Below are 144,179 nucleotides of genomic sequence, written 5' to 3'. Positions count from 1 at the left end.
AACATTAGCTGCATAACTTTCAAAATATCAAAACCAGAGTACTATATAGGGGCATGTTGTCTCTAGAAACATGTGTAATATGTTGTTTTTGAATATTTTGAAGGGTATTAAAATATAGTCAAGGCTGAAGATCGTACACAAGAATGCCAACAACGCCACCACCAGCGCAGACAACGACACAAAGTTAACAACAGTACCACTCGGCCGACACCATTACCAATCTGCCAACACCATCACCACTCGGCCAACACCATCACCACTCGGTCAACTCAATCACCACTTCTACAAAACCATCACAACTCGGACAAAATCATTCCTGCTCGGCCATATTTCACTCTTACACCTTGTGCAGCTTTGTCATAATACCTATCCCTTCTGAGGCATGCTCGGCCATATTCAACTCTTACACCTTGTGCAGTTCTGACATAATACCTATCCCCTCTAAGGCAAGTTAAACTAAAAAGGGTTGATACTAGTTTATGTTAGCTCAATAATGAAAACAACTATAATCTGGTATCCAAGGATTACCAGTGAACTTATATTCTTTGGAAAAATCCCCAAGGCCCCATATGATAATCAGAGCAAGAGTTCGGTAATTGGGAACTTGTTTGTAAAACCAATGCTGATTCCTTTTCTCAGATATAATAATATTAAGACTTTCACCACTAGGACTCATGTTTGCTGTTGCCAATGTCAAAGGAAATTAAGTAAATAAGGACTAACTTCCAAAGTGAATTTCAGCATCAGGCCCCAATTTCTCGAAACTTCTTAAGCTTATTTCAATTAGCCAAAATACATACTGGAAATAGATTTTGAAAAATGGTTTATTCTGATAATCATACAGATTATACCTTCATAATTTCTAAAAATTCTGAAAGAAGTTAATATAACACATTTTAAAGAACAACAAAGATAGTGATATTAGCTTAATCCTGTTATAAGGGACTTAAGAAGTTTCGAGAAATTGGGTCCACTTTATTGAAAGGCATTTTTCTCACACGATGCCCGTACAAATTGCCCATTGATTTCTCCTTGCTGAATAAAGATATGTTATGTTATGTTATGCTTATATTCGATCTTATAAATAAAGTAAAGAGCTACATGTACACCAATGGCCAAATGACCATGAATAATCGTTTGAGAGCTAATCACATGGTCATATAACCGTAAACAGTTTTTCATTATAATGGTGCAATATAAAGTTATAATATAAGTAATAAAAATATCAGAATCGATAGGATTAAAGATGACAGTGCATTTATATTAAATATGGTACTATTGGTTATATTTTCCTCTGGAAAATTAAGTATTTAGTTATATGCTGATTTGGTAAATAATTCCGCTAGCAAGCAGGGAAAACTCATCGAATTTATAATTAAAAGTATATTTTTTATTATCATTATGTAGTTAGTTTGCCAGTGTGACCACCATACTTGTATTTAACAATTCCTTTCTCCATTACATTGGCAAACCCGAGCTTGGCAAAATGTGATAATAGTTCTTAAAAGGACACATAATAAAACAATGTCTGTGAAATGCGGTTTAAGTCGAGGGTTCTCAGCTGAATTATTTAACAGGTCATAATATTTTGTTTGATAATTATCCACTAGAAGCCCGCTGCAGTATCATCTTAACTCTTAACAATAAAATGTCAACAACCTGTTGTGTTAGTTTAATCTAAATAACTTGTGTTATCTCAAATGTCTAAATTGAAAGCATTTATACCAAAATCAGCCGATTCTGACTCAAAAGAGACAATCTGTGAGAGTGCAATTAAAACTGGCCGAAGTAAACAAAAATCACACGGAAAACGTCACAAATGGCAAGGTGATTTTGTTTACCACCAGATATGAGTTGCATCCCCTGAGTTGTTTTGGTCGCATGTAGCTTCATAAGTATTGCTCATACACCAATGCAATTTCATTAGACTGTTGATCATCAAGTATTCAAATGGATTCAAGTAGTTTTTGAGTAGGTTGCATTATAAAAAATCAAGGAAACCATGTTTAATCAATTCGTTCAAGCAAACATCTTTCCCGTTCTGGGTAACAAAGTGACATTTGGACATTAGTCCATACCTAAGAATCAACAGTTCATCCCCAAAACTGGTATAATAAACGAAGAAATAAACAAAACGCACATCACAATTTTAACATTTATTTAGTTAAAACAAAAAATATCATGCCATGTAACAAATGTAAGTTTCATCACAGCTCAAACACCGTCAAATGCTGCCATGCTACTACTTCAAATATTGATACAATCGATCACATAAACATCTCTACCTTTAAAGAGTCATTGAAATAGGCTTCATGCCATAAAATCTTGTATTCAAGAATTTACAATTATCGGAGCCGAAGAAACAAAATTATATATAAATATAAAAACAATACTTATTATAATACTTAAATACTAGTTGCTTGCAAAAGTTTGAAGTAACGATTATTCAAAATAGCAACCTCGTAAAATCTGAATCTGGAAAATCCACTCGTGTTGAATACAATGGGTTGAAACGCATTAATAACACTCAGTGGTACTGGTATGTTTGTGGGATCTCTAGGGTACTGGTATGTTGGTGGGATCTCTAGGGTACTGGTATGTTGGTGGGATCTCTAGGGTACTGGTATGTTGGTGGATCTCTAGGGTACTGGTATGTTTGTGGGATCTCTAGGGTACTGGTATGTTTGTGGGATCTCTAGGGTACTGGTATGTTTGTGGGATCTCTAGGGTACTGGTATGTTTTGTGGGATCTCTAGGGTACTGTATGTTTGGGTGGATCTCTAGGGTACTGGTATGTTTGTGGGATCTCTAGGGTACTGGTATGTTTGTGGATCTCTAGGGTACTGGTATGTTTGTGGGATCTCTAGGGTACTGGTAGGATTTGTGGGATCTCTAGGGTACTGGTATGTTTGTGGGATCTCTAGGGTACTGGTATGTTTGTGGGATCTCTAGGGTACTGGTATGTGTGTGTGGGATCTCTAGGGTACTGGTATGTTTGTGGGATCTCTAGGGTACTGGTATGTTGGTGGGATCTCTAGGTACTGGTATGTTTGTGGGGATCTCTAGGGTACTGGTATGTTGGTGGGATCTCTAGGTACTGGTATGTTGTGTGGGATCTCTAGGGTACTGGTATGTTTGTGGGATCTTAGGGTACTGGTATGTTTGTGGGATCTCTAGAGGTACTGGTATGTTTGTGGGATCTCTAAGGTACTGGTATGTTTGTGGGATCTCTAGGGTACTGGTATGTTGTGGGATCTCTAGGGTACTGGTATGTTTGTGGGATCTCTAGGGTACTGGTATGTTTGTGGGATCTCTAGGGTACTGGTATGTTTTGTGGGATCTCTATAGGGTACTGGTATGTGTGTGTGGGATCTCTAGGGTACTGGTATGTGTGTGTGGGATCTCTAGGGTACTGGTATGTGTTTGTGGGATCTCTAGGGTACTGGTATGTTTGTGGGATCTCTAGGGTACTGGTATGTGTTTGTGGGATCTCTAGGGTACTGGTATGTTTGTGGGATCTCTAGGGTACTGGTATGTGTTTGTGGGATCTCTAGGGTACTGGTATGTTGGTGGGATCTCTAGGGTACTGGTATGTTGGTGGGATCTCTAGGGTACTGGTATGTGTGTGTGGGATCTCTAGGGTACTGGTATGTTGGTGGGATCTCTAGGGTACTGGTATGTTGGTGGGATCTCTAGGGTACTGGTATGTTGGTGGGATCTCTAGGGTACTGGTATGTTGGTGGGATCTCAAGGGTACTGGTATGTTTGTGGGATCTCTAGGGTACTGGTATGTTTGTGGGATCTCTAGGGTACTGGTATGTTTGTGGGATCTCTAGGGTACTGGTATGTTGGTGGGATCTCTAGGGTACTGGTATGTTGGTGGGATCTCTAGGGTACTGGTATGTTGGTGGGATCCCACCAACATACCAGTACCCTGGTATGTTGGTGGGATCTCTAGGGTACTGGTATGTTGGTGGGATCTCTAGGGTACTGGTATGTTTGTGGGATCTCTAGGGTACTGGTATGTTGGTGGGATCTCTAGGTACTGGTATGTTGGTGGGATCTCTAGGGTACTGGTATGTTGGTGGGATCTCTAGGGTACTGGTATGTTGGTGGGATCTCTAGGGTACTGGTATGTTGGTGGGATCTCTAGGGTACTGGTATGTTGGTGGGATCTCTAGGGTACTGGTATGTTGGTGGGATCTCTAGGGTACTGGTATGTTTGTGGGATCTCTAGGGTACTGGTATGTTTGTGGGATCTCTAGGGTACTGGTATGTTTGTGGGATCTCTAAGGTACTGGTATGTTTGTGGGATCTCTAGGGTACTGGTATGTTTGTGGGATCTCTAGGGTACTGGTATGTTTGTGGGATCTCTAGGGTACTGGTATGTTTGTGGGATCTCTAGGGTACTGGTATGTTTGTGGGATCTCTAGGGTACTAGTATGTTTGTGGGATCTCTAGGGTACTGGTATGTTTGTGGGATCTCTAGGGTACTGGTATGTTTGTGGGATCTCTAGGGTACTGGTATGTTTGTGGGATCTCCAGGGTACTGGTATGTTTGTGGGATCTCTAGGGTACTGGTATGTTTGTGGGATCTCTAGGGTACTGGTATGTTTGTGGGATCTCTAGGGTACTGGTATGTTTGTGGGATCTCTAGGGTACTACTATATGGAATGTTAAAAAACAACATAAGCTCAATGACCTATTTTAAGATGATATCGGATTTAAATAAAATGATATTGCATTGTTTCCAATACAGGTGAATTTAACCTAAAGATGCAAAAATAGTTTAGTGTGTAGTTAAATATGAGTAGGGGGGGGGGGGTGCATCCCACACTCCTGGACCCGCTGGTTGTACCTTCCTAACCACTTTTTGGGGGGATGTTAGGGGAAACAAAGAACATTTTTTTCGGCGTTACCGCAAGTTAAGTTTAAATTGAAACAACTAATTGTATTCCAGTATGTCTACGTTATAGATGTATTAACATATTCTTGAATAAAGGGTTAAAATGCATCAACGATTGTTAACATTTTTATAGTAATACTGCAGTAGTTTTAAAAATGAGGGGAAATGACAGTTATGCCTGCACCCGGTTAAGAATTCCTGGATTGGCCATCGCTTGGATAAAAACTATTTTATATTTCACAATTGAGATCGTTGCCGTAGAATTGTTTCTACTAGGCTAATGAGCTACCGTAACTACATGACTACTGTGCCTACTTGGTTACAATTGCTACTTTGGTGACTAGGTTACCGTGGCTACTGTGGTATTTGAGGTTTTGTGTCTACTAAGCTACTGTGGCTCATGGGCTACAGTGATTACTTGGTCACTGTGGCTACTTGGTTACCATGGCTAGTGTTGTTTAGATATATGGTTGCTACTGGAATACCATGGCTACTTTGGTTATTATGTTACCGTAGCTAAAGTAGTAATTGAGCTATTTTGCTACTGTGGCCACATGTCAACTGGGCTACTATGGCTAATGAGCTACCGTTACTACTTGGCTAATGTGGCTATTTGGCTACCATGCTTGTGTGTTTATTGAGCTATGGTTGCTTCGGGTCTATTGTGGCTACAGGGCTACCATGGCTAGAGTGGTGATTGAGATTTGCTTGCTTCTGGGCTGGTGTGACTACTGGGCTACCATGGCTAGAGTGGTGATTGAGATTTGCTTGCTTCTGGGCTAGTGTGACTACTGGGCTACCATGGCTAGAGTGGTTATTGAGATATGGTTGCTTCTGGGCTGGTGTGACTACAGGGTTACCATGGCTAGAGTGGTGATTGAGATTTGCTTGCTTCTGGGCTAGTGTGACTACTGGGCTACCATGGCTAGAGTGGTTTTTGAGATATGGTTGCTTCTGGGCTGGTGTGACTACTGGGTTACCATGGCTAGAGTGGTGATTGAGATTTGCTTGCTTCTGGGCTGGTGTGACTACTGGGTTACCATGGCTAGAGTGGTGATTGAGATTTGCTTGCTTCTGGGCTAGTGTGGCTACTGGGTTACCATGGCTAGAGTGGTTATTGAGCTATGGTTGCTTCTGGGCTGGTGTGACTACTGGGTTACCATGGCTAGAGTGGTTATTGAGATATGGTTGCTTCTTGGCTAGTGTGGCTACTGGGCTACCTTGGTTAGAGTGGTTATTGATATATGGTTGCATCTCGGCTAGTGTGGCTAATGGGATAACTTGGCTAGAGTGGTTATTGATATATGGTTGCTTCTGGGCTAGTGTGGCTACTGGGCTACCTTGGCTAGTGTGGTTTTTGAGCTAAGGTTGCTTCAGGGCTAGTGTGGCTACTGGGCTACCTTGGCTATAGTGGTTATTGAGCTATGGTTGCTTCTGGGCTAGTGTGACTACAGGGCTACCATGGCTATAGTGGTTATTGAGCTATGGTTGCTTCTGGGCTAGTGTGGCTACAGGGCTACCATGGCTAGAGTGGTTATTGAGCTATGGTTGCTTCTGGGCTAGTGTGACTACTGGGCTACCTTGGCTAGAGTGGTTATTGAGATTTGGTTGCTTCTGGGCTAGTGTGACTACAGGGTTACCATGGCTATAGTGGTTATTGAGCTATGGTTGCTTCTGGGCTAGTGTGGCTACTGGGTTACCATGGCTAGAGTGGTTATTGAGCTATGGTTGCTTCTGGGCTAGTGTGGCTACAGGGCTACCATGGCTATAGTGGTTATTGAGATTTGGTTGCTTCTGGGCTAGTGTGGCTACAGGGTTACCATGGCTAGAGTGGTTATTGAGCTATGCTTGCTTCTGGGCTGGAGTGACTACTGGGCTACCATGGCTGGAGTGGTTATTGAGCTATGGTTGCTTCTGGGCTGGTGTGACTACTGGGTTACCATGGCTATAGTGGTTATTGAGCTATGGTTGCTTCTGGGCTAGTGTGGCTACTGGGCTACCATGGCTATAGTGGTTATTGAGCTATGGTTGCTTCTGGGCTGGTGTGACTACTGGGTTACCATGGCTAGAGTGGTTATTGAGCTATGGTTGCTTCTGGGCTAGTGTGGCTACAGGGCTACCATGGCTAGAGTGGTTATTGAGCTATGGTTGCTTCTGGTCTAGTGTGGCTACAGGGCTACCATGGCTAGAGTGGTGATTGAGATTTGCTTGCTTCTGGGCTAGTGTGGCTACTGGGTTACCATGGCTAGAGTGGTGATTGAGATTTGCTTGCTTCTGGGCTAGTGTGGCTACTGGGTTACCATGGCTAGAGTGGTGATTGAGATTTGCTTGCTTCTGGGCTAGTGTGACTACTGGGTTACCATGGCTATAGTGGTTATTGAGCTATGGTTGCTTCTGGGCTAGTGTGGCTACAGGGCTACCATGGCTATAGTGGTTATTGAGCTATGGTTGCTTCTGGTCTAGTGTGACTACTGGGTTACCATGGCTAGAGTGGTGATTGAGATTTGCTTGCTTCTGGGCTAGTGTGGCTACTGGGTTACCATGGCTATAGTGGTTATTGAGCTATGGTTGCTTCTGGTCTAGTGTGGCTACAGGGCTACCATGGCTGGAGTGGTGATTGAGATTTGCTTGCTTCTGGGCTAGTGTGGCTACAGGGCTACCATGGCTATAGTGGTTATTGAGCTATGGTTGCTTCTGGGCTAGTGTGACTACTGGGTTACCATGGCTATAGTGGTTATTGAGCTATGGTTGCTTCTGGGCTAGTGTGGCTACAGGGCTACCATGGCTAGAGTGGTGATTGAGATTTGGTTGCTTTTGGGCTAGTGTGGCTACTGGGTTACCATGGCTAGAGTGGTGATTGAGATTTGGTTGCTTCTGGGCTAGTGTGACTACTGGGTTACCATGGCTAGAGTGGTGATTGAGATTTGGTTGCTTCTGGGCTAGTGTGGCTACAGGGCTACCATGGCTAGAGTGGTTATTGAGCTATGGTTGCTTCTGGGCTAGTGTGGCTACTGGGCTACCATGGCTATAGTGGTTATTGAGATTTGCTTGCTTCTGGTCTAGTGTGGCTACAGGGCTACCATGGCTGGAGTGGTTATTGAGCTATGGTTGCTTCTGGGCTAGTGTGACTACTGGGTTACCATGGCTAGAGTGGTTATTGAGCTATGGTTGCTTCAGGGCTAGTGTGGCTACAGGGCTACCATGGCTAGAGTGGTTATTGAGCTATGGTTGCTTCTGGGCTAGTGTGACTACTGGGTTACCATGGCTGGAGTGGTTATTGAGCTATGGTTGCTTCTGGGCTAGTGTGACTACTGGGTTACCATGGCTAGAGTGGTTATTGAGCTATGGTTGCTTCTGGGCTAGTGTGACTACTGGGTTACCATGGCTGGAGTGGTTATTGAGCTATGGTTGCTTCTGGGCTAGTGTGGCTACAGGGCTACCATGGCTATAGTGGTTATTGAGCTTTGGTTGCTTCTGGGCTAGTGTGACTACAGGGCTACCATGGCTGGAGTGGTTATTGAGCTATGGTTGCTTCTGGGCTAGTGTGGCTACAGGGCTACCATGGCTAGAGTGGTTATTGAGCTATGGTTGCTTCTGGGCTAGTGTGACTACAGGGCTACCATGGCTGGAGTGGTTATTGAGCTATGGTTGCTTCTGGGTTAGTGTGGCTACAGGGCTACCATGGCTATAGTGGTTATTGAGCTATGGTTGCTTCTGGTCTAGTGTGGCTACAGGGCTACCATGGCTATAGTGGTTATTGAGCTATGGTTGCTTCTGGGTTAGTGTGGCTACAGGGCTACCATGGCTAGAGTGGTTATTGAGCTATGGTTGCTTCTGGGTTAGTGTGGCTACAGGGCTACCATGGCTAGAGTGGTGATTGAGATTTGCTTGCTTCTGGGCTAGTGTGGCTACAGGGCTACCATGGCTATAGTGGTTATTGAGCTATGGTTGCTTCTGGGCTAGTGTGGCTACAGGGCTACCATGGCTATAGTGGTTATTGAGCTATGGTTGCTTCTGGGTTAGTGTGGCTACAGGGCTACCATGGCTAGAGTGGTTATTGAGCTATGGTTGCTTCTGGGTTAGTGTGGCTACAGGGCTACCATGGCTATAGTGGTTATTGAGCTATGGTTGCTTCTGGGCTAGTGTGGCTACAGGGCTACCATGGCTATAGTGGTTATTGAGCTATGGTTGCTTCTGGGTTAGTGTGGCTACAGGGCTACCATGGCTATAGTGGTTATTGAGCTATGGTTGCTTCTGGGTTAGTGTGGCTACAGGGCTACCATGGCTATAGTGGTTATTGAGCTATGGTTGCTTCTGGGTAAGTGTGGCTACAGGGCTACCATGGCTAGAGTGGTGATTGAGATTTGCTTGCTTCTGGGCTAGTGTGGCTACAGGGCTACCATGGCTATAGTGGTTATTGAGCTATGGTTGCTTCTGGGCTAGTGTGGCTACAGGGCTACCATGGCTAGAGTGGTTATTGAGCTATGGTTGCTTCTGGGCTAGTGTGACTACAGGGCTACCATGGCTGGAGTGGTTATTGAGCTATGGTTGCTTCTGGGTTAGTGTGGCTACAGGGCTACCATGGCTATAGTGGTTATTGAGCTATGGTTGCTTCTGGGTTAGTGTGGCTACAGGGCTACCATGGCTAGAGTGGTTATTGAGCTATGGTTGCTTCTGGGCTAGTGTGACTACTGGGTTACCATGGCTATAGTGGTTATTGAGCTATGGTTGCTTCTGGGTTAGTGTGGCTACAGGGCTACCATGGCTATAGTGGTTATTGAGCTATGGTTGCTTCTGGGTTAGTGTGGCTACAGGGTTACCATGGCTATAGTGGTTATTGAGCTATGGTTGCTTCTGGTCTAGTGTGGCTACAGGGCTACCTTGGCTAGAGTGGTGATTGAGATATGGTTGCTTCTGGGCTAGTGTGACTACTGGGTTACCATGGCTAGAGTGGTTATTGAGCTATGGTTGCTTCTGGGCTAGTGTGACTACTGGGTTACCATGGCTATAGTGGTTATTGAGCTATGGTTGCTTCTGGGCTGGTGTGACTACTGGGTTACCATGGCTGGAGTGGTTATTGAGCTATGGTTGCTTCTGGGCTGGTGTGACTACTGGGTTACCATGGCTATAGTGGCTATTGAGCTATGGTTGCTTCTGGTCTAGTGTGGCTACAGGGCTACCATGGCTATAGTGGTTATTGAGCTATGGTTGCTTCAGGGCTAGTGTGGCTACAGGGTTACCATGGCTATAGTGGTTATTGAGCTATGGTTGCTTCTGGTCTAGTGTGGCTACAGGGCTACCATGGCTAGAGTGGTTATTGAGCTATGGTTGCTTCTGGGCTAGTGTGACTACAGGGCTACCATGGCTAGAGTGGTTATTGAGATTTGGTTGCTTCTGGGCTAGTGTGGCTACAGGGTTACCATGGCTAGAGTGGTTATTGAGATTTGCTTGCTTCTGGGTTAGTGTGGCTACAGGGTTACCATGGCTAGAGTGGTTATTGAGCTATGGTTGCTTCTGGGCTAGTGTGGCTACAGGGCTACCATGGCTAGAGTGGTTATTGAGATATGGTTGCTTCTGGGTTAGTGTGGCTACAGGGCTACCATGGCTGGAGTGGTTATTGAGCTATGGTTGCTTCTGGGCTAGTGTGGCTACAGGGCTACCATGGCTAGAGTGGTTATTGAGCTATGGTTGCTTCTGGGCTAGTGTGACTACTGGGTTACCATGGCTATAGTGGTTATTGAGCTATGCTTGCTTCTGGGCTAGTGTGGCTACAGGGCTACCATGGCTATAGTGGTTATTGAGCTATGGTTGCTTCTGGGCTAGTGTGACTACAGGGTTACCATGGCTAGAGTGGTTATTGAGCTATGGTTGCTTCAGGGCTAGTGTGGCTACAGGGCTACCATGGCTAGAGTGGTGATTGAGATATGGTTGCTTCTGGGCTGGTGTGACTACTGGGTTACCATGGCTAGAGTGGTGATTGAGCTATGGTTGCTTCTGGTCTAGTGTGGCTACAGGGCTACCATGGCTATAGTGGTTATTGAGCTATGGTTGCTTCTGGTCTAGTGTGGCTACAGGGCTACCATGGCTAGAGTGGTGATTGAGATATGGTTGCTTCTGGGCTGGTGTGACTACTGGGTTACCATGGCTAGAGTGGTTATTGAGCTATGGTTGCTTCTGGGCTGGTGTGACTACTGGGTTACCATGGCTGGAGTGGTGATTGAGATTTGCTTGCTTCTGGGCTAGTGTGGCTACTGGGTTACCATGGCTATAGTGGTTATTGAGCTATGGTTGCTTCTGGGCTGGTGTGACTACTGGGTTACCATGGCTAGAGTGGTGATTGAGATTTGCTTGCTTCTGGGCTAGTGTGACTACTGGGCTACCATGGCTAGAGTGGTTATTGAGATATGGTTGCTTCTGGGCTGGTGTGACTACTGGGTTACCATGGCTAGAGTGGTGATTGAGATTTGCTTGCTTCTTGGCTAGTGTGGCTACTGGGCTACCTTGGTTAGAGTGGTTATTGATATATGGTTGCATCTCGGCTAGTGTGGCTAATGGGATAACTTGGCTAGAGTGGTTATAGAGATATGGTTGCTTCTGGGCTTGTGTGATTATTGGGCTACCATGGCTAGTGTTGTTATTGAGATATGGTTGCTTCTGGGCTTGTGTGATTATTGGGCTACCATGGCTAGTGTTGTTATTGAGATATGGTTGCTTCTGGGCTTGTGTGATTATTGGGCTACCATGGCTAGAGTTGTTATTGAGATATTGTTGCTTCTCGGCTAGTGTGGCTACTGGGCTACCATGGCCAGTGTGTTCTTTTAGCTAAGGTTGCTTCAGGGCTAGTGTGGCTACTGGGCTACCTTGGCTAGTGTGGTTTTTGAGCTAATGTTGCTTCAGGGCTAGTGATGCTACTGGGCTACCTTGGCTAGTGTGTTTTTAGCTAAGGTTGCTTCAGGGCTAATGTGGCTACTTGGCTACTTTGGCTAGTGTGTTTTTAGCTAAGGTTGCTTCAGGGCTAGTGTGGCTACTTGGCTACCTTGGCTAGTGTGTTTTTTAGCTAAGGTTGCTTCAGGGCTAATGTGACTACTTGGCTACCTTGGCTAGTGTGTTTTTTTAGCTAAGGTTGCTTCAGGGCTAGTGTGACTACTTGGCCACCTTGGCTAGTGTGGTTTTTAGCTAAGGTTGCTTCTGGGCTAGTGTGACTACTTGGCTACCTTGGCTAGTGTGGTTTTTAGCTAAGGTTGCTTCAGGGCTAGTGTGACTACTTGGCTACCTTGGCTAGTGTGGTTTTTAGCTAAGGTTGCTTCTGGGCTACTTTGGTTACCAGGATAGTGTGGATTTGAGGCTACCTTAGCTAGTGTAGCTACTGGGCTAGATTGGCTACTAATCTTGTGTGGCTACAATGCTACCTTTGCTACTACGATAGAGTTGCTGCTAGGCTACTTTGTTTACTTATGTGACTACTTGGCTACATTGCCTACCATAGCTAGTGTTTTTGTTAGCAAACTATGTTTGCTATTCAGCTACGGTGGTTACTGCGGCTACCGGGCTACCCTGCCTACTGGGCTAATGTGGAAACTAGGCTAGTGTGAATACTTTGTCTACTAGGCTACCATGGCTACTGTGGTAATTAAGTTTTTGTTGCTAGTGTAGGCTACAGGGCTGCTGTGGCTAATGGGCCACAGTGACTCCTTGGCTATTATGGCTACTGGGCTACTTGGTCTCATTTGCTACCGCGAAAATGGGCTACTGGGTCACTGTGACTACTGGGCTATTGTGGAAAGCTGGCTACTATCTCAACTGCGGCTTCGTCGTCTTGCAACCATTTGGACGTAACACAAACAGCGTTCAAGATGATAAAATGAAACTCACTACACACGTTGCAAGAGGCGTTAAACATATTAATGTAAATGGAAGGGCCGTATGTATTGCTTAATAATTGTTCTTGTTGGACTCAAAAACAGCAACTACTCCGCGTAGCTTTTGTAATATTGTCAGACATGGAAATCTTCGGTCATTGCGTACATTTCTCATAGTTGTTATGTAACTCGTCCAATAAAGAGAATAATTAGGCAATTAAGTCTGGCTATTTCCAGTACAAGTTTCATTTGCTTCAGTTTTATTTCTTGAAAAATGACATTAATTCCTGCTAGTCACGGTATGTCTGTTAACATATCTAGCGTGGCGGAACGTGCCGATAGAGGCACGTTTATGTTGTGTAACAAATAAATAATGCAAGAAGTCATGATAACCTGTGTACGGTATTTAAAGCTATGAAATACATGTATGTAAATTAGTCCTGACATTGGCACAAAAATGGAATGCATAATATCTTACGATATTTTATTGAAACGTAGATTCGGCAAAACAACGACGTTACGACGAATTTACAAATCGAATCCTTACGACCTTTATTAAAACGTGGGCGAGTTGTGTATCAATTTAAGATGAATTCATTGTAGTCACACAACTACCGTATTATATCATGTATAGGACGCTAGCATAGATAGGACGCAGTCAAAAAAATAGTTGAAAAAAACCGGGTAAAAACCCTTAATATATAAGATAGGACGCAGCGGAAAAATGTACTTCCATGTCGCTAAATCTTCTCTTCAGGGCTATGTAGCATCTATTAGTAAGGCATCATTTTCATTTAAGGCTTCATAAGTTTTGAGAAAATTTAATAATTATCAAGGGAGGGAACTCTTTCTCAGCGCCGAATGTTTAATTGTCCGCCATTCTTTATTTTGGCGCCTTTCTAAATTGTTCTCTAGTTTTAATCCGGTTCGGACGTGTGTTTTCTCCCTCCCTCCCGCCCGATTCTTTTATTTCTTTTTGTCGAACAAGTTCTCAATTTTATCTTTGCTAACATAGTTACCCCTTTTCTTCCCTCTTTTATTTAAGGATATTGAATATTATATTATGTTTTTTTCACTTTATTATGCTTTCTGATGTAGTGTATCCTTGCATTGAGGATTTTTGGCTGCTTTTGACAAAACTTTATATCTATGTTAATTTCATTTATAATCTAGCAGCCCATTATTTCGGCCAAATTAAATTTATATTTTACATTTGTCTTTGTTTTTCCTGAGCGCAATAATTATTCGTTAGCACCTCCCGGGACCGGTGATGTGCTCAAGCCATAACACATACATGTACAGGCGGGCCTTTAAAGCTGCACTCTCACAGATATACCATTTTTTTCAACTTTTTTATTTTTGGTCTTGGACAGAGCAAATTTTTGCGAAATATCTGCAAACCAATAATATAAGATTGCTGACAAAAATTACAGATCGTAGATTTTCATATTTCCGTTCGAAAATTAATGTTTTTTGGCTTAAACCGTTAATAACGGTTTGAAAAAAATGCATAAAACATCAATTTTTAAACTTGAATATAAAATCTGCAATCTAATTTTTGTCAGCAGTCTTATATAACTGGTTTTCATGGATTTTCGCAAAAGTTGGCTCAAGACAAAAATAAAAAAGGTTGTCAGCTTTAAAACTGTACTAAAAGTAATGATTGTTAGCATGTGTTTACAATTATAAATGGTTTAATGCGACAAAATCGTATTGTCGTTTATTTTGTGTTATTTCGTACTAACAATCTTTAAGTTGTTCAGTGATCTACATTATATGGTGTAAACCACAAATTTACTGAATCAGCCACTGTTTATATCCACCGCTTCACCTGATAACAACCAATAACGGCAAAATGAGATGATGAAAAACTAACTGCTAATTTACAGAAATAGTGTATTGGGAAACATGACAAATACTGCCTTTTAATACTGACAATATATTATGTGGACCACTAAAAACTGTTATGGATATATCACGATAAGTGCCTATTGTGTTATAACTTTTATTAACTACAGTGACAAGACGATCCGTGATCGTGTTTGCAAATATATCGAATTAAATCCGTTTTGAGCTACTGAGCGTGTGGTAGAAATGGGTACTCCGGTTTCACCTACATCACATGACCACACTCTCGCGCAACGTCGTGCCAACGAGAGTGACTTAGTTAAGATAGCTTCCTTCCCAAGCGTTAAATAAACTCAGTTGACGTAAAATGGTTGTCGTATAAATAATTCCTATTTGGAAGAAGTAAATTTCTCCTACCTCAGATAAGTAGATCTTGACGATGCTGGAAATTTTGCCCACGGGATAAAACAAGTACACGTATGGAACTCCGTTCAAATTGCCATCACACAATTACCTCCCTTGCTGTACACCGTCGTCTGTAACATCACGGAAACCTTGTATTGCGGCAATATTTAAAATCCAAATTATTTTTTCTCTCTTTAAATGGAACCAAAAAGGAGTTTTCACCCTTTGTTCAAAAATCATGATGTACCCTCCTCAGAACTATTTAAAGAAAGATAAAGTTCCAGTAGTCCAGCAGCGGAAGTCGAGAACCTTGCATCGGAGTATATAGAAGTTGCTGTTGTTGTTTTTAGCAGCTTAGATCCCCTTGTTAAGGAATCCTTTTGATGACCTCGCGCCACCCTTGGGGAATTCGAGATATTCAAGATGGCAACAAAATTTAACAAATTCAACAAAAGACTTTTACTTTTGTATCATTGCTTTGATTCTTGTGCAAATCTATACTTTTATGGTTTTTGAATATAAAACAATGAATTCTAAAATAGTTTATACCATCATGGCGTCAATATGGCTACCAAAACATAACTGTCTAATTCGTTATATTTTGTTGCAAATACCATCATTTTGGATTGTTTTAATATTTTTACAATACATGTGTGCAATATTTATTTCAAATAATAATACATTGTCAAAACTTTCCAAGATGGCGTCCAAAATGACCGTCATAACAATCTTAAATGAACGCAGAGTAAATAAAACTTGAAAAACTTTTTACGTACGTATAAAAACTATGGCATTTTTCTTCATTTAAATTAACAGTATTTAATATGGTATGAATTGATATATCTGTTACATAGCGCAACTGTTTAAGCGTAATTAGAGCTTATTGTTTTTCAACAGTTTTACTTGACAGTTGCAAAACATTGTACAAGACAATTATACGCGCATGCTAGCAAAGACATCGAATGGTGTTGCATGGACTGTGACTCACAGGAACACTTTGTCATTTAAAGAACATTATCAGAGGCTACTTTTCCCTACATGAACCAGGCATCGACTCCATATAAAGGGGCAATATCAAGCGTTATGCACGCAAAGAAATAGGGAATCATGGACTTTATGGCTACCAAATGCAGACCCCAGTCATTTTCTCTTTTATGTAAAGCATCATAATTAACACCGTCTTAATAACGTAGTTTAACCTTAATTTGCATGTTCAATTTCAGATGACATCACTGCAAGGATCTCGTTGAGGTAATTCATGTTGTCTATATTTGAACTTAAAAATGTTTCACCCAGAAGTTCTTCTGATAGCATACATATGGCTTGTATATTTTGTGAAAACTTTTTTCCGGATAACATCTACAAAACCCAACCGAATGAAGATTCCAACAATTCTACAAGTCCGCTCTCTCCCGTTAGAGTTCCGCGCTTCCTACACAACTAATAAGCGTATGCATTCCCCCAAAACGCAGAACAACATCCGTGTACTGGTCTGGGTTTGACCATATGATATTAAGAGCTACTCTGTACAGTTGTAAATCTCCCGTAAATACTGCGTACTCTTGACCGCACCTGGTGGCAGTAAGCTGGGTTTTTTTTATAAAGCTGCTTTTATTGTGTCTGGATCAGTGTCTTGTTCAATAAGTGGCAAGTATATTGCTTTGTTTGTGTGTTCTTGTATTACCTTGTTCCCGACATAAATGCTTATTATACCAATTGATTTCTTAACATGACTCTGATCAATAACATTATTAAAAAATCAACATCGATGTCGTTTGCTCGTCTTGTTTATCTTGCTATTTTTGCTAATACCTTCTACGGCATTACCGTCTTTGTGCTGATTCAACTAGTTTGTCAGCCTTCTTTGGTCCGTTATAATGTTCGACGTTGATTTGGTTTGCCATTGCACTCCTGTCAGCACGTCGTATCACGTTGCCATCGTCTCCATTATTTTCTTTAGAATTAGGCCGTGTCACAAGCATTGCAAGAGATAGTTGTTGATAATCTCCCATTCTGTGAAAATATGTCCGCATCAAAATTATCCACAACCATCTAAACTAATTCATCTGAACAATCTGATATTCCCTGAAGAGTTTCCGTACAGCAGCTGCCGCTGGTACAGGTAACCCCAAAGCTGTTCATTTGGTTTACTAGTGCCTTTGGAATTCGCAGTATCACACTATTAAACTACTATTTGAAGTGGAGTTGGAAAATTGGTCAAAATACTGGTCACGATGCTTCCAATCAGTTATGCTGGTGCAGCGTCTTAGAGTTTCGTAGACACTTGGGATGAAAGTTTCATTACCGTTGGACTCAAATGATTTTCAATTGTTTGTTTCTCCAAACGTATGTTATACATTTTTTTTCTGTCGCACTCAATATCATTGCTTTTGCGAACGATATGTTTCGCTACTTTTAGTTGCTATATTGATATCTGATTCATCGTTGTCGTTGACAACTTTCAACAATGCCGGGGCGCTTGCTTTAAATACGACTATACTTGCAACACCAGGTGTTGTTAAAACTAGCAGATCGTCACCAAAATGGTTCAGTTAACGAGGCTATAATATGCCGTTGGGTCAGTATCACACCTCCTTCAGCCTTATACTTTCAAAGAGTTTTCCACACAGTCGACATTCGGAACTCCTCGGCCATATTTTTTCAAAAACGACCTCGGATGTATTTGGACGGTTTACATACTGAAAAAGTGCTACGTTTAAGTCCGCTGCAAGTAGATCGCGTAGTAATTTTATTTAGCAGTTAAACTTTGTGACATTACCCTTGGGATTCTTAAATATGTTTGCAATAATACAATTCAATGGCAATCAATTTAAACTTAGATCAATAAATACAACTCTAAAACACTACATTTAATTAATGATATAATTCAAAAATTTACGAACTACTTCAACTGATGTACCTGCATACATCGGAGGTTATTTTCGATAAAATGGCCGAGGAGCTCCGAATGCACAGTCGAAGGATTCTCTAATACCAACCCACAAAGATCTTCAAATGCTAAATCAACATCTCTGTCTTCATTGACAGACCCTGTAGACGAACTTGATCAAGCATGGTGAATATTTAGGGTGACATAAATTTACACTTACAGTCTACATAACATGATCAATAATTTAAATCAGCATATAATATAAGTAATTATGTTAAAGCATAGAACTTTAATAAATGGCTTTCCCGCTTGAAAAAGACTGTAAACAAACGCCAATATACATTTTTTTTTTTATTTTTTTTTTTTCATTTTACGATATATCCGTGGTCATATTGGTCGTCATATTGGTCCTGTTATTGCTGAATATGTAATATATGAAATTATAGTTCAAGTAATCTAATTCGTCGTAAAAATGTCTTTTTATACAAGTTTTTACAAAATTTATTGAATTGATGTATTCGGGCGACCATCAAGATTGTTATTTTGGACGCCATCTTGGTAAATATGTAACTATATTTTATAATTTGCAATAGCTATTGCACACATGTATTGGAAATATAATAAAACAATTCAAAATGATAGTTTTTGCAACAAAATATAACAAATAAGACAGTTTTGTTTTGTTAGGGCTGCCGTATTGGACGCCATGGTGGCCTTAATATGGTGTGGAATATCTTAAAATTCATCTCTAAAATTGTGCAGAAACCACAAGAATCAAAGCATTGACACCAAAACAAAAGTCAATTGTTGATTTTGAATGTCTCGATTTCCCCAAGGATAGCGCAAGGCCATCAAACGGATTCCTTAACTAGGGGGTCTTAACTACCTAAAAACCTAAAGACATTTTCTATATACTCCGATGCAAGGTTCAGCCAAAAAAGCAAGTTGGCTTCTTGAATACAGCGAAAAAATATATTTTAACTTTATTTTGTTTAACTGAGGTAGGAGAAAAATTATCTCAACATCGTTTTACTTAAATTTGATATTGATAAATAAAAAAAATGTTTTATTGTGATTATGAAAGAGATAATTCATATTTAAGTCGAATATCTGATAATAAGTACACACATTGCAGAAAACGAAAATAATAAGCTTAAGAGACTTAAAGTTACATAAAATTGAAAAAGAAAATTCGGAAAATAAACCTCAATTATCAGAACTCAAGTTTTATGGTCTTGAAGTATTGATCTGACACTTGAAAGAAAGGGCAAATATTGAGACTGTAATAACTTTATGTGTGAGGTTATTTTGGCAATAACCTACAGTCGAACCCCGTTTGCTTGAGCTCCAGGGGTCCGGCGAAAATACCTCGAGCCTCGGAATACTCGAGCCAAGCGGAAATGCTTACATTTAGTACAAAGAAATTAGTTCTCACATACAAATCGAGCCAAGCGAGTTCGAGCGAACGGGATTTACCTGTCCTTAAATTATACCAAAAATAATGAGATCTCACCGGGTATCAACATTTAACATTTATAAATTATTACAGAAATAGATACAAGAATCACATCATTAGCTTACTTTCAATCTAATTAAAATCGGATTCGCAGTAATTAGGCTATTCGCTCCAAGACGTCCACAGCGTAGTGAGTAAAGCGATGTCATATGATTTTAATGAGAGACTCTATATAGTTAATTTTACATGATCTTCAAAATAAATCGTTGGGTCTAAAAGTGCACAACATACTGACGTATTTCCAACTAAAGAGAATAATACAAGTAGCTATTTCCAGTGCTCTTTTTCATTTATTGCCAGTTTTATTTCCCGTACTAAGATATTCTTTTCAGCCAATCACGATAGCCATACAATGGTTGTTTGTATAATGTCCCGGCAAAAGTTCAAGTCCGTAAACAATCAAATATGAAAATATCTAATGTCAAACAGATACGTGCTATCAATATTGTTCTTGGTTTAACAGGCGCATCGGAAGAAATTTAATTGAATTCGCGCACTTCATGAGCTTTCAATTTCGAAGAAAATCACCTTTTAAATATATATGTTTTCTTTGTAGAAACCATGAGGTTCAAGGGAAGTCGATTATGTAAACCGGACAGTCTCTACTTATTTTTTTGCTCCGAATAACATCAGAAGGTCCTGAAAGTCGAAAACGATGTCTAACTTAGTATTGAAAAAAATGATTCAAGAAAACACACGTCCGAACCGGATTAAAACTAGAGAAAAGAAAGAAAGGCGCCAAAATACAGAAGGACGGATAATTAAACAATCGGCGCTGAGAAAGAATTCCCTCCGTTGATAGTTATTTAATTTTCTTAAAATTTGTCAAATTAAATATGAAAATATATAATGCCAAATAGATACGTGCTGTTAATATTGTTCTTGGTTTAAGAGGCGCGTCGGAAGGAATTATTTTTCTTTCCAGAAACCATAAGGTTCCAAAATGTGAATTACGTATACCGTTTAATGGGTACATTTTTTGTTGCTCATAATGGCTTCGATCGGTACTCATGAAAGTTGGAAAGCAATCGGAACACCTCGGCCATTTTCCATCGAAAACAACCTCGATTGTATAAGGACGATTTACAATGTCAGAAATCTTTACATTTAACTAAGCTGCAAGTAGATCATGTGGTTATTCCAATTTAGCGCTTAAACAAAAAGTGCTCTTGTGAGCCTTGATTAATTATGCAATAATACACTTCATCGGCAAGCCGCAATATCTCGGAATATATCAAAGGGACTAGACACCAGATGATACAATTGCAATTAAAATGTCAAAAACTTAAAATTAACACCGTTGTGTACGCATGGAATCTTACTTACTGACGTATCACATCCATCTTTCTCTGATTTGCGCATTTTTCAAATTTGTAATGTACTGTGGTTGTCTTCTACGTAAACCTCAGTCAGTCTAAAGAGCATCGGTATATTTATCTGTACTCATAAACAGATATGATCTATACTGGAAAACTATTCTGTGCTATTTTAAACTGGGGAAGATAAGATGAGACAGCAACACGAGTGTTGTGTTTTCTTTTACTAATGTAAAAAATGTATTATCTGCCTCCTACCAGCTTGCATTGACAATTCTATAGGCTTTTGGGGAAAATCTGTGCTTGCCGATATTAGGACAATCTGTTGTCTAGTACCTTTAAGCGTAATAAGCCTTTTGTGTATCAATTGCAGCTTAACTAATAACTTCATATTGTTTTACGAACTAAAATATCGTGTTCATACATATTACACATATTACACATATTACACATATTACACATATTATACATATTATACATATGACACCTATTACACATATTATACATATTACACATATTACACATATTACACATATTACACATATTATACATATTATACATATTACACCTATTACACATATTACACATATTATACATATTACACATATTACACATATTACACATATTATACATATTACACATATTATACATATTACAAATATTACACATATTACACATATTACACATATTACACATATTATACATATTACACATATTACACATATTATACATATTACGCATATTATACATATTACACATATTATACATATTATACATATTATACATATTACGCATATTACACCTATTATACATATTACACATATTACACATATTATACATATTACACATATTACACATATTATACATATTACACATATTACACATATTACACATATTACACATATTATACATATTACACATATTACACATATTACACCTATTACACCTATTACACATATTATACATATTACACATATTACACACATTACACATATTACACATATTATACATATTATACATATTACACATATTATAGATATTACACATATTATACATATTATACATATTATACATATTACACATATTATACATATTATACATATTACACATATTACACGTATTATACATATTACACATAGTATACATATTACGCATATTACACCTATTACACCTATTACACATATTATACATATTACACATATTACACATATTACACATATTGCACATATTACACATATTACACATATTACACCTATTACACATATTATACATATTACACATATTATACATATTACACATATTATACATATTATACATATTACGCATATTACACATATTATACATATTACACATATTATACATATTATACATATTACACATATTACACATATTATACATATTACACATATTACACATATTATACATATTACACATATTACACATATTATACATATTACATATATTACACATATTACACATATTACACATATTATACATATTGCACATATTACACATACAATTCTACTGTCAACAATTAGATATTTCCATGGATTATACATAAACATACATCAGCGGACGGACATTTTGACCTTTATTTAGTACTATGGAAGCATCACGTGATAATGTCAATTAACCAATCACGCTACAGCCGTTTGCTAGATCGCGTTACTGCAACGCTTTTCAAAAAGGTGGACTTCAAAGACAATATGACCATATATCAAGATAACTTGAAGAGATCCAGACGTTTTTATCGTTATTTTAAAACTCGTAATGATTTGCCCTATTTTATTTCGTAATAAAAAAAATAATCTGTAAATAGTGCATTTTAATTACAATGAAATGGTTTATATAAAAGTGTTTAGGTTGACCGGTAAAGGTATGCAGAAATTATGCCATGAATGGCTTTGGGTTATTTTTATTCAAAAACGAGGTTACGCCGGAAAAGTACGAACGTAAGCTTTACGTTTTCTCATTTAAAGAGGCCCAAGGAATGGAGCAATCTGTGTGCACCGGGGATTGTAATGTGATCACATTCCATAAATATCCGACCTAAATGGCGCAATGGGTCATTACATTTTAGAAATACTTGTATTGCCAACAAAGTTCAAACGCTTACATAAGGCCTATATAAATGTATCACAGCGCACTGAAATGTTACCACATTAATTTAATTCTACGAGTACTTGTCACGTTGTCGCTGTCAATTTATTTTTTCCAAATGAGATACAAATGGGCCATTTACATTGCACTTTCCGCAAACATAGCTTTTAATGTTCATCGACAGACATTGAGTATAAGAGGTTTATGTATTCTGGTCACGAGATGTTCGTACTGAATAATTCATACGTGGAGTAAAAGTTCATCGTGTGGGATATGGCCATTTACGAAGTACAGTACTACTTTCTCTTTTATAAAATCTATCCAGTCTCAAAAGGATACTGGCAAATGCAGAAACGATCCCAGCCGCAAACTGTTAAACTATGACCATCTCTAACGCGGGTCAAAAGGTAATAGACGTTTGAGGATTTATTGTCTAGTGGGTTCATTTTACTCATTCGGAACTCCTCGGCCATTTTTTCAAAAACAACCTCGGATGTATGCCGGTACATCTGTTGAAGTAGTCCGTATTTTTTTAATAAAAGCATTAATTAAATGTAGTGTTTAAGAGTTGTATTCATTGCTCTCAGTTTAAATTGATTGCCAGTGAAGTGTATTATTGCAAACATAATTACGATTCCCAAGAGTTAAGTCATAAATTTTAACTACTAAATAAGATTACTACGCGATCTATTTGCAGCGGACTTAAACGTACCACTTTTTAAGTATGTAAACCGTCCATATACATCCGAGGTTGTTTTTGAAAAAATGGCCGAGGAGCTCCGAATGCATTTTGCTGTTACGGCAGCCTTTCAGATGCATCTATATTCCGATGAATGTAGCAAACCCTTCTGCATACCGCTTTTAGTGCAAAAAAGAGGCCGGTGATGGGAAAAGACGATATAATAACTTCTTCGAAATTCCTAGTATAGTACAAAAAAACTGTAATTGGTCAATAGTTGACATGTACGTTACGTCGATAAAATGACGGTGCCTTCAAACAACCGAAATCATACTATGTTGTCTTAGAAGCGTTATTTTAGCGTTAAGATGTATATTCAAGGTCAATGAGATAAAAAATAAAAATAGAATGTTTTAGAACTGCTGCTAATGTATGTATTGCATTATTTGGTCATTGCATGGCTTTTTGTGTTGCTTAGTGAACACACGTTCAATATTTACATACAGTATAACCCCGTTGACTCGAACTAGCTTTGCTCGAATTGTTCGTTGGCTCGAACTGGATATAAAGGAACGGTTTCTATATTCTGAAATGAAGCATTTCCGCTTGGCTCGAATTTTCTAAGGCTCGAGGTATTTTCGACGGTCCCTGTGAGTTCGAGCCAACGGGGTTTGACTGTATATTTACCAATGCACAAATTTTGTTCTTAAAACGATCGTACCTAAATTCGTTTAAATTCTGGGAAACGCACACTTTTCATTCACAAAACCAATGGTTAAGTAAAGAAAGCGCCCATTGAAGGGACATTATAAAGATTGATGAAAAAAAAACACAAAAAAACCCACCGTTTTCTTTACTATAATGATTAACTCATTTTTACACTTAAATGATAAGAATGCTTATGGTTTGTGTATATATAAATATATACCATGCTTTACAAATGGGTTTGTTGAATTAAAAACTATGTGGTTACAAATCCCCCAGTAAGTAAAACGCCAAAATATCCATATATTTATTTAACTATACACAAACATTTTTTTTTAACTTTTAATCATTCAGGTCAAAAGAGTTAAACATAATGAGACATTAAAATGAATTCGGTTAAATTGCATCGACCTTCTCTGTGCCCCTTTGAAATATTAAACCTACAAACGAACCAGTTATTTACGAACGTTGTTTTCTATGTTGTTCCTTACAGCATGCCAAACATAGATAATTTATTATTTACCTAAAGGATAATAATACAAAATAGACACGTAATACTTCCATCGAAGATTTACACACATATAAAGCAGATGAGTCCAAATTAAAGCACCTGGCTCCATTGTTCTTATGCATTTTCCAAATTGAAGAAAACATACTGCTAAAAATAGGCGTAAATGTCTCAGATTCAACATCAATTGTCGTGTTTATAGAAAATGCAAAACTGAAAAGATAAAAATATGCATGAGACAGAGCTCAAAATGATGTATAAAACATAAGTGCCATATATAGAAATCCAGAGCCGAAGGTAATAATAATAGATAAATACAGTCCAACCTCGTTGATGTTAAACATCTCATTAAGGCTTGCAGATGGCACCGATATTATATGCGTCCATATACACCCAGGGGTGAATACTTTATGGTCCTATAAATAGTTCAAACAACAGTAGGCGGACTACTTTAGTTGATTTTATAACTAGCGCCGGTAGCAATACACATGTTATTATGGGCGCAAGTGTCCGCTTTAGTTATAAAGACGTCATGAATATCCAGATGCTGAGTGTATTTAACTTTTGTTTAATTTATTTAGGTTGGACTTTGAAGACAGTTGAAATCTGATATATATCACTCTCGACAGACACCAGAACTGTGTCCTTTTTCAGATGCAAAGAAAACGTTCGCTTTGGGATCAAACGCCTGACCCTAAATGAGGCGTACAGCTATACTCATAGGCCGTGTGATATTTATGACTTAAATATGGAACTATCTAAAATAGATGCAGTCTTTAGTGGAAACTCTGGAAGGACTTACTTTTAACATTTTCAAATGTATTTCTCATAATTAAACCATCCAGATTTCGTAAGCTTCAAAAACATTTTATATTCGGAAATGGCCAATATATCTCTAATACTATATTTAAAAGGGACACTCTTTTAAAAACCAATACAATACACATGTATAACAGACATATATTTTAACTGATAAACCTTTAACTACACAATGTACTTATTAGATAATGCACTAATGGCAAATATTTATTACTGATAACGAGAAAGTAATCGTGTATTTAATAGCAGAAAGCGCAAAAAAATAAATGATTGGTGATGCTAAAAGAGTAACTGTAGTCTACCATAGTATCATAAGGTAGAAATACCGTGTGTTATGCTCATTTCTTTAAAATTAAACACAGTATACTTAATAAGAACCATCTATTCATCCTTTATGGTTTATTAAAGCAATATTATTAATTGTGGTAAATCTTATCTGGGAGTAAAAGTGCATCATTAAAAGTTAAAGAACGATGCATTAGGAAATATAGAATTACCTGAATTAAATGTATTCTTTAAGACTGGTGATCAATATCAGAATGTAGGTCTACATGTCTTATATTCACATTTTAATATGTTCAAAGAAAGTGCATTTTGTGATGATTTCAAAGAGTACATCCACATAATACTGCATCAAACAGCTCACATTATTTTAGATGTATAGAGCAATCGATTTGCATCAATCTTTTCTACTAATTTGTTTAAGCTCGATTATGAATGCAGCTAAACTTTTGATATAAACCAGTATTTTTCTCCTTTTTTTAATGCGATGAAAAAGTTCCCTGGCTGGTGGCAAAATTATGAACTTTTAAAGTTAGAGGCGTACACCTATATCACAAGAGCACTCCGACTCTGGTAGGGTTCAAACACACAAAATCACTGATGAGAATAAAACACCAGTATTTTCACCGTTTAAAGGGGTTGTCTCACGTATGATAAAATAGCAAAAAAAAATGACGAAAACTGGCATAAACTTGGCGTCGATGTGTACAATGCATTGAAACTTACTAACTGAAGTACATGTACCACATAGTTTACAATTTATTTATGTTTAGCAGTTATTTCGTATTTTTCCATGAAAAAGATTACTGGGTATGTCTACTAGGTAAAATTCATTCCTTATGCGTGATTGGCTGGTCGGTGTTATCACGTGATATTACCGAGGTAGGTGTATACCTTAATTATGTTACCCGATTAGTATAAGCCTTTGTAGCTCAGTAAGGAAAACGCTGGACTTCTATTTTGGCGACTCGGATTCGAATCCCGTCTCCGACAAAAAAAAATTCTTTTACATTTTGGTACTTTTTTACAATTATGATATCAAAGCGTAACACATTAGATAATTGTCCTGAGATTCGTTGCAGAAAAAAAACAACTTTTTTTTGGTGCCAATCTGTGACACAGTCCCTTTAAGGCGATAAGAAAGTTCGCTGGCGTTTGAATCATGAACTTCTAGAGTTTGAAGTATACACATATACCACAAGCCCACTCCGACCCTGGTGGGTTCAAATACACAAACTCACGGATGAAGAGCGGACACCTACACAAAATAAACCACTCTCATCCTAGTAGGGTTCGAACCCACACTCTCTAGGGTGATAGGCGGACACCTATAACACTAGACCACTCTCATCCTGGTGGGGGTATTCGTCAATCTGTGTATGCGAATATTGTTATTATTATATTATTTTATTTTTATTATTATTGTTTATTTATTTATTTATTTACTTATTTATTATAATTATTATAATTATTATAATTATTATTATTATTATTATTATTATTATTATTATTATTATTATTATTATTATTATTATTATTAATAATAATAATATTCTTATTCTTATTATTCTTCTTCTTATTATTATTATTAACACTGTCACGGAAGCCACTACATGGACTTCTACAAATGAAATTTGTTGTTATTTTGTTGTTGTCTATCTTCTAAGTTTAATGTAGTTGCACTTTGATCTATCATGATTTTCATAAATACATATTGACATACTTTAAATCGGTGGTTTTACAATTAACGGAAGGTTCATCCATCACACATTCACCATAATGAATCGTTCAATAAACATTCCCGTGCATATTGTATATTGTTGACCTGCACTCATAGTTTGAAGTTTGTTTGAAAACATTTATGCATCACCATTTCAATAATTGATTACATATGGATAACATTATATCAATTCATGAAGATCGATGACTAGAAAATAGGTTGATATCAAAGCGACGTTTTCCTTTACTGATTTTATCTAACGGGAGCAAGTAGCTTGAAATTTTCAGCAAGATTACCAGTTTTATGTCTTATAAGCAACCAGGTGACATCAGTATTCTAGCAATAAGGTCATGCTAACAGTATTATGTCTACGTTATAGACAGACTGACAGCAGTGTTCTAGCAATTAGGCCGTACTAACAGCATTATGTCTACGTTATAGACAGACTGTCAGCAGTGTTCTAGCATTTAGGTCATACTAACAGCATTATGTCTACGTTATTGCCAGACTGACAGCAGTGTTCTAGCATTTAGGTCATACTAACAGCATTATACCTACAGTTCATTCATGACTGACAGCAGTGTTCTAGCACCTCAGCCAGACTGACAGCAATATACTATGTTTTCATCCAGACTGAGCACATTATGCCAGCTTTTAAGTCAGACAGCATAATGCTAGCTACATTTATTTAGCCAGACTGATAGCATTATGCTAGCTAATCAACCAGACTGACGACTGTATGCTAGCTACTAGGCTAAACTAACAGCTGTTCTCTACCTATTCAACCAGACTGACACCAATATGTTATATATAAGGGAAATTAGACGGCATTGTGCTAGCTTTTCAGTTAGATGGATGGCAGCATGCTAGTTGTTCAGCCAGACTATCAGCAGTACGCTTCATAATCAGCCAAACTGACGGACTAGTAATTCTGCCATTCAGTTGTTAACTCCTATTCTTGGAACATTTTATTTCAACATTATTACTGTGCAAAGCCTTGTCATAACTGTTCTAAGTTTTTTAACAGAATGTGTTTAAAAGTACAACAATAAAACTGCACCCTTCCAAAGTCAATAACTTGAAATAAAAGTGGCTAAATTCGGCACTTTTACATAAACGTTGCTTCAAACACGAACCTTTGGATAAATGAAAATAATTTCCTCAAGTCACGCTATGTCTGGAAAACGGAATGTTACAAAAGTTCATGTTTAACAGGGAATTGATGCACATAAATGTGAAATGTGTGTGCTTGTTGACCCCGTATGACTTTGGTATTACAGTCAAAACCCGATGACTCGAACACGCTTGGCTCAAACTTAATTTCAATGACCGATTTTTACTACTGAATGTTACAATTCCCGCTTGGCTCGCATTCCCGAGGCTCGATGTATTTAAGCCGGTCCCTAGGAGTTCGAACCAACGGGGTTCGATTTATTTTGAAGTATAGAAAAGGATCAATAAAAGCTAGGCCGAAATGTGTGTTACAAATATTTATTCAATCGAAACTCCTCGGTCATTTTCAATCGAAAACAACATCGGACGTGTATGGACAGTCAGATTTCTTTACATTTAACTACGCTGCAAGCAGCGTGTAGTAAATCTTAATGTCGATTTAGCAGTTAGACCTATGGACTTTAGTAGTAGAAGTTGAAGTAGTAGTTGTTGTAGAAGTAGTAGTAGTAATAATGTCAGTAGCATTGGCAGTGACAGTGGCAGCGGTGGAGGCAGCGGTCGTAGTAGTAGCAGTAGTAGAAGTAGCAGCAGCAGTAGCGTCAGAGGCAGCGGTAGTAGTAGCAGTAGTAGAAGTAGCAGCAGCAGTAGCGTCAGAGGCAGCGGTAGTAGTAGCAGTAGTAGTAGTAGTAGTAGCAGTAGTAGTAGTGGTAGTAGTAGTAGTAGTAGTAGTAGTAGTAGTAGAAGTAGTAGTAGCAGCAGCAGCAGCAGCAGTAGCAGTAGCAGTAGCAGTAGTAGTAGTAGTAGTAGTAGTAGTAGTTGAAGAAGTAGTAGTCTGAGGTGGGAGAAAAGCATCTACATGTACCGTGGCCGCTTGAGTAAGATAGCTAAATCGGTAAAGCTCGTTTCTGATTATCACGTACGCTCGGGTCTTACAAAAGTATTTATACTTTGAGTATCCATTCTTGTCTTTTACATTTACTGCTGCCCTACAAATGAAAGGTCATTTTTTGAAGGACTGTCATGGCGGGCTGTGGAATATTAAGAGTTTGTTTTTCAAGCGGAGAGATTTTCCTTAGGAATAACTTGACCCACATTTTTATTGGCCTAAAGGGTATATCAAAGCTTTTACTTCAAGAATTTATATGTTATCATAGTCTGCTTACGATCGAAATGCCTTTACATGTTGTTTAAAAGTAATCAGTCCACACTGTATTATAGAGGAAAAGTTAATGGTGGTGTGTAACCTATTATGAATATATATATCGTACGATCACTTTTACGAATTAATATATGTGTTATTTTACTATATGTCTATCTCAAAAATAAAAAAACTGTATAGGAAAAGTGTTGTTTGTTTTTCTGCAAGTTTATGCAAAGTGATTTTTGCAAGGTATTCTTTCGATTTAATTAATGACACTCACTAAAACATAAAATAAAATAAAGATTTCAGTAGATTTTTGTCGTAAACTAAAATTGTATTACCTTCGTGCCACAGTTTCATTATTTAGCAAGCATTAGAATGCATATGAAATTGAAAAAAAAACACAAAAATAATGATGTTTTGCCATTGATGGCGTGTATACAGATCGTTTATACAGATTGAAGATATTGGAAGTTATGACTCATGTTTTAGGACCAAAAAAGTTATGCATCTGAAAACACTTATCCTTTTTATTATTTCACTCTATATGATATCGAAATTACAGAAAAAAAACAAACTTAAAATTACAGTGTAAAACAAATTTTAGGATGAAAACAAAGCCGTTAAAGTTAAAATGGAGATTGAAAACGGGCGACTAGGTCACCAGAAGTAACACAAAAGTTCCGGATATTTTGACGATTTCATAATACATTGATAGCATCACGTGATAATGTCAATCAACCAATCACGCAACAATAACATCGCTGAAACTTGTTGATAAAACAAAATGGACATGGTGTATTTTGAGCGTATGTACTCACTCTTTATCCGATATTGACATTAATAGTAAGAAAATGCATGATTGTAAGGGAGGGGGGACCCATTTCCGCCCCCCCTCCACCCGGATACGCCAGTGAATATTATTCCTGCAAATCACTTTTTTGTCCAGCTCCTCCCCTCATAGTAACATGTATTTTAACTAATGTATTGTGTAATTTTTTGCCAATACTATTGATGAATTACAAAATAACTTAAATGTGTTGCATGTTTATTGTTTGAAATGGGGACTAGAAATTAATATAGAAAAGACAAAGGTAACGGTATTTCGGAAAAGGGGCAATTTACTTGAAAATGAAAAATGGGCATAAGACAATAAATATCTTGAAACAGTTGATGACTTTAATTGGCTTGGAATAGTTTTTAACTACACCGGGTCTTTTGTTTTACACCAAGAATCCATAGCAGGGAAAGGTATTGAGGCTCTTTATGTACTTATAAATAATACAAAGCATTACAACTTTAAGCCTAGCGTTCTTTGTCAATTGTTTGACGCCTTTGTTCGGGCCACGTTGAATCATGGGGTTGAGATATGGGGATTTTTAAAATCGAAAGAGATCGAGCGAATTCATCTTAAATTTTGTAAATATATTTTAGGTGTTAAAACCAGTTCATGCAACATGGCCGTTAACGGTGAAATATGTAGATACACTGTATACGTCAATAGATATGCTAGGATCACAGAGTTTTGGTGTAAAACTATTTCTACCGACAACATTATCACTAAAGAATTATATAGTGACATGTTAGGAAAACTTGATTATCGTAACAACTGGGCCAATAAGGTAAAATCTTTGTTAGATATGTATGGTTTCTCAAATGTGTGGTAAATTCCAAACTCAGTTAATTTGAAAAACTTTCATATTATGTTTAAAAATAGAGTGCTCGATGTGTTTAAGCAATCATGGTATGGAGGGATAAGCAATAGTAGTACTTTATGCACATATAAACTAATTAAAGAATATTTCGAAATTGAACTTTACCTAGAGTATTTACCAAAGAAACTAAGAATGTCTTTGTCTAAGCTAAGATTGTCATCTCATAAACTGCATATAAAAACCGGCCGATATAGCCAAGGTATAGAATAGATAGAACCCAATGTTATTGTACTGTTTGTAACTCTAATGATTTAGAAGATGAATATCAAATCATCATTATATGCCCTGTATATAAAATGTCAGAAAAACATTGATAAAAAGATATTATATTAGAAATCCAAGTATGTACAAGTTTATCGAACTAATGTTTTCAAAAAAGTAAGCATTCTAGGTAGCTTAGGTAAATTTATAAATCAAGCATTTATGTTAAGAAAATCTTTAATGAATAACATCGTTTACTTTAGATATTTCAAGTATTTTGGCATTTGCAAATAGCCTCCCATGATACTTCATATATATTGAATGTATATTTTACAGTTTGATATGTATCTTGTTTCCCTCTTTTGGTACCTTATATTTTTGTTCTTCAATTTTATTCACTTATACTATTCTCTTTCTTTGTATTTAGGCCATGCACCGTTGTGACCATACTGAATATTTATATGCGTGTTTATATTTTCTATATTTTGACAAGAAGCTGTACAATAACATGTTTACGACAATAAACATTTCTGTCTGTCTGTCTGTCTGTCTGTCTGTCTGTGACGCTACAGTGTCTTTCGTCTAGTGCCTGGTAGTATTTTTAACTACAAAGGGTGCCATCAACACGGCTTATCACTGTATATGCAATGGTATTATTGAGACCTTCTACCACTTAAAAATAAAATGGTATGTTTTTGCTGCTCGCCGGGGCACTGACGCACACATTGCAGTAGTGTGACCGTTCTACCACTAAAAAGACTACAGTATGCTATTGTATTGTTGTGATCCGTCACCACTAAACGAGATTTTTTTATAAGGACTGTCCCTGAAGTTGTAATTGTATTATCTTAATTATTGTAATACCTTGTGAGTCGTGGCCCATTATAATGTTGCACATAACAGTATCTTTGTTAACGATGTATTCGTATTCCCAAATAAGATTTATCAAAATTTATACTACAAGTGTTTTAATATACCAAACAGGATTAATAAATGTCGAAAACAATGGGGTTTTTTTTATGAATGATCCCGAGTATAAATTGAAAGAAAGGTGCAGAAAATACGGTATTTCTACCTTACGAGACCATAGTAGATCACAGTAAATCTTTAAGCACTCACAGAATGTTTATTATTTTTGTGTTTACAGCTATTAAATAAACTACTACATTTTTTATCAGTAATTTATAATCTCCATAAAGGCATTATTTAGTAAGTTGTTAAAGGTTTATCAGTCAAACTTATGTTTGTTATATATGTGAATGTATTGATTTTGAGAAAAACTGTCACTTTAATCGTGTTCTCAACTCAATTTAGATCAACACAATATTCTTTTACTATTTTACAGTTTACGATTATCGGCTGTGATCAAGGTTATAGCGTTGGGTAAGTAATAATTGCTAACGTAATATTTTTCCCGGAATCAGATGAAAAAGATACTTTTATTAAGTGTACATGGCCTTTCGTCGCGGAAAATGCCTATGTCATCTGTGCAAAAGTGCTATCTTCGAGAACAAGAGGCCCATAAGGGCCTATGCACTACTGGCATGGTTATTGTGGTCATTTTCAATCCAGAGCATGTATGGGTAATAGCAACAAACATATAGTTCACGTTTTGTGTTTGGGTTAGCTGAAAACATTGTACGTTCAACATCTGTGGACAGAAAAGGTTGTAGGCAGATTAGTTGCATAAACTATCTTAGTATCTGCCAAGTAAAGGTCATCTGAGAAAAAAACAATTTGCTTTCAAAACTGTACTCATAGTCAAAATTTCATTTTTGTAGCTTTATAAATAAAAGGTTGGTCAAAAGGTCACAGCCAAGGTCATCCAAGGACAACATTGATGCTTGTTTGCAAAACAGCACACATGGTCCAAATTGCATTGTTGTAGCTTTAAATATAAAAGGTAGGTCAAAAGGGGCGGGGCCAGCTTTGGTCCCAGGGGCATAATTTCAACTGTTTTGCTAGACGGTCATCATATGATGCTCCACAACAAATATCAAAGGTATGAGCCTTGTGGTTTGAAACAAGAATATTTTGAAAATATTTCTTAAATAAGTCTGTAGGAAACTTGTGACCCCCGGAGCAGTGCAAGTTTTGACCCCATGGGTACAATTTGAACAACCATGGTAGTGGACCACTTAATTATGCCTTAGTCAAAATAGCAAGGGTCTGCATAGCTGGTATAGACAGTAGTAGACAGTACCTTTGGCCAGTAGAGCTAAACAACAGCTGAACTAAATTTGTGTATTTAAGGTAAAATTATGCAGACTTATAACACAAAGTATTTTAAATGTAACGAGAATGTGCATGTTGGGAAAAACTACTTCTTATTTTTAATCATGTTGTTGAAATAGATTCGATTAATATTAAAACTGACAACGCTACTTCAGTAAAGTACATGTGTCGCACTTAGATCCTGGTGACCGACTACTACTATCGAATCCAATTGGAACACTTCTGCCATTTTCCATCTGATAACAACCTCGGATGAACAGTATAAAGAAGGTTTAAAATGCCAGAATTATTTACTATTAACTACATTGGAAATAAATCGCGTAGTAATTTCAATAAACCTTAGGGCCTTTTCTTAGGAATCGTAATTATTTCTGCAATAAAACATTTCACTGGAAATCAGTATCTACTAAGTAATACAAAGTTTTCGATAAAACACTATAATTAAGATGCACACTTACTCCCAGATAAGGTTTACCACAATTAATAATATTATTTTAATATTCCTAAAAGAATGAATAAATATCGAAAACAATGGTTCTTATATAGGATACCGAGTTTATTTTGAATGAAATGAGCATAAAACACGGTATTTCTACCTTATGTAAACTAAAGTAGACCACAGTAAATCTTTTAGCATTTACCAATCATTTAATATTATTGCGCTTTCTGCTAATAAATTCACGGTTACAATTTTGTTATCAGTAGCTAATATTTTCCATAAATGCATTATTTAGTAAGTAGAGTGTCACTTTAAAACTATTAGTTGAAATTTCACGAACTACAACAACTGATTTTACGGCATACATCCGACGTTGTTTTGGATGTAAATATACAAGGTGTTCCGAATGTATAGAATCAAGCCTAAGCTCAGAATAATAATATCTGTCATGTGCTCCCGTTCCGGATCGAAAAATCCGACCCGAGGGCACCTGCGTTGCCAGGTAACGAGGCTTGCCGTGTTACCGGCTACGCAGCCTGCCCGAGGGTCGGATTCTTCTATCCGGAACGGACACACATGATAGATATTTTTTCTAGCATACCTTAAATTACATTTTTTGTGAAGAAAATACATAAGAAAGCGCGTTTTTTATACATTTCACCAAAGAGTGCGTGCGATGATGTTTACTGACGTCATGACGCGCAGTAATTTGTATTCACTGCATACGTCAATAAGTTCCTTCGCTATCACGTCTTTTAAGGATTATTTTGTTCTGTTTTTAAGGAATATTTTTGTAAAGTTAATGTTAAAGGAACTCATCTATTGAAATCTCATAACTATGGTTACATTAAGTGTTTAATAAAATAAATTGAAAGTATTACGTCACAGCGCGTGACTCATCTGGCATGGGGGGATGCCAGATGGAGTTTTCCAGCACGGCTAAAATCACCGGAAATGCCTATCCGGTATGCTAGAAAAGCATTTATATGAAGAAACAAAAATCCTCTTCATATTGTTTTATACAAATGTATGTTAATATCAGTAAAACGCTCGAATCGCAATATTACTGAGCAAAGTTCACCACCAATGCTTTGCTAGGAGAGAAGTTATAATGAAATGAAGATTTGCAATTTTGAGACTTGTGTCTGAACTTAATCACTGCCGTAGTTTAATTCCACAACACCTTCGTATTAACAATCGTCGTACAACGTACAAATTTTAATAATTCTGACTGTTTATTTCGTCAATTCACAGTCTTCTTCGCAAAACAAGTTAAAATGCAGGAACTCCCTCTGGTGCAAACCCGCTCCGTTCCATGCAGTTTTGTCCTTCTTGGCTCCGTTACATTTTATATTACTCACACGTACTTTACTCGAAGCACGACCGGACTTCTGTTTATTCTGTGTACATGCAATCTCCCACAGACTATCTACCGTGACAGGCAAAACGGATCACTGCAACACTGGCACCTGGTTTTCAAACTTTATTTTGAACGGTTGAACTCCGCTAATACAGCGACGAAATATTCCTTTAACCATGTAAAATTATTAATCAGCAGCCTCATACTAGCTCATATTTACTTTCCTAGGCTTGTTTTGTGGAAATAATGTATTTTGAACTATGTTGCAATTTCGAACCATCCAGGTGTCTTTTAAATAAACACCACGTGTACAAAGTACAAACTTGAATCATTCTGACAGTTTATTCCGTCAATTCACAGTCTTGTTCGCAAAAAAAAGTTAGAACGAAGGAACGCCCTCTGGTGCAAACCCGCTCCTTACCAGTTTGGTCCTTCATGACCCCGATACATTCTATATTACTCATAAGTACTTTTCTTGAACAGTGATTTTCCCCCAAAACTTGTACTTTTTTCCCAATTTGATAATTGCAGATTATTTTCATGAATAAAAAAGCAATGAATTTATTGAAAAATAAATAAACTCTTGACAAGACTAGCTCTTTCACAGCATAATTTATCATAAAAAGGTGAAAACATGTATATTTGCCATTATATTTTGTTCTGATTTTGTGTTTTCCCCCAATTTCAATTTTTTTCCAATTTGCAAGGCACAGGCGGTAAAAACTATTCCAAAAATATCACCGTTGAATGACCACCAGACGTTTGTTATAGTCCGTTTCACTGCTTAGGCCTAAAAAAATTGTTTGGTTAGGGTTACATCCTTTTCAAAAATAGGTAGGGTAGGTAGGCCTTTTTTATTATTTATTTTTTTATTAGGCTTTATATAAGAATGTCATTTTCATCATTGGAGAATGGTGTTAAAGTTATCTTCTATATAAGCATTTAAGGTTTTAAACTTCATATTGAAAAGCAAAAAAAAAAAGCAAAAAAAAAATATTTTTTTTCAAACTGACTATAAAAACGGTAGGGTCGGCGCCTATCCGTAGGTAGGGTCGGGTAACCCGAACCAAATGTGTTTTTTAGGCCTTACTGATATTCCGATAGTGTAAGGGGAATGAATTCAAGACTAACTTTTTTATCCTGTGTACATGCAATCTCCTTTATGTAATGTGGTTTAAATTAAGATATGATAATTGCATTTTTGGTATATAATGCATTCCCCCGGAGTGTTAATCATATAGTTCCATTAATATTTTTGATGATTTGGAAAGGATTTTTTTAGACTTTAATGAAAAATTTGATGTTTGTAATTTTTTGTATTTATAGAGAATGGATGTTTACCAGATTTTGTTCACTTTGATAATTATATTGTGTAAATTTCGAACTGTTAATCATAAACTGCCTATTTAAAAAGGAAGATATTTAAATATAGAAAGAAATAGTAGAACACGCAATTCATGCAATGTTAACTACGATGTAATATATCTTCCATTGTTTATTTTTCAATTCAGACAGAAAAACATATATTGACGCACGTTTATTATTACAATAATCCTAACACTTAAAACTTTGATCAGCTTATGGATAGTACAAATAAATTAACTTTGTTAAGATTATCTTTATTTTGAAAAAAAAAAGTTTTTGTTTAGATAATACTTATGCCAGTGTTCCTTGTTCACATGATATAATTTTATAGTGTTCCTTGTTCGCATGGTATAATTCTATAGTGTTCCTTGTTCACATGGTATAATTCTATAGTGTTCCTTGTTCGCATGGTATAATTCTATAAAGTTCCTTGTTCGCATGGTATAATTCTATAGAGTTCCTTGTTCACATGGTATAATTCTATAGAGTTCCTTGTTCACATGGTATAATTCTATAGTGTTCCTTGTTCACATGGTATATTTCTATAGTGTTCCTTGTTCACATGGTATAATTCTATAGTGTTCCTTGTTCACATGGTATAATTCTATAGTGTTCCTTGTTCACATGGTATAATTCTATATGGTTTCTTGTTCACATGGTATAATTCTATAGTGTTCCTTGTTCACATGATATAATTCTATAGTGTTCCTTGTCCACATGGTATAATTCTATAGTGTTCCTTGTTCACATGGTATAATTCTATAGTGTTCCTTGTTCACATGGTATAATTCTATAGTGTTCCTTGTTCACATGATATAATTCTATAGTGTTCCTTGTTCACATGATATAATTCTATAGTGTTCCTTGTTCACATGATATAATTCTATAGTGTTCCTTGTTCACATGGTATAATTCTATAGTGTTCCTTGTTCACATGGTATAATTCTATAGTGTTCCTTGTTCACATGGTATAATTCTATAGTGTTCCTTGTTCACATGATATAATTCTATAGTGTTCCTAGTTCACATGATATAATTCTATAGTGTTCCTTGTTCACATGATATAATTCTATAGTGTTCCTTGTTCACATGGTATTGGTATAATTCTATAGTGTTCCTTGTTCACATGGTATAATTCTATAGTGTTCCTTGTTCACATAATATAATTATATAGTGTTCCTTGTTCACATGGTATAATTCTATAGTGTTCCTTGTTCACATGGTATAATTCTATAGTGTTCCTTGTTCACATGGTATAATTCTACAGTGTTCCTAGTTCACATGGTATAATTCTACAGTGTTCCTTGTTCACATGGTATAATTCTACAGTGTTCCTTGTTCACATGGTATAATTCTACAGTGTTCCTTGTTCACATGGTATAATTCTACAGTGTTCCTTGTTCACATGGTATAATTCTACAGTGTTCCTTGTTCACATGATATAATTCTATAGTGTTCCTTGTTCACATGGTATAATTCTATAGTGTTCCTTGTTCACATGATATAATTCTATAGTGTTCCTTGTTCACATGATATAATTCTATAGTGTTCCTTGTTCACATGATATAATTCTATAGTGTTACTTGTTCACATGATATAATTCTATAGTGTTCCTTGTTCACATGGTATAATTCTATAGTGTTCCTTGTTCACATGATATAATTCTATAGTGTTCCTTGTTCACATGGTATAATTCTATAGTGTTCCTTGTTCACATGATATAATTCTATAGTGTTCCTTGTTCGCATGATATAATTCTATAGTGTTCCTTGTTCGCATGATATAATTCTATAGTGTTCCTTGTTCACATGATATAATTCTATAATCATAATAATATGTAACATTCTCCATCTTTGAACTTAGGAAAATGTTCTACCTAATTATAACCCATTATCGTTATCAATATTATTTTGTATTAAATATGCTTTAACGTTCATATTGTTTATTAAATTGTTTTTGTCAGATGCTCAAAATGAGCCTTGACTAATCAAACATAGATCTATGTTCGTTAAGTCAGCAGCCCAGCAGCGTGAAGTCAACAGCCCAGCATACTGATCTCTGCCACACTGGCATCCGAATTTCAAACTAAGTTTATGTTTATTTATTTTTTTGATAAAAAAATCTTATAAAGCTGCACTCTCACAGATATACCGTTTTTACAACTTTTATTTATTCTTTGCCTTGGAAGTTGTTGCTTTTTTAATGTATTTTATAGCTTTTATCAAATTTCAATTATACAAGTTTTGTTAATGTTAAAAATAATTTTGATTTGCATGGTGGCAACAGAACTTTTACATTTAATGCACTAGGAGTAATGAAAACGAAATGGATCACGGTCGTAATGTTATCGGTTTCAGTAGCAACAGAATACAAAACACAGAGAACATTAACAGGAAATTCACATATAAAACAATATTAATCTTATCAGCATTTCTAAAATAAGGTCTGTTGTCAAAGCAATTCCAACAAAACATGAAATACTGAAAATACATGTCAACACCAATATCCCACAAAACATTAAATACTGAAAATACATAATGTCAACACCAATATCCCACAAAACATGAAATACTGAAAATACATAATGTCAACACCAATATCCCACAAAACATTAAATACTGAAAATACATAATGTCAACACCAATATTTTTGCTATTTCGAGTTTTCAAAAACTGACGCATGGCCTTTAATAGCAGATATCACATTAGTGGTCAACATTATATTTTGTCAAGGAGAAAGCCGTATTTCAAATCAGCAGTCAGCATTCTAATCAGGTGAAGCGGTAGATATAAACAGGGGCTGACCCAAGTAGTGGCTAATTAACACAATATAATGAAGATCACTAAAAAGGTTAAGATTGTTAGCACATGTATGTTCTTACACAAAATAAATGTCTGTATCATCACGTTATTCTTTTGTGTAAGTACATACCATACTAATAATTTTGACTCCTCAAATAATCTTTTATCACATCACTTGAAATCTGATGTTATTTTTTCTTATTTTCATAATTTGATTATGTACTTGTATTGAAATGTTGATTAATTTTGCTCAATAAAATATGTTTAAACCATTTTTTTATGAAAACCTCAGTAGATAAACAGCAAACTAAAATAGATTTCTTCATAACAAATCGAAAAGTAAGCTGTAACCGGAGTCATTTTACATAATTATTACATCCATTGAAACGCAGGCTGTAGCAACTACATGGATGTATAGAAGGACTTACAACAATCTTTCTTTCTCATATTGTACTTGAACATGTTTCTTTAAGCACCACCTGTACCTTATTGGTTTCATCCATTAGGCCTAAAAAAAATAATTGTTTGGTTAGGGTTACATCCTTAAAAAAATAGGTAGGGTTTATTTTTTTTATTAGGTTTTATATAAGAAAATAATTTTCATCATTGGAGAATGGTGTTAAAGCTATCTTCTGTATAAGCATTTAAGGTTTAAACTTAATATTAAAAAGCAATTTAAAAAAAAAACGAGATTTTTTTTATTTATTTTTTTAATTTTTCAAATTTTTTTTTTTCAAACTGACTATAAAAACGGTAGGGTCGGCGCCTATTCCGTAGGTAGGGTCGGGTAACCCGAACCAAATGTATTTTTTGTTTAGGCCTTAGCATCCCACACAGGCCATAAACAAGAAAAAGCCACATTCCTTAAAGATGCACTCTTACTCCCAGATACAATTTACCACAACTAATAAATAATATTTTTTTAATATTTCAACAAGGCAGTCCAAAAACGGCTATATCCCCCGGCGTTATTTTTAGTATATTTTGTTTTTCTCGCAACCTGACTGGTACGTCGAATCTGACCAAATTTGTACACAACCACTGGTCAAGAGTGGGAATATAGGAAATACAAGTTGTTTGATCGGTAACCCAAATATTCTGGAATATTTCAACATATTATAAAAGGATATTTGTTATTCATAGTATGTGTACTGTAGGTAAAAACAATGTCAAGGTTATTTTGGCTAAAAAAGAAGGAAAATGAGTTCTTGATTTATAATAACGATGAAGTAGCAAGCCTAAAGTATTTTCGATAAAGTGCTACGTATATATTGTGGTGACGTCATAACATTGTTTGACTGCTTTTGAAGACACATGTTATAACATATACTATCACATGTGTGTCCATTGTTGTTTTTTTAAACTTTTTGCACATAATCATAATAATTGGTAGATTGCGCTAAGTATCAGTCTGTGCAACTTGTTGTGTCACTTGTATGGACCCGGGTCAAGGTCAGTGCACATCGTCTCAATAAGGACAGCATTTGCACCAAGTAATATGGTAATCCATGAATGCATAAGTAAATTATAATGCGGACACGGGCATGTGTACTCTGACCTTTAAATGTCTCTTGTGACCTTGACCTTTGAGGTATTGCCCGGGTCATGGTCACTGCACATCGTCTCAACGAAGACAACATTTGTACCAAGTTATATGGTAATCCTTCAAAGCACAAGTAAGTTATAGCCCGGACACGAAATGTTACAGCCAGACGGACGGATGGACGGACGGACAGACTGACGAAGTGCATTCCTATAATTCCCTCCCCACTTCGTGGCGGGGGATTAAAAGGATGAATAAATATCGAAAACAATGGTTCTTATAAAGGATACCAAGTTTAATTTGAAAGAAATGAGCATAAAACACGGTATTTCTACCTTTGGAGACTATAGTAGACCACTGTAAATATTTTAGCATTCACCAATCATTTAATATTTTTGCGCTTTCTGCTATTAAATACACGGTTACAATCTTGTTACTAGTAATTATAATTTTCCATAAATGCATTATTTAGTAAGTAGTTAAATGTTTATCAGTCAAAATTGATGTTTGTAATACATGTGCATGTATTGAATTTGAATAAGAGCGTCGCTTTAACTATATTTTAAAGGTGCACCCTCACAGATTGACTGTTTTGGCAACATTTTTTTCTGTCTTGGAATGAGCCATTTTTTTGTGTAAATATCTGGACACCAGTGATTTAAGATTGTTGACAAGAGATCAGATCACAGTTTTTATATTTATGTTCAAACATTAATGTTTTATGTATTCAAGCGTTATTAATTTCATTAAATTAAATGTAAATAGGAACTGCAATCTGATATAAATTTAGCAGTCGTATATCACCGCTTTCCAAACATTTAGGTAAAAAATGGCTAATTCCACTTTAAAGCTGCACTCTCACAGATTGAACGTTTAACAACTTCTTTGTTTGTCTTGGAACGAGCCATTTTTTTGCGAAAATGCATAGAAACCAGTTATATAAGACTGCTGACAAAAAAAATATTTCGTAGATTTTTATATTAAAGTTCAAGACTAATGTTTTATGCATTTTTCTTAAACCGTTAGCAAAGGTTTAAGCCATTAAACATTTATTTCCGAACGGAAATATGCAAATCTGCGATCAAATCTTTTGTCAGCAATCTCTTATCATTGGTTTGCAGATATTTATGCAAAAAAATTCTCTTTTCAAGCCAAAAAAATAAAAAAAAGTTGTAAAAAACAGTATATCTGTGAGAGTGCAGCTTTAAAACAATAAAAAAAGTTGTCAAACATGTTGATCTGTGAGAGTGCAGCTTTAAAACAATAAAAAAAGTTGTCAAACATGTTGATCTGTGAGAGTGCAGCTTCACAGGGACTTGTCAACAACAACAACAATTACCTTTGTCAAGTTTAAAAGGGTCAGACAGCAGAAGAAAACAACTTATTGTGAAGTGCGAACAAAATTCTAGTTAAAATGATAGAACATTAGAAGATCAAATTAGTGGTCAACTTTATATTTTGTCCAAATTGTCCAAAGTGAAGGTAGTTATTCGCAATTTTTCCAATACATTTATCTCAGTGAATCAACAGTCAGTTGTTAATGATCTTAATCAGGTGAAGCGGTGGATATAAACAGTGGCTGACCTAGTTGGTGGGTAGTTTCACAATAAAATGTAGACAACTAAAACAGCTAAAGACTGTAAGTATGTATATACAGAAAAGAAATGGTCATGCGGCTGTATTGCATCAATCAAGTTATTAGTGTAAATATATGACTTACAATCGTTAACTATTACTTAAACCTTTAAAGTTTTAATTGTTTTGAAAATATAACAAAAACGCCCTATCGATTTTGCCGAAAAGCATTAGTCGTGATATCAATTTTTTTTAAATTAATAGACTTTGACTTAAAAGTTTATGTTTCAAATGAGAACCGGTCTATTGCTGTTTAGAATGTGTTCAAAAAAATAGTAAAACTTCTCAGTTTCAAAAAGGTTGAAATATAAATCAGTGTCAAAGAGTCTCTTTAATGCAATAATATCTATCTAAAGTACTTGAAAAGTATTGTTATAAAATAACCAGGCACATCTGTTTCATGAAAAAATACTTCAAGCACCCACGGTTTCTGCAAAAGGTCTATTTCATTAACAAGTCATTGAACAGCTTATCCTTCAGATGAGTGACAATTTATTGCTTCGCAGTTTCACATCTGTTATTAATATGAAACTGAATTTTACCTAAATTAACCAGCAAAGAGCAAATTCGTATTCATAAATAGCATTTAAATATATTCTTAAAGCATATCACATAATATAATGAAAACTTAAGGTGGTCCAGCCATCATTAATACAAAAAAATATGCTATTGGTGAAGTTTCATTTTAAATTTAAAAATGTTCATTTTAAATATTTTTAAAGATGCACTCTTACTCCAAAATAAGATTTACCACAATTATGACTATTGTTTTAATATTTCCAAAAAGATTAATAAAAGTTGAAACCAATAGTTCTTATGAAGAAAACCGTGTTTAATATGAAAAAGAGCATAAAAAATGTTATTTCTGCCATATGAGACTATATAAGACCACAGTAAATATTTAAGGAATCACCAATCATTTAATATTTTTGCGCTTTCTGCTATTAAATACATGGTTAAAATCTTGTTTTCAGTAATTAATATTTTCTATAAATGTATTATTTAGTATGGTAAGTATTTAAAGGTTTATCAGTCAAAATTGGTGTTTGTTATAAATGTGTATGTATTGATTTTGAATAAGAGTGTCACTTTATCATTTTCACCAAGAGCTTTTTCTATATGGTCATTATGTTATTTAAGAAACAAACGAATACAATTACTATATAATCATAGCTTCATTATTATTATTATTATTCAAATCATTTTATCAACCGCTATTCTACAGGGATGTGATTGACCAGGCAGCTGGAGGGCTGAAACATTTTCAGCCATGGGTTTATGGGGCGCTCTTCAGGGGTCAAAAGCACACTGCTGTAGAAGAAAAAATGGCTTTTTTGAAGCTCTTTTGAGGGCTCCCCTAACTTTAAATTTGAAGCAAACTGGAATATCAACTTAAACAACTGAAAGCAACGTTGTTTTTTTCAGGAAAAAAAAAAAAAAAAAAAAAAAAATATATATATATATATATATATATATTTTTTTTTATTTTTATTTTTTTTTTTGGGGGGGGGGTCTCTGGGGCCATTAGATCCGCGTAATTCCGCGAATCCGCGGACTAATCACATCCCTGTATTGTACCTAAAGATATTATTTAACAAGTATATTTTTTTCGTTATTGACATATCCATGACCTCACATCAAATGGAATTTTTAAATTACTAAAGTCATAAAGGGGAGCCGCATCTAATTGCAAAATGCCGAGTAAATAGTCGAATGAGAAAATGGTGTTGCATCATGTGATCAAAATGTCAAGCAAAGATTGGACATCTCACAGAGTTCTTGTATTAAGTTTTAATAAATTCCATCAAGTAGTTTGCAAGTTAATGTCTGGAAAAAAATGACAGCAAAAAACAAATAAAGGGCAATAACTCAGTAATTAGCTAAAGTAGAGTTATGGTTCTTGAACACTGCACTTCCTCTCATTGTGCTTTACCATTGTATGAAGTTCCAATCAATTCCATCCAGTACTTTTCAAGTTATACTCCAGACAAAAAAAAGAAACAAAGGGCAATAACTCAGTAATAGGCAAGAATAGAGTTATGGTTATTGTACACTGCACTTTCTCTCATTATGCTCTACCATTGTATGAAGTTTATTCCAATTCCATCCAGTAGTTTTTAAGTTATGCTCCGGACAAGGTAAATTGCAACAGACCGCCGACAAACCGACGGACCGACAGACCACAGGGTGACTCCAATATACCCCCTTCAAACTTCGTTTGCCGGGGGTATAAATATGTCAAGGCTGCCTGGTCATACCATTTACACTATTTCTTCCACTGCTCTAGGAATTAAGTTACAATTTAACTACTTATTAACGATTTAAGTACTTTATTTTCAGCACTGCGATATGTCATCACATTGTCTGTTTATCCATTCACACTATTTTTTCCACTGCTAAAGGAATTAAGTTACAATTCAACAAGAACTTTATTTTCATCATTAAGGTATGTAAAATTTGCCTTGTCATACATTCAAACTCTTATTTCCACTGCTATAGATGTTCATTTACAATTTAACAAGTAGTTTATTTTTAGCACTTTTCAAGAGCGCTTGGTCAGCCCTTTACACTTTTATTTCCACTGCTCTAGTAGTTATGGTACCTTTTAACCAACATAATATTTTCAGCACTGAGATATGTCATCACATTGTCTGTTTATCCATTCACACTATTATTTCCACTGCTTTTGAAATAAGTTATAATTCAACATGAAATTTATTTCCACCACTCAAATATGTCAAGATTGCCATGTCATATGTTAACACTATTATTTCCACTGCTCTTGGAATTAAGTTACAATTGAACAAGTACATCATATTCATCACTGAGGTATGTCATATATATGTACAGCTCTGTCGTCTGACACTGACACTATTCTGGTGCCTGCCTGGTTGTACCGCGCGCCCCAAACCTGAAAAAAGTAACAAAAACGTCTGTTAGGAGACTATCAATTAATTGCTAGAATTTAATCCTCGCCCGCCCCCTCTTTTTTTCGCAGCCCCTAAACTTTTTTATTGACTCAAATAAAAATGTTGAACTAGGGTTTATATTTTGCGCGAAGACAAAACCACCGCATTCACCCGGCAGTGCGGGGCCACCTGAAAGATAAAAACACGGCCCATTTCCCCGGCTATCCCCTGTATACCCCCGGACCTGGGGGGAGGGGGCCGTGGTTACAATTGACTGGTGCATAAGATGTTGATATATGCTCAAAACTTTTCTTTAAAGTCCCAGATTTTGAATAGCCATAGTAATGCTTTCCAAAAAAAGGCTTAAAGGTTAAGTTATCCTTCCTGTATGTTTGTGTATGAGTCCCTGCGGGCAAGTGGTTTTGTTGTCAGTTTTCTAATTTCGTCATAAAAAAAAGACACTCAGGTAACATTGTGCCAACAAGAGGGAATCATGTAATATTGTAATAACTTGTTTCCAGTGCTACTGTAATAAAGTTACAAATTTAAACTAAATGTGCCTAAAATGAAACTACCTGGTCGGTGTGATCGTAGAATGTGTGTACGCATTGTCTTGTTCCCGCATTCCAGATTTTCACACTCTTGTCCGACGAACTGAAATCAAACGTTGGAATATAAGTAAAGACATTTTAATTAGTTGTCTTGAAAACATGGGGTTTTAGACGATTATGAAAAAGGGTGCTGCAGAATAGGGTGCTTTGGGTAAAAAAGGTCACATTTGTATTGGGCTGAATGCCCTTTGAACATTATGAATTTGAAAGAAAATGATAGGAAGTTTGTTTACATTTGTATGTATTTAAAATCATAATAGAAGTTTTAATAAAAAAGAGAGAGAGAGAGATATTGATTATCTTGAAGCTGCACTCTCACAGATTGAAAGTTTTGACATCTGTTTTATGTTTTGTCTTGGAACGAGCCGATTTTTGCGAAAATGCATTGAAACCAGTTATATAAGACTGCTGACAAAAATTAAAATACAGATTTTTATATTTAAGTTCAATAAATGATGTTTTATGCATTTTTCTTACACCGTTAGTAACGGTTTAAGCCATAAAACATTAATTTTTGATCTGAAATATGAAATTCTGCGATCTGATCTTTTTTTGTCAGCAATCTTTTATCATTGTTTTCCCAATATTAATGCAAAAATTTGCTTTTTCCAAGGCAAAAAATAAAAAAAGTTGTAAACACGGTATATCTGTGAGAGTGAAGCTTTAAGCATTTAAGAAGGCAGAAGGGTGCACATGCTGGTCTCCTCCAATCGATGAACACAACATCTTCGGATATGTTTGGATCGTAATTCATTGCATAACAATATACATGAAAGCTATTGATCTTGTTATTGTTTGTATTGTGTCTGCAGGTCCCGTAAAATATAGATCAACATTTTTAAAAGTGTTAGTTTATTATATTTTAAATATAATGGTACCAGAAGTGTTTCAGTTTTACTTTTTAAAGTGATTTCCAGTGGTTGATCTTTTCCCACGTTATTGTGACATCATTTGAAAACAATGTTTCCGGTTATAGTCGGGTCGTTCTATTTACAGACTGGGTAAGAACGGATTACTTTAAGGTTTTCTTAAATGAAATGAAGAATTTTTTTAACAATTCTTAAATGAAATAATGAACTATTGGTGTAAAAATAAGGAATGAATTGCGGGGTTGATGTCATTAAAGGGGATATGAACGCAATTGGGTTGGTCAAAGTACGCGTGGAGTCCTTAACCACCCCAATTGCATTCATACCCCGATAATGACAACAACCCCGCAATTCAATCCTTAAATTAAAACACAGACAGTAATAACAAGAGGCACATCAGTGCCTGTGCTCCACTGGCCAAAAGGTTCAAGCAAAGACCACCTAACGAACATTTTCGTCAAGTTTCATAGAAATACAATCATCAATTTTTGAGGAGAAGTTATTTAAAAAAAATTTTTACTTTAATAGCTCTGGCTGCCATGTTGTGCAGTGGACCGAAATGATTTGGGCAATTTGAGTAAAGGAGCACCAAACAAACATTTCTGTCAAGTTTTATCGAAAAAAGGTCATCGGTTTCGACAACAAGTCGTATAAAGTTTTTTTTATTTTTTAACTCTGGCAGCCATGGTGTGCAGTGGACTGGAACCATTTAACAAATTTTGGTTAATGACCACCCAAGGAACATTTCTGTCAAGTTTCATCAAAATCTGATCATCGGTTTCTGAGGAGAAGTGGTGTAAAGGTTTTTCCTATTTTTAGCTCTGGCTGCCATGTTGTGCAGCGGAACGGAACCATTTGGGCAATTTTGGTTAAAGGGCATCCCGATGAACATTTATGTAAAGTTTCATCAAAATCTGATAATCGGTTTCTGAGAAGATGTAGTTTAACGTTTTTTTCTATTCTTAGCTCTGGTGCCCATGTTGTGCAGCAGACCAGAACTGTTTGGGCTATTTTGGTTAAGGACTACCCAAGTAACATTTCTGTCAAGTTTCATTGCAATACGATCATCGGTTTCTGAGGAGAAGTCGTGTAAAGGTTTTTCTAGTTTTACCTCTGGGGGCCATCTTGCGCAGTGGACCGAAACCATTGAAGCAAATTTGATAAAGGACCATCCAAGGAACATTTCTGTTAAGTTTCATCAAAATCTGATCATCGGTTTCTGAGAAGATGTTCTTTAAAGGTTTTTCTATTTTTTTGCCCTGGCAGACATGTTGTGCAGCGGACCGGAACCATTTGAGCAATTTTGGTTAAGGACCACCCAAGGAACAATTCTGTCAAGTTTCATCAAAATCTGCCAATCCGTTTCAGAGGAGATGTCGTTTAAAGATTTTGCTATTTTTAGCTGTGGCGGCCATATTGTGCAATGGACCAGAACCATTTGAGCAATTTTAATAAAGGACCACCCAAGGAACATTACTGTCAAGTTTCATCAAAATCTGCCGAACCGTTTCAGAGGAGATGTCGTTTAAAGATTTTGCTATTTTTAGCTCTGGCGGCCATATTGTGCAATGGACCGGAACCATTTGAGCAATTTTGGTAAAGGACCACCAAAGGAACATTCCTGCGAAGTTTTGTCAAAATCCGCTTATCAGTTTCAGAGGAGATGTCGTTTAAAGTAAAAGTTTACGCACGCACGCACGCACGCACGCACGCACGCACTCACGACGGACAATCTGTGACGACATAAGCTCCATGGCCTTCGGCCAGTGGAGCTAAAAATAAAAATTCATAACTATAAAAATGATACGGTTGGCATTTGATATGTAGGGCTGGGTAATCTGAACAAAATATATATTTTTCTTAGGGCCAACCAGGATTTGAATTCTCAGTCAGGACACCTGTGTTTGGTTTGTGGTCATCATCATTATTTTTCTCAGCAATTACTGATTTCTGCCACTTTTTTTTTTATCAATCATCATGGGGTGAAGGATTTTGATACAGGGCCATCTAAGGAACTTTTCTGCAAAATTATAATGGAATTGTGCCAGAGGTTTCTGAGAAAAGGATTTTCAAAGTTTTTACTTTTGGTTGCCATGGGACCACTTTTATTGAAGGAATTTGGAAGAGGACCACCCAAGGACCACTGGTTTCTACCAACGGTGCCTCCCTCTGACTTACAGCGACCAATAAGATAAATATGATTTTGAAGTACCGGGTACCTTGTTTTATAGTTGTAAATTTAATATTAAGACGACAGGCATTCGAAACAAAAACTGTCTGAGTGAATTACCTGGAGACAAAATGTGTATTATCCGGGGAGAAAGCTACACTGAGCACCCAGGAGGCATGGCCGGATAATGTCCCCGCTAGATTAGCATGTAGCCTGAAATGTACATAACAAAATGGGTATTATTCAGTGAGAAAGCAACACTAAGCATTCAAGAAGCATGGCAGGATAAAGTACTGCTAGTTCAAGGCATGTGGTCTTTCAAAAAAATGTCCATAATATCAACAAGTCATAAATTGCATAAAAACTGAACTATTACTCACATAAAAAGATAAAGTACAACACATGTAAAAAATCTGATTATGTCGACAGTCCAGCTGGCATGGCATGTGGTCTTAACAAACGTCCATGATATAAACAAGTCAGTATATACATATTAACAGTTAATCAACCTAAGAATATAAAAAATACACCAACCCACGTAAAAAGTTTAAAGTACAATCCAAGCAAAACTAGAAATGTGTCCATAGGACACGGATGCCCCCACTTCGATTTTTTGTCACAGAAAATAAGCCATAATGATTATTCAGGATAATCTGAGGGCCCTAACTCCTAAATGATTAAAGCGATTTCCATGGCTATCGAACTTGATCAAGATATTATGGTCACAAACATGTGTTAAAAGTTTGGTGAGGATTGGACAAACAGTTTTCAAGAATTAGATCGGAAACAATCTTCGGGACGTATTTTTCAAGTCTTTTTTTGCAAATAAAGGGCCGTAACTCCTAAATGACGAAAGCGATTTCCATGGCTATCGAACTTGATCAAGATATTATGGTCACAATCATGTATGTAAAGTTTGGTGAGGATTGGACACATACTTTTCAAGAATTAGATTGGAAACATATATTTTTGAAGTATTTTTGGCAAAAAAGGGCCGTAACTCCTAAATGACTAAAGCGATTTCCATGACTATCGAACTTGATCAAGATATTATGGTCACAAACATGTGTTTAAAGTTTGGTGAGGATTGGACAAACGGTTTTCAAGAATTAGATCGGAAACAATCTTCGGGACGTACGTAAGTACGGACAGACGTACGTACGGACAAGGGCAACCCTATATGCCGCCACTTTGTGGGGGCATAAAAAGAAGGACCAGCCCACGTGAAAAAATCAAAGTACACGTTATAGAATTGCACACAATTCTTCAGTTTCTTCTACATCACTTGATTTGAAATTTGTAAAACTAACCTCAGCGGTTATAAAACATTTTCTGGGGAGAATTAAAAGCAGTTATTCAAACTCAGATTTTGTATGGTGTTTTTTTTTTTATGGAAAGTTTAGAGACAATTCTCGTACTTAATGTTAAATATTGAAGATCTATGTTCATAAAAAAGAATTATTTCTTTTTTCTGAAGATTTTGATTTTGATTTAAAATGTAACATGTTTTTAACAAAAGTTACAAACAAAAAAGGCATACTATTTAAAATCAACTTGACTCATTAAATTGAAGTAACAAAGGCAACTGGCAAAGATAACATTAAAGGGACTGTGTCACAGATTGGCACCAAAAAAAGATTTTTTCTGTAACACATCTCAGGACAATTATCTTATAGAATAAGTTACGCTTTGATATCATAATTGTAAAAAAAGTACCAAAATGTAAAAAAAAAAAATGGGTCGGAGACCGGGTTCAAACCCGCATCGCTAAAATTGAAGTCCAGCGTCTTACTCACTGAGCTACAAAGGCTTATACTAATCGGGTGACATAATTAAGCTATACGCCTACCTCGGTAATATCACGTGATAACACCGACTAGCCAATCATGCATAAGGAATGAATTCTACCTGGTAGACATACCCAGTAATCTTTTTTAATGGAAAAATACGAAATAACTGCTAAACTTAAATAAATTGTAAACTATGTGGTACTTCAATGAGTAAGTTCCAATGCATTGTACACATCGATGTCAAATTTATGTCAGTTTTCAACAATTTTCTTTTTTTTTGCTATTTTATCATACGCGAGACAGCCCCCTTTTATAACCAGGTATGTCCATATTGGGTTTATATTATTAAGTTTATCAATAAATGACCTGTGAGTGGCAGTAAAGAAAGGTCAGTCCAAATTGGATTTGGTATCAAATTCATTACTAAATAGGATAGGAGTACTGAAAGGTCAGTCTATATTGGGTTTGGTAATAAAGTTACTGCATTAAGGAATCCAGGAATCATAATTCAGTGATAATTAAGCAAAATTTTATCATGAAGATCCAAATTATTAAAAAAGCGCCAAAAATCAAGGGATGCAAAAAATACTTACACATCATAAATCTTTATTTGGTTGTCATCTGAGCCGGTAACCAACAGCTGGGAGTCAGGGGAAAAACAGAGCGATCTGATTGGCTTAGCATGACCTGAAGATAAAATAAAGTGATCTGATTGGCTTAGCAAGACCTGAATATAAAAAAAAGAAATCTGATTGGCTAAGCATACCCTGAAGATAAAAAAAGTGATCTGATCGGCTTACCATAAACTGAAGATAAAATAAAGTGATCTGATTGGCTAAGCATGACCTGGAGATAAAATAAAGGGATCTGATCGGCTTAGCATGACCTGAAGAAAAAATAAAGTGATCTGAATGGCTGAGCATGATCTGAAGATAAAATAAAGTGATCTGATTGGCTTAGCATGACATGAAGGTAAAATAAAGCAATCTGATTGGCTAAGCATTACATGAAGATAAGTTTAAGCGTTAAGGCAGGCTAAGGAAAAATTTAAGCAATCTTATTTGTAAGCAGGCCCTTTTCACGAAAAGGTTGGTAAAAGCAGCAGGAGTAAAAATGCAATAAAAAATTATTTCAAATCGATTTCATGACCTATCTGAAATAAGCAAGAAATGAAATTTGTCAAATACTTAATATGATCTACAGTATGATCTAGAGTATGATATATAGTATGATAAAGAGTATCATATATATATAGTATGATATATAGTATGATATAGAGTATGATATATAGTATGATAAAGAGTATCATATATATATAGTATGATATATAGTATGATAAAGAGTATCATATATATATATAGTATGATATATAGTATGATATAGAGTATGATATATAGTATGATCAAAAGTATGATATATAGTTTGACCTATAGTATGATCTAGAGTGTGATTTATAGTATGACCCACAATGCTTAACTCAGACTCAGATTAGGGTAACATCATTTTCAAAAAGAGGTAGGGTTCATGCAGGTAGGCTATTAATAAACATTATTTAGATTTATGATGCAACATGATTGTCATTGTTGGAGAATGATGTTTAAAGTGACACTCTTATACAATATCAATACTTACACATGTATAATAAACATAAATTTTGAGTTATAAACCTAAAACTACTTACTAACTAATGCATTTATGAAAAATATAAATTACTGATAACAAGATTGTACTGTGCATTAAATAGCTGAAAACATAAAAATATTAAATGATTGGCGAGTGCTAAAAGATTTATTGTTAACTACTATTGTCTCATAAGGTAGAAATGCCGTGTTTTCTGCACCATTCTTTCAAAAGAAAAACAGTATCGTTCATAAAAACCATTGTTTTCGACATTTATTCATCCTCTTTGGTATATTGAAACAATGGTATTAATTGTGGATTATCTTTTTTTGGGAGTAAGAGTGCATCTTTAAGTTATCTTTTATATAAAGTTTTAAAACTACATATTAAAGTTGCACTCTTACTCCCACATTAGATGTACCACAATTCATACAATTGTTTAGATATATCGTAAAGGATGAATAATAATCGAAAACAATGGTTCTCATGAAGGATAACATGTTTAATTTGAAAGAAAAGTGTATAAAACACAGTATTTCTACCTTATGAGACAATAATTTATCACTGTAAATCATATAGGACTCACCAGTCATTTAATATTTGTGCGATGTCAGCTATTAATAACTCAGTTACAATTTTGTTATCAGTAATTAATTTTTTCCATAATGCATATTAAGTAAGGCTAAGTATTTAAAGATTAAGCGCTTAAAATTTATGTTTTTTTATACATATATGCATGTATTAATTTTAAATCCATTTAAAACATGCACTTAAAAAAGAGTTTTTTCATTAAAGCTTTTAAAGCTGCACTCTCACAGATTGAACGCTTTGATAGTGTTTTTTTTATTTTTTGTCTTGGAACGAACCAATTTCTGCGAAATTCCATGTTAACAAGTTATTCAAGACTGCTAACAAAAAATCAGATCACAGATTTTTATATGTAAGTTCAAAATATGATGTATTATGCATTTTTTTAAACCGTTAGTGACGGTTTAAGCCATTAAACATTAATTTTCGAACGGAAATAAGATAATCTACGATCTGATTTTTGACAGCAATTTTATATCATTGGTTTGCAGACATTTATGCAAAAATTTGCTCATTCAAAGACAAAAAAAGAGTTGTAAAACTGGTATTTCTGTGAGAGTGAAGCTTTAAGATCTTAAACAACATATAAAAATACACACTTGAAAAAAGATTTTTTGTTTGTTTGTATTTTTCTATAAAAACTTAAATAGGGTTGGCTAAGCAAACCAATGTACTTTTTTTTGGCCTCAGCCTCATCCTCAGCTAATATTGGCTACTTTTGTATTGTAGTTCTGTTAATAAATGCTATCAAATTGAAATACATGTGCGAAATATCATTTGATGTATCATCTCTACCTTCCACAGTTTGCAAGAACACTTGAACAGTTTTCTTTGTTTAACAAAAGCTGTCAATCAGATAACATTGATGGTTCACAATCCTAGGTATAAACAACAGGGTCATAATGTCCTTGATGGTATGTCAGTCACCGGAGTACACTGCCACTGAAATAGGTTAGTGTGTCCATTAACAGGGATGTGATTGACCTGGAAACTGGAGGGCTGACACTATTTCGGCCATGGGTTCTACGGGGTGCTCTTGGGGTTAAAAGCACACTGTTGTAGAAGAAATACTAGCTCTTTAGAAGCTCTCTTGAGTGCTCTCTTGACTTCAAATTTGAAACAAACAGGAATATTAACTGTAACTACCAAAAGCAACCAAAACAAATAAATTTTAAGCTAATTTCTTTCTCTTTTTTTTGGGGGGGGGATCCCTGGGGCCATTAGATCCCCGCAATTCCGCGAATCCACAGATAAAACACATCCCTGATTAATAGTCACACAGTTTCCCTGTTACAAGGTTTCAAGTGACCAATAACAAAATAGAAGGGATAAAAGTAGGAGGATTTTTGGGAAGAAGTAGGGTAAAATAGGGATATTTAGAGCAAAAAGTAGGGTAAAATAGGGATATTTAGAGCAAAAAGTAGGGTAAAATAGGGCTCTTCACTAACCTTCTGCATGCAAATAAATGACTATTAAACCTTTTCATGAATTGTGAAGTACAAGTAGTTATCTTTGCTTAGAAACCAGCGTTTCAAGAGGAATTCAGCCACAGAACGAGGAGATGAACCTTAAATGGGTGTCTCTTGACTTGTAAACATGAACCTAGATCATCCTAGAACCCCTCTTGCAGCACTGGGGACCTACTGCTTAAACTAATCTTACAAAAAAGCTAGAAAGGGCTTCTTATTAAAATCAATATTAGGATTATTTCATTCAATGCATTTAGTTAAAACTTTCTACTATTTCTGGAACTATTTTTATCAAAAAGTAGGGATAGTATGTCATTTTCAAGAAAGAGTAGGGAAAAGAAGGAGCCTTACAAAAAGGAAAGGAAAAAGTAGGAAAAGAAGGGCCCAATTGAAAGCCTGCTGTTATGATATCAGACACGTTTACAACCACTCACCTTTGAGAGTGTGTATGAGTTTCACTGTAGCGATATCAGACACGTTTACAACCACTCACCTTTGAGAGTGTGTATGAGTTTCACTGTAGTGATATCAGACACGTTTACAACCACTCACCTTTGAGAGTGTGTATGAGTTTCCCAGTAGCGATATCAGACACGTTTACAACCACTCACCTTCCACAGTGTGTATGAGTTTCACTGTAGCGATATCAGACACGTTTACAACCACTCACCTTTGAGAGTGTGTATGAGTTTCCCAGTAGCGATATCTGACATGTTTACAACCACTCACCTTTGAGAGTGTGTATGAGTTTCACTGTAGTGATATCAGACATGTTTACAACCACTCACCTTTGAGAGTGTGTATGAGTTTCCCTGTAGTGATATCAGACACGTTTACAACCACTCACCTTCCAGAGTGTGTATGAGTTTCACTGTAGCGATATCAGACACGTTTACAACCACTCACCTTCCAGAGTGTGTATGAGTTTCACTGTAGCGATATCAGACACGTTTACAACCACTCACCTTTGAGAGTGTGTTTGAGTTTCCCAGTAGCGAAATCAGACACGTTTACAACCACTCACCTTTGAGAGTGTGTATGAGTTTCACTGTAGTGATATCAGACATGTTTACAACCACTCACCTTTGAGAGTGTGTATGAGTTTCCCTGTAGTGATATCAGACACGTTTACAACCACTCACCCTCCAGAGTGTGTATGAGTTTCCCTGTAGTGATATCAGACACGTTTACAACCACTCACCATCCAGAGTGTGTATGAGTTTCCCTGTAGCGATATCAGACACGTTTACAACCACTCACCCTCCAGAGTGTGTATGAGTTTCACTGTAGTGATATCAGACACGTTTACAACCACTCACCTTTGAGAGTGTGTTTGAGTTTCCCAGTAGCGAAATCAGACACGTTTACAACCACTCACCTTTGAGAGTGTGTATGAGTTTCACTGTAGCGATATCAGACACGTTTACAACCACTCACCTTTGAGAGTGTGTATGAGTTTCACTGTAGTGATATCAGACATGTTTACAACCACTCACCTTTGAGAGTGTGTATGAGTTTCCCTGTAGTGATATCAGACACGTTTACAACCACTCACCTTCCAGAGTGTGTATGAGTTTCACTGTAGCGATATCAGACACGTTTACAACCACTCACCTTCCAGAGTGTGTATGAGTTTCACTGTAGCGATATCAGACATGTTTACAACCACTCACCTTTGAGAGTGTGTTTGAGTTTCCCAGTAGCGAAATCAGACACGTTTACAACCACTCACCCTCCAGAGTGTGTATGAGTTTCACTGTAGCGAAATCAGACACGTTTACAACCACTCACCTTCCAGAGTGTGTATGAGTTTCCCAGTAGCGAAATCAGACACGTTTACAACCACTCACCTTCCAGAGTGTGTATGAGTTTCACTGTAGTGATATCAGACACGTTTACAACCACTCACCCTCCAGAGTGTGTATGAGTTTCCCTGTAGCGATATCAGACACGTTTACAACCACTCACCCTCCAGAGTGTGTATGAGTTTCCCTGTAGCGATATCAGGCACGTTTACAACCACTCACCCTCCAGAGTGTGTATGAGTTTCCCTGTAGCGATATCAGACATGTTTACAACCACTCACCTTCCAGAGTGTGTATGAGTTTCACTGTAGCGATATCAGACACGTTTACAACCACTCACCTTCCAGAGTGTGTATGAGTTTCACTGTAGCGATATCAGACACGTTTACAACCACTCACCCTCCAGAGTGTGTATGAGTTTCACTGTAGCGATATCAGACACGTTTACAACCACTCACCTTCCAGAGTGTGTATGAGTTTCACTGTAGCGATATCAGACACGTTTACAACCACTCACCCTCCAGAGTGTGTATGAGTTTCACTGTAGCGATATCAGACACGTTTACAACCACTCACCTTCCAGAGTGTGTATGAGTTTCCCACGTTTACAACCACTCACCCTCCAGAGTGTGTATGAGTTTCCCTGTAGTGATATCAGACACGTTTACAACCACTCACCTTCCAGAGTGTGTATGAGTTTCACTGTAGCGATATCAAACACGTTTACAAGCACTCACCTTCCAGAGTGTGTATGAGTTTCACTGTAGCGATATCAGACACGTTTACAACCACTCACCTTCGAGAGTGTGTATGAGTTTCACTGTAGCGATATCAGACACGTTTACAACCACTCACCTTCCAGAGTGTGTATGAGTTTCCCTGTAGCGATATCAGACACGTTTACAACCACTCACCTTCCAGAGTGTGTTGAGTTTCCCTGTAGCGATATCAGACACGTTTACAACCACTCACCCTCCAGAGTGTGTATGAGTTTCACTGTAGCGATATCAGACACGTTTACAACCACTCACCCTCCAGAGTGTGTATGAGTTTCACTGTAGCGATATCAGACACGTTTACAACCACTCACCCTCCAGAGTGTGTATGAGTTTCCCTGTAGCGATATCAGACACGTTTACAACCACTCACCCTCCAGAGTGTGTATGAGTTTCCCTGTAGCGATATCAGACACGTTTACAACCACTCACCCTCCAGAGTGTGTATGAGTTTCCCTGTAGCGATATCAGACACGTTTACAACCACTCACCCTCCGGAGTGTGTATGAGTTTCCCTGTAGCGATATCAGACACGTTTACAACCACTCACCTTCCAGAGTGTGTATGAGTTTCACTGTAGCGATATCAAACACGTTTACAAGCACTCACCTTCCAGAGTGTGTATGAGTTTCACTGTAGCGATATCAGACACGTTTACAACCACTCACCTTCGAGAGTGTGTATGAGTTTCACTGTAGCGATATCAGACACGTTTACAACCACTCACCTTCCAGAGTGTGTATGAGTTTCCCTGTAGCGATATCAGACACGTTTACAACCACTCACCTTCCAGAGTGTGTTGAGTTTCCCTGTAGCGATATCAGACACGTTTACAACCACTCACCCTCCAGAGTGTGTATGAGTTTCACTGTAGCGATATCAGACACGTTTACAACCACTCACCCTCCAGAGTGTGTATGAGTTTCACTGTAGCGATATCAGACACGTTTACAACCACTCACCCTCCAGAGTGTGTATGAGTTTCCCTGTAGCGATATCAGACACGTTTACAACCACTCACCCTCCAGAGTGTGTATGAGTTTCCCTGTAGCGATATCAGACACGTTTACAACCACTCACCCTCCAGAGTGTGTATGAGTTTCCCTGTAGCGATATCAGACACGTTTACAACCACTCACCCTCCGGAGTGTGTATGAGTTTCCCTGTAGCGATATCAGACACGTTTACAACCACTCACCTTCCAGAGTGTGTATGAGTTTCACTGTAGCGATATCAGACACGTTTACAACCACTCACCTTCCAGAGTGTGTATGAGTTTCACTGTAGCGATATCAGACACGTTTACAACCACTCACCTTCCAGAGTGTGTATGAGTTTCCCTGTAGCGATATCAGACACGTTTACAACCAATCACCTTCCAGAGTGTGTATGAGTTTCCCTGTAGCGATATCAGACACGTTTACAACCAATCACCTTCCAGAGTGTGTATGAGTTTCCCTGTAGGGATATCAGACACGTTTACAACCACTCACCTTCCAGAGTGTGTATGAGTTTCCCTGTAGCGATATCAGACACGTTTACAACCACTCACCTTCCAGAGTGTGTATGAGTTTCACTGTAGCGATATCAGACACGTTTACAACCAATCACCTTCCCATCACCTTCCAGAGTGTGTATGAGTTTCCCTGTAGCGATATCAGACACGTTTACAACCACTCACCATCCAGAGTGTGTATGAGTTTCACTGTAGTGATATCAGACACGTTTACAACCACTCACCCTCCAGAGTGTGTATGAGTTTCACTGTAGTGATATCAGACACGTTTACAACCACTCACCTTCCAGAGTGTGTATGAGTTTCCCTGTAGTGATATCAGACACGTTTACAACCACTCACCTTCCAGAGTGTGTATGAGTTTCCCTGTAGTGATATCAGACACGTTTACAACCACTCACCCTCCAGAGTGTGTATGAGTTTCACTGTAGCGATATCAGACATGTTTACAACCACTCACACTCCAGAGTGTGTATGAGTTTCACTGTAGCGATATCAGACACGTTTACAACCAATCACCCTCCAGAGTGTGTATGAGTTTCACTGTAGCGATATCAGACACGTTTACAACCAATCACCCTCCAGAGTGTGTATGAGTTTCACTGTAGCGATATCAGACACGTTTACAACCAATCACCCTCCAGAGTGTGTATGAGTTTCACTGTAGCGATATCAGACACGTTTACAACCAATCACCCTCCAGAGTGTGTTTGAGTTTCCCTGTAGCGATATCAGACACGTTTACAACCACTCACCTTCCAGAGTGTGTTTGAGTTTCCCTGTAGCGATATCAGACACGTTTACAACCACTCACCTTCCAGAGTGTGTTTGAGTTTCCCTGTAGTGATATCAGACACGTTTACAACCACTCACCTTCCAGAGTGTGTATGAGTTTCCCTGTAGCGATATCAGGCACGTTTACAACCACTCACCCTCCAGAGTGTGTATGAGTTTCCCTGTAGCGATATCAGGCACGTTTACAACCACTCACCCTCCAGAGTGTGTATGAGTTTCCCTGTAGCGATATCAGGCACGTTTACAACCAATCACCCTCCAGAGTGTGTATGAGTTTCCCTGTAGCGATATCAGACACGTTTACAACCAATCACCCTCCAGAGTGTGTATGAGTTTCACTGTAGCGATATCAGTCACGTTTACAACCACTCACCCTCCAGAGTGTGTATGAGTTTCCCTGTAGCGATATCAGTCACGTTTACAACCACTCACCCTCCAGAGTGTGTATGAGTTTCCCTGTAGCGATATCAGGCACGTTTACAACCACTCACCCTCCAGAGTGTGTATGAGTTTCCCTGTAGCGATATCAGGCACGTTTACAACCACTCACCCTCCAGAGTGTGTATGAGTTTCCCTGTAGCGATATCAGGCACGTTTACAACCACTCACCCTCCAGAGTGTGTATGAGTTTCCCTGTAGCGATATCAGACACGTTTACAACCACTCACCCTCCAGAGTGTGTATGAGTTTCCCTGTAGTGATATCAGACACGTTTACAACCACTCACCCTCCAGAGTGTGTATGAGTTTCCCTGTAGTGATATCAGACACGTTTACAACCACTCACCCTCCAGAGTGTGTATGAGTTTCACTGTAGCGATATCAGACACGTTTACAACCACTCACCTTCCAGAGTGTGTATGAGTTTCCCTGTAGCGATATCAGGCACGTTTACAACCACTCACCTTCCAGAGTGTGTATGAGTTTCCCTGTAGCGATATCAGACACGTTTACAACCACTCACCTTCCAGAGTGTGTATGAGTTTCACTGTAGCGATATCAGACACGTTTACAACCACTCACCCTCCAGAGTGTGTATGAGTTTCACTGTAGCGATATCAGACACGTTTACAACCACTCACCCTCCAGAGTGTGTATGAGTTTCACTGTAGTGATATCAGACACGTTTACAACCACTCACCCTCCAGAGTGTGTATGAGTTTCACTGTAGTGATATCAGACACGTTTACAACCACTCACCCTCCAGAGTGTGTATGAGTTTCCCTGTAGCGATATCAGACACGTTTACAACCAATCACCTTCCAGAGTGTGTATGAGTTTCACTGTAGTGATATCAGACACGTTTACAACCACTCACCTTCCAGAGTGTGTATGAGTTTCACTGTAGCGATATCAGACACGTTTACAACCACTCACCTTCCAGAGTGTGTATGAGTTTCACTGTAGCGATATCAGACACGTTTACAACCACTCACCTTCCACAGTGTGTATGAGTTTCACTGTAGCGATATCAGACACGTTTACAACCACTCACCTTCCAGAGTGTGTATGAGTTTCACTGTAGCGATATCAGACACGTTTACAACCACTCACCTTCCAGAGTGTGTATGAGTTTCACTGTAGCGATATCAGGCACGTTTACAACCACTCACCTTCCAGAGTGTGTATGAGTTTCACTGTAGTGATATCAGGCACGTTTACAACCTCTTACCTTCCAGAGTGTGTATGAGTTTCACTGTAGTGATATCAGATTGTGTATGAGTTTCCCTGTAGCAATATCAGACACGTTTACAACCACTCACCCTCCAGAGTGTGTATGAGTTTCCCTGTAGTGATATCAGACACGTTTACAACCACTCACCCTCCAGAGTGTGTATGAGTTTCCCTGTAGCGATATCAGACACGTTTACAACCACTCACCCTCCAGAGTGTGTATGAGTTTCCCTGTAGCGATATCAGACACGTTTACAACCACTCACCCTCCAGAGTGTGTATGAGTTTCCCTGTAGTGATATCAGACACGTTTACAACCACTCACCCTCCAGAGTGTGTATGAGTTTCCCTGTAGTGATATCAGACACGTTTACAACCAATCACCCTCCAGAGTGTGTTTGAGTTTCCCTGTAGTGATATCAGACACGTTTACAACCACTCACCCTCCAGAGTGTGTATGAGTTTCACTGTAGCGATATCAGACACGTTTACAACCACTCACCTTCCAGAGTGTGTATGAGTTTCACTGTAGCGATATCAGACACGTTTACAACCACTCACCTTCCAGAGTGTGTATGAGTTTCACTGTAGCGATATCAGACACGTTTACAACCACTCACCTTCCAGAGTGTGTATGAGTTTCACTGTAGCGATATCAGACACGTTTACAACCACTCACCTTCCAGAGTGTGTATGAGTTTCACTGTAGTGATATCAGACACGTTTACAACCACTCACCCTCCAGAGTGTGTTTGAGTTTCCCTGTAGCGATATCACACATATTTACAACCACTCACCTTCCAGAGTGTGTATGAGTTTCACTGTAGCGATATCAGACAAGTTTACAACCACTCACCTTCCAGAGTGTGTATGAGTTTCACTGTAGCGATATCAGACACGTTTACAACCACTCACCTTCCAGAGTGTGTATGAGTTTCCCTGTAGTGATATCAGACACGTTTACAACCACTCACCCTCCAGAGTGTGTATGAGTTTCACTGTAGCGATATCAGACACGTTTACAACCACTCACACTCCAGAGTGTGTATGAGTTTCACTGTAGCGATATCAGACACGTTTACAACCAATCACCCTCCAGAGTGTGTATGAGTTTCCCTGTAGCGATATCAGACACGTTTACAACCACTCACCCTCCAGAGTGTGTATGAGTTTTCCTGTAGCGATATCAGACACGTTTACAACCACTCACCCTCCGGAGTGTGTATGAGTTTCCCTGTAGCGATATCAGACACGTTTACAACCACTCACCTTCCAGAGTGTGTATGAGTTTCACTGTAGCGATATCAGACACGTTTACAACCACTCACCTTCCAGAGTGTGTATGAGTTTCACTGTAGCGATATCAGACACGTTTACAACCACTCACCTTCCAGAGTGTGTATGAGTTTCCCTGTAGCGATATCAGACACGTTTACAACCAATCACCTTCCAGAGTGTGTATGAGTTTCCCTGTAGCGATATCAGACACGTTTACAACCAATCATCTTCCAGAGTGTGTATGAGTTTCCCTGTAGCGATATCAGACACGTTTACAACCACTCACCTTCCAGAGTGTGTATGAGTTTCCCTGTAGCGATATCAGACACGTTTACAACCACTCACCTTCCAGAGTGTGTATGAGTTTCACTGTAGCGATATCAGACATGTTTACAACCAATCACCTTCCCATCACCTTCCAGAGTGTGTATGAGTTTCCCTGTAGCGATATCAGACACGTTTACAACCACTCACCATCCAGAGTGTGTATGAGTTTCACTGTAGTGATATCAGACACGTTTACAACCACTCACCCTCCAGAGTGTGTATGAGTTTCACTGTAGTGATATCAGACACGTTTACAACCACTCACCTTCCAGAGTGTGTATGAGTTTCCCTGTAGCGATATCAGACACGTTTACAACCACTCACCCTCCAGAGTGTGTATGAGTTTCCCTGTAGCGATATCAGACACGTTTACAACCACTCACCTTCCAGAGTGTGTATGAGTTTCCCTGTAGTGATATCAGACACGTTTACAACCACTCACCCTCCAGAGTGTGTATGAGTTTCACTGTAGCGATATCAGACACGTTTACAACCAATCACACTCCAGAGTGTGTATGAGTTTCACTGTAGCGATATCAGACACGTTTACAACCAATCACCCTCCAGAGTGTGTATGAGTTTCACTGTAGCGATATCAGACACGTTTACAACCAATCACCCTCCAGAGTGTGTATGAGTTTCACTGTAGCGATATCAGACACGTTTACAACCAATCACCCTCCAGAGTGTGTTTGAGTTTCCCTGTAGCGATATCAGACACGTTTACAACCACTCACCTTCCAGAGTGTGTTTGAGTTTCCCTGTAGCGATATCAGACACGTTTACAACCACTCACCTTCCAGAGTGTGTTTGAGTTTCCCTGTAGCGATATCAGACACGTTTACAACCACTCACCTTCCAGAGTGTGTATGAGTTTCCCTGTAGCGATATCAGGCACGTTTACAACCACTCACCCTCCAGAGTGTGTATGAGTTTCCCTGTAGCGATATCAGGCACGTTTACAACCACTCACCCTCCAGAGTGTGTATGAGTTTCACTGTAGCGATATCAGACACGTTTACAACCAATCACCCTCCAGAGTGTGTATGAGTTTCCCTGTAGCGATATCAGACACGTTTACAACCACTCACCCTCCAGAGTGTGTATGAGTTTCACTGTAGCGATATCAGACACGTTTACAACCACTCACCCTCCAGAGTGTGTATGAGTTTCCCTGTAGCGATATCAGACACGTTTACAACCACTCACCTTCCAGAGTGTGTTTGAGTTTCCCTGTAGCGATATCAGACACGTTTACAACCACTCACCTTCCAGAGTGTGTATGAGTTTCCCTGTAGCGATATCAGGCACGTTTACAACCACTCACCCTCCAGAGTGTGTATGAGTTTCCCTGTAGCGATATCAGGCACGTTTACAACCACTCACCCTCCAGAGTGTGTATGAGTTTCCCTGTAGCGATATCAGGCACGTTTACAACCAATCACCCTCCAGAGTGTGTATGAGTTTCCCTGTAGCGATATCAGACACGTTTACAACCACTCACCCTCCAGAGTGTGTATGAGTTTCACTGTAGCGATATCAGACACGTTTACAACCAATCACCCTCCAGAGTGTGTATGAGTTTCACTGTAGCGATATCAGACACGTTTACAACCACTCACCCTCCAGAGTGTGTATGAGTTTCACTGTAGCGATATCAGTCACGTTTACAACCACTCACCCTCCAGAGTGTGTATGAGTTTCCCTGTAGCGATATCAGGCACGTTTACAACCACTCACCCTCCAGAGTGTGTATGAGTTTCCCTGTAGCGATATCAGGCACGTTTACAACCACTCACCCTCCAGAGTGTGTATGAGTTTCCCTGTAGCGATATCAGGCACGTTTACAACCACTCACCCTCCAGAGTGTGTATGAGTTTCCCTGTAGCGATATCAGGCACGTTTACAACCACTCACCCTCCAGAGTGTGTATGAGTTTCCCTGTAGCGATATCAGGCACGTTTACAACCACTCACCCTCCAGAGTGTGTATGAGTTTCCCTGTAGCGATATCAGACACGTTTACAACCACTCACCCTCCAGAGTGTGTATGAGTTTCCCTGTAGCGATATCAGGCACGTTTACAACCACTCACCCTCCAGAGTGTGTATGAGTTTCCCTGTAGCGATATCAGGCACGTTTACAACCACTCACCCTCCAGAGTGTGTATGAGTTTCCCTGTAGCGATATCAGACACGTTTACAACCAATCACCCTCCAGAGTGTGTATGAGTTTCCCTGTAGTGATATCAGACACGTTTACAACCACTCACCCTCCAGAGTGTGTATGAGTTTCACTGTAGCGATATCAGACACGTTTACAACCACTCACCCTCCAGAGTGTGTATGAGTTTCCCTGTAGTGATATCAGACACGTTTACAACCACTCACCCTCCAGAGTGTGTATGAGTTTCACTGTAGCGATATCAGACACGTTTACAACCACTCACCCTCCAGAGTGTGTATGAGTTTCACTGTAGCGATATCAGACACGTTTACAACCACTCACCCTCCAGAGTGTGTATGAGTTTCCCTGTAGCGATATCAGACACGTTTACAACCACTCACCTTCCAGAGTGTGTATGAGTTTCCCTGTAGCGATATCAGACACGTTTACAACCAATCACCTTCCAGAGTGTGTATGAGTTTCACTGTAGCGATATCAGACACGTTTACAACCACTCACCTTCCAGAGTGTGTATGAGTTTCACTGTAGCGATATCAGACACGTTTACAACCACTCACCTTCCAGAGTGTGTATGAGTTTCACTGTAGCGATATCAGACACGTTTACAACCACTCACCTTCCACAGTGTGTATGAGTTTCACTGTAGCGATATCAGACACGTTTACAACCACTCACCTTCCAGAGTGTGTATGAGTTTCACTGTAGCGATATCAGACACGTTTACAACCACTCACCTTCCAGAGTGTGTATGAGTTTCACTGTAGTGATATCAGGCACGTTTACAACCACTCACCTTCCAGAGTGTGTATGAGTTTCACTGTAGTGATATCAGGCACGTTTACAACCTCTTACCTTCCAGAGTGTGTATGAGTTTCACTGTAGTGATATCAGATTGTGTATGAGTTTCCCTGTAGCGATATCAGACACGTTTACAACCACTCACCCTCCAGAGTGTGTATGAGTTTCCCTGTAGTGATATCAGACACGTTTACAACCACTCACCCTCCAGAGTGTGTATGAGTTTCCCTGTAGCGATATCAGACATGTTTACAACCACTCACCCTCCAGAGTGTGTATGAGTTTCCCTGTAGCGATATCAGACACGTTTACAACCACTCACCCTCCAGAGTGTGTATGAGTTTCCCTGTAGTGATATCAGACACGTTTACAACCACTCACCCTCCAGAGTGTGTATGAGTTTCCCTGTAGTGATATCAGACACGTTTACAACCACTCACCCTCCAGAGTGTGTATGAGTTTCCCTGTAGTGATATCAGACACGTTTACAACCACTCACCCTCCAGAGTGTGTATGAGTTTCACTGTAGCGATATCAGACACGTTTACAACCAATCACCCTCCAGAGTGTGTATGAGTTTCACTGTAGCGATATCAGACACGTTTACAACCACTCACCTTCCAGAGTGTGTATGAGTTTCACTGTAGCGATATCAGACACGTTTACAACCACTCACCTTCCAGAGTGTGTTTGAGTTTCCCTGTAGCGATATCAGACACGTTTACAACCACTCACCTTCCAGAGTGTGTTTGAGTTTCCCTGTAGCGATATCAGACACGTTTACAACCACTCACCTTCCAGAGTGTGTATGAGTTTCCCTGTAGCGATATCAGGCACGTTTACAACCACTCACCCTCCAGAGTGTGTATGAGTTTCCCTGTAGCGATATCAGGCACGTTTACAACCACTCACCCTCCAGAGTGTGTATGAGTTTCCCTGTAGCGATATCAGGCACGTTTACAACCAATCACCCTCCAGAGTGTGTATGAGTTTCCCTGTAGCGATATCAGACACGTTTACAACCACTCACCCTCCAGAGTGTGTATGAGTTTCACTGTAGCGATATCAGACACGTTTACAACCAATCACCCTCCAGAGTGTGTATGAGTTTCACTGTAGCGATATCAGACACGTTTACAACCAATCACCCTCCAGAGTGTGTTTGAGTTTCCCTGTAGCGATATCAGACACGTTTACAACCACTCACCTTCCAGAGTGTGTTTGAGTTTCCCTGTAGCGATATCAGACACGTTTACAACCACTCACCTTCCAGAGTGTGTTTGAGTTTCCCTGTAGCGATATCAGACACGTTTACAACCACTCACCTTCCAGAGTGTGTATGAGTTTCCCTGTAGCGATATCAGGCACGTTTACAACCACTCACCCTCCAGAGTGTGTATGAGTTTCCCTGTAGCGATATCAGGCACGTTTACAACCACTCACCCTCCAGAGTGTGTATGAGTTTCCCTGTAGCGATATCAGGCACGTTTACAACCACTCACCCTCCAGAGTGTGTATGAGTTTCCCTGTAGCGATATCAGACACGTTTACAACCACTCACCCTCCAGAGTGTGTATGAGTTTCACTGTAGCGATATCAGACACGTTTACAACCAATCACCCTCCAGAGTGTGTATGAGTTTCACTGTAGCGATATCAGACACGTTTACAACCACTCACCCTCCAGAGTGTGTATGAGTTTCACTGTAGCGATATCAGTCACGTTTACAACCACTCACCCTCCAGAGTGTGTATGAGTTTCCCTGTAGCGATATCAGGCACGTTTACAACCACTCACCCTCCAGAGTGTGTATGAGTTTCCCTGTAGCGATATCAGGCACGTTTACAACCACTCACCCTCCAGAGTGTGTATGAGTTTCCCTGTAGCGATATCAGGCACGTTTACAACCACTCACCCTCCAGAGTGTGTATGAGTTTCCCTGTAGCGATATCAGGCACGTTTACAACCACTCACCCTCCAGAGTGTGTATGAGTTTCCCTGTAGCGATATCAGGCACGTTTACAACCACTCACCCTCCAGAGTGTGTATGAGTTTCCCTGTAGCGATATCAGACACGTTTACAACCACTCACCCTCCAGAGTGTGTATGAGTTTCCCTGTAGCGATATCAGGCACGTTTACAACCACTCACCCTCCAGAGTGTGTATGAGTTTCCCTGTAGCGATATCAGGCACGTTTACAACCACTCACCCTCCAGAGTGTGTATGAGTTTCCCTGTAGCGATATCAGACACGTTTACAACCAATCACCCTCCAGAGTGTGTATGAGTTTCCCTGTAGCGATATCAGACACGTTTACAACCACTCACCCTCCAGAGTGTGTATGAGTTTCCCTGTAGTGATATCAGACACGTTTACAACCACTCACCCTCCAGAGTGTGTATGAGTTTCCCTGTAGTGATATCAGACACGTTTACAACCACTCACCCTCCAGAGTGTGTATGAGTTTCACTGTAGCGATATCAGACACGTTTACAACCACTCACCCTCCAGAGTGTGTATGAGTTTCACTGTAGCGATATCAGACACGTTTACAACCACTCACCCTCCAGAGTGTGTATGAGTTTCCCTGTAGCGATATCAGACACGTTTACAACCACTCACCTTCCAGAGTGTGTATGAGTTTCCCTGTAGCGATATCAGACACGTTTACAACCAATCACCTTCCAGAGTGTGTATGAGTTTCACTGTAGCGATATCAGACACGTTTACAACCACTCACCTTCCAGAGTGTGTATGAGTTTCACTGTAGCGATATCAGACACGTTTACAACCACTCACCTTCCAGAGTGTGTATGAGTTTCACTGTAGCGATATCAGACACGTTTACAACCACTCACCTTCCACAGTGTGTATGAGTTTCACTGTAGCGATATCAGACACGTTTACAACCACTCACCTTCCAGAGTGTGTATGAGTTTCACTGTAGCGATATCAGACACGTTTACAACCACTCACCTTCCAGAGTGTGTATGAGTTTCACTGTAGCGATATCAGACACGTTTACAACCACTCACCTTCCAGAGTGTGTATGAGTTTCACTGTAGCGATATCAGGCACGTTTACAACCACTCACCTTCCAGAGTGTGTATGAGTTTCACTGTAGTGATATCAGGCACGTTTACAACCTCTTACCTTCCAGAGTGTGTATGAGTTTCACTGTAGTGATATCAGATTGTGTATGAGTTTCCCTGTAGCGATATCAGACACGTTTACAACCACTCACCCTCCAGAGTGTGTATGAGTTTCCCTGTAGTGATATCAGACACGTTTACAACCACTCACCCTCCAGAGTGTGTATGAGTTTCCCTGTAGCGATATCAGACACGTTTACAACCACTCACCCTCCAGAGTGTGTATGAGTTTCCCTGTAGCGATATCAGACACGTTTACAACCACTCACCCTCCAGAGTGTGTATGAGTTTCCCTGTAGTGATATCAGACACGTTTACAACCACTCACCCTCCAGAGTGTGTATGAGTTTCCCTGTAGTGATATCAGACACGTTTACAACCAATCACCCTCCAGAGTGTGTATGAGTTTCCCTGTAGTGATATCAGACACGTTTACAACCACTCACCCTCCAGAGTGTGTATGAGTTTCACTGTAGCGATATCAGACACGTTTACAACCACTCACCTTCCAGAGTGTGTATGAGTTTCACTGTAGCGATATCAGACACGTTTACAACCAATCACCCTCCAGAGTGTGTATGAGTTTCACTGTAGCGATATCAGACACGTTTACAACCACTCACCTTCCAGAGTGTGTATGAGTTTCACTGTAGCGATATCAGACACGTTTACAACCACTCACCTTCCAGATATCAGACACGTTTACAACCACTCACCTTCCAGAGTGTGTATGAGTTTCCCTGTAGTGATATTAGACACGTTTACAACCACTCACCTTCCAGAGTGTGTATGAGTTTCCCTGTAGTGATATCAGACACGTTTACAACCACTCACCTTCCAAAGTGTTTATGAGTTTCATTGTAGCGATATCAGACACGTTTACAACCACTCACCTTCCAGAGTGTGTATGAGTTTCACTGTCGCGATATCAAACACGTTTACAACCACTCACCTTCCAAAGTGTGTATGAGTTTCACTGTCGCGATATCAAACACGTTTACAACCACTCACCTTCCAAAGTGTGTATGAGTTTCCCTGTAGCGATATCAAACATGTTTACAACCACTCACCTTCCAAAGTGTGTATGAGTTTCCCTGTAGCGATATCAAACACGTTTACAATGCCATCAATAGCTCCACAGGCTATAAACTTGCCATCTGGGCTCTGAAATAATTAATGAATGTTAACCTCAATTAATTAAGCAAAAAAGACATTACACAAGTACCCCAACTATGTTTTATTACCCCATTAAAACTGCCTTTCAAATAGGACAAACAAGGATAGGATTAGACAGATTGTTAATGGACAGCATATTAACCCCTTCACCCCTTTGGTTTTTATTTCAAATTCTGTGTTTTTGGTATGACAAGACATGCCTGGGGGGGGGGGGGGGGGGGGGGGGGGGTAGTCATTTATTATGTTGGGGCTAATAGCAGTCCTACAGCAAATAACTATGTCGGAATTATTAACCAAGCGGGTGTCATTGACCATGTCGAGGCCATTTACTGTCCGGGTACCATTTACTATGTTTTGGGCCATTGACTATACGAGGGGCCTTTAATCTCTATAGGGGCCATTACTACATGGAGGCCTTCAGTTGCCGAAATTAACACAAGCCCGCAAGCCCTACACTGATAAGTTTTTTCAGGCTTGTTAAAATTCTGAATTTTATTAAGCAGGGCTTGTTCAAAACTTTGACGCCAAGCACTAGTATAAGAATTTGGGCTCGTTCATTCGAAAGTCCAATTTCAATGACTGGGCCGTTACCCATGCAGTGGCTGTAACTATGCTAACTTACTAATTGTAAGTTTAGTACAACACTGGACCTTCATATTCTATACTAACTACTTATTGTAAGTCTTCACCACAACAATTTTTATGCAATACTGATTGTAAATTTTCCCAGAACCTAAATAAACAATACTTTTTCTAATATTTATGCAATATTTACGGTAATTTTTCCACCAAACTTACATATCGATGGCCTCACTTCCAAATGTCGAAGCTATAAAATGCCATGTTTTCAGTAGCGATGTATTTAGGATTAAATCTGGGTAATTGGATCACACATTTTTTTAAAAAAATGCCTAAGTCACAATTTTTGTAGTAACAATTTTTGAAGGATCGGCATTTTTGCTTCTATGTGAGATGTCCAATCATTGCTCGACATTTTGATCACATGATACAACACCATTTTCTCATTGGACTATTTACTCCTCATTTTCTAGTTAGATGCGGCTCGCCTGTATGATTTATTAAAGTGATGTAAAAACTCCATAACAGAAAAAATGTAGCTTTTTGAAGTGAGGCCATTGATATGCAATACTGAGAGTAGTTTGCCTAGACCTACACATAAACAATACTTCATATACTGGTATGCAACACTTAATGTTAGTTTTCACCAAACTTACATATGCAATACTGAGTGTTAGTTTTCCCCTGGTATCCAAGGACGATTCCTTTCTGCCAGAGTCTACTCCAAACAAGTTGATTTTACCATGGTGGCTACCTGACGCCAGGAACCGGGAATCGGGAGAAAAGGCAACTGTCCATGCATCCACTGAAAAAGTAATCTTGATTGAGCAAGAAAGAAATGATTTAGTTAGGGTTACATCCTTTTTAAGAAACAGGTAGGGTAGGTATGCCTTTTTTAAGCTTTAATTGAAGAACTTGTCATCATTGGAGAATGGTGTAAATTAATCTTCTGTAATAGTATAAAGCTTTAAAAGTCTTCAACTACATATTAAAACACACACTTTTTGTTTCTAACAACTGACTATAAAAACGGTAGGGTCAGCGCTTACTTAGTTGGGTCGGGTAAATTGAAATGAATTTTAAAACATTGAACACTTTATACAGGAGATCACTTTAAAGGGGCTGTACTCCGTATGATGAAAGAGCGAAAAAAAAGAAGAAAATTGTTGAAAGCTGACATAAACTTGATATCAATGTGTTCCATGCCACATAGTTTACAATTAATTTCTTTTTCGCATTTTTCTCATATTTTTCCATTAAAAAAAATTACTAGGTATGTCTACCTAGTAGAATTCATTCCTTATGCGTGATTGGCTAGTCAATATTATCAAGTGATATTACCACGTTAGGTATATAGCTTAAATATTCCACTCTTTGATGGGTAAGCCTTCGTAGCACAGTGGATACAACACTGGACTGCAATTTTGGTGACACAGGTTCGAACCCTGTCTCCGACTCAAATTTTTTTTTGGTGTCTTTTTTTACAATTATGATATCAAAGAGTAAAACATTTTATTAAAAAATTGTCCTGAGAATCGTTACAGAAAAAAACTTTTTTGGTGCCAATCTGGTGTACAGTCCCTTTAACACCATACTCCAGTGATAGAAATAACATTCTTATATAAAGCCTAATAAAAACAAAAAATAAAAAGCCTACCTACCTTACCAGTTTTTGAAAAGGATGTAACCTTAACGAAATATTTTCTCTTTGTTTGGCCTTTTTAAGTGTTAAGTTGTTGTCATATACAGTTGTTAAAATATTGTTTATCTTCTCCAAAAATGCTATATGAAAACAATATAAAACATACCTTTATCTTTTTCTTTTTTTGGGGGGGGGGGGGTTATCAACCACCCAGTGGAAATTTCTGTCAAAAAAATTGTCAACCAACAAAAAAAATGGTGGCCTAACAGAACCAATAAAATGGTTTATAAGAATGCAGAAATGAAAACATCTCAAGACTGTGGACACAGTAGGAGATATTAATTTCACAACCTGCAAGCCTTTGTTTCTTGTCAACTGTACAAATTAAAACAAATTCATTAATATTGTAAAGGTTATATTATCATAGAACACCTGTTGTTAATGGAAATCAATTCCATGTCTACATAGTGTCGTGGTTAGCACTATTGAGTGTCATTTCAATAGATGATTCTAGTAGAAAATTCTAAGGATGGCTGCACAACTAGTAGAAGCAGTACATGCACTCAGAAAATCTTCTGACCTAATACTCGAGTACTCGTAAAAATTTGAATTGGTTTTCCGAAGAGACATGTTCATGTATCCGGTGTACGTGGGTCATCGTTATATTGGTCATTTTCATCAAGGAAAATCTTCTGATTGTGTACTCGAGTACTCAGAAAAATTTGAATTGTTTTTCGGAAGAGACATGTTTATATACCTGGTACATGGTTCATCGTTATATTGGTTCTTCTGATCATGTACTTGAGTACATGGATAAACTTGAATTGGTTTTTTGTTCACAACATAGGCCTGTACCCTGTACGTGGGTCATAGTAATATTGGCCATTTACATCTAAGTTTTTCATCTTTAAAACTGCACCCTCACAGATTGAACGTTTTGACAACTTTTTTATTTTTTGTCTTGGAACGAGCTGATGTTTTCGAAAATGCATAAAAACCAGTTATATAAGACTGCTGACAACTAATAATATCGTAGATTTTTATATTTACGTTCAAAAATTGATGTCCCGGACAAAACTTTAAGCATGAACATTAACGAAGGGCAATTACTCTAAAACTAAGAAAGCAAGAGTTACTGTTCTTGTGCACTGCACTTGCCCTCCATGTGATCTATCTACATATATGAAGTTTCAAGTTGATAACTCTTATAAATATTCTACAAGATATGCCCCAGACAAAACTGAAAGTATGAAAATTAACAAAGGCTAAGGCAATAACTCTGAAAATATGGAAGCAAGTGTAACAGTTCTAGTGCTCTGCAGTCTTGCCATCGATGAGATCTATCTACATATGAATTTTCAAGTTGACTAACCACTAGTAGTTTATGAGATATATGCCCCTGACAAGTGAAAAGGTGACGTGACCACCGCCACTGCCTCCAACCCCGCTGCCACCGACAAAGAAACTGTGAGAGTGCAGCTTTAAATAACTGTCGACTTTTGTACTAGTTACATCAGGCCCAAATATCACAAAAATAGTCAAATCTCAATCTCATTTCATTTCACCATAAACATATTCTAGAGCAAAAAATATACTTGAGTAATTGTTAAAATACAATAAATTGTACTCAAGTACCTTATTGGGTGTAGAATATTTTTCCCTAGGAATCTAGACCAAAAGTTTTAATCAACATATCCAATGATAGAAGGTGGTTTCAAATGGTGTAAAAAACATGTATTATTTAAAAAAAAAAAAATTTATGTGGTAAATCGAGTTGAGACCGAGATTAAGATTTGCCTTAAGTATGTTCGTGAAATAGGGGCCAGAACCATTTGGCTACACCTATGGGCAAAACACTATGAACACAATGTTTTACCTGGTCCAGCATCTATACTTTTGGCACATTTTCCAGTCTCCAGGTCCCAGACTCTCACATGGCTGTCAAGACTGCTAGAAGCTGCCACTGTTATTGTGTTAAGGCTTACTTGTATACAAATGTCAATGAAGTCACATACCCACTTTGGCACATTCTTTTACTCACTGAAGTGAATTTCACATTCAGAATTTTTCCATGCATAGATCAGGGCACATATTTTAAACACAGAGAATAAATAATTTTCTGACACTTCCATGACTAATGTGTTCAAATATATAAGGACCAAATGCAAGACTTTAAAAATTTTAACATTGGAAAGTACCTTTGAATTCTAAATCAACAAAAATGAATTTGTTTGAATGAAACCATATGGACCAAAATAAAGTTCCAAACTCCTTTTATATTTAATTACTTGCTCTTTCATCTATCAGGTGTTCAGAGTTTTTGACCCACTTGCCACAAAATCAATAAAATAAATATAAATTGACAAGAATGTTGGGATAGATGGATTGACAGATTGACAGATTACTATATGCCACCCTTCAGAAGCACAAACAAATGATAATTCTTTCACAGTTCTTTGAAGTTTGACTTAAAAGATGCACTCTTACTCACAAATAAGATTCACCACAATTAAAAATAATATTGTTTTAATATTCCAAGAAGGATGGATGAATGTCAAAAACAATGGTTCTTATGAAGGATACCGAGTTTAATTTGAACAAGAATTAGATCGGAAACAATCTTCGGGACGTACGTACATACAGACAGACAGACAGACGTACGTACGTACGTACGTACGGACAAGGGCAACCCTATATGCCGCCACTTTGTGGGGGCATAAAAAGCATAAACATGCTATTTCTACCTTATGAGCTATAGTAGACTACAGTAAATCTTTTAGCACTCACCAATCATTTAATATTTTTGCGTTTTCTGCTATTAAATTCACGGTTACAATCTTGTTGTCAGTAGTAAATATTTTCCATAAATGCTTTATTCAGTAAGTAGTTTAAGGTTTATCAGTCAAAATTTATGTTTGTTATATATGTGTATGTATTGATTTTGAATAAGGGTGACACTTTAAAGGATACATGTTCCTTCTCCGTTGATATCCACGGAGACGACACCTAGCTGGTGACCTTCTAACAGGTGCCGTAACTCCAACTTTTCATCCACCCTGCAAATGTAAACAATTGTTTCAGAGTTGTCCTGCTTTATTTTGATATACTTGGATACTTCAATATTCACACATATGACCCAAAGGCACAAACTTTCAAACAAAGAAAAGCTGTCCTAGGACAGCGCTCGACTAAATGCTGTTTTGTCTTAGAAATTAATACAAAAATGATGTAATATATGCCTGAGTTTGAGGTATGATTACTTCTATTAAATACTCGCTCACTGGCTCGCCGGCTGCTGAGCACCCACCCACCAATCCACTCACTTACACACTCACCATTAAGCTAATTTCACGGTTGGAGCAGTACAGAAGGGAGAAAATCGCATTGAATTATTTATGTACTGTATATCTGAGTTTCCTCCCCTGTATAACCTTATAAAAATTATTATACAAAATAGTTACAGTCAATAATGTCAAATCCAGAACTGCAAGGAGTTTTTCAGTTTAAATGAGCTTTCCTTTTCATATCCATGTTTTATACTTGTGTTTTAACTGTTAATATTCGCAAAATATTAGTCATTACACACTCTTTAAGTTACTTTTTTACTAAACATGAACTAAGCATGTAAATCAAACATTATTCCAGGTATGTTTCACAAACTGATTTTCATAAAAATCTGGTACATTCTAGTATGATTTTCAACTCCACATGGACTCTGTTGAATTTTTGTGTTCTATTACAAAAATCTTGAGTTAAAGCTTAAACCTAAAAATGACAAATTAAAAAGTGAAAAAGTGAAAAAGAATGCAACAATGCGACGAAACCAGGTTTTCATTGATTGACAGAAGAACTTCAGGCTTTGTTGTGAGATTCAGTTTCTCTATTTTAACAAACAGTGACCTTGACCCTAGGGGCTCCAAATGCAACCCTATGGGAGCCCTCCATAAACACTTCCTACATACCAAGTTTGGTCACAATATGTCAACCCTCAGTAAGTGGTGGGGGATGTGTTAAGTCATGGATTTTAAATCCATAAAGCAAACACTAAGTTTTGGAAATTTGATCATTCAGCTGTTTGTGAGTGATGGAATGATGAAACAATACTGGAAAAATGAGACTTATGAAGACTAATGACTTTCCTAAAAAAATCTGCAAGCAAAAATTCAAGAATGGAAATATATGGGTCATTGTCAAATCAAATTAACATAAAAGTTTAAGCATATGCTTGACTCTGTTGCTTTTACAGTCAAAAGGAGGCATAACTCAACAGTTATAAAAACCAGATTTATGAGTTTACCATATGCACAAGTGTATAATTGGCAAAATGTGTACCAAGTTTCATACCAAAATCATTTTTTACAGTTTTAGCGATTTGACCAAGGTTTTGCAACACTACACCAAAGATACCATGGCTATGATGATAACTCAAACTTGTTTTCTCTTAAATAAATAAAAGAGCTTATTTATAAGAGAACATAAATTATGCTAGATTGTCATCCATTTGTTGCTTTAAATTGGGGAGGGGGGTTACATTTTTTTTTCATTTTTCTTAGACGACTGATTCACCCTCTGTTATTTTGCTTTTTCTTATTACATAAGCGACCATAAACATGTGTTTCTAAATGAGCTACGAACATCATCATAACAATACTCCCTTTTTAATGGTGAATGTTTACATCAGCACCTGCTGGAATGAATAAACACTGTTCCTGGACAGTGCAGGAGCAATATGCAAATACAGAGCTCAGTAAGCTATTTTTATTTGAGGCAATATATAAGGAGCAGTGAAAAAAATTAGGGGGTGGGCGGGGATGAAGATCTAGCAATTTTATTTATAGTCGCCTAGTGGCTTATAAGCAAATAATGGCCTACCACTTCCAGACTTTGACTTTATCATCTATGCTGCCTGTAACAATGTTTTCTACATTGTCTTTGTTACTTCTGCCCATCGCGCAGCTCCAGATACTGTCATCATGAGCTAAAAAGAGGAACATAAGCTAAAAATAGATTCATATGCCAAAAAAAGAAATTTGTGCTAAAAATAGAATAGAAAATCAAACATAAATAGAAACATTTATTTCATTTCAAAAAATATGTAGGAGATAATTTAGCTAAGCTATTTTACCACTTGATTATTATAAGCCTTCAATATAATGGAATATGAGCTATACTTATAATTGTTATTTGAACAAAATCATAAAAAGTTAATATGTACATGTATGTACACTCTTTGAAGCCAATAAGACTTACCATTTTCCTGCTTGTGAATTATGGAATACTGAAACAATAGAAATATAAGATTAATGGCAGTTTGAACAAGAAATTATCTGAAGAAAATTGTTTACATGTAAAATTCAACAACACAAATATGAATGTAATGAAGCAAGTCTTTGTAGTATATTGCGTTGCTGAGGTGATTTAACAATTTGATTGAGACTAAAATATGCCCATAAAACAATCTCACCAAGTTTCATCATATTTTATGATAAACAGTATATACTGTACAAAGTTTTGCTGGTGGTGCCAACACTGTCACTGCTGGAAAATCTATTACTTCTATATATGTCCAGGGCTTCCTTTAAAGAATGTTTGGAAGTATATTTCTCCATAGAAATGAGTTAAAACTTTCCAAACTGAATCCTTGGAAGTACAAAAACTTCAAAAACATCCTAAGTTAAAAGCTTAGAAATATCAAATCAATATCATTGAAATATCAAAACAACAAAACCTTGTGTCAATATTACTTTTATTGTCACAATTTCAATCAGTCTTGAAGTAAAATAAATTTTTATAATATAAATCTGTGAATCTGGCAAATTATAGTTGTAAAATATTTGATTTTGAACATACTAGTTGAAAAATAGTGGAAACAATTACTGTATTCGAGAGACCTAAACTTCTAAATTTCAGTGAAAAACCTTTCAGTACTGATGGACATTAAGTTCATACTCCCAGTTTCAAATTTTTAATGGAAGCCCTTTATGTCGCAATTACTTACGTGAGCCGTTATTCGTAAAAGTTAAACATCTGAATTTATTTCTTAACTTAAGTCAATTTCCTTTAGTGTACATAATGTCAATTCAAAAGAAAAGTATAAGGGTTTTGTAACTTGAAAATATATTTTTTCAATCAAATCAGTATTTCAGAAATAATAATAAAGTTATTATTATAATATTATATGATAAGTTAAATACTTAATTTAAGATAACGACTAAAGTGAGAAAATGACTAAGATGTTTTATGAATACTGGCTGAGATCATGGAGTGTCCATCTAATAAAAATAATCAAATTCAATGCTCATAATGTTCAGCAAGTTTAAACAAGGCAAAACAGTCTTTAATTCCTGTTGGGTAAAATTATTATAATAAAAAATGTTCATATCACACATAAGTGATTTTTTGGAAATAATTTTACTGCCATGGCCTTGCAAATTGGGGAAAAAGGGTCAAAATTGAGAAAAAATACAAAATAGCAAATATAATGGCAAAAACACATGTTTTCACCTTTCAATGCATACATTTTGCAGTGCAAGAGTTAGTCTTGTCAAGATTTTGTTTATTTTTCATAAAATTTATTGCAATACAGTACACAATATAGTGTTTTATCGATTCATTTGCATAACCTGCATTTTTCAAATTGGGAAAAAAACATCAATTTTGAGGAAAAAAATGGACATTTTTTGCAAGGGGAAACTGCCTTTAGACTGCAGTAAATTGCACCAAAAAGATCACTGACATATTACCTATCTTTACATAAAATATATCAACCAAAATCCACACTCACTGTATTGTTTATTGAATAACTACATGTGTAAGAGCAATCTGAAATCATCTTTACTACAAACTAGTTTTTACTACAATGCTAGACTTTCATGAAGTCAGACATTTAATGCTAAAAGAAGTCGGGAAATTGGAGAACTTCAATATAGGTTTCAAAGGGGTAACGAAAAAAGAAACAGTGGGTCAACACAAATTGCCATGTTTTATGTTTACTAGGACTCAACCTTTTTTCGTTTCGGAAAAAAAGAACAGCTATAAAGTCAAAGAAGGAAATAAAACTCAATAGGACTTTAAAGGAAATTTAATGATAACCAAACTACATCTGTATCAGTAACACAGACTTTGTGCAAGATGGTTGAAGCTCAGTACAGAAATAAAAGGTGCATTAACAGTCAAATGCTTAGCCCTGTTTCTGAAATGGGCAGAATTTTGTGCAGTATTATACCACTTTATCACTGCTTCCCACTGAGGATCCCTGGAATTAAGATAATTGCATAATTCGGCACTTTTAGATTTCCAACATTCATCAAGTATTATATATTGTATGGTAACTATTTCGACTAATTGGTGAATTCTTCTACATAGTAAGTAAGCTAACTATTGCCTATAGGTGAAAAACACACACTCAAAATTGTCACTGGCAACTATTGAGCAATTCAGGTGTATGTTAATGCTATAAAACTATAGCCAGTTTGAGGAAATCAATTATATATACATTATTCAGTCATCCAAATAAGTATTTAGGATGAACCAGACCTAATTCTTACACTGGTGATTGGCCTAGAAATATCCATAAAGACCTATATAAAAACCAGAATATGAGTGAGCCCATAGGGCATTTTACCAGGGCATAGCTTGCAGGCATGTGCTTATTGCAACCACTGAAATATCATGACTGATAAATACAATGGTATTTGTGATATACCAATTTATATCATTCTTGGTGTCCTGGAAGGAAAATTTTACAAAATTTGGGAATATTACCATATTTGTTTCATTTACTAGCATATTCAAAAATTAAAACACTAAGTTATATATCTAAAATGTTAAATAGTGTTATCTATTATTCACTAATGCCATGGACCTATAAACCATAAGTCCGTGCTAAAAATGCCTAATAATGAAAACCTCTTTTTTCTCAACTGTAACAAACCTTGTGGGTAAAGAATTTCTGAAAAGATACACACATTTTATTAAAGAGCTATCATCAAAACACTGCTTGTAAAACCCATGTTCCGATTCAGGGTTCGAATTTAACTTTGAGGAGCACTCGCAAAATTTTGCGAGTGCATTTTGAGGCAACTCGCAAAATGAAAAATCAACTTGCAATTTTATTATTTGCTTTATTCCCTTATAATATTGTCTAATTAAAGTATAAATTTAAGTTTACACTCAACTAAGTAGCGGAGTTAAGTTCATGTTTATTCTACTTTCCTTTTAACATTTTGTGGTCTAGAAAAAGCCACTCGCAGAATTTTTCGAGCTTGAATAAAAGTCACTCGCAATTTGTAAATGTCGCTCGCATTTTGCGAGTATGCGAGTCTAAATTCGAACCCTGCGATTTAGACAAATAAATTGTTAAAAAAAATGTATTATGAAGTATAGATTTTATTAACAAAATCGTTATTCAGTTTTTGGATTAGAAATGCGCTGTATTAAAACAACAATTTTTAGTCGGAATGGAACATATTCAAACAGCAATTTCTTATCAAACACCGAATCGATTGCTGGTGACTTCACAGAACTTCACTTGTTCACCGAGTTTTGACAGTTTCAGTTTGTTTATTGTCTGTCAGTTATTTTGTAAGATATTAATTTTCTTGGAGACACAGCGTCCGAAACATAAACCATTATAAATGTTATGCATTAAAACAAAACATAATAGAACGGTCCTTAAGCAATATAAAAAGCTTAAAACAATAAAAATATCTTTGTTTACAAATTTACCAGAGCACTGCCCGCCATGCTTGTCAACCAAATATGTATAACACGCTGCCTTATGATCGTCGGTTGTAGACCACTAAATTTTTTTACGGATCTCCTTGTGACGTAGTGACCTCCCTTTATGCGTGAAATAAAACATAACTAATTTACATATATTATGATCACTTATGACAAATAGGTACATACGTTATCTTCCATTACTGTAAGTTTTAAGAAAAAAATTGTTAGTGATATGCAATTAAAAACAACAAACTCTTCTTTTGGCAGATAATAGCCGCTTATATTACATAATTATAATACATTAAACTGAGCCGAAACCGGCAATTCTGGGTTAGTTTCTTTCTTCCTTTCGTGCATCTATTCACAATATTAAAGAAACAATTTCGACATTCCATTAGTTATGCAAATAATGCGTATTATTTGTTTTGTCCCACCACAGATTATAAGTATCTTCCGTGGCCGAGTGTGTAAGATAGGTTCTTCCCGACACGTGCGTAGGGTGTTTTGCGGAAACGAGGTTTCCACGAGTGACTATGGTAGATGCTTTTTCTCCCCTCAGTTAAACAAAATTAAGTAAAACTGTTGTTTTTCTCTGTAACTCTTTTGTGCGTAGGGAAAATAGATGAGAATGATATGTGATGATTCGTGGATGTCATGGATACGCGGGTTAGTCTTATCGGTCTTCAAATCTTTCTGGGAGAGTGAAGCATCATTTCTTAAAAGGTGCGGGAATACTTCTTTATGGTGACATTTGAAATGAGAAATAATTAATTAGCGTTCTTATTATTGCCACAAGACAAGGTTCTATGACGCTATAGACGACAATCTTCAACAAGGGAGGTAATTACAATGATGATCATTAAAAAGGAGTTCCATACGGGTACTTGTGTTATCTTTGCCCATGGGCAAGATAAGAATTTCAAGCACGATTAAATTTTAGGATCTACTTATCTGAGCTGTGATACAGTAGATCTAGACGTTGAGCCATGCTGGAAATCCTTGTCTTGCCCACAAGCAAAGAAAAAAGTACACGATGGAACTTCATATTATAATTCACTACGCACAAAAGCATTTCGATCGAAAAAAATCATTTTGACTTTATATTGTTAAACTGAGGTTGGTTAAAATTATCTATCATGGCCGCTCGTGTAAAATAGTTTCATCCCTCCAGGAGGGTTTTCTGCGGAAACTCGGTTAACATCTTTTCGCGAAAAACTCTTCGCTCGGAAAATACGTTTTACCTGATAAACACTTTATTTAGACCATAGGTGCATTTGTATCTCTATAAATTAACTGACATTCTTAATGGCGCATGTGTTGTCATTATTTGTTTGTCTTTATAGGTGTCTAAACTCCTTCATTTCGTTGTAAAAGTAGTACCTAACCTTTTTCATTCATTTTCACTTTTGACTCTTTCATTTTCATTATTTTTCATTATTCTTAGATAACCTTTAACTCTAACATTTCACTTATGCACCAGGAATAAGTGCACTCGTATTTGTATTCATATTTACAGGGACTCGCCCAGGTTGTGTAAAATGCAAGTTTTTGTAAGACGAAATAAAGTGTGGCAAATCAAAAGAAGTCTTAAACTAAGATTCTGACGGTTGGAACCCTTCACCAAATGTTGATATGTTCAAATATCACCTTTGAAGTCCACAATTTTGAATAGCGTTAGTAACTCATTTCGACAAAAGGCTTAAATGTTAAGTTATCCCCCAAATGGTATGTAGTATGGGTTCTTGTTGGCGGGTGGTCGTTTTTTTTCAACCTTTGACTGTACCGGCATCGGTACGGTCACCACTATAATCAGAATATTTTTTATACCTGAATATTTATTTTTTCTGCGATTTCGGTATCAAAGAGTAAACTTATTATAATATAAGTTTTTTTTCAGATGTATTACCGTTCGAAACATTTTTGTGCCATGAGTGAGTCCCTTAAAAGCTGCACTCTCACAGATTGAACGTTTTGACAACTTTTTTTGTCTTGGAACGAGCCATTTTTGCGAAAATCCATGGACGACAGTTATATAAGACTGCTGACAAAAGATAAGAACGCAGATGATCATTTCAGTTAAAAAATTGATGTTTTATGCATTCATTGTTCTTAAACCGTTAGTAACGGTCTAAGCCATTACACATTCATTTTCGAACGGAAATATGAAAATCTACGATCTGATTTTTTGTCAGCAATCTTATATCAAAAGTTGTAAAAATGGTCAATCTGTGAGAGTTCAGCTTTGATACTGGCCAAAAAAGTTCATTTCATACAAATGCGTATCAAAAACTATGTCATTAAGATAATTTCAATTTACGACTTAAACGACTTGCATCTTCATTTAAACGGCTCCTTGTAGCATACTCATTATTAGTAATTAATTGGACGTTAAGTTATTGACAAAATATACTCATTTGGACGGACATTTGTTGAATCAATTTACAAACTCATACGTACACTCAATGCAAATAAAAGTCAATTCAATTAAATTGGCTTTATATAGAGCATTTAGGTGAACTGGTATGACTTTTGTCTTACACAGAAAAGATAAGAAAGCCAGCCCAACCTTTACAGTTGAGTAATGATGTCTGAACGATGACCTTTGTGGACCTCTGCATGATAAAGAAGCATATAGCAATACGGACAGTTCTTAAAGGGATTAGACACCAGATGATAGCATTGCAAGAAAAAGAAATAGTCAAATTGATATCGTTGTGTACAGCGAAATTGAATATAATTTACTGATGTATCACATCGCTTTCGACACATGAAGCTTTCGCTGTTTTTGTGTATTTTTCCAATTCGAAATTTTACCACATTAATCACCATGAATTTAAAAACAACGTCGGTATATTTATCTGGGCTAATCACGTGATAAATATCCCCACTATATTGGGAAACCATTATCTTCAAACGGGTAAACACAGTTAAGACAGCGACAAAATATTCTTAAAATCATGTAAAATGGTGTATTATCGGTACGACACTAGCTTATATTGACAATTATAGGCGTGTTTTTAAGAAATACTGTATCAGCCGATTTTGGGACCATTTGGTGTCTAGTCCCTTTAAATCTGCAATCTTTGCTCCACTATTATCTTTGCGTTTAATGTTAAGATAATTTTATAACAGCAACACAGTTTATATTAAGGACTTTACAATGGGAGGATTTAGGACATCAAATTCTAAAGGTATTGTTAATGACGAGAAGAATAGTGGAACTGAAGTCACAAATGAATCCCCGTCACCGTGCCGTGTTGAACAGAGCAGGACGTTACAGTGTGCGCGGGCATTGGTTTGGCTCCTGACCTCGACAACACTGTTGACACTAGTGCTTGGTGTTTTCTACATCCAGTTTACGGAGATCAACACACTACGACAAAGGGTCCAATTTCTTGAAGATTCCTTCGTAGAATCACGCCTGATGCAGGTAGGCTAGACAAAGTAATCTAGAGCTAAAGTCAAAATACCATAAACAAAGTAGAACATTGGTTCGCTCTAGATCTAACGGCAAAATACTACAGACAAAGTAGAACATTTGTTCGCTCTAGAGCTAAAGTCAAAATACCATAAACAAAGTAGAACATTGGTTCGCTCTAGATCTAACGGCAAAATACTACAGGCAAAGTAGAACATTTGTTCGCTATAGAGCTTAAGTCAAAATACCATAAACAAAGTAGAACATTGGTTCGCTCTAGATCTAACGGCAAAATACTACAGACAAAGTAGAACATTTGTTCGATATAGAGCTGAAGTCAAAATACCATAAACAAAGTAGAACATTGGTTCGCTCTAGATCTAACGGCAAAATATTACAAAGTAGAACTTTGTTTCGTTGTAGATCTAACGGCAAAATGCTACAGACAAAGTAGAAAAATAGACCGCTCTAGAGCTAAAGTCAAAATATCAAATACAAAGTAGAACATTGTTTCGCTCTAGAGCTTTAGTCAAAATACCATAAACAAAGTAGAACTTTGTTTCACTCTAGAGCTTAAGTCAAAATACCATAAACAAAGTAGAACATTGGTTCGCTCTAGATTTAAAATCAAAATACCATAAACAAAATAGACACCGGTCTAGATCTAAAATAAATTAAAAACATAAACAAAGTAGATCATCTATCTATCTATCTAGATAAAAGGTCATATACAGGGTTTAACAGTCTTTCGTTTTACAGTTAAAAACAATCAACCATAAACAAAGTTATACAGACATTCATTTTATAACTGAAGTCAAATACCATTAAAATGGGTAAAGCATTCATTCGTCCCAGCTAATAATAATAATAATAATAATTATAATTATAATATTATAATTATAATTATAATTATAATTATAATAATAATAATAATAATAATAATAATAATAATAATAATAATAATAATAATTAATTGCGGTGTTTTAACGTGTAATTGTTTTTACTTAGTTGAAATTGATTCTAAGTGAAGTGTATTATTGAATAAACCTTTAAGATTACTAGTTAAATACTTAGGCTTTTTTGACCTGTAAAATATTAGTGACATTTAACCTTAAAGTATTTATTTTTTCTTCAGATTTATCAAAGGGGTCACCCCTGCGAACGATACAGCATAAAATAACTATGCATTATAATGTCAGAAACATTCGTAACACCTCTGCCATTTTCTATTGATAAGAATTTTGGATGTATACCGGTAAATCAGTATAAGTAGTTAGTAAAATCTTAGATAATACTATTAATAAACTCGCGGTTTGAGAGGGGGGGAGCGGGCGCATCCGATGGGCGCCCCCTCTAAAATCTCTAAACACCCATGCAAACCGTTGGTGCAATACACTTTAGGAATTGAGGGAGGGGCGCATGTCAAAAGGTTACGCTCCTAAGTCACGCCCCTCTAACGTCAATTCCTGGATCTGCGCCAGATAGTAGTGTTTTAACGTGGGTTTTGTATTACTAAGTTAATTTGATTGCCACTGAAGGGTATAATTGCATAAACTAATTAAGATTCCAAACAGTAAAGTTGTGAAATGTAACTCTTAAATTGAAAAATTACTACGCGATCAATTTGCAGCGTTCTTAACTGTAAAGATTTCTGACATTGTAAACCGTCCGTATACATCCGAGGTTTTCATTGGAAAATGGCCGACATGTTCCGAATGTGTCAGAAAAATACGAAAGGCATAAAAAGCCTGTAAGGCTAGGTGTCAGTAATAAAAAATACAGGCACTATTATACCAAAGGGGGAGTTCACTCAAAACGACAAGTACAAATACACGTATGTATCGTATCATTCGGAACACCTCGGCCAGTTTTATCGAATACAACCTCGGTATCATTCGGAGCTCCTCGGCCATTTTTTTCAAAAACAACCTCGGATGTATTTGGACGGTTTACATACTCAAAAAGTGGTACGTTAAAGTCCGCTGCAAATAGATCGCGTAGTGATCTTATTTAGCAGTTAAACTTTATGACTTAACTCTTGGGAATCTTAATTATGTTTCACTGGCAATCAATTTAAACTGAGATCAATAAATACAACTCTTAAACACTACATTTAATTAATGATATTATTAAAAAATATACGAACTACTTCAACTGATGTACCGGCATACATCCGAGGTTGTTTTCGATAAAATGGCCGAGGAGTTCCGAATGCCTCGGATGTACCTCGAATGTATTTAAACGGTTTACATACTCAAAAAGCGGAACGTTTAAGTCCGCTGCAAGTAGATCGCGTAGTACTTTTATTTAACTGTTATTCTTTATGACTCAACTCTTGGGAATCTTAATTTTGTTTGCAATAATACACTTCACTGGCAACCAATTTAAACTTATATTCATAAATACAACATTACATTTAATTAATGATATAATTTAATTTAAAAAAAAATACGAACTACTTCAACTGATGTAGCGGCATACATGTACAACCGAGATGTTTTCTATAAAAATTGCCTCGGAGTTCCGAATGGTATCGTATGTGCAACCTCTTTATTTATGTCAACTGCTCACTATCTTCCCAGTAATTCCTGTATGGTTTGTAGTCGTAAACAGTTTGTTATGGGTTTTTTTTGTTTTAATTTTCGACATCTGGTCTTTTCCCTTTATTTTTCATTGTTTTATTGAATTTGATGTGTATATTTACCGAACTTTGTTGTGATTTTCATTTCTGTGTAGGCAGAGGTACAAAAGAGGGATATCCCAGAAAGAAAGGATCGTAGAGAACATCACTTGACTTACAGAGCTCCTGGAGACCAATGCTGCCTAGCGCTTGGTAAGGTCTGTTATGCAAAAAAGATATACCCGTGCTAAGAGATCAGAACAACATGATTTGACTTTTGACATATAGAGCTTTTGTGGACCAGTGTTGCATGGTGCTTGGCTAGGTTTTAATTATGGCAAGGAAAGATATATCAAATAAAAGAGAGCACCATTTCGTTTTTGAAAATAAAGGGCACCCGTATACAAGTGATGTATTTGGGCTTGAAAAGAACATATTGGGCAAAAGTCAAACCACTTCAGACAGCTTACTAGATTATAATTTTCAATTAACGGTAAACATTTTACTTCAGAGTTAAAGTGACACTCTTATTCAAAGTCAATGCATACACGTGTGTTACAAACATAAATTTTGAGTGATAAACCTTTAACTACTTACTTAATAATGCATTTATGGAAAATATTAATTACTGATAAAAAGTTTGTAACTGTGTATTTAATAGCTGAAAACGCAAAAATATTAAATGATTGGTGAGTGATAAAATATTAACTGTAATCTACTATTGTCTCATAAGGTAGAATTACAGTGTTTTTGGCAACTTTCTTTCAATCATACTCGGTATCCTTCATAAAAACCATCTTTTATAAATGTAGTGTCAGCTGAACTCGGACGAGGGAACAACATCCAAAATATACGTATATACAACAAACAATGTCCTAAGAAAATCACGTTGTTGTTTAATTTTCATGATATTGATCATAAATATCAATTTATATCAACAATAGTGAGACTACAGGCACCTTTATAACATTTCTTTCACGGATATTTGTAAGGGAAATAACTGCGAACAGAGTTACTTCCCATAACATTTCTTTCACGGATACGTGTAAGAAAGATAGCATGCAAAGAGGCAAATCGATTAAATTCACGCAGTGTCACCGATAAACACTTATTTCACGGATACGTTTAAGGGAGTTAATCGTGATCACGCAAATCTATCAAATTCCACGGAGTGTCACAATCATATCACTTTTTTCTCGGTTACGTGTAAGAGAGATAACCGCAAATCTTCATAAATCTACGCAGAGTTACTGTCCATTACACCTCTTTCGCAGATACGTGTAAGAATTATTGTTTCTTTGGGTGTTGTATAGCAACATGGTCATTATTTCGAGGTGTTATTACCTGAAGGTATCAAAAACGTTCTATTTTTTAATGTCACTTGATACTTTTGGCATCAACTTATGCACCAATCAATTGTAACCACGCCCCGTCCCCCCCAGGTCCGGGGAATAGCGGGGACTTTGACTTTCGTTCCAGCAAAGCCAGGGCAAAGTCCCCGCTCTGTTCGTGAAACGCCCGCCAAATACCCCCGAACCCAGGGGACTCTAGGTAATGCCCATTCCTCGTTATACTTGGCGGGAAGACAAAACCAACGCATTCGCCCGGCACTGCGGGGCCACCTGGAAGGTAAAAACACGGCCCATTTCCCCGGCTATCCCCTGTATACTTCCGGACCTATGGGGGCGTGTTTACAATTGACTGGTACATGTATTGACAATGCAGGGACTTATACTTTCAGCTAAACCAACTATATCTGGAAACCCCACTGAGGCCGTGTTCGTGTATGGCGGACAGGATGTTTTGTTGCCATGTAACGCAAGTGGTTACCCTCCTCCATCCATCCGCCTCTCTCCCGCGACCGACCCAACCGGAAATGGTCGATATGTGCAGGTGCCCGGCGGTCTACAGATTAACAACGTCATGAATTCTGATGCGTAAGTTTTATCAATATCAATGTGTGTATACCACGTGATAAATTACGTCATATATATTCTACGTCGGAAGGCAACATTTTGTTTAAATGAAGACTTTAAACAAAGAAAACTTTTCTTTAACTACACCATTTTAAATGAATCAAAGGGCAGTCTGTCTGGGTTATGACTTTTTGCAATGTATATATTAACTCTCACTAAAAATAGAAATTGGTCACTAATAAGTTACTTGAGATGAACTTTATTTCTAAGGCCTAAAAAAAATTGTTTGGTTAGGGTTACATCCTTTTCAAAAATAGGTAGGGTAGGTAGGCTTTTTATTTTTTTTTATTTTTTTTTTTATTAGGCTTTATATAAGAATGTCATTTTCATCATTGGAGAATGGTGTTAAAGTTATCTTCTATATAAGCAATTAAGGTTTTAAACTACATATTGAAAAGCAAAAAAAAAAAAGATTTTCATTTTTTTTTCAAACTGACTATAAAAACGTTAGGGTCGGCGCCTATTCCGTAGGTAGGGTCGGGTAACCCGAACCAAATGTATTTTTTTTAGGCCTAAGCGAGCTCATGTGGGGACAAAGGTTGGGATAATATATGACCTAGTTTGGGTCAAGGTCAATGTCATTGTTGCTTAAAATGGAAAAAAAAAAAAATACATATTTGGGAAATAATTTTTACAATGTTTTCATTTCAGGCGAAACTACACGTGTACAGTTGAAAATATTTTCGGCAAACAACAAAAAATCATAGAACTACACATTACAGGTAAGGAAAACGGTAACTAATTATTTCGGAAGATACAATTTTCAGTACAGGTGGGAGAGGACGCACAGTATTCGTGGGCTTTAGAAGTTTGGCTAAGATATCCCATTTGGCCCCCGGGCTGTAAGAAATATCCGCACTCCAAGCAAGGGACGGGAAGTAAACCTGCTGACAGTATTTTCTCGACAAAGCTGATAAAAGTTTTAAGTCTTTTTTAGTGTGATAAGTTTTTCTTTTCTCGAGAATTGCATGGTCAAAAATGTTTGAGTGTGTGTGTTTGCGTGCGTGCGTGCGTGTGTGCGTGTGTGCGTGCCTGTGTGCATGTGTGCGTGCGGTTACGTGTGCGTGTATACAGCTCGTTATTTCTATTTTATTCCAGACCCGGTCGTTGCCACGACAAGTCCGTCAAGAGTGACGTCATCGGTCGGCGACAATTTCAGCATACATTGTGATGTCAGCGGAGTGCCGCCTCCAAAAGTCATTTGGCAACACGTCACGATGGACGGGAAAACTGTTCCGAGTATACTTAACCACTAAGACCATTTCGTCGAGTACCAATACAATATTTATCGGCCGCGTTACAGTTGTTCCGACGTGTTTAAAAAAAAAATTGGCCTCAATTTCTCGAAACTTCTTAACCCTAGTATAACAGAATTAAGCTAAGCCTCATATTTTCGTTTTTTTCTCTATAATATGCGTTATATTAACATCTTTTTATTTGTATGATTATTACAATAAACCACTTTTTCATTTATCAAAATAAATTTTTAGTATGTATTTTGGCTAATTGAAATAGTCTACTAAAAGCCTGTTAACTTTGTTAAGCTTATGAAGTTTCGAGAAATTGGGGTCAGAGGATGACTGTTTCAGTGTAATATCGTAATATATTTCACTGACTGCGAAACAAAAGCTATGTCTCATTAGTGGCGTCGCCTTTTGTGAAGTATTTACTTTTGATGTTCCAAAGGTGAAATGAATTGCGATCTTACACTAAAATAAAAATGTTTGCCTTTTATTTTTGGCCTTAAAAAAAGAAGACAATGGCTGTTAATTATTTATTCAGAAAAGCGCAACAATTTGTCTGCAAACGTATTTCGAAAGTTATGACGTTGAAATTGTGTCCCAGCCATTGGCGGGCTGACGTTTGATTTGGAAGTGAGAGTTGGATAAAATTCCAAAACAGTGAAAAAGTATCAAATTGTTATATCACTGTTAAAATATATTTTCAAAACGTTGAAACTTCAGCTTACACCTCATAAGGCCAAAAAAATAAATAATTGTTTGTTTAGGGTAACCTTCCCAAAAATTCTAGGTAGGGATTTTTTTTTTCAAAATCTGTCGTAAGTTCAGAGTGTTTTCTTGCACATGGCAGTCTTTCCTACATTACTGTCATTGCCTGACTTTGTTTTATCATATAAACAAAAATTCTGATTAAAATCTGCATTTATCCGCCCTTCGTAACTCTCTATTCGCTAACGAATATTTTTTTGCTCAAAAACGGAAAAAAAATAGTTAAGGTCGGCGCATTTTTATAGGTAGGGTCGGGTTACCCGAAACGGACATATTTTTTTAGGCCTAATGAAAAGTGTCGCACACTTAAAACATACAGTTGAAATATCGTGAAACTCATTGACTTAAAAATACTTTTGGTTCGGGTAACCTGACCCTATCTACGAGAAAGTCGCCAAACCAACTGTTTTAAAATCGTTTATTTAAAAATTAAAAAAGAAGTTGTTGTTTTTTCTCTCCAATACGGATATATAAATATAATCAAGGTATATACTACAAATGCATATCTACAGATAAGAGTGACAACATAATAAATTGTATATGATAACATTAAGTCAAATAACAAACCATACCTACCTACCCTACCTGTTTCAGATCAAGATGAAACACATGCAAAAAAATATTTGGTATTGTTCATACTTCTAAAGGTTTCTACGAACGAGTAACCGGATGTATATTACTGACGTTCCGCGCCCTAGGTTTGAATTTATTCCGATTAATAATCATAATAGTATGCCAAATCACAAATGCTCATTACGATATATATAATATGGCACGAACTGTGTGTTTCAGTGACGAACGTCGTATTATCGGCACCAGGACGTTACACACTGACGTTTGCGAATGCGAATCACGTTGACGCTGGGACGTACATTTGCAAGGCGTTTAACGCGTACGAGACGGACCAAGCACAAACTACCGTCACCGTTTCAGGTATGTAAGCATGTACCTTAATTAATAAACAGATCAGAACAAAACATTTCAGACAGTTTATTTCACTTACAGTCAAATTTAGCTATTTCGAAGTCTTTTGGACCTTAATTGGGGATAACGAACCTTCAAAATAACCGAAATACAAACAGTGTATAACAAAACCCAAAACATTCGGGAAAAAATCAACATAACCAGAACATCGAGATAAAGGAGTTCAAAATAGCGAGTACCCACTGTATTAAATTGTACATCATCTTTAAACATGGACGTTATACATATATTCATTTCACGTGTCTAAAGATATAGTAAACGAAAAAACATACAGTTGAACCCCGTTGGCTCGAAATCGCTTGACTCGAATTCCTGGTTGGCACAAACTGAATGTAAAGGACCGATTTTTTTAAACTAAATGTATTTATTCCCGCTTGGTTCGAATTTTCCGAGGCTCGATATATTTACGCCGGTCCCTCGAAGTTCGAGCCATCGGGGTTTGACTGTACATGCAAATGAAACATATTGATCTGTCCAATCTTTAAGCATAAGACAAGTTTTCTCAACAGCCATTTTGACCTTTACCCAAAGGTGGCCGCTTAATACAGGGTTGACTGTACATCTTAACCAATAGTGTTACCCATCACAGTGTGATAGGTAATATAATAACTGAATTATTGGTATTTCACTAGAGGTTGACGTTTTGCAGGTGCTCCACAGATAACCAACCCACCACCGCGTGTACAGTCAGTTATAGAAGGTACCACTGTGACGTTACGGTGTGACGTTTTGTCCGATCCTCCGGCAACGGTCACGTGGACGTATCCGCTGGTAGGCGACATTTTGAAGTACCCTGTTTAGTCAAACGTCTTTTGATTGACCGGTTTACTCCACTTTAAGGTGATATTTTCATGTTTCCCGTCCATTTAAGGTCACAGAACACTAAATTTACTATTTATATAAAAGTGACACTTTGATTTTTTACGAAACCAGCCCAACTTAACGATGCGATGGGTTAATGTAAGCAGTTCTAGTAGAACGAAGCTACGTTACCATGTAAAATATTATGGCAAATTATTGATCATTTTACAAATCCATACATAAATGTCCGAGAAGTTGCGCTCTGTCAGCCTCATAAAAACTGTATTCTTCCAGACCGGAAACAAGTCTCCACTCAACGGACATGTAAACCCAGACAACTCTATCACACTGTCCGTGGTGGACAAGTATAACAGCGGTACATATAGTTGTACCGCGTCCAACGCTGCAGGCACCGTCATCGCTATGTCAACGCTGAACGTAGAGCGTAAGTTATGATGTAGCTTTACTTTACGAGTATAACAGCTGTACATATAGTTGTACCGCGTCCAACGCTGCAGGCACCGTCATCGCTATGTCAACGCTGAACGTAGAGCGTAAGTTATGATGTAGCGTTAGTTAACAAGTATAACAGTGGTACATATAGTTGTACGGCGTCCAACGCTGCAGGCACCGTCATCGCTATGTCAACGCTGAACGTAGAGCGTAAGTTATGATGTAGCGTTAGTTAACAAGTATAACAGCGGTACATACAGTTGTACCGCGTCCAACGCTGCAGGCACCGTCATCGCTATGTCAACGCTGAACGTAGAGCGTAAGTTATGATGTAGCTTTACTTTACGAGTATAACAGCTGTACATATAGTTGTACCGCGTCCAACGCTGCAGGCACCGTCATCGCTATGTCAACGCTGAACGTAGAGCGTAAGTTATGATGTAGCGTTAGTTAACAAGTATAACAGCGGTACATACAGTTGTACCGCGTCCAACGCTGCAGGCACCGTCATCGCTATGTCAACGCTGAACGTAGAGCGTAAGTAATGATGTAGCGTTAGTTAACAAGTATAACAGCGGTACATACAGTTGTACCGCGTCCAACGCTGCAGGCACCGTCATCGCTATGTCAACGCTGAACGTAGAGCGTAAGTTATGATGTAGCTTTACTTTACGAGTATAACAGCTGTACATATAGTTGTACCGCGTCCAACGCTGCAGGCACCGTCATCGCTATGTCAACGCTGAACGTAGAGCGTAAGTTATGATGTAGCGTTAGTTAACAAGTATAACAGTGGTACATATAGTTGTACGGCGTCCAACGCTGCAGGCACCGTCATCGCTATGTCAACGCTGAACGTAGAGCGTAAGTTATGATGTAGCGTTAGTTAACAAGTATAACAGTGGTACATCTAGTTGTACGGCGTCCAACGCTGCAGGCACCGTCATCGCTAAGCCAACGCTGAACGTAGAGCGTAAGTTATGATGTAGCTTTACTTTACGATTATAACAGCTGTACATATAGTTGTACGGCGTCCAATGCTGCAGGCACCGTCATCGCTATGTCAACGCTGAACGTAGAGCGTAAGTTATGATGTAGCTTTACTTTACGATTATAACAGCTGTACATATAGTTGTACCGCGTCCAATGCTGCAGGCACCGTCATCGCTATGTCAACGCTGAACGTAGAGCGTAAGTTATGATGTAGCTTTACTTTACGTTTATAACAGCTGTACATATAGTTGTACCGCGTCCAACGCTGCAGGCACCGTCATCGCTATGTCAACGCTGAACGTAGAGCGTAAGTTATGATGTAGCGTTAGTTAACAAGTAAAACAGCTGTACATCTAGTTGTACGGCGTCCAACGCTGCAGGCACCGTCATCGCTATGTCAACGCTGAACGTAGAGCGTAAGTTATGATGTAGCTTTACTTTACGAGTATAACAGCTGTACATATAGTTGTACGGCCATCATTGCGGTAGGCACCGTTATCGCGTTATAAATGCTTAAAGCTGCACTCTCACAGATTTACCGTTTTGACAACTGTTGTATTGTTTGTCTTGGAACGAGCCAATTCATGCAAAAATGCATGTAAACCAGTCATATAAGACTGCTGACAAAATCGCGGTTTTTAATAATTAAGTGCAAAAGTTAATCGTTAGTTACATTTTTAGCCATTAAACGTAATCTTATGAACGGAAATATGAAAATCTGCAATCTGATCCTTAGTCAGCAGTCTTATATCACTGGTTTACATATATGTACGCAAGAAATTTGCTCATTCCAAGACAAAAATTAAAAAAAAAGTTGTAAAAACTGTACATCTGTGATAGTGCAGCTTTAACGTAACGTTATATTACTAGTATAAAGCAGTATAAACAGTTGTACGGTGACCAATATTGCCGGCTCCGTCATCGCTAAGTCAACGCTGAACGTAGAACGTAAGTTAGGTCGTAACGTTATAAAAGTACCGTAACAGCGATACACAGTTGTACGTCGATCAACGCTTCAGGCTCCGTCATCGCTATGTCAACGCTGAACGTAAAACGTAAGTTAGGTTGTAACGTTATAAAAGTAGCGTAACAGCGACACACAGTCACAGTTGTACGTCGATCAACGCTGCAGACACCGTCATCGCTATGTCAACGCTGAACGTAAAACGTAAGTTAGGTTGTAACGTTATAAAAGTAGCGTAACAGCGATACACAGTCACGGTTGTACGTCGATCAACGCTGCAGACACCGTCATTGCTATGTCAACGCTGAACGTAGAACGTAAGTTAGGTCGTAACGTTATAAAAGTAGCGTAACAGCGATACACAGTTGTACGTCGATCAACGCTTCAGGCTCCGTTATTGCTATGTCAACGCTGAACGTAGAATGCAAGTTACGCTTAAATGGTGTATTTCAAGCGGACAAGCGATACATAAACAAAAATAGCCGAACGAGCAAGCACTCTTGCTCGGACCGCAATACAACTAATCTATTTTATGGTTTCGACGTCATTCTGCTAAATATAAAGCGCATTGACACAAAAAAATGAGTTAAAACGACATGAAAAGAAGTAGTTCTTTGGACTTTGCGGTCTTAAGATTACCTGCGCGCATGCGCATATAGTCTAAAAACACGACCATATTGGATATTATTGCGCATGACACGAAGCAGAAAAATGCAAACAGTACAATAACGTATTCTTAATATCCGTTTTTTTTAAATGGTTAATGATAGAAGTCTCGAATTTTCTCAGCATCGAGATAAAAGTTTATGTGTGTATATACTATATAAATTTTTGTGCCTGATATAATTACATGTGCAGGGTTACAAAAAGTTTACATTAATTTGGATCATCACTCGTAAATTAGATTAAAAATCGCGTAAACGAGTGAACGGCAACTTGTTTTATCTGTTCTTAGAACTTGTGCACGTGAATGCGGGCCCACATCTCGTACCAATGACCGGAAGTGAGTCATTCCTCAACTTTCAGTGCGCAGCTTCAGGTGAGCCAAGTCCATCTGTCACGTGGTCCAAGATGGGAAGTGGTTCGCTTACAGGTAAGAATAAAGTCTAGATCAATCGACTTTGTTAGTATATAATACATGTATAGCCCTAGGTGGCAGTTTCAGTCAAATGTAACTTTTTATTCAACTACATATACACATATAACAAAATGGTTTTGCAGACGGTGTACACCCTTTGTCCATTAAAATAGGTTGTTAAAAAGATGGCATGAAATTTAAATCGCTAAATAAGAACAACGCGTCCTTACGTATTTAAAGGCAAATTGATACTTTTAAACACGATTCTCATGTCTTCTCCGTTTCATTGCGCTGTTAACCATCGAAATTTAAACTTAGATCGAAAACTAAATTCATTCTTAGATTCTCACTTAGATTCATTTTTAGATACATATTGAACACCTTTTGAAACATTTAACAGTGTTGTAGTGTGTGCGTTAACACTTAAAGATCTTATATTGAAATACAAAAATATATATTGACAAAAAACTTAACAAAAACAGCTTTTATAACTTCAGCGTAACGAGCGTAAATCAGAAAAAAAATATAATTTTGTTTATACTTTTTGGAAAACAAGTGTGTAAATTTAAACGGGGAAAATATACACTTTTTCCAAATGAAAAATGTGCTGAAGAAAATAAAAACGCTCCAATTGTGGTATTCAGTATACAACTTAAGTTAATCTTACAGTCATACATCATTGACTTCATTCACCCTATTGGTCAGTTATTGATAACAAATAATCCGATTAGCTACATCGTTCTAAGATCCAATTTAGACCAATATTGAATACCAAACCTGGTGTTTAATTTCCAGGGAATGCCAAGTACATCCAGCTTCCCGGGGGTAACCTAGTATTGACGAACCCCGCCCTGGGGACCGACACGGGGGTATATGTGTGTATGGGTGAAAACCACAACGGAAATGACACGGATACGGTTTTAGGTAGGTTTTCAAACTCTCCTTCCCCCCCCTCTACCCCTACACTATGAAAATGACACGGATACGGTTTTAGGTAGGTTTTCAAACTCTCTCCCCCCCCCCTACCCCTACACTATGAAAATGACACGGATACGGTTTTAGGTAGGTTTTCAAACTCTCATCCCCCCTACCCCTTCACTATGAAAATGACACGGATACGGTTTTAGGTAGGTTTTCAAATTCTCTCCCCCTCCCCTTACCCCTACACTATGAAAATGACACGGATACGGTTTTAGGTAGGTTTTCAAACTCTCCTCCCCCCTACCCCTACGCTATGAAAATGACACGGATACGGTTTTAGGTAGGTTTTCAAACTCTCCTCCCCCCAAACATCTTAGTGATTCGCGTTAACCGTTAACGCTTTTTGCCATTAAAATACCATTTAAAGGCCGGTAGCAATTAAAAAGTGGGTGGGGAAGGTCAAAAACTAAAACGTTTAAAAATGCTTGTTTTATTCAGATTTTAGAAACGATCTGTTTTGGGGTTGAAACATTTTATTCTTGAGGAAATGATTGGGGTTATTAAGAAGTTGAACAAATTTTACAAAAAAAAGATTTTAACAGATTATATGGATCAAAAAGCATTCATATTATTACGGATAAGTCTGTCGACATAAGTACTTCGTTATTATGTCAAAATCCCACAGAACACTTATCCAACAATGTCTTGAGAGATCTTGATAATATTTTGTCAAAGAAGAATGTTATTCAGAAAGATAATGAATCTTCGCGGATGAAATTCATTTCGGGTTACAAAAGTGCATATGTCTTTTTAAAAATAGCTTCAGTCAACAAAAAGCCACAAGACATTGTTGTTTGGGTAGTCCCGATAAATTTGACCCACAAACATTTTCACTTTGCTTTACGACATTTCCGGGAAAGCTTTTCATGTTGCATCGGATATATGAGTCATGCTTGTTAAATATTGAACATCAAAATTACATAGAAGTTGGTTGTTTTCAATCTTTCTGATTTTTGATCCTTCAATCGACTTTTTCATCGCTGCAGAACTTTAATTTGCACGAAAAAAAAAAGAAAATTGTCGAAAACTGACATAAACTTGGTATTTATGTGAACAATGCATTGAAACTTACTAACTACATAGTTTACATAGCAGATTACTGGGTATGTCTACCAAGTAGAATTCATTCCTTATGCGTGATTGGCTAGTCGATGTTATCACATGATATTACCATGTTAGGCAAATAGCTTAGATTCACCACTCGTAAGTCTGCATAGCGCAGTCGATACAGCACTGAACTGCTATTTTGGCGACACGTGTTCGAACCCGGTCTCCGACACAATTTTGTTTTTACATTTTGGTACTTTTTTACAAAGCGTAACACATTCTATTAAATAATTGTTCTGAGATTCGGTACAGAAAAAAAACTTTTTTTGGTGCTAATCTTATGTACAGTCACTTTAAGATTCTTCCATAAAGTATGTGGTATATATATGTGTGACTTTCCCTCATGTTTATTCCACGCATGAAGGCGTAAATCTTGTCATCTCATTTTCTTTTACAGTGTACAAAGACCTTGGCGCTCTTAGTTGTTTTCAAACGTTCGACTCGGTGAGCTGTCCCCTGGGACAAACTTGTGGGTACGGTTTTTAGAACTAGAACTGTAAACATATATACTACTTGAACTGTACTTGTTTTACTACTATTATTATTATTATTATTATTATTATTATTATTATTATTATTATTATTATTATTATTATAATTATTATTATTATTATTATTATTATAATTGTAACTATTATTATTATTATTATTATTATTATTATTATTATTATTATTTTATTATTATTATTATTATTATTATTATTATTATTATTATTATTATTATTATTATTATTATCATGATTACTTATTATTATTATTATTATTATTATTATTATTATTATTATTATTATTATTATTATTATTATTATTATTATCTAAGAGTATGTTTGTTATGCTTGAATATTTGTCAAGGTAAAACGCCGAGTTCTCGCAATGGGCTTGATGTTTGATGTTTTCGTCGGCAATTGGCAGAATGGAAATAACGTTAATGAATCCTAATAAAACATATAGAGACGAGACGATATGTGTATGTCCAGCAACCCCCATATATCCTGGGGGCCAATGGCAAAATGTACCAAGTTACATAAAGTTAAAGGTTACCTCAGATAAGTTTCTTTAAAGGCCTAGTTTAAGCCTCCTATAAGTGACCAAATTGGAAATTGTCATGCCAAACATTCCTTAAACGAGGCCTTTAACGGAGAAACACGAACGGGCGTATTAGCCCGCCTGAAGTGCTCTCAAAGATAACGATACGTGCAGCTCTTGTTAATAATGAATTTATTTTCAAACAATGTTTATTTCGTGTGCACTGGTTAGCATTTATACACACGTCCTGTTTTAGTGTTCAACCTTTGATCAGATACAAATGTTATTATTTTGGTATTGTCCTGGTTGTGTCTGGTTTCATTGTCTGCCTGTTTGCCCTTTGCCTGGTGTTACTTGCGCTGTTAAAATTAAGGTTATAGTTTTACTAGCGGATTCAGGGTGGTGGAGGGCGCAGCCGGTGCCACCTCCCCCTAAAATCGTCTAAGTTTCCTTTTTATCTCGATATTAAACGAGAAGAAAAGTAATAAAATACGCCCAAAATGGACCATTTCGGACTAAAAATTGTTTACATTTTCCTGGAGGACCACCCTCAACCACCTGGCAACCATTTAAATCAAATAACTTTCGTTTTTGACGTAGGGGCGCAAGTAAAAAGGGCACGCCTCTTAGTTACGCCCCCTCTAACGTCAAAACCTGGATTCGCCCCTGAGGTTTAAGAACGGTTTAGGACAAGGGTAATCCCTTATTTGTTCTACAATACCTTTGTCCTTGTAAACTTTGAAAACATTTCTTTAAAGATGCACCCTTGTGGCTCATAAATAAGATTGTATCATGTTTAATACAATTGTTTTAATTCACTAAAAAGGATTGATAAATGTCGAAAACAATGGTTCATTTGAAGGATATTGCGTTTAATTCGAAAGAAAGGTGTAGAAAACACGGTATTTCTACCTTATGAGGGGATAGTAGATTGCAGTAAATCTTTTAACATTCACCAATCATTTAATAATTTTGCGTTTGAAGCTATTGCATACATGGTTATAAAAATGTTATCAGTAATAAATATTTTCCATGAATGTATTATTTAGTAAGTAGTTTAAGGTTTATCACTCAAAATTCATGTTTGTTTTACATGTGTATGTATTGATTTTGAATAAGAGTGTCACTTTAACAAATTATGTTTTAAAGAATGAGAATGAATGTTCGTTTTTGCAGAGGCTCATGTCCAGACTGTACCCAAAGTAGCGAGCCAGTATACGGATATCAAACATACAGTGGGGTAAGCAACGATTTTCAACTTATAATTGATGTTTATATGTTTTAACATTACTTTTATTAGCACATTACTGCCACCCAGAAGTAAATAGTGGATTTAATGTTAAACGCAGTGATCGCCCTTGACGAGTACAGGAGATCTTCTTCGGAACTCCTCGGCCATTTTTATCGAAAACAACCTCGGATGTATTTGGGCGGTTTACATACACAAAAAGTGGTACGTTTTAAGTCCGCTGCAAGTAGGTCGCGTAGTAATTTTATTTAGTAGTTAAACTTAGATCAATTAATACATCTCTAAAACACTACATTTGATAAAGATATAATTTTAAAAACTACGAACTACTTGTGTACCGGCATACATCCGAGGTTGTTTTCGATAAAAATGGCCGAGGAGCTCCGAATGAGGAGATCACTGCCACCATGTTCAAAACTAGTTTTTATTTGCAAGTATGTTAGCAATATCTTAGAACAGCTCCGTCAAATTACGTTGATTTCAAAGTTACCAATAGAAACTAGTCTAAATAAATAAATGACGTCACGTGATTCCGATGGTTATCACGTGGTATACGTATTGACAGAAATAACTGTATAGCATAGGGAAGTAACCGCTGTGTGGAGAATGAGTATTTTCCAAAACGGGGGTGTTGTTTATCTTTACTGTTTCCTTCAGGACTCCGCCATCTGCCGCTCGTCTATCCACGCAGGGACCGTACCAAACGTTCTTAACATGGCGTTGTGGACGTCAACTGGGGCAAGCGGTCCCCTGTCCACCACCACTTCACATGGCGTGATCAGCATGTCGAAGCAGTGCGTAATTGACTTTAATAATGTACTAGTCAATTGCAACCACGTCCCCAGGTCCGGGGAATAGCGGGGACTTTGACTTTCGGTCCAGCCAAGCCCGGGTAAATTCCCGCCATGCAGGGACGAACTGCTGGTATCCCCGCCATATCCCCGCACCCAAGTGACTCTAGGTAATGCCCATTCCCCGCTATTTCTTTCGCGAAGACAAAACCACCGCATTCACACGGCAATGCGGGGCCACCTGGAAGGTAAAAACACGGCCCATTTCCCCGGCTATCCCCTGTATACCTCCGGACCTGGGGGCGTGGTTATTATAAACTAGTGGATAGTAATATTACAACATAAGCTACAGGGACAAGCCCAGTGGACCAGCCAACCCCGGGTAAAATCCCCGCCCTGCGGGGACGAACTGATGGTTAAACCCCGGCCAAATGCCCCCGCACCCCAGAGACTCTATATAAGGCCCAATCTCCGCTAAATTTGGCGCTATGACAAAACCACCGCGGTCACCCGGCCCTGCGGGGCCACCTGGAAAGTAAAAACACGGCCCTTTTCCTCGGCTATCCCCGGTATAACCCCGGATCTGGGGGGGGGGGCGTGGTTACAATTGACTGGTGTATAAGGTTTGTTGTATAACATCATTTAGAATATAACCTGCATTTACAGATCATTAAGAATCTAGACTAAATCACTACAAAATTTCAACCTTCTTAAGTGTTTAAAGGTCCGCCCACTGCCACTCATCCGATACACACTCCCTGTATCAGATTTTGCGTTGGCAATTTTTCAGCCAATGAGGTTGTATTCTAAGTTATTAAGACGATCTGAAGTAATATTTTAATGATTAAGAATTTACTGCATGTCATCTCACTTTCACTAATACGCCGTTTTTTTCAGGTCAGCTCCGTCGACCGCAACCGTAGTAAGGCCGGCCACGTACAGTCGAGTCATGTCCGGCGCATCCAACCTGTTTGGTTAACCTCCCGAGTTTACTTTCTGTGTAATTGTTATGATTAAAATTTATCGTTTCAATTGATTTGTTATGCGGGTGACTTCTGTTTTAAAGAGAAACTTACTTCAAAAGAATATGGTCTTTGTTTTTATAAGAATATTTGATGAAAATATACATTGTGCAAATTTTCAAAACAATAAGTATATTGAGCAAATACTGGGCTTCTTACTTTTCCCATCTGTGAACATCATAACCGTGGTATACAATCGAAACTCGCTTTGTTGAACACTTTTCGTACTTCGGTTGTATCGAAACTTCTTTATCTCGAAGTATTTCCCGGGGTCGCAACGACTTCGGCAAAGCAAGTTTTGTTACACTAAATCAAAATCGGTTTTAACATATTTTGTTTCCAAACAACATACATATCCAATAGTAAACATAATAAACAATATAAGGATGAACAACTTATGATAACCCTTTCGTAAAGTAGTTGAATTGCTTAATGTTGGCATATCACTATTCATCAACTGTTGGAAAAGCCTCTCATAAGCTGTTTATCTTATTCTTTTCTAATTCAAACTTGAAATAATGGATAAGAGAAGAGTCAAAAAGGCTGTTTACATTTCTTAAAAGTATGATTTTTAATTTACTTACTAGGTAAAATATATCCAAAACAACGGTTCCTTTTCCACTTTCGCAGCCGTCCTCGATGGAACAATAGCCTAACTTAATTTAAACCGACGGAGACTCACAAAACGTGAACTTTACCATCCCACATCCCCTCTCCCCCATGATAATAGGTAAATAAATTCTCTGGTAGAGTGGCAAAAGTGTGGGGAATCATTGTTCAGGTCCAAATACAAATAAAGTAAGTACAATGAGGTAACTATGAACTACGTATGGACCACGAACGAACCATGCAGTAACCATGCAATAACTTAAAGGTAACCATGCAATAACTATGCAGTAACCATGCAGTTAGCATGCAGTTACCAAGTAGAAACCATGCAATAACCATGCAGTTACCATGCAGTAACAATGCAGTAGCCATGCAATAACCATGCGGTAACCATGCAGTAACCATACAGTAACTATGCAGTAACCATACAGTAACCATTCAGTAACCATACAGTAACTATGCAGTAACCATGCAATAACCATACAGTAACCATGCAGTAACCATACAGTAACCATGCAGTAACCATACAGTAACCATTCAGTAACTATGCAGTAACCATGCAGTAACCATGCAATAACCATGCAGTAACCATGCAGTAACCATACAGTAACCATACAGTAACCATACAGTAACCATACAGTAACTATGCAGTAACCATACATTAACCATACAGTAACCATACAGTAACCATTCAGTAACTATACGGTAACTATGCAGTAACCATGCAGTAACCATGCAGTAACCATGCAGTAACCATGCAGTAACCATACAGTAACCATACAGTAACCATGCAGTAATTATTCAGTAACCATGCAGTAACTATGTAGTAACCATGCAATAACCATACAGTAGCCATGCAGTAACCATACAGTAACCATTCAGTTACCATGCAGTAACTATGCAGTAATTATGCATTAATAATGTAGTAACCATGCAGTTACCATGCCTTAACCATGCAGTAACAATGTAGTAACTTTGCTGTAAACATGCAGTAGCGATGCAATAGACATGTAGTAACCATGCAATAACTATGCAGAATGCAGTGACCATGAAGTAACAATGTAGTAACTTTGCAGTAAACATGCAGTAGCGATGCAGTAACCATGCAGAAAGGATGCAGTAACCATGTAGTAGCCATGCAATAACTATGCAGAATGCAGTGACCATGAAGTAACAATGTAGTAACTTTGCAGTAAACATGCTGTAACCATGCAGGAACAATGCAGTAACCAAGCAGTTACCATGCAGTAGCAATGCAATTGTCATACAGTTCCCATGCAGTAACCAAGCAGTTACCCTGCAGTAATGTTGATATCACTTTTCGAGACTCACTTTAGAGTGAAATATTATATTTCCCAAGGGCTGATCCAGGGTTAATGTGAGGGAGGGGGGGGGTCGTAACTAAGGGGCGTAACCATTTGTCTTGAGATCCTTCCTTTGAACGAAATTAACTTGGTTTCAAATGTTGGCGGGAGGAATAAGACAATTTCAACAAAAAATTCAGCCCGAAGTGCTGCATATGCAAGCGTATGATATATGTGTTTCCTATATTAAATTCAAATATAAACTTGGGCGATTGTTTGCGCCTTCCCATAGATTGGCTAGTGTTCATTTCATATAAATGTCTTCAAGACTTGTAGGCAAGGTCAACCATGGATCTATACTGTGACAGAGATAAGAAGTCTGTTATGGAGTTTATGACACAGACGATCCCTTACCAAAGATAAACAAATGCAATTAGAAGTTAAAACAGTTTCACAAACGCATTAAATCTGGACTTTATTTAATCTACGTTTATTAAAACCACAAGCGCGTGATTAATCCGAAATGAAGCGTCGTACTGACAAAGAACGTTTGGTTGAACAGGAGCGGACCCGGGCGGTCGGATGTGTGGCGGTTCTGGCGGCCGTATGTTCCATGATGTCCGTAGGATTTATAGCTTCCTCTGTCTATTTGGTGAGCTGATTTTGTATAAATAAAATACGTGATTCTTGAATACAATGACCCAATATTATTTGTTATCCTTTGATATTGTGTCCATGTGTAGAGATAGGAGATGAAATAACGTATGTTCTGAAAATAATTGGATAAACGTGTTTCATTAAACAATTTATTTAAAAAAAATCTCTTTCTTTCCATTCTCTTTGGGTTTTTTTGGTTTAGGGTATGTCTGTGTGTGTGTGTGTGTGTATGTGTGTGTGTGGGGGGGTTATATATCAAATGCTAATGTACCCCTATATGGGGTTGAGGGTTGGGGCTGACGGTGGGGATGCGCGTGCGTGGGCTGTGTGTGTGTGGGGGGGGGGGGGGTAGAATAGCAATGTAAGTATATCTTCGTAAATTAATTATCAATCAACAAGCAATACTCTCTTGAGTTGAGGAATTACATAACATCACAGCAGTTATTTGTTAATAAAAATAATAAGCAATAATCTTTCGAATGAATGCATTACAGCAGCTAAAAGGTGATATTTAGGTTCACGTGCAAGGGAAGGCCGCGTAGCAATACATCAGATTGATATTAGGTCCATTCCCTAATAAATACAGATATCGCGCTTTTAAATAAACAATATACATCATTATAAAACCACAGACGACTAAATAAAGTCAATTGATCAATTTGCATGCGACATTACTAAAACTGACTTCTAGTCCTTTACGACCCTTAAAGGTGCACTCTCACAGATTGAATGTTTTGACAATGTTTTGTTTTGTTTTGAAAGACCCAATTTTTGCGAAAATCCATGGAAACCAGTTATAAAAGACTGCTGGCAAAAAATTAGATCGCAGATGTTTATATTTATGTTAAAAAAAAAATGTTTTATGCATTTTTCTTAAACCGTTAGAAACGGTTTAAGCCATAAAACATTAATTTTCGAACAGAAATATGAAAATCTGTGATCTGATTTTTTGTCAGCAGTCTTATATCATTGGTTTGCAGAGATCTACGCAAAAAATTGCCCTTTCCAAAACAAAAAAATAAAAAGTTGTCAAAACGGTAAATCTGTGAGAGTGCAGCTTTAACATCACGTATGGGGTGAAAGCACCACTTGTGTACTAAACATTAATCAACGTTAAAAAAAATAACGTTTTTCTTAGAAAAATGAACTCGGTAGAAAGTAACGACTGTGTATTCGGTAAAATGAGAATATCCGGAGTACAAGGTCAAAATGTAAGCAATAGATCAAGTAGATCCAGCCTGCTTTCTCACAAACGATTCAGCTTCAACACATGATATTAGTCCCTATAAACATCTGCTTTATACACCAGTCAATTGTAACCACGCCCCCCCCCCCCCCCAGGTCCGGGGAAAAGTGGTGACTTTGACTTTCGGTCCAGCCAAGCCCGGGCAAAGCCCCCCCCCCCCCTGCGGGGACGAACTAACTGTGAAACACCCGCCAAATACCCCCGCACACAAGGGACTCTAGGTAAGGCCCATTCCCCGCTATATTTGGCGGGAAGACAAAACCAACGCATTCCCGCGGCACTGCAGGGCCTCCTGGAAGGTAAAACCACGGCCCATTTCCGCGGCTGTCCCCGGTATACTCCCGGACCTGAGGTTACAGTTGACTGATGCATTAGAGTCTTTAACGATTTTTGTTTGGCGACTCTACGCGTCCATATCCCACTTCATGTTTTCCTAGCCAATAATGACAGATCAGAGCGCTAAGTATATTGAGCGGAAAGATAACGGGCACCTGCTAGGTAGTTCCAAAATGGCGATGCTTTGTTGACAGAAGTCGATCTGAATTAGTTTTTCATGAAACACTTAAGTGCAATAAGAGCAAGTATTGGCTTAAAATTAGTTATGTGTAACGTTTGTGTTTTTATTTAACAGTGCAGTGTTAAATATTGTGAAGTTGAAGAATATATTTTCCAGTTGTTTTAAACAGTCGACTTGTGGCGTTTAGGGATCAAAATGAATATACAAATGTTAAAAGAAATCCCCCAAACACGCATTATAGTGGCTACCATAATCTGAGGTGGTATAACCATGCTTTGATTCACTGGCATGTGTCAATTTACAGACATAATGATTGTAACAATGAGTCGGCACTTCCGAATTGGTGTAATTTGCCTTTATTATTCCAGTACCAACTGAACACCAGTATTGCCGATCAAGACAGCGCTCTGAATGACCAAATTGACGCACTTCTTAACAAGCTTGGTGAAACAACACCAGAGACACCGTGGCAGTCGGAACCCGATAGTGTTACCGATGATGACGTCATATTCGGTACCGATCCGGAAGTTGCGACACAGCTTCATCAGATGATGACGGAGATGATGGAAGCAGGGCTAGGTAGTTTTTAATGTCCGTATACGAATCATGCGATGGGCTAGGTTGTTTTTAATGTCCTTACACCAATTATTTGCTGTGCTAAGATGTTCTCTAAGTCTTCACACAGATGCTGGTCTATATTTTTTAATGTCTTTACACGAGTCAGATGCTGGTCTAGATTATTTATGATATCTTTAAACGAGGTAGACGCTGGGCTGACGATGGCTTTGTTTTTAATATGCTCAAACGAGTCAGACGCTGGGTTAACTTTGGCTTTGTTTTTGATATGCTCAAACGAGGCATATGCTGGACTAACGCTGGCTTTGTTTTTAATATGCTCAAACGAGTCAGACGCTTGGTTAAATCTGGCTTTGTTTTTAATATGCTCAAACGAGTCCGATGCTGGGCTAACGTTGGCTTTGTTTTTAATATGCTCAAACGAATCAGAGGCTGGCCTAACGCTTACTTTGTTTTTAATATGCTCAAACGAAGCAGACGCTGGGCTAACGCTGGGCTAACGCTGGCTTTGTTTTTAATATGCTCAAACGAATCAGAGGCTGGGCTAACGCTGGCTTTGTTTTAATATGCTCAAACGAATCAGACGCTGGGCTAAAGCTTGTTTTGTTTTGAATACGCACAACCGAATCAGACGCTGGGCTAAGGCTGGCTTTGTTTTTAATACACTCAAACGAATCAGACACTGGGCTAACGCTGGATTTATTTTAAATATGTTCAAACGAGTCAGACGATCAGGGCTAACGCTGGCTTTGTTTTAAATATGCTCAAACGAGTCAAACGCTGGGCTGGGTTATTGTTAATGTCCCAACATATGAATCAGACACTGGGTGTGGTTGTTCTAAATGTTCTTACATCAGTCATTACAAGTGCAGTGTTATTCTAACTGTTCTAACTTGAGTCAATATTTATAAGTTGATGATATTAATGATCACAATTATGCATGCTTATTATAATTATATCCATCAACAATTTACACGCAGTATATATCGTAACTACGGCAGTCCGTTGTCCACTACAGTGCAATACGGCCGTATTTCCACTATGTTGACATCTCGCCAAAACAATATCATTGCGTGATTGTAGACTGACATCATTTAACAAAATAGTGCGTTATGCATTCGAAAAACCTCGGCCCTTTTCCAAAATATCGATGGAAAATGGCCGATTCGTTCCGAATTATATATTATGAAATCATGAGTCTAGTGTCTCGTGAAATCCGAATTTAATAACACCTTGAGTTGACTGTCGAAAGTACGAACCTTTTTCTCCTGTCTTAACCAAGTCTAGGTCCGAGTGTATACCTTAATCTAGTTAATTAAATTCAAATACTCAATTAAATTTACATATCTTTCTTTCAGCGGTAGGCCAAGTACACGTGACCAGGAAGCGCACGCTTGTCTTCGACCTTATATTTGCAGCACAGGTTTGATAATAGTGTAGCATTCTTATATGGTGTTCGAACTTTTTTGTGGCCCAACGGGAATCGAAGAATTACCGTATTTACTGTAGCTCCATATCATGTAGAGCAGATTTGACGGAAAATACAAACATTTATTAAAGTATTATGTCGGTCTAAGAGCCTCGGCACTGTCGTCTATTTCTCAAAGGAAAAAGACAATTATAATTGCGGTTATGTGGCGGCTGTTTAAGCTTACGTCTTGAGCCAGATTTTTTTTATTTTTAAACTGTGATCAGATCGGAATGACATCTATTCTGGCTCCGCTCACTTCGCCGATTCTTAATTATCAAGATATTACTTCATGTCATCATACTGACTTAGAATACAACCTCATTGGCTGACATATTTTCAACACACAAAAAAACAAAACCTTTTGCTTAACTCGTTTGATATTAAAAAGTTAAACATAATACAGTCAAACCCCGTTGGCTCGAACTCGCTTGGCTCGATTTCCTCGTTGCCTCGAACTAGATGTAAGGGACCGATTTCTTTATACTGAAGGTAAACGTTCCTGCTTGGCTCGAATTTTCTGAGGTTCGAGGTATTGCCGGTCCATGGGAGTTCGAGCGAACGATGTTTGACTGTTGTGCATTTATATTAATACATCGTACATTTCCTTTGCGCATCTTCCTACACCTTGTACTTTTAAATTAAGGTACGTGCAGCTAATCGAATGTCCACGTTCATGTTTTGCAATGTTCGTATAACTCCACTAGCAATAGTCTTAGGTTGGTTGGGATTTTTCCCGGCGGGCGTTACAAGTTCGCTACCTATGTTGTATATTTGTACACTCATTTGTCGATTTAAATATCTCTTTTTTTATAGGAAGCTGTCTTTGAAAAGTACTGTCACCCGCCTAACGACACCTGTCCCATTTACTTTGGTAAGCCAATAACATTTCATTTACAGTATAACCCCGTTGGCTCGAATTCGCTTGGCTCGATTTCCTCGTTGGCTCGAACTGGATATAAAAGACCTATTTCTTTATACTGAAGGTAAGCATTCCCACTTGGCTCGATATTCCCGAGGCTCGAGGTTATTCGCCGGTCACTGGGACTTCGAGCCAACGAAGTTTGACTGTATATTCAACTTATTTAGTTGACAACGATTGTGAAGCGCGTTCTGACAATATTACATTAATAAATTTCGTTGACAAGATGTTACGGGAGAGTTCGGTCTTGTGTTGTGTTTGTGGATGGGACCGAAATATCCGGAGGAAACCCACTTGTCCGGCTTGGTGACCTGGCCGGGATTCGAACCGATTTCGATAATTACATTTTTTTGAAAGTGGATACGAGTTCGAGTTAATTATATCAATAGATTTTTTAAGTTACAAACCTGATTCTACTGAAATTCCTTTAGCTATCTTTGCCATAGACAAAATATGTCACAAACGGAAAATATCGGTGAAGGTTGACAGAATGCCTTGCGAGGCGTAGAAGTGAATGCATTGTGATAAAAATCTACGGTACTGGCCTGTTATTTTTATTGAGCATGTAACATAGGCACATGGCATAAATGATCATATATGCACATGACATTGATGACCATAGGAACCTGAACTTAGTAACCATGTGCAAATGACATTAGTGACCATAGGCACATGAAATTAGTGACCATGGGTACATGACCTAAGTGACTATGGGGATATGATATTACTGACCATGGGCACATGCTATTAATGGCCATGGACATATCACATTAATGACCATGGGCACATGCCATGAGTGCCTATGGGCATATGACATAAGTGACATTGGGCATATGACATTAGTGACTTTGGGCATATGACATAAGTGACTATGGGAATATGACATGAATGACCATTGGGATATGGCATTAGTGACTATGGGGATATGACATTAGTGACTACGGGGATATGACATTAGTGACTACGGGGATATGACATTAGTGAATGTGGGGATATGACATTAGTGACTATGGGCACATGCTATTAATGGCCACGAACACATGCCATTAGTTTCCATGGGCACATGATATTAATGGCCACGAACACATGCCATTAGTTTCCATGGGCACATTTAACAACGCTTAAGTAGGGCGTATTGTCCTTGACTGATGATATAAAGTTGTTAATGGTACTCCAATTTTTCCTTCAGGTCCACAAGGCGACAACGGGACATTCGGAAACCCAGGTATGTTATCCTTCATATGTCTATAAAAGTGTTAGCAGTTAGCCAGTTTTTATTCATGCTGATGTATCAACACGACATAGAAATTTGTTCAGATAACTGTTATTTTCTGAGTTGACGCGACCTCAAAAGATTTGAAAATGTCAAAACCGAATAAAAATATTTTTAGTTCTTTGATAAACGACCATTGACAATGCGCACATCATGTTTTATCGTTTGCCTTTGCACATTCAATTTAATTCTTATATTACCGAAACCACCAGGTATGCAAGGGTCGCTGGGTCTACCAGGGGTCAAAGGTGACAAAGGGTCAATTGGGTCAAATGGGGAGCCGGGCTATAAGGGAGAACAAGGGGACACTGGATATAAGGTAAGATTTACAACTACAGCATGAATATGATGTTCATTTTACGTGATGCGCTATTATCAAACAACAGTTGAACTCGTTAATTCGAACTTGCTTGGCTCGAACTCCTCGTTGGCTCGAACTGGATGAAAAGGACCGATTTTTATAAAGCAGTCTGGCATGGCTCGAATTTTACCGAGGCTCGAGGTATTTTCGACGGTCACTGGGAATTCAAGCTAACGGGGTTCGACAGTTTTATGTATGCAGTCGTTTTTCGGAAATGTAAGAGTGGTCTAGAAGTTTAACTTAAACGGTATTTGTCCATTTCAGGGGTCACGTGGTGATAATGGACCGAGGGGACCGCCAGGGGACAAGGGCGATTATGGAGATACCGGTCCGCCCGGGTATGATGGGGCTGACGGCGTCAAAGGAATTCCGGTAATAGCAATAGCCGGGCCCGCTGGAAACCTTTAAGATACCGTACTTCTCAGCACCCTCTATTTGTTTTTTCCACAATCGAAAAACCACGGCTATTATCTAGATATTACCTCAGAAATTTTATGGGTCTTTTAAATTAGTCGATCATCGCGGTGCCTTATTGATAACTTTTTGTATTTGTTTTTAATGGTCAGAGATCATAATATAACGTTTTAGGGAGGAGAAGAAGTGACATTATACATGTCCTGAAAATTCATTAAAGCGTTCTTAAGACACGAATAATTCACTTGAGAGCATTGTGAACGTTAGCGTAGGTCAATTAGTGTTATAATGGGGCATGTTTTAAAACCTGGTATGGCCTGGCCGGACACAAAATGTTGAGTCAGTAGGCCAGGCCAGACCAGTTTTAAGAACATGCCTTATAGTGGTTGAGTTGATCGCCGGCGGCCACACCAAAGGTGTGTTTATCTTGAATCATATTTCGGAACTTGCCGTAGATTGCCGAGTTGTAACGATTGTATATTCCAGTGAGAGCCAGACTCGAAAGATAATCGTGGCGACTAAAGTATAGCCGGTCCCACTGGGGACCATTTTGTTACCGTTACTTCTCAGCAACATTCCTCAATTTTCCAGGGAGATCCCGGCTTGAAAGGGGATCGTGGTGACAACGGTACGGCCGGCCCCGCTGGAGACCCTTTTAAAGCGATAAACGGGTCAAAAGGTGACCCCGGAGCAAATGGAACGAAAGGGGACCCGGGGGATGCCGGCCTTCCAGGTCTTAAGGGGAAAGACTTCAGAGCACTTGCGGCCGATTGTGAATGTTACAGTACGATAGCTATTTAAAGTATACTATATCATTAAAATTGAGCTTATATCACGGCCTCTAAACGCCAGCTCCACCACTTTACGGTGGTGCAAAGAAAAAGAGCTGTCGACACTCCCGTGGTGGAGCTGTGCCCTATGTTTACATGAAAAAACGTGATTATGATTTATATTTTATTTGATAATTTCATTTAACGGACATATTTTAAAAATCGGAGAATGTGGTACCGTGTAAGAACACTTCTACTGTAGGCTGGTTACTATTTCGTTTCAATATTGTTCAAACTGTGGTGCCAGGTGCTTTTCTCCCGAATCGGACTATTTTGAGATCTGATTGCATAGCAAGTATATTTCGGTGCTTACACACCCCGTAATAACATTCTCACGCATGCAAACATAGCTGTTATGTATAGTACCTAATGCTGAACACAACAACACTAATAAGCACTTCTTAAAAAGAAAAAAGCACATATTTATAAAAGTGGTGGCGCTGTTGCCCTAGTGGTGGCGCTATCGAGTATGTTTTGCGCTTGAAGTAATATAAAAAGTAAACGCTTTTGCAATGAATACAAAAGTTGCTATATTTATCGTTCATTGAACATTATGCTGGTTATGCATACTACTTTGTCTCCAGCTCAACCCAGAAAAAGAGTATAAACATGCTTATTTCGGTAAACAGGCGGTCACTTTTATTCCCGACAAAATAAAAGCACTCGATAATACTGTTTTATCTTAAATGTAAGCTTCTTGAGTGAAATTCAGCTGAAAATTGGTGAAAATGTTCTACTTTCGTTTGTAAACATGCATTTGTTTGATGGGAGAATCGGTTTTATAACTCCACAAACAATATGTTTACAAAATAACCGAAATACGTGTGAAGATTAAACATATTTATATGGCACTGCATTCCCCGATTTCTCAAATAAGCCCTCATAATTGTGATATTAGATAAAATAACGAGTCATACTTAGTTTTACGATGATATCCGTTCTTTTGCTCTAGCTCGGAAGTGCCATTTACTCTTTTTTATACACAGCTCCTAAAAGAGCTGGAGCCACTGTTTCGCATCCGTGTAAGCACCGAAATGTACGTGCTATTCAATCAGATCTCAAAATATGCACAAGTCCGATTCGGGAGAAAAGCTCCTGGCACCACAGTTTGCACAATATTGAAACGAAATAGTAACCAGCCTACAGTAGAAGTGTTCTTACACGGTACCACATTCTCCGATTTTTGAAATATGTCCGTTAAATTAAATTATCAAATAAAATATAAACCATACTCACGTTTGTTCATGTAAACATAGGGCACAGCTCCACCACGGAAGTGTCGACAGCTCTTTTTCTTTGCACCACCGTAAAGTGGTGGAGCTGGCGTTTAGAGGAGGTGTATATGAAGCAGATGTGACAATCAAATCAAAAAGACATTCTCCTACTGTAACACCAGGGTGAGCATTCTATGCGTAATGATTTATGATTATCAGATCTCTAAAAAATGAGAGTGAAAGAACATGAAGACATAGAAAAAGATATGCATGCAGTCACTACGTTTGAACGCGACTCCGAGCGATTTTGAGTTAACTTCCAAACATGTGTCCCCCTTTAACCATCTAAAAACAGATTACTGTCGACCATTTTACGATCACATGCAAAAAACAAATAAATATGCTTCCCAAAACTATTTCAGAGAAACCGTCATTTTTGTCTCCGTTCACAAGTGACGTTGTGCACGTGGCGTTAGGCGGAAGTGGCGACATCACGTGCCAGGCGACCGGAAATCCATCGCCCTCTGTGACGATTGCTAAAACACAAACCGGAAGAAGGTCGATTGCCCCTAGCTCTTCTCAAAATGGTACCTGCCTTAGCTTATAGTTTTGATACGCGTTCTTTAATTTCAGCCCGATTATAAATGCAGTTAAAAGCTGACATGAATCAGACCATTCAGAACTCCTCGGCCATTTTTCATTGAAAACAATCTCAAATAAATGCTGGTAGAAGTAGTTCGTCAAAATTTAAATAATATTAATTCATGATAGTGTTTGAAAGTGCATTTTGTATATCGAAGTTTAAAATGATTGCCAGTGAAGTAAATTATTTGCATGAATAATTAAGATTTCCGAGAGTAAAGTCAAAGTTTAAATGCTAAATTGAAATTACTACGCGATCTACTTGCAACGTATTTAAAATGTAAAGATTTTTGACATTGTAAACCATCCATATATATACATACAAGTAAATCCGACGTGGTTTTTGATGTAAATGGCCGAGGAGTTCCGAAGAAACCAGTCTCAGACTCAGAAAAACACTTTTATTAAATTACTCATATGTTTGGAATTGAGAAACGATCTTTTTGGGGGTCGAAACATTTATTTTTGGCGACATGTTTGGGGTTATTAAGGAGTTGAATAAATTAAAAAAAGAAGATTTTAACGGATTATGGATCAAAAAGCATTCACATTATTGCGAAAAAGTCTGTCGACATAAGTACTTCGTCATTATGTCAAAATGCCACAGAATACTTCTCCAACAATGTCTTGAGAGATCCTGATAATATTTTGTCAAATAAGAATGTTATTCAGAAAATAATGAATTTTCGCGGTTGAAATTCATTTCCGGGTTACAAAAATGCATAAATCTTTTTAAAAATAGCTGCAATCAACACAAATCCACAAGACATTGTTGATTGGGAAGTCCCGATAAATTTGACTCTCTTTATTCCTTTTTACAGAAATATGACAGCATCAAGAAAAAAATAATTTAGCAATTTATATCATCAATAATCAACTACAAGGGAGGTAAATATGCAATGAAGAATTGTAGTTTTGCCACTTGGGTCTGAAGTGAATTGAAACTGTTCATAGTCAGCCACTCAGGATTACAAAAAGTCCCAAGTCAGAGTTCAGACTGAAGACTCAAAATTGTAAATCTTAATTTCAGTATAACTTTCCTTCTAGCAAAGCATTTATGTAGATCTTATGCTATGTTATATATACTTTGAATATTTTACTTATACTTGCATATTTTTGGTAAAAGGACTGGAATAAAGATGTGTTTTGTTTTCTTTCATCAAAAGATGCATGTCTGAGTCTGAGGCGGTACTGAAACTTAATACTTTTTGTAACAATTTCACCTGGTGTCCTTTTCAGTGACCAAGTTCTCCATTTTTTAAATAACACTTATGGAAAAAACGAATTGTATTAACCCTTTTATTCTACCTATGTAGTATATAATGATATCAAAATAATCTCTGACTATTTGCAGAGTAGTTAAATGTAAAATGTACATATATTTTCGATGGAAAATGGCCGAGGTAATCCGATTTCTTCAGGTGACAAATAAAACGAAATTATACTAACATTGATTAAATTATTCAAATGATGGATGTAAATAATTAAGAAAATGGGACCAAGATAGTTCTTTGGAAAGTGTTTAGATATCAAGCCATGGTACATTAAATTCCACTGACTTTTACCAACACTTCTAAAGTCTAATATCTAGATGTGACTGGAATTTGGCGTTACGTCTATTTCATGTCACGTTTGGCTTTTAAATCGCTCTCAATCATCATGACGTCATGGCTGGATGACGTCATACCGCAGCCAATAGACAGAGACAGTCCTTCATAACCTCTAATAAACCTAAACTGGTTTACTCTCTTACAGGCCTGTACGTGGTAAACAACGCTAAAAGTGCTGACTACGGAAACTACGTCTGTACCGCGTCCAATGATTACGGCACCGCAACCAAATACGTAACTGTGGCGTCATAGACAACCAAGCAATGATGCAAGCAAACAACATTCAGCAGAAAACAATGAAATGGAGTATTTTGATACGATTACAGTCAAAAATTGTTATTTTTAAGCATGATTGATAGATTATTTGTAAATAAATATCTTCAGATTTTGAATTTTTGCTTGAGAATTGTTCCCTTCATTGACCGTCCCAATTAGGCCATCCCAACATTTATTGATTACTGTATCTACGTTATCTGTGAGTGTTAACCCAACAATCCCAAGTGAATTGTTCCCTAAACTGACCGTCCCAATGTGGTCACCTCAACATATATTGATTACTGTATCTACGTTATCTGTGAGTGTTGACCCAACAGTCCCAGTGAATTGTTCCCTTCACTGACCGTCCCAATATGGTCATCCCAGCATTTATTGATTACTGTATCTACGTTATCTGTGAGTGTTGACCCAACAGTCCCAGTGAATTGTTCCCTTTACTGACCGTCCCAATGTGGTCATCCCAACATTTATTGATTACTGTATCTATGTTATCTGTGAGTGTTGACCCAACAGACCCAGTGAAATATTCCCTTCACTAACCGTCCCAATGTGGTCATCCCAACATTTATTGATTACTGTATCTACGTTGTCTGTGAGTGTTGACCCAAAAGCCTCAGTGAATTGTTCCCTTTACTGACCGTCCCAATGTGGTCATCCCAACATTTATTGATTACTGTATCTACGTTATCTGTGAGCACTGACCCAACAGCCTCGGTGAATTGTTCCCTTCACTTACCGTCCCAATGTGGTCATTCCACATTTATTGATTACTGTATCTACGTTATCTGTGATGACCCAACAGCCCCAGTGTATTGTTCCCTTCAATGACCGTCCAAATGTGGTCACCTCAACATATATTAATTACTGTATGTACATTACCTGTGATGACCCAACAGCCCCAGTGAATTGTTCCCTTCACTGACCGTCCCAATGTGGTCACCTCAACATAAATTGATTACTGTATCTACGTTATCTGTGAGTGTTGACCCAACAGCCCCAGTGAATTGTTCCCTTCACTGACCGTCCCAATGTGGGCATTCCAATATTTATTGATTACTGTATCTAAGTTATCTGTGTGTGTTGACCCAACATCCCCAGTGTATTGTTCCCTTCACTGATCGTCCCAATGTGGTCATCCCAACATTATTGATTACTGTATCTACATTATCTGTGTTTTCTGACCAAACAGCCTCAGTGAATTGTTCCCTTAACTGACCGTCCCAATGTGGTCATCCCAACATTTATTGATTACTGTATCTACGTTATCTCTGAGGGTTGACCCAACAGCCCCAGTGAACTGTTCCCTTTACAGACCGTCCCAATGTGGTCATCCCAACATTTATTGATTACTGTATCTACGTTATCTCTGAGGGTTGACCCAACAGCCCCAGTGAATTGTTCCTTTTACTGACCTTCCCAATGAGGTCATCCCAACATTTATTGATTACTGTATCTACGTTATCTGTGAGTTTTGACCCAACAGCCTCGGTGAATTGTTCCCTTTACTGACAGTCCCAATGTGGTCATCCCAACATTTATTGATTACTGTATCTACGTTATCTGTGAGTTTTGACCCAACAGCCTCGGTGAATTGTTCCCTTTACTAACCGTCCCAATGTGGTCATCCCAACATTTATTGATTACTGTATCTACGTTATCTGTGAGTTTTGACCCAACAGCCCCAGTGAATTGTTCCCTTCAATGACCGTCCCAATGTGGTCACCTCAACATATATTTATTACTGTGTGTACATTACCTGTGATGACCCAACAGCCCCAGTGAATTGTTCCCTTCACTGACCGTCCCAATGTGGTCACCTCAACATATATTGATTACTGTATCTACGTTATCTGTGAGTGTTGACCCAACAGCCCCAGTGAATTGTTCCCTTTACTGATCGTCCCAATGTGGGCATTTCAATATTTATTGATTACTGTATCTAAGTTATCTGTGTGTGTTGACCCAATATCCCCAGTGGATTGTTCCCTTCACTGATCGTCCCAATGTGGTCATCCCAACATTATGAAATACTGTATCTACATTATCTGTGTTTTCTGACCAAACAGCCTCAGTGAACTGTTCCCTTTACTTACCGCCCTAATGTGTATTTCAAAATATATTGATTACTATTTCTACGTTATCTGTGTTTGTTGACCCAACAACCCCAGTGAATTGTTTCCTTCACTGACCGTCACAATGTGGTCATCCCAACGTTAATTGATTACTGTATCTACGTTATCTGTATGGCCCAACAGCCCCAGTGCGTTTTTTCCTTTACTGACCGTTCCAATGCGACCACCACAATATTTATTCATTACTGTTTCTATGTTATCTGTGTTTTTTGACGCAACAGCCCCATTGAATTGTTCCCTACAATAACCGCTCCAATTCGCCATCCCAACATGTATTGATTACTGTATCTACGTTATCTGTGAGTGTTGGCCCAACAGTCCCAGTAAATTGTTCCCTTCACTGACCGTCCCAGTTAGGCCATCCCAACATTTATTGATTACTGTATCTACGTTATCTGTGAGTGTTGATCCAACAGCCCCAGTGAATTGTTCCCTTCACTGACAGTCCCAATGCGGTCATACCAGCAAATATTGATTACTGTATCTATGTTATCTGTGTTTGTTGGCCTAACAGCGCCAGTGAATTATTCCCTTTACTGACCGTCCCAATGCGGCCACCCAAACATTTATTGATTACTGTTTCTATGTTATCTGTGTGTGTTGACCCAACAGCCCCAGTGAATTGTTCTTTATACAGACCGTCCCAATGTGGTCATCTCAACATTTATTGATTACTGTATCTACGTTTTCTGTGCTTGTTGACCCAACAGCCCCAGTGAATTGTTTCCTTCACTGACCGTTCTAATGCGGCCATCCCAACATATATTGATTACTGTATCTACGTTATCTGTGATTGTTGACGCAACAGCCCTTGTGAATTGTTCCCTTAACTGACCGACCCAATGAGGTCACCATAACTCACAACCAAAATTACCAATGCCATAAATTAATTGCTAGATTTTCATCCATTTTGAGGTGTTTTTTTTTAAAACTTGCGCGTAACATTGTTTATTTCATAGTCCTCTTCGATGCATGTTTATCGTTGAATCTGTGTTAATACTCTTCCACATTGCGAAAGGGACCATATAGATGTGTTTTTAGACCACGAACACAATCGTAACAGTTCTCCTTTTTTGCATGTGACCGGCCAGTATGAATAAACGCCGTTCCTGGGAAATACCGGCCGATACGCAAATACAGACCCGAGTTTGAGTCAATAAAATTAAGGGGCATTTGAAAACAGAAGGGACGGGCGGGGATGAAAATCTAGCAATTTATTTATAGTTGCCTAAATGTATGGGTGTTTAAGAAAGGCATATATAATGGCGAATCCACTCAGCATAAAAATAAAACACTTCCAAATATTTCAATTTTATTCAGTTAAACGTCCTTTAGTAAATTACAGTTCAAATTTAGATAAAAATGACTCAATTAGTGTATTCATAATTGCAAAAAACAAACAATTGATATTTAATTAAAGAACGGTAAAAGTTATATGTATCATTCAAAATACACTTTGGGTGATTTAAATGTTATTTAACACCATTTAATAGTTTTAATGTAATTCCATTCATGTTTTGAATATTTTATTATTAAATGTCTGTAGTATAAGCCTACATGTAATTGATCGTATCCAAGTCATATTTAATAGGCATTGTTAACGATTTTCATTGGAAGAAACCAAGATAAAATGTCACGTGACAGCAAGATTTTCAAATCAGCCAATCACCAGTTCGAATAAAAACCGGAAACATTCCCGTTCCTTGATCGGCCTCGTTTTTCGGGGATGACGTTGTCGTTTTGTATGACGTCATCTTTGTTTATTGCCATATCACGTAGAATATCACCGTATCTGAAAACACATCGAATATTTTGTGAACTGTGTGGGTTTTGTAATAAATGCGGTATATTAAGTTTCATTTGTTTGAACTAGTGTAGTGAATGTTAAATTAGTAAAAGAAATGGCAAATTTACTAAAAAAAATATTGGAAATATTAGCCGGATGATGTAATTATATATTTTCACCTCAACTTTCATTCCTCAAAAGAATGGCATTTTGCCAGCTGTGATTATCATCCGACGAACTCAACATATTCGGATATACTCGGATTGCGTAGAAATATACATGTACATTGAAAATTCTTTATCTTGTTATTGTTTTAACTGTATCAGCAGGTCAAACTTAAATCAACATGTTGAGAAGTGTTTATTTATGATTCCATTTCATATTGTTGTAAACTACGCAAAACTTCAATTATGAAGTTGTTCATGTTTTCGTTTTATGACGTCATATGACACACTGTTTCTGGTTACGGTCGTGTTGTTCTATTTACATAATGGGTGCGAAAGAATTACTCGAAGGTTTTCTTAAAGAAAAGAAAGAATTCTTTTAACAGTTTTAGAAATAATAATAATTAAATATTTGTGTAAAAATAAGTAACGAATTGCATGGTTGATGTCTTTATCTGGGATATGAACAGAGTTGGACTTGTTAAAGTGCACGTGGAGTCGTACCCCGGCAATGCCATCCACCACGCAATTCATTTCTTAAATGAATACATTTGTCTTTGTAAAGAAACGTCAGCAACAATTTTACCATACTTATGTAAAGCTTATTTTGTTTTCCATAAACCGAGCATAAAGTGTGTGCAAAAGGGATCTAAGCTTAAGGAAATTAGAACTTTGTGCTGCATACAATAAACACATACATAAAACAAGTGTTTAATAGTTATTGCGTTATTAGAAATAGAAATGAATATGATATCAATCGATCATTGTGTTTTTCACTATTGAGATTTTACAACTACTTAATCAAAATCGATCCAAACTAAATTGAGATCTAGTTTAACGCCCACTATAAAGGAAGCTGGATTGGTGTTCTTAAATCAGCATATGTAATTTACTAATATTGGTCACATGATGTAAAAACATAACAATTACTAAATTGCAATATTTCCCTTGACTAAATTGGACAAAAAAACTATATGTAACAAAATCACTTACACATTTCTTTTATTTTTACTATGAACGTTCTTACCTCTGGTTATCTCGAACGCCTTCGATGACTTTGTCCAGGAATTGGCGTATGGATAGAGACGACACATCTGAAAATGATATTCAAACTTTCATTGATAGCAATAGAGAAAACATTTGTTGTATTTGGAATGAGTTTGTCCATGTATGGGCAAATAAATAGAGACGACACATCTGAAAATGTTATTCAAACTTTCTTTGATAGCAATAGAGGAAACATGTGTATTTGGAATGAGTTTGTCCATGTATGAGCAAATAAATAGAGACGACACATCTGAAAATGTTATTCAAACTTTCTTTGATAGCAATAGAGGAAACATGTGTATTTGGAATGAATTTGTCCATGTATGGGAAAATAAATAGAGACGACACATCTGAAAACGTATTTTAGACTTTCGTTGATAGCAATAGAGGAAGTATTTTGTGTGAGTTTGTACATAAATGGGCAAATAAAAAGAAACGAAACATCTGAAAACGTATTTTAAACACTGATATCAATAGAGCAAACATTTGTATTTGGAATGAGTTTGTCCATGTATGGGCAAATAAATAGAGACGAAACATCTGAAAACGTATTTCCAACTTCCATTGTTAGCAATAGAGGAAACATTTGTATTTGGAATGAGTTTGTCCATGTATGAGCAAATAAATAGAGACGACACATCTGAAAATGTTATTCAAACTTTCTTTGATAGCAATTGAGAAAACATTTGTTGTATTTGGAATGAGTTTGTCCATGTATGGGCAAATAAATAGAGACGACACATCTGAAAACGTATTTTAAACATTGATAGCAATAGAGAAAGTATTTTGTGTGAGTTTGTCCGAAAATGGACAAATAAAAGGAAACGTCACAATTTTGTAAATGTATTTGAAATATCTATTGATAACAATTGAAAAAAAACAACAACACTTGTATTAGGGATAAGTTTTGAAACCTACCCTTGGAACTACAGGGACAAATCTTGTTACCAAATAATTACATTCATCCAAGTGAGCATTCTACCCCTTATTACTATTTTACGAAGGAATGTTAGAGCTCATCGACCGCATAGTTTGTGAAATGCTGAGCTGAAGTCAAAGAATACCGCCACTTGGTATTTATTGTCAAGTTGTGGCTTTTTACAATCATGTTGCAAGCTAACTATATTGTCCTCACATTATCGATGACATAATATAGAGACAGTGTCAATGTCTAACAGATTTCAAACGTCAAATAACAACAATGGCAGATTTCATACACAATATAATGTCTTCATTTATAAATTGTTGGATCATCGCTTCGTACGTTCAGCGAAAAGAGAAATTTCACTCAACATCCCCCGCTCCAACACACCCAGCGGACTCATATTTTTACTGACCGTAACAAAATGTGTCTGACCATCGTCAATAAGGTTTTATCGTATATGTTCATTAAAGACAAGTATTAAGTTATGCATAAGTGTGTGGTTAGCCCCTTTGATTTACACAACTTTGTGTTCATTATGGCCTTGGTTAAAGATCGTACATTTTTGGGGATAACCGCGTTAACCACATTTTTTGCGTTAACTGCGTTTCGATATAGATATCCTTAGGATATTTATCGCATAGATACGGATGTTTCGGGGGAGAATTATGCAAGATAAGGTTGACGATTATATGTATAATTAAAACGGAGCTCTAGGCTGGTATTTGATATTGATTTAAATTGGATCTAAGAACGATGTAGCTAATAGGATTACTTATTTTTAATGACTGAGCAATACTGCCAATGATGTCTGATGTATGACCATAACGTTTACTTATGTTGTATATTGAATACCACCCTAGGCCTCAATTTCTCGAAATTTCCTTCGCGTTACATGTTTAAGTAGGTTCATTAAACCAAATTTCGTACTTCATGATTTTACTAAATGAAAAATCATGATTTTCATAAATACAATTTCCTTTTAAAGGCCAAAAAATCTTAAGATAATAAATATGTTACAATTTACTCTTAAACAACAAAATTGAACATGTTCAATGTACTCATATCGTCGAAACAGTAAAAAACATGTGTTTAGTTTCTATTTTGTTGTTAAATGTAGCCTTAGTTTTCATGCTACTTTATTAAATGTTTGTAAACAATATATTGCAATAGTATCCATATTTACTTTCAAAGCATTGTGTTGTTTTTTTTTACTTTATCAATGACAATACAGATTAACTCGATTGGCTCGAATTCCTCGTTGGCTCGAACTGGATGTAAAGTTTCGATTTTTAAATATTTTCTTGATTTTTTTTCTTCTTTAATCATTCCCGATTGACACGAATTTTTCGAGACTCGAGGTTTTTCGCAGGTCCCCGAGTGTCCAAGCCAAAGGGATTCGGCTGTATATGCTTGAAAATGTACTTTTTTGTTCGGTCGTACGTGGACACAATTATCGTATATTTTGTTATCTTGTTAAATGAATTACTCAGGTGTCATCTCATATTTCATAACTGTATTGACATTTTAGTAAAACAATGACAATATCACTAGACAAATGCCAATAGGCCATACCAAATTGTTTTTATGTTTATTATTTACTGTCGGTCTAGAGTGTATACTGTTTATAGTACATCTCTTGACTGATGTCATTATTTTTTCAATAAACACCAACTAGAAAATAATTGTCTCTGTTTTATTCGTCGTTGGCAACCACAATACTTTCTTCCGGTACACTCAAAATCAGTGGCAAAATTGACTGGAAAAATCTCGTTTTGATGAATATGCATGAGGCAGAAGAGACAACTCGTCTACCAATGAATTCGCATGTAACAATTAAATACTATGCAATAACTCCGAATTGACACTTCTCTCCAGAGCCGAGTAATTAAGTGGCTAGTTTAAAGTTGCAGTGATAAGGCGTACCGAGTTCATTTCGAGCTTTCATCAGAGTACCTTTAACGGGAAATATTTGTATGAATGTATGTGCATATTTCCGCCTTGGTACACTGCGGAACCAATGAAACTGCATCTTTTATTATTCATGATAACGAGATGTTCCCAGCCAATTCGACCACGGTTCGCACGGAAGCATAGCACAGTAGTGTACTGTATTGGGGGTATCCGATAAAACGAGATTTAGTTTGATAATGAAATACAAAATTTTTATTTCCATTTTAAAGACCTTAAAGAGCAACAAGTCAGGACGCTTCACATACGAACGTTTTGCCCAATAACCACAGTGTAAGGGCAATCGCTTCTTACCAATGGATTCCGAGTTCGATTCCCGACATGATAGCATGTGGGTTTGGTTTGCGGTCACCAAGCCAGCCAAGCGTGTTACCTCCGGAATTAATTACTCCGGTTACCCCCCAGAACAAAAGACCACACTGCCACGTGACGTCGAACCATCGTGAGTGGTTAAGAGTATGTTTGTTAAAGGGACTGTGTCACAGATTGGCACCAAAAAAGTTTTTTTTCTGTAACGAATCTCAGGACAATTATCTAATAGAATGTGTTACGCTTTGATATCATAATTGTGAAAAAGTACCAAAATGTAAAAAAAAAAAATGTGTCGGAGACCGGGTTCGAACCCGCGTCGCCAAAATTGAAGACCAGCGTCTTACTCACTGAGCTACAAAGGCTTTTTTCTAATCGTAATCATAATTAAGCTATACTCCTACCTCGGTGATAACACCGACTAGCCAATCACGCATAAGAAATAAATTCTACCTATTAAACATACCCAGAAATTTTTAATGGAAAAATACGAAATAACTGCTAAACTTAAATAAATTATAAACTATGTGGTACTTCAGTTAGTAAGTTTCAATGCATTGTACGCATCGATGCCAAGTTTATGTCAGTTTTCGACAATTTTCTTCTCTTTTTTTTGCTATTTTATCATACGTAAGACAGTCCCTTAAATAAAGAAGTGATTTGATAATGGCCCTGTTATTTGTCCGAGAATGCTTTTGCATTGTTGGACAAGGCAAATGCTGTGAATAAGGGCTAATAATTAATAGTTATTTAATAAAATGTTATGATTACTTGGTTAACAATCGTTGTACAATAAATAAATTTAGACTAAGATAAACTTGGCATGGCCTTTAAAAGCAATATTACTAAAAAAATCATTACTTTCACGAGGGCCTAAAGAGATGTGTCTTATCTTGGCGTTTAATATAATACCACTTAGGTATAGCGGGCGGGACATTTTCAAATATGAAAGAAATAAATCAATTATGTAAACAATTACCATATGGGATATTACCAATTAGTTGATTTGTTCCCAGTAAGGATGCGGGATATTGTCTTATTTTTATGTTGATATGAATGGAACAGTGTTTATGTCTGTCTGATCCACTGTTAATAGTGTATTGCTGTTTTGTTGTTGTTGTTTTTCAAATCTTATTGGGGGGGGGGGGGGGTCTGCTTTGAAAAGCAAGTTTTGTCAATCAGTTAGTAAAGGTTAAATGTCTGTAACATTCGTCGCTTATATGTATCATTTGTTTCTATTAAGGATGCGGGATTTTGTCTTATTATTACATGCACATGGTGGGATCAGTTCTTAACTTCTTATGTCTGATCCAATTTTGGTAGTTTATTACAGAGTATTATTGTTGTTTTCAAATATCTTATGAAGGTTGTCTCCTGTCAAATGAAAAAGTTGTCAATCAGTACGTAAAGGTTAAATATCTGTGTTTGTTTTAATAAGAATGCGGGATATTGTCTGTCAGTAGGTATTTCTGATCAATTTTTAGTCTGTATTGCAGGGTATTGCTTTTTTGTAATGTTATTCTTCAAATAACTTATGGGGGTGTCTGCCGTTTGCTGTCATAAGTAAGTTTTGTCAATCAGTAAATAACGGTTAGATATCTGTAACGAATGCCCGTGCATTCGTCGCTAATATTAAGTATCATGGTGTAATAAAATTAGACGTCATATGGTGAACCGTCAAGATATATTGCCTGATTAAGATTTATCGTTGACGACGATGGGCTGAGATTTCTATTTTGAATGATGAAGATTATTTTACAAGTCTGAACACATATTGCAATCGCAACGCCTCGGCCATTTTCCATCGAAAGCAACCTCGGAAGTATGTTGGTGCATTGGTAGAAAAGGTTCGTAAAATTAAAAATGATAATAATATAAACTAATTGTAGTGTTTTAACGTGATTTTTTTCTAAGTCCAATGATAATAATTTTCTTCTAAGTCCAAATCGATTCCAAGTGAAGTGTTTAATTGCCTAAATGATTCAGATTCCTTAAAGTCCTTAGGTTTTACTCAGTGTGTGTATACCACGTGATAAATGACGTCATATATGCTACGTCGGAAGGCAATATTTTGCTTAAAATGAATACTTAAATCAAAGATAACTTTTCTTTTACTACACCATTTTAAATAAAAACAAAGGGCAGTCTATGCCGATTAAAGAGCTCCGCCTTCGTTTTATTACCGAAGTTTGATAAGGTAAATATTTTAATCAAACACTTCGACAAACCTGTTTCCAAAATAATGTTTTGAAAGTGCTCCGTCAGACGGCCGTATTGTGAAAAGGTTTGTCGAAGTGTTTGAAGAAACTAAACTCTCAATCAAACTCTGGTAAAAGACCGAAGCGGGGCTCCTTAAGAGGCGTAGACTGCGCTATGTTTCATCGCAAATGGAGAAGAAATAGTGAAGCTATTTTTGTTTTAAGTCTTCATTCGAAGAAAAATATTGCCTTCCGACGTAGCATTATTGACTTAATTTATCACGTGTTATACACACACTGTTACTGCTGAGTTGAAAAACGTGATCTACTTGCAGCGTAGTTAAATGTAAACACATCTGACATTGTAAACCGTCCATATATATTCGAGATTGTTTTCGATGGATGATAACCGAGGTGCTCCGATTAATCAAAAATGTGAAAGGTTCTTATATCTAAACGTGTTTGTTTTTACATCCAAGTTACCTTCTAAACAAGCGGGCCTCACATCCCCATCTTCAATACACAACGCTGACAACAAGAGGCCCGTCCGTGGTGGAAGGTCTGTCAAATCTCGTAAATCCCGGGCTTCAGATACTCGTACTGAAATAAGAAAATGTGAATCTTATATTGGACGTTTAAGGGAGGTCCGTGCTTCTGAGCAATACTTTCAAAGCTGGTAGGTTCCTGGTCTTAAATATTCGAAATGAAAAAAGATACATTTTTTCACCAAATTCTTAGTGGTGTCCTGGAGTAGGTACATTTTTGTCAAATCCCTTAGGGACTTGGTCATGTTTTTTTTGTAAAATGCACTTTTTTGTATGATGAAATAAAGCGTGGCGAGATACTGACTGCTTGAATCCTTTAGCAAATCTTGATATATGCTGAAATATTGTCGTTGACGCCAAATTGGCGCTCCCCCATGAAAATTTTAACAATTTTTAGTCCGAAATGGTGCAATTTGGGCGTATGTTATTACTTTTGCCCCTATATCAAAATAAAAAGTCAATTTTGACGATTTCAGGGGGAGTAGGGGGCACCTTGGACCCGCTAGTGTGTGTAACTCTACTTTCCCACGACAGTCTTTTTTCTACAGTATTCGGATAGATGGATTTTAAGCGTTTAAGATACCTGTTAAATAAATGAGTGAAAGACCAAATCTAACATACATCATCTACATCGCAAATAATAAGTTTTATTCTTCAGTGACCATTGCAAAAGTTTTATTGGCAGCAAACGTCTCTTGAAGATAATGCGCAAGTAAAATCAACTATGATAAAGACTTTCCTAGACAAGACTTATTGTAGGCGTGAAATTTTGATCAATTATATGTGAAGAGTTCAGAGTTAATTATATTCCGAAGATCAATATAAGACTGTTTTCTGCTAGGGGAATCCTGAAAACTATAAGAGAGTAAAGAAACCCGCGCAGCTGAAGACACAATGGCGACTCCCAAGGCGCAAATAATGCCACGTGACAAATTTACCGTATAACGATATCATTGTCGTAAACTTACCGCTTTCAATTGTTGCAAAACGCCGGAAACGGGCTACTTGTTGATATCGGCACGAGAAAATGTAATTAAATCACTGCTGAAGTGTTCTCCTTAAGCTAAAAATTAATATTGGACTTAAGGCCGTGGCGATTTCTATTGAAACTGATATCATTAACTTAAATTAATAGGAAACTTGTCAGGAATAGCGTCAGAAAGGATCGAAATATTGCGTGATTTTTCGTATAGATATGTTTAGCATTGTATTTCTTTTTAATTGAGAGTGGTGGATTCTGACTTGGTAGCAATTGTTGATAACAACGGTTATACTTCAAATGTATCAGGAATAATAAACACAAATGTTTCCTCATGACGCAAAACATTAATCAGAATTACATTGACGAAAAGAGGGAAACGTCACGAAACTTATAAAAGAACGATTTCTTCGTTGGGAAGCGAAACATTCAAATCAAGGTGATATTACAAAACCTAAAATTGGTTTATGTTTAAGGTTTAGTGCAAATTACTCCAATTGGGGAGTGACTTTTCAAATCAAGTCAAATCAAACTCTTTATTTCCTCCTGATAGGAATAATGCATTGTTCAATGCCTAACTTATAAAAGAGAGAGATACCAAAATTTTCTCTGAAAAGCTGTTAAGTCAATTTAAGACATGATATAGTATTTCATTTTAGTCCTGAACGTCCATGCAGTTCCTTGAAATGACACAGAAGTTAACCGAAAACGAAATCACTAGATCGTCTAGATATTTTAAAAAAAAATTATTTATTTTTTTTATTTTTATTTTTATTTATTTTATTTATTTTTTTTTTTTTTGGGGGGGGGGGTCACTTGTAGAAGGTTTAAACTAGGCCTTTAAGGAGCGCCGCCTTTGTTTTATTACCGGAGCATCTAACGGTATCGCTTGTATAAAACAGTTTCACTCAAACCCTCGGGCAGGATGTTCTGCGGAATCTCAGTATACCCCGTTTAATACCTACGCTCGGTAGGGATTAACCTACCCTACTCTCTCGGCCATGGAAGATACTTATAATCTTCGGTGTATCTTTACACAAACAAGGCTAGATGATACAACTCAAAAACCAAAACACTAACATAGTAATTCTTTTATTTCATACCCTTTAACATAATAACAATACAAGAAATAGCGAAAGTTTTCTTTACAAATGCATTTCGTTGATACAAGTTCTTTCCAAAGCGTAATATTGTCAAAGTGAATTAACGCATGCGCACGGAAGCAAAAATGCAGTTACTAAGGACTTTATTTCCGGTTTCCCTTTTTTATGTTTAAATCTTGCAATATTCTAGAGAGATGTTGAACAGGTATTAATTTTAATGATATATTTAAGTGGTGTTTAAACAATTTCAACTTGTAAAATGGGAACTTGCTTTTTATTTATATTAATAAGATTTTTGATATTTCCAAGCGCTATCTGCAGGTTTCCATGGACGTGTCCGGTACCAGGGGGCCGTTTCAATAAAGATTTTGATCGGGTTATGTCATAAATTGAAATTATCTCAGTGCACTAGTTTCCTTATTTTTGTGCGAATTGACCTTTAGCCAGAATTGAAAATGAACATTTAGCTGAGGTTTAAAAAAAATGTATTTACATTTTTTGGCATTTGTCACGTTTACACATAATTCACATAATTAAGGTTACAAATAAAATATTTTTTTGAAACGACCCAGGGATACCGCTGAGAAACTGGCATTCGTGATCATCGGTAGAGCAAATCAATTGCATCGCTTCCAAATGTCAAAGCTTCGAAATCCAATGTTTTTAGTATTTAATCTTTGTTATTTGATCACACATTATTTCTTACAAAATGCCGAAGTTACATTTTTTTGTATATAATATGAAGGTTCGGCACTTTTGCTTATCTGTGAGATGTCCAATCATTGCTCGACATTTTGATCACATGACACATCACCATTTTCTCATTCGACTATTTACTCGGCATTTTGTAGTTAGATGCGGCTCTATGATTTAAGTAATGTGAAAATTCCCCCCCAAAAAAAAATGCAGCTTCGGCATTTTGAAGCGAGGCCATGGATATATAAGTTATCGTGTTTCCAATGGTTCTGTTTATCTTAATAAAACAATTAAGTAGAGTCTTCTTCCAGAATATTGCTATCGATATTTGTAATGGTCCACTGGTTATGTTCTTCAGTCCTTCAGATGAGATATACAAATTGAAAATGCCATGGGTCCGATCTCGGTTTGATAAATGATTTAATTTTCAATTGATCTTTTTTTATTTGGTGCATTCATTCCTTGACTATAATTAACACCCACTGCAACTCCCCGCTCCCAGTCCGTCGGTTTTTATTTAATTATACAATCGCACGCGAAACCAATCGACTGATTATCGTCGGAGACCCGCCATACATACTACGCTATGCTTGTGTATGTATGAAGTGTAACGGGTGAAAGTACCGTGGTTGCCGACGATGTCGATTGATCAACTGCCCCCAATTTCTCGAAACATTTTAATCTTAAAAATGCACTCTTACTCCCAAATATGATTTACCACAATTAAATCAAATGTTTCAATATGCTAAAAAAGATGAATAAATGTCGAAAACCATGTTTGTTATGGACGATACTGATTTAAATTTGTAAGAAAGGTGCAGAAAAGATGGAATTTCTACGAGACGATAGTTAATCACTGTACATCTTTTAGCACTCACCAATCATTTAATATCTTTAGCGTTTTCGACTATTAAATACACGATTACAATCTTGTTATTACTAATTAATATTTTCCATAAATGCATTATTTAGTGAGTAGTTAAAGGTTTAGCACTCAAAACTGATGTTTGTAATACATGTGTATGTATTGATTTTGAATAAGGCCTATGTAGCTCATTTCACTAAGCCAACATACATCATTAAATATGATTTCGATACATGAAAAATTGTTTATGGGGTTATCATAAACATTATTACTATTTAAAGTCTAAAATCTCTGAAAAAAAGACAATGTTACACAAATTATAGGGAAACAAAAATAACGAGACTAGCTTAATCTTGTTATAAGGGACTTAAGAAGTTTCATAACATTTTGGCCAGTGTTCATTTTACAACGCGTTTAAAAAGAGTTATAACAATATTAAAAATAGGAGGCGGACTGTATGTTCAAAATAATACATAAAAACAATAAACATACACATGTTAACAACCACTGTTTCAAAGTTGACAAACTACACCGCAATGATTATGTATATATATATATATATATACATATATATATATATATGCCATTTATAAAAAATCATATTGAAGTATGTATTTTGGCTAATTTAAACTGTTAATTTAAAAAGTATCGATTAATAAGGGCCTGGATACGATCGGAAACTCCTGAAACTTGTTATTTACTATGCTAATTATCCTTTTATCATTTTATTTATTATGTTTATCATATCATCTTTAAAGTTTGTTTTTTGGTATTTCGATTGCATCAAATAACAGCTAATAGATATTCAATTGTACGGTACATAACCTTTATTAACGGGACTAGACACCAGATGATACAATATCAAGAAGAAAAGAAAAATGTCAAAATAAAAATGATATCGTTATCAATGTGTATAAAACACGTGATAAATTACGTCATAATGCTACATTGAAAGGCAACATTTTGCTTAAAGTATAGACTTAAAACAAAGATAACTTTTCTTTTACTACACCATTTGAAATGAAAAAGGGCAGACTATACCGCTTTAAGATTCCCGCGTTCGTTTTATTACCGGAGTTTGATAAGGTAATTAGTTTCATCAAACACTTCGACAAACCTGTTTCCAAAATAATGATTTAAATGACAGTGCTCCGTCAGAAAGCCGTTTTGTGAATAAGTTTGTCGAAGTGTTTTAGGAAACTTAACTCTCGGTCAAATTCGGGTAAAAGATCGACAGCGGGGCTCTGTACGCGGCGCAGACTACGCTATGTATCATAAAATCATAAAATGTTGGGAAAATAGTGAAGTTATCTTTGTTTAAAGTCTTTATTCGAAGCGCATTATCACATGATATACACACACTGATGACGTAGTTGATCACGTGGTATACACACTATGGTTATGTACAACGCATTGGATATAACTTACTGATGTATAACATCGCTTACGACACATGCATCTTTTGCATGAGTTAAAGCGTATTTTTTCTAAATCAAAATTAACTGGGTAAATGTTTATGTATCTGTACTAATCACGTGACTTTCACATGCTAAATATACACACTATAAACTTGATAACCGTTATGCGCTATTTTCTACCAGGAAAACTAAGATGAGACAGTGACAACATATTCCTTTTATCCTGTAAAGTTATGTGTTCTCAGTTTCATAGTAGCTCGGATAGGCATTTCCGGTGAATTCAGCCGTGCTGGAAAACTCCATCTGGCATCCCCACATGCCAGATGAGTTACGCGCTGTGACGTAATACTTTCAATTTCTTTTATCAAACACTAAATGTAACCATAGTTACGAGATTTCAATTGATGAGTTCCATTAACATTAAATTTACAAAAATATTCCTTAAAAACAAAACAAAATAACCCTTAAAAAACGTGATATCGAAGGAACTTATTGACGTATGCAGTGAATACAAATAACTGCGCGTCATGACATCAGTAAACATCATCGCACGCGCTTTTTGGTGAAATGTACAAAAACGCGCTTTCTTATGTATTTTCTTCACAAAAAATGTAATTAAAGGCATGCTAGAAAAAATCTCTATCATGTGTGTCCGTTCAGGATAGAAAAATCCGACCCTCGGGCACGCTGCGTAGCCGTAACTCGGCAAACTTCGTTACCTGGCAACGCAGGTGCCCTCGGGTCGGATTTTTCTATCCGGAACGGGAACGCATGACACATATTATTATTCTAGGCGTGTTTGGATGAAATACCGAATTTGCTTATGTTGGGATCGTCTGGTGTCTAGACCCTTTAACTCTTAATGACGAATACGACATATGCTTTGCATAACTCATTTTGATATTTTTACTACAAGAAGCAGTGACATGAAATGGAATATAAACTCTCTGGAAATGGTGCCATAAATCTTTCATGGATCCATTATATTTTTGATTACATAATAACAACCGTTAGCGAAGCTAATAATTGTCGTAATTTTTCACATGCTTAAACGAATTCGACGAAATAAAAAGAAATGATTTAATAACTTTAATATTTCTACATTAATAAACTATATGTTTATGAAATCCACTGATTAAAAATCACTTGGGCACCCTAAAATAGGACATAAAGGAATGTAGAACAAGCCGCACATGTTAACATGAACCTTACATACAATGGTATTACAATACAGTAGTTTGTCGTTATAGTCAGATGACATGAAGTAATATCTTAATGATTAAGAATAGTGAACTCATTGTCAACGCAAAACCTGACACAGGGCCTGTGTATCGGATGAATGGCAGTAGGCGGACCTTGAAACACCTGGGGAAATTGAAAAGTACTCAATGATTGCCTATCTGCAATTCCATTGCCTGAAAAGTAGGTTGTATGCTTAGTGGTATTACAAGGTTTATCCAATATCAACCCTGGGACATCACATGGTCAGGGCTTGTATTCAATATTGATCATATCCTTATAATGTGTAGACATGCCTCAGTGATTCCATTCAGCCTATTGGTCAGCTAAATATACAGGCCAATCAAAACACCTCGTTTCTAATCTTAAGTTTAAGTTCATCTAAGTTGCTTATAGAATACGTCTCAGGCTCGTTTAAACCAATGAGGACTGTTTGTACTTGTTTGCAATACCGCTTGTGAGCAGTTGGCCTAACGACGATAATCACAACGACATCGTTGTTAACTTTTCATGCTGAAATATTTTAATGATGATCCGATACATTTTAAAAAATCAAGTACAGTTAAAACAATTCAATTCAATAGTTTATTAGCACAAACATTCAAGTTCATCGCCTTTACTTCTGGCGGTTACATTTATTTACATACATGAGAAGAGCATGATATTATAATACACAGATTATTAACACTATTGGGATATTGATAATTCACGTAAAAAAGTAATCATTAACGTGAAATTGCTTGAACATTGGCGTACCTTAATCCTTTACAGAACAATATCTATAAATTGACCACCCTCGCTAATGCGGTCAGGCATGTTTTGACAGTAACAGGTATGTTAGTGATGAAAAGTGATCGTTGTAAGGCCACTGTTCAGAGCATAATTATTATTTTTTTTAGTTCACTGATCAGACTTAAGAAGAAAAAAGAAGAAAAACAACAAAAAACATTGTTTCAAAGCAAGCAATAATAGCAATACAAGAAAAAAATAAAAAAATAAACATTTATTGGTTTATGATACTTTCTCGTCTTAAAGTTGAACGATATACATATTTAGCAAGTTTAATTTGTGTAGTATTCTGCTCAGCTGACATTAACAATTTAAATTTTTGCATTGTGGGCCAATGTCAAAAATATCTAGGTAAGCATTCAATCCGTATGTCTCTGTAAAAAGGACATACAAGCACAAAGTGAAACTCATCTTCAACAACATTCATTTGACAAAATATACATTTACGTTCAGATTGTTCTATATTTCTAAAACGGCCTTCTTCGATTGCAAGTTTGTGAGCTGAGCATCTTAATCTGGTTAGCGAAATACGATGCTTGTCGTTTTTAATACAATTAAATTAAGATAATTCTCGTAACCAAACCTACGCTTTATACTACCATAAGGTTTTAATTTGGATGACGTGTCTAATAGGGAAAACCAGTGTTGGCAATACTGATCATGTAATCTTTGTATGACACTGTTTAATTGAAGAACGGAAATGTCATTATTGTTCCATAAACAGTTGTCACGACTTTCTTACAGAAAACTGCAAATCCCAAATGTGCTCACAAAGGTAATAAAGAAAGAAAAGATTTAAAGCTGCACTCTCACAGATTTACTGTTTTGACAACTTTTTTTTATTTTTTATTTTTGAATTAGAATTTTTTTGCGTAAATATCTGCTAACCAGTGATGAAAGACTGCTGACAAAAGATCAGATCGCAGATTTTCATATTTCCGTTCCAAATTTAATGTTTTATGGCTTAAACCGTTACTAACGGTTTAAGAAAAGTGCATAAAACATCATTTTGGGGACGGAAATATGAAAAGCTGCGATCTGATCTTCTGTCGGCAGTCTTTTGTCACTGGTTTGCAGATATTTACGCAAAGATTTGCTCGTTCCAAGACAAAAAATAAAAAAGTTGTCAAAACAGTAAATCTGTGAGAGTGCAGCTTTAAATTTTGGCATCTTTGTTAACTTTAAAGAGGTTGTTAACAATTCGCACATTGCGTAGCAAACGGGTGTATTATGAAATAAAATAACTGAAAACCATTCGTCAAATAATCTTGACAAAAAGCGCTTATGTGAATAATTTACAATAAAGCCTAGATGGAGCCAGCGAGGTTGACGAGTGACGTAATAATTCATATGGTAATTTCAAACCAATTAACGATTGGTTAATTTTCCATGGAATTACGTCACTGACCAATAGTTTGCTGGTTGGCTAATTGAATACATGTAAGGAAAACATTCAATGCTCTATATTTGGCAATGATATCATACTTACTTGAAAGAACAACGAGTATGTGCATGGCAGTCACGTGGTACGTATACTTCATTTTGATTGGTCGATGTTTGTCACGGGTCCTGAAATGATGTACCATATTTTAATATTTTACTTTTTTAATATACTATATAAAAGCATATTCGACGACTCGTACACAGCAAATCTAATGGTTATTCACGTTCGAATCCTATGTGGCAGTATTTTACTATAGCTGACAACTTTTATTAACTTTTATTATCATGAAAAAAATAATAAACCTTTTAAGGTACCTGAGCCAGAAATCAGCTAATTCTCTGAAAGCTCATTACCTTAAAGGTTATTGTTGATGTGTTGTGACCCCATATAATTTCGGTTACGTTCAAACAGTGTTGGTTTATTGATTTCTTATACACAAGGTAGCTAACCAAAAGAACATCATAAACGATGTTATAAAATGTAAAACGATGTATAAGTGCTCTTTAATTAAACTGAAATCGGAAGTAAATGACATTAAGACGTCTTTGAAATACCAAAAAAACTTGTTTGTTGTATCGTTTTATGTAAGACTCCCTCGCTTTCTACTTCTGAACAAAAACCCCTTTCAAATATTATCGAAGAAATCGAAATTCAGCAGGCATTCAAATATATCACATATTTATGTCGAATACAGTAACTTTTATTTGCAAACTTTGAAGTTAGTTCAATTCAATTCATTGGATTGCTGACAACATAGACCTATGATTAAGAGTTCAAGAAAACGACACATGGTACATTTCACCAGATGTTTATAAATTTTACTTCAGACTTTGACATTCGCTTAAACGCTGCGTTATCGTTAGTTTTTTCCCCAAACGACTGGAGAGTTTAAGAGACGTTTCATAAATGCCTTTAAAGTTGTCATTAAGTTGGTCGTTATTATGATCGTACATTGACGATAATGGCAGATCGTACAATTGCTCTGAAACGCACCCCTGCATCCGACATTTTGTCACATTCTCCTCTGCGCATGCGCACCGGAAGGCGATGGTACAATGATAATAACATGGCATAACGATGATGAAAACACGACATTACGATGAAGGAAACGTGATGGTACGATGATAAAAGCACGACAGTACGATGATGAAAACACGACAATACGATACTACGATGATGAAAACGCGAAATCACGAAACTACGATGGAGAAAACGCGACAGTAGTCTATCGCATTATCATCAACGAACTGTCGTATTATCGCGTTTTTGTTATCGTACTGTCGCGTTATCATCATCCGCGTTTTCATCATCATTCTGTCGCGTTTCCATCATCGTAGTTTCGTGATTTCGCGTTTTCATCATCGTACTATTGAGTATCGCGTTTCAAATCAACACATTTACAGGCCCTAACGACATTCCTTATAAATCTGCCTTGGAAAGAACATCTGACAGATATGAATAAGAGCACAGTACAGGTGATACGATAATTTATTATATTGGTTTAAAAGGGGGATGTTATGTGGTTTGAATAAAATAGTAAAATACGTTAATGACATTGTCGTTCTTTTTAAACTGGTCCGGTATTGAGAAACATCTTACGTCTTAACTTAAGAAAAGTTCATTATCTCATTTAACATATGATGATATCATCGCTTCATGATATCTTACTGTGGCTGTTTCAGTGAGTTGAATGTATAAAACACTTATACCTTTCTGTATAGAACATTTTAAGAATTTGATTTAAGATGAGAAATGACTTAATGTGTTTTATGAATAAGCGACCCTGTGATGACTAATGATTATGAACCGTACAACAGTGTGTGTAAATCACGTGATAAATTACGTCATATATGCTACGTAGGAAGGCAAAATTTTTCTTAAAATACAGACTTCAATCAAAGATATCTTTTCTTTTACTACACCATTTTAAACAAAACAAAGGTCAGTCTATGCCGCTTAAATAGCCCCGCCTTCGTTTTCTGACCGAAGTTTGATAAGGTGATTAGTTTCATCAAACACTTCGACAAAGCTGTTTCCAAAATAATGTTCTGACAGTGCTCCGTCAGACGGCCGAAGTGTTTTAAGAAACTAAACTCTCAATCAAACTCTTGTAAAAGACCGAAGGCGGGACTCCGTAAGCGGCGTAAACTGCGCTATGTTTCATTTAAAATGTTGCAGAAATAAGTTATCTTTGTTTAACGTCTTCATTCGAAGCAAAATATTGCCTTCCGACGTAGCATTTATGACGTTATTCATCACGTGGTTTACACACACTGACTTTGTAAATCCTGGCCTAAAATGATTCAATTTTCAAAATACATTCTAGCGCGCTTTTTCGAAATTAAAAAAAATGTTCAATTTTGTTACATTGTTTATACAGTTTATACTCTTCAGGTTTCAATGGAATAGTTTGCATTACTTGTTCAATTAACAAATACACATGGAAATAGCAGAGTAGAAACAAGTTTGAATTTACACTATTTATTAACATTTATATGCCATATGTTATTTAAAAAATATTTCATTAAGAAGAAAAATGTTTTTCTTTTTCTAATTTCGTTGCAAAGTAGACTGTTAACATGTTTTCAGTTCTGTCTGGCGACTCTTTGATTGCCATATAAATGAACGTAATTCTTTTTTTTTAAGAAAGATCTGCGGCAAAGCAAGGAATGATATTCGGATTCCATAATAGTTTGTGAACATAGTTTACAAATTCTTCTTTGCCTGTGCACATAATTATTAAAAATACAAATATAATTTAAAATGTTGATGTGTATTTACCGTTGAAACAAGCAATTTGATCACCTTTTTCACGGAACTCAAAAAAAATCGGCGTCTAGGCTTATTAAACATAATTTAGTCCCATTTATATCATGATTTGTGATGTCATTGATAAAAATAAAAACGATCTCGCTTGTTCGAATTCTATACTGCAGAAATAAAATGTTTCGTTTACCATTTCGTTCTATATATCTACGTACACTTTATAAAATTATATGCATACAAGTACAATATAAACCGTAAGATAAAACTGATATTAATTTTAAGATAAGCCATCCATCATGTGGATGCAAATTTAAATAATACTAAATTTTATATTTTAATGGCGATATTATTTTATGTTAAATAGATAGTGATTAACCATTATATCATTTTTGCATTAATTTCGTTTTAAATAATACAATAATGACACTATTATTATAGCGTGTGGTGAAAAAAATATAAATGGATTACCTTAAGAAATAAGTTCCCAACCCGGAGCTCCAGTTATCAAAATAATCACCAGTTATATATAAATTTGAAATCAACTCAATCCTACACGTTTTTTTAACGATATGAAAAAATTGAGGTACATAAGAATGACAATGAAATGGAAAGGCTTAAATGAAATATAGAAAATTAAATTTTTTAAAAAATAACCATATTTAAAATATAGAATTAATACCAAATATACAATCTGTAACGGAGAAATAAGAGTGTAACTCCATCGTTAGGCTTATGTCTTGTTTAGAAAACTATTCCATACATAGAATTGTGGCATCCTTAAACGTACACTAAAACTCTACTGATATATTTCATTAAGAAAAAAGTTTTAAACCTAAAATATAGTGTCCTAACAGAAAACAAGTAACAAAATGAAAAATAGTTCCATACCTAGTAGTGTAAAATCCTTTCGCCTTCGAGTGAGCTGTAATTAATAAGCGAAACTTTTAAAGTATCGTCGCTCACGTATTTAGTTATAAAGGAAATCTGCTTGGGCATATGCGTCTGATATCGTTACATTGATTCGCCAAATAATTAAATAAATGAGTATGGGACAATTTGATTGGCTAATAAACATTTACCAGGAAATTACTGTACGCCGTGCTATTGAAGTTTACACCCGCGTGTTTGGTGAGTAAATAATTATTCTGTTTGTACTTCGTAATATTATTGGCAAATGAATATCGTGCTTATCTTACGAACCATAATGACTTTTAGGGAAAGTTAACCAACGTCATATCTCGGAAATAGAAATTGGAATTTTAATACAGCATTTTCTTTCCCGAAGAAGGGTAGGCCATTACTAATTTGTTTGCACTAAGTTATTTCATTCGCTGATTATATTGTTACGACCGATAGAAAACTATAATGGCATGGAGGTGACACACGTTAGATAAGTAAGTTGTTTAAATGAGATACATAAGTCGTTTTAACAAGATAAGTAAGTGGTTTAAACGAGATACATAAGTCGTTTTAACAAGATAAGTAAGTTGTTTAAACGAGATACATAAGTCGTTTTAACGAGATATGTAAGTTGTTTAAACGAAAAACATAAGTCGTTTGAACGAGATACGTACGTTAGCTGTTCAAACGTGATACATAAGTCGTTTTAATAAGTAAGTTGTTTAAACGAGATACATAAGTCGTTTTAACGAGATACGTAAGTTGTTTAAACGAAAAACATAAGTCGTTCGAACGAGATACGAACGTTAGCTGTTCAAACGTGATACATAAGTCGTTTTAATAAGTAAGTTGTTTAGACGAGATACATAAGTCGTTTTAACGAGATACGTAAGTTGTTTAAACGAAAAACATAAGTCGTTTGAACGAGATACGTACGTTAGCTGTTCAAACGTGATACATAAGTCGTTTTAATAAGTAAGTTGTTTAAACGAGATACATAAGTCGTTTTAACGAGATACGTAAGTTGTTTAAACGAAAAACATAACTCGTTTGAACGAGATACGAACGTTAGCTGTTCAAACGTGATACATAAGTCGTTTTAATAAGTAAGTTGTTTTAACGAGATACTTAAGTCGTTTTAATGAAATAATGAGTTGTTTAAACGAGATGCATGTGTCGTTTAAACGAGATACGTGGGCCGTTTAAACAAGATAAGTTAGTTGTTTTAACAAAATACATTTTTAACGAGATTCGTTAATTGTTTAAACGAGAAACATTAGTCGCTTAATCGAGATACATAAATCGTTTAAACGAGATACATAAGTCGTTTAAACGAGGTACATAAGTCATTTAAACGAGATATATAAGTTGTTTAAACGAGATACATAAGTTGTTTAAACGAGATACAAAAGTCGTCCTTACGAGTTACATAAGTCGTTTTAATTTAAGATACATATGTTGTTTAAACAAGATGCATATGTCGTTTAAACGAGATACGGAAGTGGTTAAAAACGAGGGAACAATAGTTGTCCTTACGAGAAACATAAGTCATTTTAACGAGCAACGTAAGTCGTTTAAACGAGATACGTAAATCGTCCTAATGAGATAAAAAGAAAGTATGCCACGTTTTTTGCCACCATATAGAAAACACCTATAAAGCGAGTAAATGTTTGTGAAATGATTATGAAATACTAAGTATGCATTGTAAATCCGTTGCCTCGATATCCATGTGACCGGCCGAAAAATTCGAGCCAAGCAGGAATGCTTACGAAGACCTAAACAAAATCGGTCCTGGACATCAAGTTTGGACCAAGGAGGAAATCGAGTCAAGCGATATCGAGCCAACGGGTTTCGATTGTATATTGTTTTGATATGAACACATTATTTGAATACTATATAGTTTTGAAACACCCATCCGCACTGTGGTTACTATTGCTTCAAAGTTTAAAGACTTTGTTCACTGTTTAGGTTATTGGTATGGTAAGAAATATTAATTGTTTATAGACTTATTTATTCTGTATTCATGAGAAGCCTGCCACTCAATTGACAAAGGTGGTAATCGAGCGAGGCTTTTTAAGGCACGCGCGAGCACTATTCAATTCCGATATTACAATTTAAGACCAAAGAAATAAAATCAAATCCAAAAGTCAGAGTTGTGGGACCACTCTAGGTGTCATTCATGGAAGGGCCCGCGGCATTTTGGGATAAAAAATTACTCGTTCGGCGTATATCCCACAAACTGGTGGGAAGAAAACTCCTCCTTTGGCCTCAAAAATATGTTTCAGTCACACCAGGGGTGTGACAGGCTGAGGCCATAATGCAGCCATAGTGGGCGGGTAAACTTCTATAACCCGTACAATAACAACATTCAGTAGTGTAGAGCTGTGTGACCGCTGTGTGTCATTCATCGCCGGTTTCGCGGCATTTTGGGTACAAAATGACTCCTTTGGCGAACCATCAACCGATGGGAGTAAAAAAAAACTCCCCCTTTGGCATCAAAATTCTGTTTAAGTGACACTTATGTTGTGGCAACGTCATAGCCATACAGAAAATAACATCCAACGAAATACAGTGGTACAATTAGCGAGTATTAAAAAAAACATATAAAAATACAGAAAACAACCATTTTGATGATAAGTTGAGACATTAAATTAACTTATAACACACATGTTAATAAATTTAATAATTAAAAATATCTTATAAAAAATCATCCGCCATTGGTCCTTGCAGACGCTTTTGAATCTTGCATATATACGGAACACCTTTGCCATTTTCCAAAAAACAACCTCGAATGTATGCCTGTACATATAAATAGTTCGTAAACTTCAAATAATAGTATACATTAATTGTAAGGTTTTAAAGCTGCACTCTCACAGATTGAACGTTTTGACAACTTTTTAATTTTTTTCTTGGAAAGAGCTATTTTTTGCGAAAATCCATGGAAACCAGTTATATAAGATTGCTGACAAAAAATTAGATCACAGATTTTTATATTTCAGTTCAAAAATTGATTTTTAATGCATTTTTCTCAAACCGTTAAGAACGGTTTAAGCCATAATACATTATTTTTCGAACGGAAATATGAAGATCTACGATCTGATATTTTGTCAGCAATCTTATATAATTGGTTTGCAGATATTTACGCAAAAATTTGCTCTCTCTAAGACAACAAATGAAAAATTTGTAAAAATGGTATATCTTTGAAAGCGCAGCTTTAATACGTATTTTGTACATCTAAGTTTGAATTGATTACCAGTGGAGTATATTATTGCGTAAATAACTAAGATTCCCAAGCAAACAAATCACACAAGTTTAACTGCTAAATTGAAATATCAACGCGATCTCCTTGCAACGAAGTTAAAAGTTAAGATTTCTGACATTGTAAACCGTCCATTTACATCCTAGGTTGTTTCGATGGAAAATGACCGAGGAGTTCCGTATGACTCCGATATTGATTACATTATACAAGTGCTGCGCTCCTCTAATACATTAGTTCAGCCATATTAGATATCTAATTGTTGTCTTGTTACAAACCTTTGTTGTTTGTTTTTATAATTTTGCTAATAGTTGTAACCGTGCATTAATTGAAAAAGCACCATTGATTTAATTGATTAACTTGAATTTCAAACGGAAAATGTTCAAAGGCAATAGCACTTTGTTATGCTGTGTTGATTTCAAAATTTCAGTGGCCTGGGCCTACAACTCTTTCGAAAAATGACAAATTTAAGTATCCCGAAAATGCGATAAAAATAGCTACTTAATAAAATACGTTGAACAACTCTAAAAATTGTTTTATTTTAAACCAAAGCAAGTTTAGTGTTTATTTAAACTACGTCTAGGGTGAATTGCTTGAATTTATTGTCATCATTGAAAATATAATTACATGTAATGTGCATATCA

The 144,179-nt window shown here is 36.9% G+C and overlaps 4 protein-coding genes across 7 annotated transcripts; 2 read left to right on the top strand and 2 right to left on the bottom strand.

The window, feature by feature from the left end:
• Window positions 1-45,577: 45,577 nt before the first annotated feature.
• Window positions 45,578-81,674, bottom strand: LOC128221817 (SKI8 subunit of superkiller complex protein-like). Of its 3 annotated transcripts, none has more exons than XM_052930419.1 (12): window positions 81,619-81,635; window positions 80,825-80,842; window positions 78,142-78,169; window positions 77,764-77,869; window positions 75,862-75,947; window positions 74,768-74,854; window positions 71,906-72,054; window positions 70,565-70,658; window positions 52,104-52,197; window positions 49,841-49,933; window positions 46,646-46,724; window positions 45,578-46,072 (listed from the first exon to the last, which is right to left on the bottom strand). In XM_052930419.1, exons 4-12 carry the CDS (start codon window positions 77,838-77,840, stop codon window positions 45,983-45,985), a joined length of 849 nt encoding a protein of 282 aa, XP_052786379.1. In that variant the 5' UTR covers window positions 77,841-77,869; window positions 78,142-78,169; window positions 80,825-80,842; window positions 81,619-81,635; the 3' UTR covers window positions 45,578-45,982. The 3 variants fall into 3 exon arrangements, with proteins under 3 accessions (XP_052786379.1, XP_052786381.1, XP_052786378.1); XM_052930421.1 differs by lacking the exon at window positions 80,825-80,842 and adding an exon at window positions 80,117-80,146; XM_052930418.1 differs by lacking the exon at window positions 80,825-80,842 and having other exon boundaries at window positions 81,619-81,674.
• A 3,076-nt stretch (window positions 81,675-84,750) lies between these two features.
• Window positions 84,751-103,097, top strand: LOC128221734 (hemicentin-1-like). The gene is made up of 14 exons (XM_052930335.1): window positions 84,751-85,045; window positions 87,770-87,866; window positions 89,395-89,590; window positions 90,281-90,351; window positions 90,728-90,868; window positions 92,431-92,571; window positions 93,272-93,393; window positions 93,718-93,868; window positions 96,789-96,926; window positions 97,707-97,835; window positions 99,397-99,472; window positions 101,202-101,265; window positions 101,932-102,068; window positions 102,963-103,097. Exons 1-14 carry the CDS (start codon window positions 84,776-84,778, stop codon window positions 103,042-103,044), a joined length of 1,815 nt encoding a protein of 604 aa, XP_052786295.1. The 5' UTR covers window positions 84,751-84,775; the 3' UTR covers window positions 103,045-103,097.
• A 4,808-nt stretch (window positions 103,098-107,905) lies between these two features.
• LOC128221818 (macrophage receptor MARCO-like) lies at window positions 107,906-117,122 on the top strand. The gene is made up of 9 exons (XM_052930422.1): window positions 107,906-107,999; window positions 109,355-109,419; window positions 110,281-110,338; window positions 111,576-111,611; window positions 111,872-111,978; window positions 112,285-112,392; window positions 113,026-113,218; window positions 114,901-115,065; window positions 116,876-117,122. Exons 1-9 carry the CDS (start codon window positions 107,969-107,971, stop codon window positions 116,980-116,982), a joined length of 870 nt encoding a protein of 289 aa, XP_052786382.1. The 5' UTR covers window positions 107,906-107,968; the 3' UTR covers window positions 116,983-117,122.
• A 3,388-nt stretch (window positions 117,123-120,510) lies between these two features.
• Window positions 120,511-140,368, bottom strand: LOC128221822 (uncharacterized). Of its 2 annotated transcripts, none has more exons than XM_052930427.1 (5): window positions 140,268-140,368; window positions 136,659-136,738; window positions 128,019-128,135; window positions 122,116-122,182; window positions 120,511-120,930 (listed from the first exon to the last, which is right to left on the bottom strand). In XM_052930427.1, the coding sequence occupies exons 2-5, from the start codon at window positions 136,708-136,710 to the stop codon at window positions 120,804-120,806; spliced, it is 363 nt and encodes a 120-aa protein (XP_052786387.1). In that variant the 5' UTR covers window positions 136,711-136,738; window positions 140,268-140,368; the 3' UTR covers window positions 120,511-120,803. The 2 variants fall into 2 exon arrangements, with proteins under 2 accessions (XP_052786387.1, XP_052786388.1); XM_052930428.1 differs by lacking the exon at window positions 140,268-140,368 and adding an exon at window positions 139,848-139,900.
• Between the last annotated feature and the right edge of the window lie 3,811 nt (window positions 140,369-144,179).

The sequence above is a fragment of the Mya arenaria genome, chromosome 16, assembly GCF_026914265.1.
Source record: "Mya arenaria isolate MELC-2E11 chromosome 16, ASM2691426v1".
NCBI lineage: Eukaryota > Metazoa > Mollusca > Bivalvia > Myida > Myidae > Mya > Mya arenaria.
Note: the sequence above shows the minus strand (reverse complement) of the source record. Positions and strands in the feature narration are given on the sequence as shown.

Bases quoted from the DNA above. Each gene is read 5' to 3' on its own strand.
- LOC128221817 (XM_052930418.1), bottom strand. The intron at 74,855-75,861 runs GTATCCTTTAAA...ACACAATAACAG, and splicing joins TATCAACGGAGAAGGAACAT to TGGCAGCTTCTAGCAGTCTT. The intron at 46,073-46,645 runs GTAGTTTCATTT...TACTTTTTTCAG, and splicing joins TCTACGATCACACCGACCAG to GTTTGGGGCGCGCGGTACAA.
- LOC128221734 (XM_052930335.1), top strand. From the start codon at position 84,776: ATGGGAGGATTTAGGACATCAAATTCTAAAGGTATTGTTAATGACGAG. The intron at 85,046-87,769 runs GTAGGCTAGACA...ATTTCTGTGTAG, and splicing joins TAGAATCACGCCTGATGCAG to GCAGAGGTACAAAAGAGGGA. The intron at 93,869-96,788 runs GTAAGTTATGAT...ATCTGTTCTTAG, and splicing joins GTCAACGCTGAACGTAGAGC to AACTTGTGCACGTGAATGCG.
- LOC128221818 (XM_052930422.1), top strand. From the start codon at position 107,969: ATGATGACGGAGATGATGGAAGCAGGGCTAG. The intron at 111,979-112,284 runs GTAAGATTTACA...TGTCCATTTCAG, and splicing joins AAGGGGACACTGGATATAAG to GGGTCACGTGGTGATAATGG. The intron at 115,066-116,875 runs GTACCTGCCTTA...ACTCTCTTACAG, and splicing joins CCCTAGCTCTTCTCAAAATG to GCCTGTACGTGGTAAACAAC.
- LOC128221822 (XM_052930427.1), bottom strand. From the start codon at position 136,710: ATGAAGTATACGTACCACGTGACTGCCATGCACATACTCGTTGTTCTT. The intron at 128,136-136,658 runs GTAAGTATGATA...TTCTTATTTCAG, and splicing joins CATACTCGTTGTTCTTTCAA to TACGAGTATCTGAAGCCCGG. The intron at 120,931-122,115 runs GTAAGAACGTTC...ATGTGTTTTCAG, and splicing joins GGCGTTCGAGATAACCAGAG to ATACGGTGATATTCTACGTG.